At 40.4% G+C, this 122,029-nt stretch overlaps 4 protein-coding genes across 6 annotated transcripts; 1 reads left to right on the top strand and 3 right to left on the bottom strand.

Annotated features, from left to right (window-relative positions):
- Positions 1–5,908: 5,908 nt before the first annotated feature.
- edc4 (enhancer of mRNA decapping 4) lies at positions 5,909–30,204 on the bottom strand. Of its 2 annotated transcripts, none has more exons than XM_062421167.1 (30): positions 30,041–30,204; positions 27,973–28,129; positions 27,748–27,859; positions 27,211–27,310; positions 24,835–25,021; positions 24,432–24,579; positions 23,911–24,015; positions 22,850–22,962; positions 22,586–22,669; positions 22,393–22,488; positions 21,844–21,943; positions 21,383–21,563; positions 21,141–21,207; positions 20,861–20,952; positions 20,533–20,717; positions 19,779–19,858; positions 19,271–19,406; positions 18,155–18,459; positions 17,838–18,068; positions 17,371–17,472; positions 17,034–17,177; positions 16,776–16,812; positions 16,033–16,180; positions 15,586–15,741; positions 13,839–13,954; positions 13,560–13,725; positions 12,692–12,878; positions 11,630–11,849; positions 11,169–11,332; positions 5,909–8,762 (listed from the first exon to the last, which is right to left on the bottom strand). In XM_062421167.1, exons 1-30 carry the CDS (start codon positions 30,120–30,122, stop codon positions 8,579–8,581), a joined length of 4,185 nt encoding a protein of 1,394 aa, XP_062277151.1. In that variant the 5' UTR covers positions 30,123–30,204; the 3' UTR covers positions 5,909–8,578. The 2 variants fall into 2 exon arrangements, with proteins under 2 accessions (XP_062277151.1, XP_062277152.1); XM_062421168.1 differs by having other exon boundaries at positions 20,533–20,705.
- A 1,950-nt stretch (positions 30,205–32,154) lies between these two features.
- On the bottom strand, positions 32,155–38,716 carry nutf2 (nuclear transport factor 2). Its single transcript, XM_062420688.1, has 5 exons — positions 38,657–38,716; positions 36,783–36,904; positions 35,917–35,988; positions 35,183–35,281; positions 32,155–33,142 (listed from the first exon to the last, which is right to left on the bottom strand). The coding sequence occupies exons 2-5, from the start codon at positions 36,879–36,881 to the stop codon at positions 33,029–33,031; spliced, it is 384 nt and encodes a 127-aa protein (XP_062276672.1). The 5' UTR covers positions 36,882–36,904; positions 38,657–38,716; the 3' UTR covers positions 32,155–33,028.
- Positions 38,717–45,037: 6,321 nt separating this feature from the next.
- On the bottom strand, positions 45,038–50,482 carry tsnaxip1 (translin-associated factor X interacting protein 1). The gene is made up of 11 exons (XM_062421580.1): positions 50,427–50,482; positions 50,198–50,306; positions 49,871–50,011; positions 49,650–49,743; positions 48,836–49,032; positions 47,892–48,033; positions 46,911–47,077; positions 46,687–46,800; positions 45,720–45,829; positions 45,360–45,483; positions 45,038–45,123 (listed from the first exon to the last, which is right to left on the bottom strand). Exons 1-11 carry the CDS (start codon positions 50,480–50,482, stop codon positions 45,049–45,051), a joined length of 1,329 nt encoding a protein of 442 aa, XP_062277564.1. The 3' UTR covers positions 45,038–45,048.
- Positions 50,483–51,304: 822 nt separating this feature from the next.
- ranbp10 (RAN binding protein 10) lies at positions 51,305–86,092 on the top strand. 2 transcript variants are annotated; one of them, XM_062420875.1, is made up of 15 exons: positions 51,305–51,589; positions 61,881–61,992; positions 68,834–68,886; positions 74,308–74,475; positions 74,614–74,636; positions 75,425–75,609; positions 76,766–76,878; positions 77,144–77,252; positions 77,381–77,529; positions 77,657–77,882; positions 79,521–79,660; positions 79,886–80,037; positions 81,418–81,529; positions 82,166–82,307; positions 82,604–86,092. In XM_062420875.1, the coding sequence occupies exons 1-14, from the start codon at positions 51,388–51,390 to the stop codon at positions 82,294–82,296; spliced, it is 1,875 nt and encodes a 624-aa protein (XP_062276859.1). In that variant the 5' UTR covers positions 51,305–51,387; the 3' UTR covers positions 82,297–82,307; positions 82,604–86,092. The 2 variants fall into 2 exon arrangements, with proteins under 2 accessions (XP_062276859.1, XP_062276860.1); XM_062420876.1 differs by lacking the exon at positions 82,604–86,092 and having other exon boundaries at positions 79,889–80,037; positions 82,166–82,579.
- The last annotated feature ends 35,937 nt before the right edge of the window (positions 86,093–122,029 follow it).

Here is a 122,029-nt window from a genome sequence, read left to right as displayed (position 1 = left end):
ATTACGTTATTGGTCGTTATTACGTTATTGGTCGTTATTACGTTATTGGTCGTTATTATGTTATTGGTCGTTATTACGTTATTGGTCGTTATTATGTTATTGGTCGTTATTACGTTATTGGTCGTTATTACATTATCGGTCATTATAACGTCATTGGTCGTTATTACATTATCGGTCATTATAACGTTATTGGTCGTTATTACATTATCGGTCATTATTACGTTATTGGTCGTTATTACGTTATTGGTCGTTATTATGTTATTGGTCGTTATTACATTATCGGTCATTATAACGTTATTGGTCCTTATTACATTATCGGTCATTATAACGTTATTGGTCGTTATTACGTTATTGGTCGTTATTATGTTATTGGTCATTATCACGTTATTGGTCGTTATTACGTTATTGGTCGTTATTATGTTATTGGTCATTATTACGTTATCTTTTTGTTTTTTTGTCGGGCTCTATAGAAATATGATACAAGGTTTGGCCCATGTCTTGATGTTGATAAATATGGTCACTGTTGGAAACCTAGTATATCCATAACAAAACATGGAGTTACAAGGCTTCCCTCCGACAGTGGCGTTATCCAATAGGAATAAAATAAAAGTTGTTTGGGGGACATGAACTTCAGTGCCCAGGGGCCCCTAAGGTTATTAATGCAGCCTTGGTAACCAGGATTTAGTTTGTCGACTTAACTTTTTTGAAGATTGAAACACACTAACATCAACCAGTTTTCATTATAGACAAAAAATTGCAATTCCGTGGCATTATGGGAAATGTAGGATCTAGCGTTTTGGAGCTTGACCCACACTAGGGACTAAAAGTCAGGATATCTCGACCTCTGTTTTATAGCTGTTGATTCATTTATTTTATTACCTGCCTCTTGTGGCTTCCCCACCTTTATGAGAGAGTGATATTAAATTGCTGGAGTACCCCTTTAATTTGACCCTTTTTTACCCTCTGAACCCCATCCTGACTGCTGAGGACTCAGCTTAACCTCTCCATCTCATAGTGTACTACTGCCTGCTATCCACAAATCTTAAGTACCCTTTGGGTGCCACATTTCAGATAAACAGTTTTGACTCTCATACTGCTGAAGCGGTAGTTTTAGTGTTTAGAAGATATTGTTTTCTATTGGACTGCAGATGTAGATGCTGTAGTTTTTTATAAGATGGATCCAGTGACATCTTGTAAAACTAGACTTACATGGCATCTCCTCCAACACTGGAAAACATAGTGTGAATAGCAAATGTGCAGAACATGAGAGAAAAGAGACAGGGATCATCCGGCTTGTCTCCTTCTGCTAACACGTCTACATTTATTCAGTATTTTTCTGTTTTAGAGAGATTCACCCTGAAAGCAAAACTTTTTCAGACTGCATAAATGTTGTGTTGTTTCAGTTAAGATTAATTTTAATGTTCTGTGGCATCTGAATGAAACTAAAACTTCAAAGTAGGACAGGCAGCATTTTAGAAAATGAAATTTTAAAATCCATTAAGAGACTGTAGGCTTCTCCAACAGACCAATAGTAGAGCAGCAACAATTAGTCGATCGACAACATTTTTATCAGCAACTATTTTAATAATCAATTGATCATTTCAGTCATTTGTTTAAAGCCACAATGTCAAAAATCCACTCCCAGATTCTCAAATGTATGACTTTGAGACTTCTGCTTGACTGGTAGTGAAGTGAATCTTTTTGGGCTTTGACTGTTGATCGGATAAAATAAGACATTTGATTGAAAATGTCACTGTTGAGTCTGGGAAACTGGGATGGGAGTTTTTTTCCACAGTTTTCTGATGTTTTAGAGACTAAACAATGAATCAGGCAATTAGCTAGATGTTTAGTCAGTAGGCTAGTAACACAAAAGTCATTTTGGGCGATGTGTTTGTTAATTTTCTTGCTTTGAGTGAGATGAAAAGTTTGAAACCAATTTCACGTCTGTACACTAAACATCAACATACTGCCAGGAGCCAGCTAGCTTGGCTTAGCATAAAGACTGGAGGTGGGGGCTAGACAGCTAGCTTGGCTATCGTTAGCAGAATCAGTCTACCACCAGTTCTTCTTTTATTTCATTTGTACGTAAAGCAAAGTGTAAAATGGACAATTATTAGTTTTACGAGGATGTAAAAAGTGCAAAAGTAGTAGTTACACAAAAACGGCTCAAAACTTGTGACATGGCTACGTTTGTTCTGGCCTATTCTTTTCTATAGGCCTGCGTCCACATCACGTGACTTAAGTTTCTGTCTGTGAAAACAAACAAAATGATGTAGAGGCAGATATGTGTGCATCATAGTAAAATGTGAGAACAACAAGACAGACGAAAGGGCAATAGTTGTACCAGTTGGGGATGTCGCAACAAGCCTTTGTAAGGAGTTTTTGGGATATTGATATCCCTAAAAGGAGATCAGGAAGCCAACACTTACGAGAAAGTTGTTAAGTTTCCAGGAAATCGAATCTTGGCTGAAGACGCCAGATCAGGTTGACCTGACACACACACACAATAACAAATGTTATTACATGCCAAAACTGTAGTATAAAGAGTCTGGAGGGGGGCTGAGAAGGGAGCTGTTTTCGCTAGTCTTCGTTGGTGTTTGCTGTGTTAGCTGCATCTTCAATAAAGTCCCAGTTGGCTGTTCGACGACTTCTGTTCTCAGTCTCTTACTTTAAAGGTTACCGAAGTTACGTAATCAAGTAATTATCTTACGATGGCTGCCATTCCTTTTAGTCTCAGTGAAAAATGCATTTTTAGATAGTTTAGTTTAGATTTAAAATGCGTTTTGATGACATTTCTAGCGGGAAATGTGCGTTTCTCATCAATGTCTGGACAAGACCGCAAAATAAGTGTATTTTCCAAAAATGCCAAACTACTCCTTTAAAGGTACTAAAAGATATAATACACTTAAAGTACCGGCCCTAATCTACACGCAGCTTGGGCTATTTTCACACTACATATTTGAGCTTTTCACAGTAGAGAAAGTACAGGTATTGAATGAGGTAACACAGCAGTGATTGAGCCTATGGCCCACTGTTCACAAAGCCCAAACATCACAAGCAGCGCTGGTAGTGATGTTTCCAGGTATACAGGACGCTGAAACTGAAACAGCTAAATGGAATTCAGTCATCATCAATTGTATTACTTACACTGCTTCTCCTGCGGTGACAAGTCAAAATGTCAAACCTTTTTGTCTTGTGTTTCCTCATTTCTACAGCTACATCACTGTGACCCCTCCTGAGCTCCCGTGCTCAAAACGCATTGCAGTCTGGAGTAGCTGCCAGTTCAAATTCTCTTTTATGTTCTTTGTGCCTTTAATTGGCTGCATTTGAGAATATATTAAGCAGATTAAATCTCCTCACTGTTATGAATCAACTACGGGGGGGGGGGGGAAGAGAAAAAGTTGACAGAAAGTTGTATAACTGCTGTGATCATAGGCAGCTATAAATGTAGTTAGTTTAAAATTCAGGGAGTTAATTTTAGGGTAAAGGTAATTATAGGATGTTATTAATCTTAACCTATTAAATCTTTAATGTCTTTGGAAGTTTAAGCAGTGAGGGATGATTTTAAAATAAATCATCACACAAAAGTATTAAAAGAATTTGAAAAAAATGTGAGACACACACAAACACAATTTGGTTGGAACAGAGAAAGAGTTCAATATTTTTAAAGAATCAATCAATGTTAATATCATGCAGAGTCTCCTTTGTGCTATAGAGTTAAATGATGGAGTGGAGGGACAGACTGAGTGAATGGGAGCGGTGACAGCAGTGTTTCCAGGTCAGGTGCCGAGCTGAGCGGAGTCTCAGGAGACTCAGAGGAGGGGGACAGATGCGATTCATTCATCATTTATCTTCCAGCGGTATAGGACTTTCTGTTGGTTTGTTGTTGTGGGTTTTTTTTTCTTCACCCCCCCCCAACTTCCACAGGACCCCCCACCCCCACCCCCTCATCTTCATCACTCAGACATGATTATCAATGATGATGAGGATGCTGATGATTTTGAAGGTGTGCTGTACTTTAAAGTGGATAAGATGCTGTTTCAGAGGATGAAACCAATGTAAATTAGTAATTTGTTTTCATTTGACTAAATCAAGTTTCATAAAATAGAATTAATAAGCCAGGTGGCAGGTGGAAATTTAAAAAAAAAATGAAGATGGTTACCTCTACTGCACTTACTGTAATATACATTACCTGATTGATCAAAGATAGCCTATTTAACACTGCAAATACATGATACAGTATTCCACTCCAGCTATTAATCAGCAGCAGCAGGCAGACCACACTCAATGAGAACCACGACGGCACTTTACGCAACCATCCTGTCTCCACCTCAGGGATCAATCTCACATGCACGCTCAGCCTGCTGCATCCACACAACCTCTCCAGGCTATATTTATTTTTCTTTAAAAAAAAAAAAAATCATCTCTTTCTTGAGCTTACCCTCCTGCAGCAGCGGCACATGTTCCGCTGGATGCAGGATGGAGATGGATGTGGGGAAAAAGCTACGGGACCCCTTCCTTTCAACTTACTGCTGCGCATAGATGCAAGACTCGAGTGTAAAAGATGAGTCGCCACCTCTACATTCATACATTCATTAAGATCTGTCGTTCTAAAGCGCTATCAAAGTCCAGTCTGTGCCATCCGGTTACGCACAGTCACTCGCAGCCAAACTACTCCAAATTCTTTCCCTCCCCTCCTGCACTGCACGGGAAGTTGCGCATTGCACAAAAAACCCCCACAACTTTCCAACTTCCATTCATATTATTTTCAAGTACTTACTCAGAATAAGAGCAACAGGCATGAAGAGGAGGCACGCAGAGTTCATCAGGGATGCCATGCTGACCCGACAATCTGTCCTCCGACCTCGCAAGTTGCAGGTTTGCGCCGGAATTCCCAAGTTTTTCTTTCTTTTTCTTGTGTTTTTTGTTAAAGAAAAGAGGCAGCCCACCGCCCTGCTTCTCGGCGCTGGTTAAAGTGTTTCCTTCCCTGTCTTTGGTGCAGCTCTGTACTCCTGTGTGAGAGCATCCACTGTGCGTCTATCCGCTCCGCTGGAAGGGGAGGAGGAGGAGGAAGAGGAGGAGGAGGAAGGTCCACACTGTCTGGATAAACTGGAGGATGCAGGGATAGTTCTGGAGGATCTGACAGACCCTTAATTGAAAATACTAATAAAACTATATTAAAAATACTGCATTATAAAGTTGAAGTTCTGCATTAAAATATCACTGAACATTAGAGAAGTGTTATCAGATAAATATACTAGTATTGGTAGTTATTACATGTATTGTTACATATTATCATTAATACTGATGCATTGATGTTGTAGCTGCTACTTCATATAATACATGGTTGAGTCACAATCCCTGGGTTGCTGTCCTTTCAAAGGGTCACAAGATGAATCTGAGGGGTCATATGATTAGAATTGGTGAAGAATGAGGAAAAAGACAATTCTGCTACACAATCTGTATCATTTATAATAATAATGTTTTTGTGTGAAATATTGGGAGTTTTACCTCTCTGAACATCCAGCTGGCATTTAAGTTAATCATATAGGAGTTTGGAGGAACTGTTAATTTTTTTGGTAAAGAATCAGGAGACAAAAAAGTTGGGGAACAATGGTTTAATATTTAATAATCTAAATGTGTAAAGTAAGTTGTCAAATGAATGTAGTGTGGAGGAGTGTAGAGAAGTATTAAGTTAACTTTAGTGCATTGTGGGCTATTGTAGCACCCATCAGCAAGGCTGTGAATCCCAGTCTTCAGGGAATGATGCTGTTCCGACTTACTGAACCCGGGAGGGGGCGAGAAGAAGAGTCAGTGTGTTGCAACCAGCCACTAAATCTATAGTAAAGAGAAACTTATTCAACAACCCCCTCCCGCCCCTTAATACAAAGAAGGACACAAAAAATTTGAGTCTTTTTTTATTCCAAAAATGTTTAAGGGTAAAATAAACTGTAAAAGATACAACATAACCATCCAAGCAGGGGAATGAACACAATGGAAAGAGGAAAAAAAACAACAAACAAACAAACAAACACATGAGCGTGAGTTGTGTTTCTCACACGTTGCTCCCATTCAGGGTGAAGCAGGAGTCAACATGTCCTCCTCTGAGGACAAAGCAAAGGTGGAACTGCTAGTAGTCAAAATAGTACTTTTCTCTCTTTCACACCCTGAAATGAACATTCAAATATCCGTCCGCATCAACTGCCTCCAGAGTCTAATGTTTGCAGACTTAAACAAACAGTCTTTAATTTAACCGTAAACTGCCTTTTTTCGTGGCATAAATGCTTGTGAAGGTTAATAATAGAACTTGCAGAAGCTACAGGGGGGGTGGGGGGAGTAATGCTTGATTAGAAGTCGTCTAAAGGCCCGAATGAGATCAAATATCCGAGTGAAACAGATAAAATACAATAAGGCACTTGCTAGACAAATCCAACTTAACTGATTCTAAACGTGGTGGTCGAGAACTTTATCGTTTTACAGTCAGCGAATCGGAGGCCACCCTGCCTTTAAACAATGATCATACACTTTCAAAAAAAATAATTAACATGAATACACGGGTGCATTTACAACCTAAAAAGGCAGGCTTTTTTTGTCCAGACACTGCGAGACCAAGAATGATTTCTGAATTCAAAACCTAAATGAGAAAAGCAGGGTGAAACAGCTGCAGTCTGACTAAGTGCTGCCTCCTAGAGCCCAAGTGAAGGAACTGCACATCTAAGTTTACAAACATTATTTGGAATATCCTGATAAAATAACAGTAACAATTATGTTTAGGAAGCGTTTCTTTTTTTAATTATTATTTAATATGTTTTAGAACTAGTTTTACAACTTTTTAAAGCAAGTATACAAGTCTTACAAATTCTAAATGTTTATATATAAAAAAAGGGGGGTTGGGGGGGCGCGACAGAGAAGAAAAACATGGGAGAAAGAGAGCGCGGTCTGATCAATTACAGGACAGAGCTGTACACATGGACGGCTGCCAACCTCGATGTTGGGCTCCAAACATTTCAGATTTTCAAAAAAGGGGGGAATTCTGTTCAGCCTGGAGGACCTTCGCAAGTATTTATTATGTTTCAACAATGTGTTTTTCTTTCTTTTTTCTTTTTTTTAAAGTTATTTTTCATTCTTTTATTACTTGTATCCTTCAGGAAGCCTCATTACAATTATTTGTGAAAACAAGGCCAGATGGAGAGTGGGAAAAAAACGTATAATGAGATATGCCTTTACTCCCGAATCCTTCAGAAACAGGAACAAAGTAACTTTAGGTAAAAACTGTTTCAATGTGTTGATCTGGTGAAGAATACAGACAACAACAACAAAAAAAAAGCCTGGTGAGATTGTCATCTCAAACTTATTAAGAAATAACTGAGAGGAAATGTAAAAAAAACAACAACAAGAAAACAAGAAAAAAAAGGAAAAAAGCTTTGGATGTTACATAGTTTTGGTTGCTGGGATTAGCTTGGTTGTTTATTAAAAAAAAAAAAAAACCTGGACCGAGGACGGCGTAATCCTGCAGCAACTGAATTTAGAGTTGGATCTAGAAAAGAAAAAAAGGAAAAAAAAAAAGAAAAGTGTCCCAGCCTTCTGTTTGCTCTTAAGGCCGAGATGCGATGCGACATGATGAGGTGAAACTTGTCTTCTTCTAGCGTGCTTTTTTGTTGCCCCCTGCATCACAGCTTGTTCAGTACCCCTTCCTCCCCCCCCCCGAACTCTGAACTTCGGGAACACAGTAGAACAAAAAAAAAAAGAGAAGACATTTAAGTCTTAATGACCGCTCAGCTGAACATTCTTTGAGTCTTTTAGATGAAGCTACGTCGGAAGAGTGTCGGGAGTTGTGTGTAAGTTTTGGAGGGGGGGGGGGGCAAGGCGCTCCGTCTGTCGTTTCTGAGACAGTCTTGATTGGAATAAAAAGGAACAGAGAAGAAAGGACGCCTATTGTGAAGAAGGGGTGGTGGAGCAGCAGAAAACGAAGGTCTGGAAGAAACTACAGTGAACTTAAACAAAAATCAAGAACCATCTTTCTGTCCAGACCATTATTGTCTTGTACTGGGAGAAAAAAAAAAAAGAAAGTAACAAAAACAAACAAAAAGTTTCTATTTCCTTACTTGACACTTCACTGGTGCATATAGAGCTGGGGGAATGGGAGGAGATAGAAGTGGAGGTGAAAAAAAAAAGGGGGGAGAGATTTAGAGTTGTGGTGAGGGACTGGAGGGACTAGTGGGGAACCTTCCTCTTGAGGTCTAAAACTAATCTCCAGCCTGTAAAATACCACCAAATCCCCCCAAAATTCCTGGAGCTCATTTTGTTTTCCATGCTTTTAGCTCCAGCTCCCAAGTGCTGCAGTGACATCATCATCATCATCATAATCATCATCATCATCATCTGTCGTCTCAAACTAGCGAGAACCTGCTCAACGTGGGGTGAGGCTGTCCTGGGTACTGACCCAGGATGCTCTTTCTTTCCTTTAAAAGACGTCGGTGGAAACTGAACATAAATGGACTCAGTGATGTGTAGTGTGAGGGAGCCATCTCTTCTGCACCAGGGTTTGTTTTTTGTTTTGCTTTTCTTAAATGGAGGATTAGTGGTTGACGAGTCCCTGCAGCATCATCATCAGGCGCCGCGCCCTCTTGGTGAGTGGGCTGTGGGGGTCCTGCTGCAGGAAGGCAAACAGCTTCGGTCTGACCTGGGCCAGCATGGAGGCCATGTGGTCTCTTGTGAGGGGGTCGCCGTGGTCCAGATTCATCACGGCATCCTCCAGGTAACTGTACATGGGACAGAGAGAGAGAGAGACATTAACTACTACATCAACACAAAGTAGACACATACATAGACATTATAGGAATATGACTGTAAACTGTAGTCTGGCAGATACTATTTAGATATGAGGACTGCAGTGTTCAGCCTTGAGCTCAAGAGAAAGACGTTGAAAGATGTTGCCCAAGAAACTGAAAATGATGTGAATTGAAAGAAGGTCCACATTCACAATGTGTTAAAAACGAGGTTTAAATCTTCATTCACTGAGATATGAAAGCAGTACAAGGATGCCTTCCTCACACATTTGTATTTTGACCCTTGGAGCGACTGCATGGGACAGAGAGAAAAGCCTGTTTGAATGTCAAGTTCTGTCCTTGATCGCCCCCACTGGCTGCTGGCCCGCTGTGTGAATGTTCACCTTTGTGTTTTCGCTCCAATACTGCTTCCCAAATTGAGCTGTGCCATCCTCACCTGTGTCCATCGAGTCATCCTCCATTTCACTCCTTCGTGAATAGTTATAGTGGGACATCTGGTGGCTCGACTATCCACCAGTGTTCTGTTCCTGCTCTGCTTTGCCACACCTCACTGTTTAAATGACCATTCATCTCCATACCCTGAGTCTAGCTGACCCCAGTCTCACATTAGAGCTGCTCTCACGCTGCCAGCTGGCCTCCAGCCACGGTTGACTAACACTAGCATCACAGGTCTATCAAATTCCCATAACACTGCCAATGCACTCTTTAAAGATATTTAATGTCACTGCACAGAGCTCTACAGATACTCGACAGCTTTCTACAGTGTGTTTACACAAGACAATCTGCCTGTAACTAGTGTGTGCCCGACACTTACAGACACTTGAAAAATCACACTAAGTTGCTGTTCATGTTCTCCCACTTCACTGTATTCTTGAATCTGTTTGAACATGTTTTTCTAAAATGGCTAATGATGCTGCACAGTGCTTTTGTGGATGTGACACTCTGGACCCAACACCCCTCACACTGCTTTTGTTTCTTTCTGGATATCTTTCACACATTCTTCTAAAAAAATCTGCAAAGAAAATGAAAAAAAATCAAACCTTATATCTAGTGTAAAACTGCCAAAAGGTGCTTTGATAGAGTTACCTTCTGTTTGAGTAAAGATTTCAGACCATGAGCTGTGCGTGTGTTGTGATTTTATTTCTCTCAACCCAATACCAAGCAGCTTGTGGTCACTCATTAGAGCGTGGGCCTTTCCTGCAAGGCTTCAATAAAATTAGCAGTTAAATAAAGTAAACCTAAGAAGATGTTTAGATGTTTTATTTTTAAATGCTTCAGACTGAACCACGCCCCGCTGCTCACATGTGTGTCTCCAGATGGCACAGAGAGGCACCGGAGGGCCGTATTAAGCAGCTCTAAAGTAAAGGTGGAACCGGACCGGTGATCTGGGCTCTGAGCGGTGCTGTACAGAGACTGAGGCTCTGATGGAGGTAGAGGTTTACCGGAGAAGGGAAGCAGGGATTTGTAAGAGACGGGGACATAAAGAGTGTGAGGCAGTGGCTCTCTGAGGATAGACATTAACACATATCGAACAAAAAAAAAAAGATTATGAGCAGAACAGAACCTGTGAAAGACTAGAAAACACAGGTGCGAGAGGGATCGGCACGATAAAAAGATGCAACGGTGTCGAAAGAACAAAACGAACATCCCAAAATTGCGATGCTATTCACGGTATCATCTGCACTCCCCTGACAGCTATGTAACGGGGCTGCAGACAGAGCAGGGTGATGGGGTCAGCAGTTTAGCACCGTTTAGCGCTCAGGAGACAGGGAATAATGGATGCACCATGGAGATGAGATGAGGGGCTAGAGTTTAGGCAAAGGCCCGCTTTATTACTGATCAAGGTTAGTGCGAGGCATGGCTTGTGTGGAAGAGAAATTAGTTCACCGTATTTATCATATAGTGAGTTTTGTTCTAAAATGGCCTAAAATTAATAAAATGTATATATTTTCTGATATCATTATAGTCCTATATGACAGTAAACACAATTTCTTTGGGCTTATATTTTATGTATTTCACAATTAACTGATTAGTAGAAAAGTAATTGGCTGATTACTCAATGACGGAGATAATAGGCCTAATTCTGTGTGTTTATATTCAGACACATGATGCTTTAAACCTGTTGCTAGAGGAAAAACACACACAGTGGTGCATTTGTATGGTGTGTGTGTGTGTTTTAAAGTGTGTTATTGGAGCCACACAATTATGTCTGGTTTGAAACTGAGCAACTGTTTAAAGTCGGATGGCACTTCACTTTGGACTTCGGTGTGTTCTTTCACTGTTTACACACTGAATTTTCGGGTACACTTACTACTTCCTCCTAAGGAGACACGTGGGGTTGTTTTAGATGCATGCGGGTCAAAACGTTATTGTACGCACCTGATTTTGAGCTCGGAGCGAGTGGAGAGGTTGGAGGAGAGCTGCTGGATGAGTGACAGCAGCACGGGCTGGCTCAGAGGACAGGGGTGCTGGCCGAACACCTGCTGAGAGTCGATGGTCTCGCACACGTACAGGACCAAGTTCAGATCCGTTGCTGACAGAGCCTGGGGACAGAGGAAGAGACAGACGGGCTTTTAATATCTCAACTAATCTATAAGTAAAACACTCTTGAACAGCTGTAGTGAGGCTGTGAAAGACACAAACAGTCCCACCAAGTATATAAAGCTATATAAAAGCTCCTCCTCCTTGTTGACACTGAAATGTAACATACAGTATAAATTTGTTCTGACCACAAAAACTACAAGACGTTTCCATGCAAACAATCTGTTAAAACAATCTGTTGGAAGTCAGTCAGGCATTTAATCTAAGTGTAAAGGCTGCAGGATGTGTGTGTGTGTTACCTGCTGGAAAGCCTGGTTGAGCTGTCCCTGCTGGAGGAGCTGCAGGATGTTGGCTTGCTGCGTCTGGTAGTCGAGGTGCGCCGTGGGGACGGGCGTGCCGGCCGCTGACCTCATCGCCTGCATGATGCTGGAGGTGACCACCGCCTGCTGCTCCTTCATCGCCAGGCTCACCTCTCCTTTGACAATGCGCTGCACGTGGCTAAGAATAGACTCCTGCAAGCTGGGGGAGGAAAAGGACAAAAAACGGAGGGTTATTCTCCATATAACAGAAACTGGATTTTCAACCATGATGCTGCAATGAAAGTCAGCTGGGTCAGTCACAGTTCCGTCCATCCATCTTTTCCTGAATGTATCTTTTCTCTCTGTGGACACAACATTTGATTTGATATAGCTGTCATGCCAGCGATCATCTTCAATCTAAAAGTTAGGCCACAGTCTGTCATTTTCTTCTCAAAGTTTTTATAAAGAGGAAGCTGGTCGACCACTTTCTCTCCGCTCCGCCCCCGACAAATCTATAAGCTCCAGAGGCCATGAAATTAATTGCGGAGGGAACAAGAGACTTGATCGAATTTATGTTCTTACATTAGCCCCAGGATTAAGCTTTGCTTGTTTCTACTCTGCAGTCCATTACGCACCTGCTCAATAAAGCGCTGAATACAGGCCGAGACTGTCAGCAAAGACATCTGCTAATATACTTGCTGATAGTCAGAATGACTGCTTGGAATGTCAATCAGTGCTGTCAGATCCATCACTGCAGCTAATATCAGTCAACAGTGACAGCTCATGTAGGTGGATTATCAATGTTTTTCTACAATATATTTAGAAATGTAACAAACCCCATAAGTACAGAAATTTGGTTTCAGTATTAACACATTTCTAGTGGCTGTTGTCAGGGAAGTATCTGTAGTTAAATGACAGATGAGGACAGAATAAAGGAAACAGGACTAACTCGCAGATGGAGAGATTCAATCATTTTAAAAATGTGAACAAATATCAAGGTTAAAGTAAACTTCTCAAAAGAGGCTGACTGTGTGATTGATGAGAGACAGCCAGGATACGTACTTTCCCACCATCATCTGGATTTGATGCTGGACCTCGGCCCGGACGTTGGTGGTGATGTTGTTGGCCAGCTGATCGGTGGAGCTCTGGAAGCCGTCCATCATCTGCTGGAGCTGGCCGATCATGGGGTCCCGCGTCTCCTGCTCCCTCTGCCTTCTGTTCTTGACATGGGTCTCGAGCTGCTGGATGTCTGCGAATGTGAAAGTTGACAGGAAATGGTTTCATAAATACACTCAAAGCTCCGTTAAGTAGTAAGTACGATATTAAGATGCCTTGTTAAGATGTGAGTATAGTATAGTCTATGGCTGCATTCGGCAGCTCTGTTAACATTTTAGAGCAACCACAAAGCCCAAGTGAGCAGTGAGCTATGAATTTGATCATGGATTAAAATGAAATTTGAACAAGCTCAGAAGAGCGAGCACACACACACACACACACACACGGACAGAAGTATTATAGTCTCCCTGTTTACTGAAGGCAAACTATCTCCTCCACTCTGCACTCTGACAGCCTTGGAAAAAAAAAAAAGTTTAAAAAGTTTAAAAGAGGTGAGCACAAGCACAACCTCAGAACCGACTGCTTATCAACACATGAGTACCGGGGCTCCGAAAAAGGCGTCATTATGAAAAGTGCCCCTGAAATTTTTCAAAGAGATGCTTATTTAATTAGATTTTAGATTATTAGGGCCTACTTTTCAGGGCTTGATACAGACAATGACCATTATGAAGAAAGCAGCATCATTAAGAGTCTCAAAAAGGACACCAGCCATTCACGAGACACCGTCCCTAAACCTTCAAATGTCTGCACATCTGCTCGTATGTTAAAACCACAGTTTCCTATGTTTCTTTTTCTTTGTCCTGGATGGCCTTACATTCTTGTGTCCCTTGTTTAAAGCTGTCGTTGATTTGCTGAAACATGGACTGGCAGCCTCTCTCGAAAACAGGCAGCACGATGCTCTGGAAGGCGTCTTTATAGGCTGCCTGGATGGGCCCCTGCATCGCTTCGGCTGCCGCGCGACCAATTGCGTCTGTCGTGTTCTGGGGAAAAAAAACAAAACGGAAAGCGGCTACTGTGAGAACGAGACAATGTTATGAAGAAGATTTGTGTGAAAAGGTGCGGAAAAGATACTGGGCTTAAGCCGGCCGCCTACCTTGGATTTAACCACCTTGCTGACGTTGTCCTTCAGGGTGACCTCCACAGCGGTCAGTTTGGCAGCGATTGTGTTGTTCAGCTGACCCGTCACTGGCTCCAAACTCTTAGAGATTGCTAGGGAGGGAAAAAGATTTAACAAGGTAAATTATCAAGAACTCCTCAATAATAATGATAATAATTATAATTATTATTATAATATGTGTAATCAAGGCTAGAGGAGAAAACAAGAACATACAAAAAAACAAAACAAAAAAACCCAGGAACGACAAAAACATCTCATCTTCAAATTAGAAGGGCAGGAGAGGTAAGAAAACATCTCTCTAAAGACGGCTTAATTTTAGTGTCATAGCCCAACCCACCTATGCTGCCTTAATTATGTTTAATTCATCTCCTGCCCAGGATGATCTAAAATAACACTGTAATTTACTCATGTACAGCCTAGTCTGCACTTTTTCCATTTATTTTTTTTCTGTGCTGCAAGAACAACATTTTACAGAGAGGATGTAAGAGGAGAGGATTAACATAACCTAGTTATATACCTCAAGTTCCTGCTAAACAGGAAATGTTTACAGCTAGTTTAGATTCGGGATGCACAGAGCAGTATACACCACAACTGACCTTATTAAAATAGGACTTAGTGACAGGCATGATATGACTAATCCACATTGTGTAGTCATTTTAGAACTGAAGTAACATAAAAATGATCCCTATGAGTTCTGTGCAGCGGAATTGGCAGATACTCTCAGTTGAGGTAGGGTGAGAAAAAGTTGGTAGCTGATCACACATTTTGGCTTTCAGCAAGGAAACAGTGGTGTTAAATGAACATCAAGACTGTTAACCTTTAGTAACATGTGCATCACTGATGGCCTCTGCTATTTATTACAGATGGAAATTAGCTTTTAGCTGTAATGCAGGGGATAAGTCAAATCAAATGTAAGGTAAGCATTAGTTATTGTGTTCATAAAGCTTCCTATGATAGAAAAACATACAGTAAGCACATTCAGGCTGTAAACTGACTGAAGAGAGCTGTCTGTGCTGCAGCCAGCTGTTGTTTTTAGGCCAGGCATGTCCAAACTATTACATAAAGGACCATGTGCCTGCAGGTTTTTTATTCCAACCAATCAGGAGCACACCAGGCTGAACCCATTCAATCAGCTGATCAGATTTGGACATGTGCTTTTGACTAAAAACCGTTGAACTTAAGAGAAAGAAATGTGTCTCCGAAATTTTAAAAATTAAATAGATTTCTGCTCTTCAGTCTCATAAACTAAGCACAGAATTGTGTGTGAGAGGGGAAAACCTGGGGCGGGAGAAACAGACACCCGTGTGTGTAAACAGACTTTTCTCGTCTGTGACTGACAAACAATGAAATACCACCATCGTCTGGTAAGGAGTGTGGTTGACATGTCTGCACAATAAACTTTGAGCTGTTGCATCTGACTCTGTTATTTGTTCATTTTGTTCTCATTGGATTTTCCTGTTTTTGCCGTCATATATTATATAAAAGTGAGTCCACTAATAATTTAGGTATATAGTATTTACAATTTCATATTATTGCATTTCATCAGCTTGGTGCATTTAAGAGAGGTAGGCTGCCTTCATATCAGTAGTGTTGCTCTTGCCTGGCATCTAAATGTTTGTTACACATTTCTGCTTATCATATACAATACTGGCTAGGTGTCAATCCTCACGTCCTCACGTTTCAGTGTCTGTCATACACTGTGAGTGTGTCTGTGGTTTCTTACTTGGTGGAACTGTTTTCTTCATTTCATCTCGTAGCACTTTGTCCATTCTGTTAGTGAGGGCGGAGCAGAGGTTGTGGCTGAGCTGCTGGCCGAGTTGTTCCTGAAGCTGCTGCTGATGATTTTGACTCTCGGCCAGAACTCGCTCCAGTCTGCGCTCTGATGTCGTCCAAGGTTAAGGCTCACAAGGCTACGCTGTCGGAGGCTCGTTACAAGACCAGAACGGTATACTGTAATGACAACTCTGGAGGCCAGTCTGCTCACAGAACTCGGCGGTGTATTTCTTACTTACTTAAACCTGGTGATCCACCACACTGATGGACTTTCTGCTCAACTCAAATACATTAATATTTTTTAATAATGGCATCACAGTTGTTAACTAAACCTACTTTTTCTCTGAAGGTTTGATGGCGGAAATGGAAAATAAACTACTCAAGGACTGAAGGATACGTTCTTGTTCCTGGTGGTTGGTCAGGACGTGGTCGACCTGGGCCATAATGGAGCTCTGCATGGCCTCAATCTGTCCACGCAGGTCAGTTAACTCCCTCTGCTGGCTGCGCAGGAGCATCAACAACTCTTCCTGCACCTCTGCATTCATCTATTTGGGGGGGGGACAAATTGGACAAAAGAAAGAAATGTTAAAACATATGAAAAGTCTCTTGTGGTAGAATCTGACACAAAAAAGCAGTGAGAGACTGCTAGTCTCAACTAGTTGATTATTAAATAAACTTTGTAATAAACAAACTGAAAAGACAATCTACAGCCAGCAGCAATAGTTTCTGGTAATACTCAGATGTTAAGCTTACAGATGGTGATATTAATATTATTGATTATTGATATTGTTCTTTGTTTTTGTTCCTTTTCTTTATGTTACACTTGTTCTGTCTGATTATCAGCTTGTCAATTAACTGTGAAGCACTTTGAACTATATTAACCTGTATGAAAGCTGCTATATAAATAAAGTTTGATTGAAAAGATGGACTGAGAGTAAAGAAACGACAATGTGTCCTTTTCTACTCTTGTAAAACTTTTCAAATAAATTGTTCCCACATATTAAAAAATGTACTCCTGCATTAAAAATATTTAGAAGTTTAATAATAATGGGTAATAAGTTAAACATAGCAATGATAAGTACAGACAAGGAGTTTTTAGTTATTCTGGCTCAGTATGGATTTTTTTTGTGATGACCTCACCTGACCAGAGTCCATTTGCCTCGATTGGGATGATTCACTGAGGGGAAGATAGAAAGAATGTATAAACACTTTGACCTACATTTATTTCAATGTGACTGATCACTTCTCTGTCAGTTAACAATCCACAAATATGCTCAAACCCAGACAAGCCATCTCACAACGCATGAAGTCAGCATCCTTCATCAAAACAATGTTTACTGCCAAATAGTTTTTACTTCACTTCAAACTCAGATTCCATTCATGTTACCATCAACGTACCCATCATCTTTCTTGGTCTTTCTCTTCAGTTTTGGTGAGGCTCGTGGTGACGTCTTCCAATCCTTCACTGGTAGTCTGTGAGAAGAGCGAGAGCCACAGTTCCCAGAGGACGACGCCAAGCTGGACACCTCATCGTCAGGATCACTGGGTCAAACACACACACACACACACACACATATAATAAGACAGCTGCACACTGTGTGCCACGTGCTCTGTATTCATCTCAGAAAAGGTCAACAGAATCAAAACGTCACTCTTCCCTGATTTGTGATATGCCTCTAGACTGACAAACTGGTCTGTTCATTTGCATAAACTAGGAAATGTGTGTGTGCGTTACCTCTGCTCGTTACCGGCGTCCTGACTGTCATTCTGTGTGAGGTGGTAGGATCGTCGAGGGTAAGGGGAACTCAGCAGTCTGTCCTTCGACTCTTCTCTTGAGCTACGATGCAACCGACATACGTCATATAAATCATAGCAGCAATGACACACACACACACACCTGTCAAAAACGGCTTCAAAAGATGACATGCACTGACTTGGACAGCAGACAGCCTGCTCATACTGTCAATACATGTCATCTCCTGCTTTATACTTGAAATCCTCATGCAATGTCTGTTTATGTCAATGTGTGTCTATGTCTGAGTGCTCTATATAATAATGTTAAAGTGTGAATGGTGAACAAGTTACTGAAGCTGCACAAATTGTATATTCATTTTGGAAGGAAAATAATATCAAATAATACAAATTTTGTGAATTCTTTTAGTAGATGTTTGTTTTTTAATGAATTTGTGTGAATTTTCTTACCAGTCTGCAAGACCGTTATCCCTCAGACTATTCCTGGTTTCCCTGGTGATGTCAGGCGCTGCCGGCCATGGTGTATGGCTGACGCTACCGTCTGAGGAGCCTCCTCCCGCCGCTGGGTTCTCGTGCGATAAGGCCGTCTCTAGCAGAGATGGGGTGTGGCTGAGTCTGGGCTCTGACTCCACTGACCCGCCGACCGGTCCTTCTGCACCTCCGAGCTCGAGGGGCAGCAGGCTGTGAGAGAAAATACAATTATTTGGTTGATATGATTGAATGTACGTATGCGTTTCTGCATTTTGTGGCTTTTATCATCAATGTACCTGTTGTTGTTGGCTGTGCGCGGCGAGGTGAGCAGGTGCAGGGCGGAGGCGGCGGATGCCATGCTGTCTGTCTGGAGAGCGGAAAGAGGAGTTAAAGGCTCCAAGCTGCACACTAGACTGCGCTGAGGCTGCAGGGTCTGGGATGCGATCTCCGGCATGTCCTGGGACATGGCTGTGGAGGCTGAGGAGATGACGTCTGGGGAGCGGGCCCGAGTCGGGGAGGCCAGCGGCGGCAGGAGGGGAGAATCCAGGATCTGACTCTCCCTGCTGTCGAGGGCGAGGGGGCCGCTAGGAGACCCCAGCACCTGGAGATGGAAAGAAAGAGCGTTGACAAAATATAAGTATGTTATTAAAAGGGAAACTTTGCCTGCACTGTGTCATTACAATGTGAGCAGTATATGCAAATGAGCAATGTTAAACTTCCCTCCATGTTGGATCAATACTTTAAAATATCAGTATATTTGGAGGAAAGTGAGGATGGTCAGAGAGAATGAAGATAGACTGAAAACTTTGTAGTGCTTTAGTAAACCTTCACTCTCTGACAGAATATTATATTTAACTATAAAACACAACAGCAACTATTTTGATACCTGGAAGTTAACTTTAGCGGCTGAGTTAATCCGGGATACCGCTCCTCATCATCAAAAATACTTATATATGAAATCTTTGGCGCCAAAAAGCACAAATGGAGACGGCAGACTCAGAGATGTTTTGACTGTCCATCTGCAGCTGTGGCTTGTGTACAGCTCTCAGTAAATTTGCACTGATCGACGTAGTTGACTCTGGTGCTCAGTTTGTGTTATGATGCGGTGCGATACATCCACACTCAATCAGGTTAAATGTTTCTTAATGAAAATATGCCTTCTTAAAGAGGCTTATAATGCTGCTCAGTCTTTGCTGAACAGCCACTCTGCTGGCAGTCTGATTGGACAGAACGGACGCAATACATTCTGCTTATTGTAGGATTCCCCCTTAAGGAACCAACAGCATTTTGCTCAGTTTTCTCTAGTCATGACGCACCAATTTCAAAAATAATTGCACATTTCTGCTACATAGGTGACCTAGTTTGAGGAAATCTCAGGAGGCTGGGAGCAGTAGAAGTGTGTCAGGTCCTACCTGCAGGTTCTCCAGTCCAGGCAGCAGCACAGCAGAAGCGGGTCTCGGGCTACTGGTGGAGGTGGAGAGTGCCAGACTACTGCTGCTGTTGTTGTTCTCTGCTCTGTTGGGACTATGGCTGACGTCGTCCGTAGCTCTGCACACAGTGAGACGCACATACTTACACATGTGATCACAACATAAAACAATGCAAACTTTTCAGGATAAGCCATGGCAGAAATGATGAGGAAAAAAATCTGTGTGCAGATCACACAGTGATATGTAGCTATTGTAAATGATCATGGTGAGTAAACTCGTAACATTTTAAATGGCTGAGCTGGTATATTGTTGCAAACATATGCTTCAATGCTCAATTGGAATGTGCACAGATGTTAACATTTTATTCCACATTCATATTCCAGCTAAGAGAAGCTGGCAAACGCTCTGCTGTGCTAGAAGATACTGGCCACTACTTACCGCTTTATTATCTTCTTATCCAAAAATCAATGATAAAGGAGAAAAGGCTCACCTGTTAGTTGAGTCCGAGTTGCTACTGATGGCTGTTACTATAGTCAGACTGCTGGCACTGCTGCCGGGGGACGCCGGTACCTAAAGGGTGACACAATTAATGAGTTGGGGGGTTCACTAATTTAAGAGTGGGAAAGAAAAAAAGAAGAAAAACAGATAGTGGAGGCACTGGCAATGTAATCCCAACATCCCCAGTATCATACATATACACAACATCTCTCTACAATAATTAAAAAAAAAAAAAACAAAGAGGGGGGGGGGGGGTTCCTCAAAATACTGTGCTGCATTTATATGCTGCATCATATTCCTTGGCACAGTTTCTGATGTTAACTTACTGATAAGCATATTCCAGCAAAAAGCATGAGCTCCAAGTCCTGACTAAATTAAAGCACAGAGCTGAATGCCTCTGGACAGTCAATTTAATGATAAAACTCTCCAAAACATTTTGTCAGATAAAATAATGACAAACTGTTACCCTAAGATCTATTGTCACTGTGGCTGTACGTGTAATAGGAATAACAGACTGTATTAACAGGGTTATGGGTTTGTGTGTACTGAATACATGTAACAGCACTCCACTTTCATGGAGCGAAATTTTGCTAGGCAACAAAAAAAAAAAAAGTTTTAATCTGAGTGCTCGTTTGCTAAAGCTGAAGTGTTTTGCAGTGAAACTCAGACATCAACCAGACAGCCCGTTTAATTTAGTGCAGAGAAACAGATGAAAAAATGAAAACTAAGCTCATGACTGTTCATACTGAAGTGCTTGGTGTCATGAAGGCGTCAGGAGTCATCAGCTTGGGCATCGCCCCGCTGGCGGCGGTCAAGTTTGACAGGAAGTCGGTTGGAGCGGGAAGCGAATGGATCTTCCTCAAGTCTGTCTGGGAGCCGCTTCCTGATTCCTTGTCGGAGCTCTGGTCTGTCAGGTGGTCTGAAAACGAAGCTGGACATATAAAATGTGAAGAGCTGTGCGGCAATGTTTGATATTCAGAAGATGCACAAACACAGAGTGTATACTGAGCATGTAGAGCAAAGAGATCAACAGGAGCAGAGAGAACTATTACATCTTAACAAATGGTGACTTACCAAAACCATCCTGAGAATCAGAGTGGGGCAGGAAGAGTGCCGAGCTGGAACCCGCATAGGGCTGGAACCAGATCTGGACATCCTGCAGACTCCTGAAGACACACAGACACACACATGTAGATAAATACAGAGTAGTCCATGTTTTGTCAAATTTTTAGTGAATCAATGCGTTCATCACCATGACAACCATCAAGATAGTCTTCAAATCAACAGCTAGTCTTTGGTAATGAAGCCAGTGTGAAGTTGGACATCAGACATTAAACAGTGGAAGGGAACTCACTTGGTGTGAACACAGTAGAGTTTAATCTGGATCCCAGACTTGGACTCTGTGGGTCCTTGAGTGCCCTCTGAGAAAAAATACCAAAAATATCAGACACACACACACACACATACCCACAATATATTTAACATGATAAAAATATAAGTGGTAACAGTGATGATCAAAAGACTGAAATATTGATATAAGTCATTTGCTTTTTGGGCTGTAAGAGTGTGTGTATGTGTGTGTTTGCACATGCACACCTGTTGTCATGCTCTCACTCTCCTCCTCTGCAGGGAGCACCTCAGTGTGTCGCAAACGGCTGTGAGTGACGTCGCGGACCCCAAAGCTGAGCACAGGGTGGGTCAGCAGGAACTCGGACACAGCTGTGAAACTGGCCTTGCCTCTGTCCAGGTCCTGCCGCAGCTCCATCACATAGAGGACCTGAAGAGGAGCGACAGCAAACAAGTATGAAGCTAGGCACAGGACTGAGTGATGATGGGGGTACTGAGGAAAATGGTTTGGTCCAGATAAGGAGTTAACAGTTACAAAATACTGGGGTGGTATCCCAGCTTAGGTCTAAAAAGAGAGCCCAAGATTAAATTTAGTGCTGAGTGAACAGACTAAAGGAAGATAAGCACTACTATAATAATTGTTATTATTGTTGTTATAACAGTTATATAGAACATTCTTTAAACCACACAGCTGATGACAGTGTGCTCACCTTCCTCTGTACATCAGTGAGGATGAGATACTCAGCGGCAAGGTCCAGACTAGCCTTCAGACTTGGCTGAACTGTTGAGTTGAACGGATCTGGAGAGAACCTGCAAGAGAACAACACTCCATCATTAGTCTCCATCATCTTTAAAGCTGCTTTAACTTTAACTGAGAACATGTATTTCAGACAGCAAAAAATAATACTAATAATAATCCTCCCCAAATGTTTTGATTCCTAAACTACATTTGGCATCTGGACTGGTCTTGTACATGTTTTTCATTACAACAAAAGGACAGAATTTTTAAGTGGGTTTTTATTCAATTATGAATAAAAGACTGAACTAGACTCAATGGATCTATTGAAATAACATTAAGTCATTACTCAAATTCAACACATTATTTAAATGTAGCCTTTTAGGGACCAAAGCTTTGACCTTCAATTTAGCTCTCTCAGTTATTCCTGAATCACCTACTTGATGGAAGCAGGCGGATCTGCCAAGGTTGTGTGTTTTTACACATCGATTTAAATTTCAAATGATGAAGTAAAAGCAATAACCTGATGGTCTGTAAACAGGTCCAGGAAACAGTGCACCACATCTTCAACTCCTGGTTCTGATCCGCTCCGGTTATCAGAAACCTCCAGAAAGGAACCCTACGAAGAGAGATGTGGAGGAGGACACTGTAAATGAGCTCAAACTCAAACAGCAGCACATTAATATACGTATTTCCGGCTTTTTGTGTGCACTCACTCGGGGTCCTGCCTCTTGTGGTTGTCGCAGAAGAAAAGGCAGGAGAGGGGACGTCCTCCGTGAGGTCGCAATTCGTGAAGACATCTGGACAGAAAAGATGGAAAGAGTGTAAGAGAGAGGGAGGACGAAATCATGAGTATCATATTTTATTTCTTTCAGGATATTCAGCCACTCCTTGGATGGAATTAACGTTATGTGAAGAGATGTACAAACATATGAGACAGCGAGTCAACATTCAAAAAGAGAAACCTCTTCCGTGCTTACCTTGGCTTGTCCTGCCCCCCTTCTATGTATATCTGCCAGAACTTGATGTATCCATCATGGCTGGCTGTGGCTAACACGGTTCCATCTGGAGACAGGGCACCTTCACTGACTCGCTGGAGGGACAGAAAACAACTTTCAGCCGGGAATCTAATTAAATCCCTTCTATTACGACAAACCTCTAAAACCATGTAGTAGTGTGACAGACAGGCAAACCAACTGTGTATTTTATGAATAAAGCATTTAAGTTTCAGCATCTAATCTACATATACAAAGGTTTTATTTCAGACAGGGGTGCAATTTATATCAGAGCTCTGGCGACCTTCAGAGGTCACTGACCTCGGCATTGCATTTTTCCAATTTTCCCCCCGTTATTCCATCTGCATTACAATCATGTAGATCTTTGCCAAAACTGCATTTTTGTCCTCATAAAGATGATTATTTGCTGCCAGCTACCTCTGCCATGACTTCCAACTAAATGCATCCATTTGGCTCGTGACTCTATCAAGTACATGCGTTTATTTCCAGGTACATAGGCCCCCAACCCTGAACTGCCAAGCTCTCCTGATTGATGCTGGGTGAAGGAAGCTTTTCTAACGCTTACTAGAATAGTCTTATGAAGGACACGCATCACCATACTGAACTGATGTCATCGTCGGGTGGGTTAAGAGATGTTGACATTACAACAGCATGGCTCAGTCAAATTTAACACATTAAATCTACATTGTGTGAATTCAACTTTCTGTTTTGCTTTTGCGTATGTCTGTTTTACTTTATAAAAACAGAGTTTACAGCAGTTCTCTGCAACCAATGTGTAATAAAAGCATAAAAATCAAATGTAACTGAAGTATACCTCCTTTACGCCTGGGAAAAAGTGAATTAAAACTGAAAACTGACAGTGTGAAATTTGTTCGTCCTCTGCCTTTGTTTGCCCCCCCGCCCACAAATCAAATCTGAAATGCATCTGAAAATTATCTATCAGGAAATCATCATTAAACTGAATACTTGACTCCTCACAATTTAAACATTGTGCATTTACATCAGTGTTTCATCCTGACACCTACCTGCGTATATCCCTTGACAGTGATGAGACCTTCTTTCAGACCTGTGGCATCGATAGGCCAACTGCTATGGTTGGCTCTCAAGACTTCAAGGTCCCACACCTCAGCCTGAAGAAGAAGAAAAAAAAGAGGATAAAATTAGAAATGAGGAAAAAACATTACCACTTTCTTCTATCCCAATATGATTCTGGTGCCTAAACACAGGGAGAACTGATCTGATACTAGTGTCTTGTTTCTCTGTAAAGTTAAAATCAGTGTATGGCACACATAAACTGTGTCAACCATGAACAGTAATAACTATGATCCTCTGACTCCTCGCCTGGCATCATTTTTAATTTGCCCAGTACCTCCATTTATAACCAATACTCATCAGCTTCAGCTAAACTAAGATGTCGAACATGGTAAACATCATACCTGTAAACATCATACCTGCTAGCATCATTTCTCGTGGGTCAGCTTGCCTGACTCTAGACTCTAGATGAGTTTCAGTAGAAAGTGTTTACGTAAGAAGAATTTGCTGATACCCTGTCTTCGTGTAGGAGGGCCAACGTCTGGCTGGTGTCGTCTTGGTTCTCCTCATTCTCGTCTTGGATGAAAGGGCACCAGACGAGACGACGGTGCGAGTTCAGCGGCGTGTCCTCTGGTCGTCGGATGTGAACCACGATCTGATCTCTGTGAGGAGGATGGGTTAAGGAATACGAGAGAAAAAGGAGCGGCTCTTGGATCATTTATTTCTGTGATTACTATGCCAAAAGTAGGTTGTGATATCAAAGGAGCTTGTGTAAAAAAACAAGATAGCGTGGGCTGAAAATCAGACGAAACAAACAGTGCAAAGACCGGCAGTAACTTGATCTGTGCCAGACACACGTGGAGATCTGCACATCTTCCCACGCGATACTTTTCAGTGTCTCCTACGTGTCAGGATACAGTATCTTGCTGCCAGTGCAGGTGAGCTGCCAGACCATCAAGTTGCCGGCTTCGTCGACGCAGCCCAACAGGGAGGAGTCTAGGTGGGCGAAAGCCAGGTCTGTGACGGCTCCGGTGAAGCCCTTCAGCAGGGAGCGCTCGGCGAAGCCCACACTCAGGACACGAATCATAGCGTGGTTGTTGGCTCCTGAGGGAAGAAGGTTTATTTTAAAGAAAAACACAAATCAAGGAGTCTGAGTTTTAAAGCGATCAATACTGATCTATTCAACGGAGCGAACACAGACACAATCCCAGTATCTGACAATGATATAATACATAGAGGAAATTGAATGTTGCACCGAGGTATTAGAATGATGCTCTACTGAAGAAATAGTCCAAAATGAAAAAGGCTGACTTCAGTGAATTAATGAAGTCATGAAAACACTGATTCAAGTAAAGAATGTTGCAGCTGATTTTGAAATTTCCATTAAACTCATTCTTACTAAGGCGCAGCCAAAAATTTAACTCATATCTCACACATTTCAAAACTATCTGGCATCACAAGTAAATGAGTTATGACTAATTTTATTCAGTTATCTGAAATAATGTATTCACTGCAATAACTTCCAAGTTTAAATCTGAACCCTCCTGTTGAGATTAGGGATGGGCATTTGAATACATTTTCTTGACCGATAATCGGGAAAATTAACGATCAATTATCGATTAATCATTATTTTTTATCTTAAAAATGCCATGATACGGGACTCTTGTAAAAGCAGCCGAGACTGAAGCTCCGAGCCAAACCTCTTCACATATCAATCAATACAGCGCTCTTAAACACAATTGAGCCTATTTTAGAAACACTTCCAAAAAAACTATCAAATCTAATAACAACTTAATAAAAAAGAGAATATTACTCCGGACTGACAGTTTTTGCCAAAATATAACGTTAAAGGACTCCAAAATGCACCCAGCCGAGCCGAGAGAGAAAAAGGGAGAGTGAGTGACAGAGATAGTGTTACTTCACAATTATGCTTATTTAACTAGAGCCCCATAAAACAACAAGAGTGACTCACCTAAAGGCTACAGTGGTGACTGTCCACTGCTAACAAAGTAAGATACTCCAGCCTACCGATTCTTGTTGATTAGCATGTTAGCATTTTAGCATGCTCAGGGATCAGTGAGCGCAGCCTGGTGACAGTCAGTCCAGCAGCTGCAACGCTCTGACAGGACCGAAGTAGCCAGGATGCAGAGGCATTGTCGCGCTATCCTGGGTAGCCTGGCCAAGGTGCAGGGTTTACAATGAACTCTTCATTTTTAGTTTGAAAAGGTCCCACGCCAAACTTCGCCTTGACCTCTTCATGTTGACGTATGATATCTACGGCAGCTAGTAGGTAGCTGAGCCCTTTTCTCTGTCAAATATCGCCCCCCGTTGGTAAGATGTCTCATTGCTGCCACATAGTGAAATTCATTGCATTGCTTCAAGACTCACACTACGCAACACAACTTCTATTTGAAAACAGCGTTTGATCGATAAAAATTTCATGTGATCGACAACATTTCTAACGATCAATTATCGATCATCGATTAATCATGCCCATCCCTAGTTGAGATCAACAGGTATGATTATGTGCTTCCATTGAAAAATGTGAAATAGTTTCAAAACAGTATGATGACTTAACTTTGACATGTAACAGTTTTTGATAATCCTTCAACATATTTTCTTCTGATCTTGAATTTAATTAAAATTATTCATAATTTCTGCTTTTTTAACTCAAAAGTGAGCTATAACTTCATTTAAATGAGGCCTATTAACCATCATTTTCAAAAATAAGTGTAAAACTTGTGGTAATAAGTTAGAATGAAGTTGGCTGAAAAGGTCTAACACAGAATTTTATACCTAATGCTACCTTATACAAACAGTCAAATCAGACCGGGACAATTTTGACCCTGAAGACAAAAGTTGCACAGTCCACGGAAAGACAACAGGGAGGTTAAGTTAAGCCTGCTTTAGAGGTAAAATTCACAAAGCCCAAAAGTATTACAAAAACCATATACATTGTACAGCATAGCGTTTCCCATACATAGTCTCTACTTATGTGGCCTGTCCAGGTAGATACAATCTCTCTGAATTGCGTGCTGCAGTCACTGAGTAACTAGAGGCTTCTCTGTGTACGGATGCTAAGCTGGTGTATACCCATAGTCTGCATGCGATGCAAACTGTAACTACAGAAAACAACACCCTTCCCCTCTAAAATGTATGAATCTCCACTGCTGCAAGTAAACACTGCAGTATATACACCCAGTTTGTAGTAGTTGCTATTTTATATTTGTGTCTTTCCTGGCTTAAATAACTAATAACTAATAATAATAATAATAAATGACTTCAGGACTCACCTCTGATAGCATAGGCCAAGAAGGAGTTTGACACAGCTATCAGTCTCCCATAATAATACTTGTGCTCCCAGTCGTACTTGGCAACAGGTTGAATCTTCACCTAAATGAAGAACAAATTCATCATTCAAAATTAATCAGTGCTCAATAAACAAACCCTAACCCTTTTCTTCAAGAGCAAAATCAAGCCAGTGAAAATGATGCTAAGTGTAGTTCTTTGATGAAACAAAAACAATATTACTATTTATACAGCTGCCGGTTTTTCATTTGGAAAACAGCAAAAACAACACAAGAGGAGAATATTCCAGCTGTGAAAATGAGCGCAGAGATGTATATTTTTAGTAAGGCGCAGCAGCTTGTCACTTGAAAGAAGGCGAGCTCATGACAGTCTGCTGAGTCATGACAGATGCGGGTTTTGATCATAAAAATAACAGTAACAGACCCTCGACAGGTACACGCTAAAATTGACTGTCACCACATTTCTGATTCATACACTGGCAGAAGAGGGGGGCTGCGTTGCTGATGATTTGGGATTCTTACCTTGTTGCTGCCTCGAGCTTTGCTGTTGATGCCCGAGTCTTGGCTCGCCACGATCTCCACATTGTTGGAAGTGATGGGGATGCAGGTCGACCCGTCATCGCCGGAGAGGCAGCTAAAATTGGAGGCGCACAAGTTTGATAAACACTTGAAATTCAAGGTGGCGACAAAAGTCCAGTCCATCTACAAAAGCATGCAAGTAACTAATTCCAAAACACACACACTTACATGACCTGGGTCTCCTGAGTGATGCTTAGGTCCGTGGAGATCGGCCGGGTGGATTCTGACATGGTTGACAGATCTCCTAAAATGCCAGCCGTTCCTAATAACCCATTTAGCTCTCCATTAAAAGAAGGCTTTCTCTGACCGTTGCTCGATTGTGCATCTGAGGAAAGACATTGAATGCGGGGCGGGTCACGTTGGGAGACACTGTGCGAATACATAAAACTGTGCAAAAAAGGTCAAAGCCGGCATGGAAATGCAATCCCTCGAAAGAGGTGATGTTATTTTGTCTAATTTTGACAGCATTTACAGTCTGATACAAATCATGCAACTTAAACATGTCAGTGTAAAAGAAATGGAGTTTAAGCTTAACTTAAACTGACTTAAAATTTTGAGTGTTTTTATCAATCAGAAAGTCAGGATTTTCAGTTTAAAATCCCACTCAGTTATCTTTTATATTTCAGAGAAAGGTGGATAAATAAAATCTCGACTCCTTTGTGACTAAAATGATAGAGGTGGTTCTGTACTACACAAAAGACATTCCACGAGAAAGATTATTATAAATATTTGCATTACTAAATTGCTTAACTATAATTTAATATGCTTGAATACTCTGGAAGGTCACAAACTGCTACTGAAAGTGCTCCTAAGAAGCTTTTCCAGTGAGGAGAATGGTGTCAGTGGGCTTTTCATTCAATTCCAGTCTGACTGCACTGTAACACTTCTTTAGCAGCCTACGTTTTCATAAGTAAGAGCAGGAAAACCGCAGGTGGAACTAATGACATTATGTTTCCTGGTTCCGAGTCCCTGCTTATGCGCAGGCTGGCCCAGTGCCACGGCAGGGGAGGGGGGAGGGGGTTGATGAGACACAACAGAGCTGTGATTGATGTTATTAATTACACCTGTTCTTTATCTCTAACAGTTAAAATGTCTGCTGTGTGGGGAAAAAAGATCTATAAGCATCATGAAATCTTATATTCAGCCCCATCTTTTTAGTGCGTTATGAGGAAGCAAAACATTCCTGCTCAACCACCTTATAACTCACTTCTTATTCATCATTGTGAGCTTGTTACTAATATTTGGAAATCTGTCTTGATTAGCATTTGTGTTTTTAAAAAAAGACAGCAATGTAAGTAGAACTGAAGGTGTAATATTATATATTATATTTCAGGGTTTAAAAAAAAAAGTGTATTCATTGCAATGGATGTTAAATGTGTCTCTCAAGCCTGGTTGCACTAAGATGACTAGTCTGACATTTAAATGGATGTTAACAACACAGTTAAGGTCAGCTCCAGTACAGAGGCAGGTATTACGGTGTACTTTTTCCTATAAAAGAAACGTAAACGGAAGAGAGTAAATAAATAGCATTAGTAGAGGATACAGGATATTCTGTTCACAACACTTTAAGTCTATAGTTTCCCCCCCAACTATTTTACTACTACTATTATTAGTGTCTTAGTTAAAATACTTGACCAATTTTGACAGGTGCGAATTTCTAAATCGACCGGCGACGGCTTTCGAAAATAAACCTGAAACTAGCTTAAAAGTCTCCAAATTAGCAAAGACCACAGACACCGACTTTCTACGCAGTTAGGCAGGGTCGAGCAAATCCCTGATATCAGTGAAAATATATTTGACTCAACTATTTACAGTCACAAATGAGAGGGTACTGCATGGATGATTTCGAATAAACAGAAACACAGTCTTATTTTGTCGTCACTTAGCAGTAAAGGACACAGCTTTTTTTCTTACACCAGAAAATAGACTGGGACCAAGGCTAGCTCGTAACGCAGCTAACGCCGGGGACGATAAAACGATAGACCTTCCCGACGCAGTTAGCGTTGTTACACTGTGACGAACTTAATATGGAGCTAAATGTGGATATTATTTAACGTCCGGGCTGCACCTCCAAGCGGTAAGGTGTATTTCGGTGGCGTTTTAAAGTGAAACTGCTATTGAGCTAACTTTTTTCCAGTGAAGGTAGCATTGTGTAGCAGCGCGCTAACTCCCAGCTAGCCTTAGCTTCTGCGGCCTAAACTTAGCGCAGCCGCTGCTCGTTCCCGGTCAAACTTACCGGAGCCGGGACGGTCGAGCTTGAGGATGTCCCGAAGGTGCTGGGTCGCACCCTCCATATCGATATTAGAATTGGACGCCATGGGTGAGGGAAAGGGGGGAGAGACTGGGTTGATATAGGGGGACTGATTTTATTTCTTGTTTGATGCGATGCTGTCAACGCTCTCTTCGTTCACCCAGAGCAACCGTCTAAACTTCCGTTATGTCCGCCTCGTAGGTTCCGGCTGAAAAAACAGCGTCAACTCATTGGTTCCATGCGTCGACGTCTTCTAATGAGAATCTAAAAAAAAAAACCTCTACAAGTCTGTAATATTTAGTTAAAGTCGATTTCTCAATTTAACCTTTTTTTTTGTTTTTACCCTTTGCTTCTTTTGTGGCACCCACAAAAATCCAACTTGACACAGCCTCCTCCCTAATTTGTGACCGTAACAGTAACTTTCAACTACAAACTGATGAATAACAACAAATTAAACTTTTGTTTCACTTCTGACATTATTTAAATGGGAAATGTCCAACGCTAAATAAATAATGCTAAGAATGGCAAATGCATTATGGTAGTAATAATAATAGGACACCGATAAATACAGAAATGTAATGAACCAGCTGTTTGGAAAATAATTTAACGCACATTTAACTCAAATGGTATGATATTTTATGTAATTTGTCATACTTAATGCTTATAATAAATACATGTACTAATGTCCAAATAAAAGAAATTGGTTTATACTAAAGTAGTTTCGATTTGCTGTATTCCTCCTCCCTGAGGCCCCCTGCTGGCACATCATTGCACCCTTATATCCATATACCACAGTGCCATTACTCCATCCTACACCTAAAATCTTTGATATAACGTTTCTAGATGTCTGGCAATACGTGAAGACTATTTTAGTTGAGTTCTGTGTTCCATACAAGTCCCTCTTGTAATGGGTATTCTTCTTATACCAACATGAACTTAAGGAGGATGGCTTTTGAACATATAAATTACACCTTTTTTGATATGTACAAAATTGACTTTTTTTGACAAGATGGTGTGAAAATGTCATGTGCTGAAAAACATTAGGCTTCATGCTCAAGTGACAATGAAAATACTCAGCAAATTCAATGAGAATCCAGTCATTTTTATTTCAAAAATATTCTTTTACTTGCCTTTCTTTTATAGTTCATCAATTTGATTATTAAACACTGACAACCTGTAAATTATTCAGGCAGCACAATCCAGACTCTATATATAGGTTCTGACTCATGAGCCTGTCAGGTGACCGGCTGCTTCTCACGGACCCGCAGCAGTCTGGTTTCTTCCACTCAGTGACTCAGTGAAAGTGCACAACATATGTAACTGAAACAATTGACTCAATCAGCAAAGCACCGCTACACCCAGGAAATGAGGAAATGATTGGTTCAGTGAGAATAATGAATACCTCTTCTATTAGTGTTTGGATCCTGTTGATGCTTCTGAATTATTTGTCCCTTCTGTGCAGTCTGTAGCCGTATCCTTGTGGTAAACTAGTATAAAATTCATAGAGGAAAACCCATAATACAAAAACACTGTGGTGGGGCCACAGCCATAGAAGATAATCGCTGGTAAATCACTGGAATACTTTGCCACTGCTGATGCAAGATGCACCAGATTGACTTTTCTCTCCAGACATGTATCTTGCACATTTCTTCCAAACTTGAAATCTGTACACCACACTGTACAGACCTCTCCGGGCTCATTTTTATATACGGTAACATGAGGCCAGGGATTATAATGGTGCTTAAACTGAGTCTGCAGCCTGCTGTAACATGCAGAAAGTAATGAATAGTAGAAATACTAAATTTAAAATAACACTGACAAAGAAACTGCATTCAAAATGTGGATCAGTCACATCTGATCGTTACCCAACTTTATAAGGTCAGTGTCAGCTGGGTACCAGCCTGGTGGACCTGTGGCCAACATGCATTTATTTTACAACTATGCATGTTCAGTTTTTAAGTTGATCTTCTTAGGTGAAGTCACCCAAACGGACACATTTTCAAAAAGCAATATGCATTCAAAGACTCACTGTGAAGACACTTGTTAGACTTGGAAACAGTTAGCCACAGAGAATGATATGGAGAGACAAGGCCACACCATTAAGAAAAAAGTCCAGGTTTTATTGTGTATCGCGGCTGTAGTCCATGTTAACTGCCGGATGTGTGTGTGTGAGAGAGAGAGAGAGACAGAAAAGAGAAAGAGAGAGAGAGAGAAAGAGAGAATATGCAGGAGCAGATCCAATCACACAGCAAAGTCAAACTTTCATGTCCTTTGTGAGTCTTTGGTTTGCAAGAGCAAAACCTGGCATGAGAACGAATCATGACAAAGTTAAGAATTTTTTAAACTAAGATAAAACACACTAAGGCGAGCTAAAGTCAACACACAGGTGGAGTCTAAAAAAAGAGAGAAATAAACAAATTACAACACAGGAAGTTGGAACTGAAAGAAGCCAACTCTGAACCTGAACATGGATCTACAAACCAGTCAACAACAGTGCTAACAGAACTGAGATGACTGCGGTGGAGTCGACAGAGAAGAATGGGTCAGAACTAAGTTAAAAGGTTTTTGGAGAGCAGAGAATGCGTTTTAATGGCGTTGGTCAGCTGTTTTGTCTTTCTGGTGGCTTGAGTGTAGATATTGTAATGGTGGGGGGAAGGGAGGCTCCCAGCTTCATGCAGGTCAGCGGAGTGGCAGACAGGGGCGTCTGATTGGTCGGCCGGCTCTCAGCAAAAAAAACATGTCGCGTTTCTACTGGCTGGGGTGGTCTGAAAAACCCACCTGGATGAGGTTCAGTGATTGACATCTAGAATCCGGTGTTTGCTTCTTTGTCAAAAACGGGCGCAAGTGAGACGGCGGGAGGGAGGGATGAGCGTTTCTCTTTCTCTTCTCTCCGTCCTCAACTCCTCCCTCCACGCTCCATCGCACACTGCCCTTGGCTGTGGCCGCCCCTGCCCACCAGAGTGGAGAGGGGGATTAGCCAAAGTTGTGAATGGCCAGCCGGAACATGTCATTGGTGCACACCCATGCATCGTTAATGTTCTTCAGGATGAAACTCTGATGGAAACCCATGATGGGGTCGTCATCTGCCTACACACACACACACACACACACACACACACACACACACACACACACACACACACACACACACACACACACACACACACACACACACACACACACACACACACACACACACACACACACACACACACACACACACACACACACACACACACACACACACACACACACACACACACACACACACACACACACACACACACACACACACACACACACACACACACACACACACACACACACACACACACACACACACAAAGGGAGAAGTTCAGGTCAAAATCAGCATTACTTTTATTTATTTGACACATTGAAGTCCAAAGTACTGTTCGCCATTGAAAATTGTGCAGCTCCTTCTGTGAGTGAATTTGTGTAAATGAAGAGTTTATCCTACAAACTAGCCCACAGCCCAATCAAAGCTGTGGCTAAAGTTTGGGTTTACACTCAGTGTTACTTACCAGTGTGGCCCCTTTAGATCTAAAAAAAACACATATTGAGTGCATTTCCTTATTCAAAACATTTGCAAAGGCCTTTTTTTAATGTTTGTTTGTTTTCCGGCTCAAGGTTGTAATTTCCAAAGAGTTCCTGAACACACCAAGTCTTGACAGGTGCGTAGGATCAAAAACTTGCCTTTGGGGGGGGGGGTCACTTCAACTAATTTTATTGTTTTAACTGGTCTGCCTTTTCTCCACATTTTTTGGGACATTGTTTGCTATTTTTTGGGTGGAATGTGCGTCACATCACCTGCATACATGCATAGTGTGTGCACGGGACAATCAAACACTCATGAAAACATTTCTCCACTGCATCACAAGTGGTCAAAACCTAGCTACTCTCCATCTGTTTCCACACATTTTTCTGCACACTATTCGCACTTAATTTGGTACAACAGGACCCGCCGCCCCTCCTGAAAGAAACTCAATATATATTAATTATCTAATTTATGTGCACACATTACTGTAAGCGCAATGAGAGAGAGAGAGAGAGAGAGAGAGAGAGAGAGAGAGAGAGAGAGAGAGAGAGAGAGAGAGAGAGAGAGAGAGAGAGAGAGAGAGAGAGAGAGAGAGAGAGAGAGAGAGAGAGAGAGAGAGGCTGATGAGCACAGCACAGTGTGAAGTTAACAGTATAGTTGTGAACATAGCAGTGCAGTGTGTGTTCACTTTAGACTGTTTGTCAGTGAATAAATGCAACAGCTCCTCAAGACCCGAGCTGAGTTCCTGTTTCTTGCTTGCCACCTGCTGATTACAGTGAAAGGGATTAGCAGCGATGGGTTAGCCCAACCTGGCCGAGCTCACTTAAGGTGGACTGATGTTTAAGGTGGACCAGCTATTTTCATTTTAGTGACAAACTCAGCTGCTCCTAAACAGAGAATGGAGATATTCACAGCGGGAGTTTTTCTCCTTTATTGCGGCCTGTGTTTACACCCCATTTTTTTCATGCCCAAATAAAGGTGTAGTGTGTAGTGTTTAGTGACATCTATAGATAAGGTTGCAGATTGCAGCCAAATGAATACTCCTCCCCTTCCAAGTGTTTAGAAGAACATACAGTGGCTGCGAAACTTGCAAAAGTCCCTCTCTAGAGCCAGTGTTTGGTTTGTCCATTCTGGGCTACTGTAGAAACATGGCGGCCTCGGTGGAAGAGGACCCGCTCCCTATGTAGATATAAAGACTTCATTGTAACAAAAACATAACAGTTCTTATTTTCGGGTGATTATAGACTAATTAAACGTACTTACAAATGTTATATTCCATTTCTGCCAAGTCTGTTCTGCTAGATGCCACTAAATTCTACACACTGCACCTTTAAATACAAAAACACTGAACAGTTTAGGTCAGTGTGCCACATTGTTTGGTCACAAATACTACATGTATGCAAACATTTGTTAGATCCCAATCAAGTGATTTTATTATATGGTAACAGCAATTATTGTAAATATAATAATTATTGTAAATATAATAACAACCTTGTTTATGTATCATTATACATGTGATGATCCGGCTGTGAAACATTTGACTTTGACATGCTTTGAACAGTGCTACTTACTTTTAGCTGTCCTACAACCATACTCAAGATGCAGCAATCTGGGGTCGGCTGGTGGTCCTGCGCTGTTATACTATGCGCTATTTTTGTGAAGGGGAGACTCTGGTAGACACACATAAGAGAGACAGAGAGAGAGAGAAAATGCACAAGAGGGAGATTAATATAGATATTGACACAGAAAGAAATGCCAATCTTTAGCTAAGAACTCCTCTAATTTATTTGAGAAAATGCACAATTGAGCTTAGGTGAATTCCCCAGATAGATTTTTCTTAAAGGGAAGTTGAATTTTTGGCCATGTGTACTTATAGCTGGCTTTAAATATTTGAACACTCAGACAGTCTAATCTCCGCCGTGACAGCTATGTAGTGGGATAAAAGGAAAAATCATTACTTGTAGTGATGCATTCTCATATTCAAAATAATTTGAATTTAAAGTCCCTCTAAAATTGATGCTGAACAGCTTAACTCAAATTCTGTACTGTCGCTGCTCTGTGACCAAGACAACCACATGCACACACAAAACAGGACGCAGTGTGCTGGTACATGTACCACAAATACATACGTATTTAGACCCCATGGTTCCAAAAAAAAACAGGTTCCTTAAAGTAACCTGGTTTCTTGTGTGAATGACACTGTCAATGTGTTTTTGATTTGGACCACCCATGCTAATAAGAAACATCCACCACCTGTTACATGTCAAATGTGTCTATAGAGAAATAAGTTACCAGATAAACTCACAGAGAGTTTCTCGACAATTGCTCTTTTTCCCTGGAACTGCTGTCCTTCCCACGTAAGGCATGATGCATCGATCTGTGTGAGGCCGAACAGAGAAAGTAGTGGATAAGAATGAGTTGAAGAATATGCTATTGCAGATGAAAGATATGTCAAAAAGGCTCACACACAAGTGACACTAACATTGCTGCCCTTCAGCTCTATCTAAATACTTTTGAGATTGACATGAGAGAACAAATGCATGTGTGTAGTGCCAACAAAGTGCCATCAGTTGAGCCTGCTTTGAGAGGCGTGTCCAAGGCGTTTTTTTTAAGCAGCTGGACTCACTGTATCGTCTCAACTTAAATATGAACGTTTATCCGTCCAATAGAAACCAATGTGTTTCTGTTTGATAACAGACATTTACTGTTGGCTACAGACCTTTTTGCTGATATAACAAGTTGCCTACATGGTTAGTCTCATCTAATGTAAGTCTGATCAGCGGTGTTTAATGTTTCAGTTTAGTTTGACCAGCTTGTTAAATACTGACAGACTGAGTGGAAGTATGTATGAGCAGGAATTCTGAGTGGCATTATTGTGTTTTATTTTAATCCACAAGTCAAGAAGTTTACTTGTGTTTATTATTATTATCATTATTAGTAGTAGTAGTATAAGTAGTTTTAATTAAATACCTAAAGTACTTGGTTTGTTCTGTGAAAACAATGTAAATTGTTTAAACACACTTTCATAGAGGAAAAATAGATTTTACTGTTGATCTTATTTTTGCACTCATTAAAAAAAAAGTTAAAAAGGTGTGAATTCAAAAAGTGCCGCCCAAGTAAGAGGAAAATCATCTCTTCAGTGAACAAAAAGCACGGTTCTGTCACACTCACATATATGGATCCGAGCTGTGATCTGTCTGAGTCAAACATCTGGTAGTAGTGCTGCACAAAGCTGGATCCTATCTGCTCCCACAGAGGCTGGTCCACCATCCTGAATCACCCTGCAACACACACTGCGAGGATGGAGAGATGGAAATGGAGAGGGTCAGAGAGAGATAGAGGAGAAGAAAGACAGAAATACAAAGTAACATAAAAAGGTGAACAACTTCTTATTCATTTAAATGAGGCCAAATCAGCAAGCTCTCAACCCAACTGAACACCTTTGGGAGATTTTGGACAGGCGTGTTAGACAGTGCTCTCCAGATTGTAGTGTTCATTATAGGATCACATTCAAAATTCTCCTAATTGTCAACAAATCCCTCCATGGTCTTGTCCCCATATACTTCAGAACTTCTCACCCCTTACAACACGAATAAACCCTTCAGATTCTCCCACTGCAAGCCTGTTGGCAGTGCCCTGCTCTTTGAAAAAGAAAAGGCAGGTGGCCTTTTCTGTAGTGGCCCCTCAGCTCTGGAACAGAGCATTCGACAGACTGAGCCTGTTGATACTTTTAAAATGCATTTGAAGATTCGCTTTTATTATCTGGCTTTTAATTGTGTTTAATTGGTTTTATTTGTTATCTAATTTCTTTGGGTTTTAAATTTGTGCTTAAATGGTTTTATTTTAATTTTGATCCGTGTCATGCTTGTATATGCATACATGTTGTGAAGCACTCTGTTGCAAAGTCTGTTTGCTTTTTAAAGTACTACATAAATAAAACAAACTTGAAACTTGAACTATATACTATGAGGTGTTTTAAAAGTTCTGTCCACCCCATTTATATATGTGAGAGTATGTTAACTATTACACACGACCTTCTAAACAGTTTCAACACAAGCTGAACATTTTTAACTTTAATGGCGACTGAGTGTACATATGCCCATCACGTGTAAATATTGAGATGTATGCAATATCATAATATAGTACTGTACAGACCAAAAATAAATACTATTCGTAACAGAAATAATCCGCATTAATTTACATAGTTAAAAATTCACATAGAAGTTCATTCCGATCAACAATGAATAAACACAGCCAGACTTTCAGTGCACCGAAAGTTAAAGTAAACCACCTCACAGAGGAAAAAAGACAGCCGCTTTCCACCCAACTGACCCTGGCGTGTTTTGCTGAACACGCCGCACCTACATTGATCCCTGTGCTTGGGTGACACTGACAGCACAAGTCATGTGCTCCACATAACGATACACTGTTGTTGCTGGAACACTCTGAGCTCTGAAAATTAGCACTGAACTCATAACAACACTTCATAAACACCGGTGGGACACACATACTTCTAAGCCTGTGCAATCATTGCTACGAGAAGAGGAGAAATCGAAACAAGGCTACTTCATATCTTTATTAGGGGGGAATGCCCATTTATGGCTAGTTAACGCTAGCTAACTAGCCGCTACTAGCTTGTGAGCTGTCTTGTTTGCTAACGTTGACTCAGCCTGTGTTGGCAGAGACAGCTCATATACCTAGCATGTCTCCCCACCGGCAAATGTTAGACGTCAGATAAATTATATTTCCAGAGGCTAGCTAACTGGCTGGCTTGCTGGCGTTGGCCTTTCCACCAGTTGCTAAAAATACCCCTTCTCCTTCAAGTGTTGATGCCTCCTCCAGGCCCGCAACACAGCTCTGGAGCCCCGGAGCAGCGACCCTACATAGGCGTGACCAACGTTAGCGTAGCCCGTAACAGGGCAGGAGCAGCCGATTCAACAACTTATACGACCTCACACTTGTTCATGTGTCAGACTAAACTAACGCTTTTTGTTTTCACACATGTTTCCATTCACTGTTCATAAAAATAAGTGTTAAAAACTTACCTCTAACCAACGCCGAGGCCGGCTGCACGATCGGACAGTGCAGTGTCTGCTCAGTACGACGGCACGCACCCAAAGCCGTTACCGGCCAGATGGATTGTGGGGACTGTAGTTTGTTTATTTATGAACTTTTTTCCACCTGTATTTTGTTTTAAGGGCTTGAATGATAACACAATGTTAAAAACTAACAAAATGAGTTGTAGCTTTGGTTTTACATCTGTGTTTTGTCTTATGTAAGAGTAACAGAAGACAGCAGTTCATTTAATTGAGTTTCATTATCTTATCTTTCTTGTATCAGTGTTAAACAGAAACAGTTTGACCTGTATAAATGTTGTGTTTCTATATGTATATGTCTATTTTTTCCCAAAGCCACAAGAAACCACCCATTTGAGAATAGGACATAGGATACAGTGTAGGGGAAACACCCTACTGAATTATGTATACATTGTAATAATATTGCAACAGGTATGATGAAGAAAGAAGTGAATTAATGTTAGTACTAAGTGGTCGAAAACACAATATTACATTGGGGAATCTGCTAGGAAAGACATAATGGAACGTATGCAAACTTCTATTTAATTACATAGTACTAAAGAGAATAATAAAGACGATTTAGGATTTTTATTTTATTTATGCCAATCTACTGTTCCCCAATTCAGCACTGACAAATAGAGTACTGAGCAGTCCGTAAGTAGGCTTGTGATAGTGACACATTTGTTACTGTGTTGGCTCTGCAGTTAGTACAATGCCTTTGAAAGAACATGAATATTTTATGTTAAAGCGATAACTTTCAAGTTTGAAGGTGTTTATCCAGATCGGTTGGACAAGAGCCCTTAAACGCTCCGAAGTCTTCTAATTTGGAGTGCAGTTAAGTGTAGTTTCATTATTTACATCGTCAAAGACAGCCTGATCAATATTTATGTGATTTTTGTTGACCAAAATAAAAAGCTGGTAAGTAGAGTGCAACTTGAGCAGACTGTTACAATTCAGTTTACAGTAAGTGATAGTGTTTCTGTTATATTTCAGGTAATGGATGATTTGATGGATCTCAATTTCTGTGTGGTTCTCAGGAAACATCGCTAAGAGAGAGACTGTCATTAGGACCCATGAATCAGGAACAAGATGCAGAAGAAGGTTACTAGTCGAAGAAATAGTCCAAGATTTCATTAGGTAAGCGGATCATTCTCCACTCATTCATGATCAATAACTCAATCAATAACTCAATCAACTCAATATCTCTAACAGAAAATGCAGTAAATTCAAGTGATTGAATAACTCAATCAGAGTTGTCCTGTCAACACTAAGAACATTTCACTTTGATGAGTGTGTATCATTGTCTGTGTTTGCGGTGTGTCTACATGAGTAAAATGTTATCTTCATCAGTGACAAACAAATGTGCCTACTATCAAGATCCTGAATGCCACGTGTTGAAAATGCATCCCAGCTAGTAATCCATTCCAAAGAACTTGATGGACCACTGGCTGCTGGCCCATATGTGACACCTACACAGCTGCAGCCTGCAGTCAGGCTTACGATGCTGCCTTCTCACCCACCAAAAATCCAGAGATCTGCATTCAGCGGGGACGAGATCCTCTAAGTGAGCAGCAGTGGTGACTGTGAGGACAAGGATTTACACTGTAATCTGAAGCAGATAAAGATGTTTTATTAAAGGGAACTGCAGACACAATGAGCAATGCACTGTGAGTAAACAGCTGTATCTTCTGTGTGCTTACATTTCAATGTGAGAGCACAAGGTTAATATATTCATTCAGTCTATTACTGAAGAACAGTTTCGCTCTGTGACATGTGACAGAGGAGGAAAAAGAAGTCGTGTATGTGCACTTGCTGACCGGCTCTCTGCTGGGTTTAAACAGACTGCTGTCCCTGCCGCCCCAGAAGGACAGGACAGCCCCGCAGGAAAGTCCAGCACATCCTGTCAGATCTGAGAAGCTCTGTAGAAGTACAGTAAACAAGCATTGAAGGAGTGCTCCACCAATTTTGTGCATTAAGTTCAATTTACTCATCACGGAGAGTACACGTCAGCCTGTAAAAACAGTTGAATAATCTCCTCTGTGGCTCCGGAGGAAGAGCTCCAAAGTAAACCTGATGATGTCATCTGGGTTATCTCATCTTGTGCTGATTTGTAACAGAAAAACCAGCATTTCAAACTGGAAGCCAGGAGTTTGAAAGATGTCAGCTTTTTACCAGGAAGTGTGGGATCTAATAGTTCTTATAGTTTGAACCATACAGGGACTTTTAATTTCATTTACTTATGCTATGATGTTTTCTGATAAGTTGGAATATAATAAATGAACATCAGGTTGTGTTATTCCAAGTAATTGATGATGTAAATACAAAATGTCAGACATAATATACAGTATATGCACTAATCTAATCTGAAGAAGGCAATTCCCTGTTCATTTGTATGTGTTGCGCCACAGGTGCATTTTTGGATGCAGTGTGTGGGTTCACCTCAGAACCGGTCCACAACTCTGCCCTGCTGTCCTCCTCAACATTGACAGCAAAGATCCCATAGCGCTCGAGTGGGAGGCTGTTTTTTTCATGTTGTGTCACTTATTTGGACATTCATACAGTAACAGGGGTTAAAATTACAGTTGCTTCATTACGCTTCAGCACAGTGTTCCCTTTTTCTTGGCTGAGTCACAGCTAAGTTGTATCTGTTGTTTCATTTTTCCTCTTCTTACTCCAGGACTGCAGGACACAATCCACAAAGGGCTTGGCTAAAGTACTCCGCCCAAACCCTAAAAAACTGATAGAATAGGTCATAATCCAACCTCGGACATTTACATCAACCTTTTTTTGTACATCACGTGCAAATTATTTGTGTTAATGTGTGTGTGCTTGTGATGAATGTGACCGGGTGTGTCCAAAGAGTCCCGGTAGACAGTCTGAAACCTATATCTGTTTCTGTGACTCAGTGTGTCCAGCGAGCAACGAATCCATCAGAAAGTGCAGCTGTGGAGAGTTTGAGCATCTGCTTTTTGCACAATACAGAAGAAGGGGAGCATCCAGAAACATTTGAGCAATGCTTGTTTCACAGCCAGACCAGAAATGTACTTTTCAAGTTGCGGATTCTTTTTCTAGCTCCTACCACTACTGGACATGGCTCCATCATTTCAGAATTGTCCTCCTTTTCTTAATGGTCACCGAAATGCTCGTGTCCTGGCAAAGAAGGCAGGTTTACATAAGTATAAACATATGAAATTTCAGAGGCTATTTGAACATTTTTGTCTTTCATTGACTTGTAAAAGCATCTCTAGAACAGTTGAACTTGACCGACAGCAGCCATTGGGTATTTTCTGAGATGTTTGAGATGTTTGTCTCGCTTTTTGGACTTGTTAGATGTCAAAATCAAAGTCAAAGTCGGCTTTATTATTAATTTCTTCACATGTTAAGGCATACAAAGGAATCGAGAAGACGTTTCTCACTATTCCACAATGGAACAGATAAAGTGCACAGGCACAACAGATAAGACGTATGTTTCCTAACACTAAAGATTAACATTGAAGTGCACAACAGATAAGACATTTATTAATAATAAGCCGAGGATCAAGGGACTCACTGAGCTGCTGTAGTGAAGCTAGACCATCTGAACTTGGCATCGTCATCGGGTTTCAGCTGAAGGTATATCGGGAGCAAAGTAACTGTCAGCTGTTCAAAAAAAGCTATAAGAAGGAAACAAGTCAGGGTTCAAGTCCCATTTCAGAGCACATTTTAGAAGCCAAAAATCTAGCTACACATAATATCTATAATATTTTTAAGGGAAATATTTTTTGCACTGATGATTACATTCAAGTCATGTGATATTCTTGAAGATAAATGCAAACCAAACTTTAAAGTGAAGCTACGTAACTTTCAAGGGAAAAAGCAACATTCATCTTCTTAAAGATGAGAAGTTGAATTAATGAACAAGAAAAATCACACCCTGTCTTCGTTCATCATAATCAGGAGTTTTGATATTCGGTCTGGTATCCTCCTGCGACCTTGTGTCCTCATATGGGGACATTACATTTTGGTTTTGCTGGACCTTATATTTCATTCTGCTTAACTTTGACCTGTTGTCCTTGTTTGTGCACACCTTTTTGTGCCACCTAGTGGTAGCAAAAACACAATACATTAACCAGTGTAAAAACGAGATGGCAGGCACCTTGGCCAAGTCAATCAATAGCCGATCCCTAGATAAAAGTGGACCAGACACAAAACATTATTCAATTTTATGGTTAAAACTTGTTTATTCTTAAAAAATGTTTGTAATTTTATATGCTATACAAATTTAACTAACTTTAGCAATAGCAACAAGCTATATCAAACCACATCTCAGGTCTCAGGAAGCTATGACCTGTAGCTCTAATGTTAGCGTAGGTAATTATTGCTGTGTAACCTCACATTGCTGAGTCGGTATGCCGATTTAATGAGTCTTCACTTGTGCAACTGTTACTTTATGTTTAGTGTTCATCATTATTTCACAACTTCACTGTTTGTTCCACAATTCTACAGGAACAGGTTTGTAATAAAACCTGATCGACATGAGCAGTCTGCTTTTAATTACTCAGTCAAAGACGGTTTATGTGAGCAGTTCTGCGGCATTACATCCTTCTACAAGATCTACTGATTAATATGTCAGTCTAGACCATCAGGTGACCCTTTATATAAATGAAACCTAATATTTAGGTTGGATCTAATATTAATACTGATTTTTTCTTTGACTTTGCAGGGTTTTGTCAATATGTTCAGTGTGGACTACCTGATTCAACAAACATCCTTCATTGTTTTGTCAGTATCTGTAAGCTACATTTCATACTTTTAACTTTTTATCAGTCTTTCTCCATCTTTCTTTCTGTTTCTTTCCTGCTTTCTTGGTTTCATTGTGCTTTTTTTGGGCAGAAACCCCTACAAACAATGCACCAAAGCATCAAAATGAATCAATAATGTCGTACAAGCTTGCTGTAATTAATCAAGTAAAAGAAACTGTCGGCATGCATTTAAGCCGGTAGACCAGCCACTCTGTCAGAGACCCTTACTCAGTATTAATGATGACAGCAGTGATACAAAGTGAAATATTTGGGGCAGGGAATAATAAAGCCCCCTGTCTTATTAAAATCTTTACTCATACAATTTTAGTTAGTTTTCAAATGATAACAGTATCTGACTTCATGATAATAAAAGGTTTTGTCAGATTGTCCATTGTGGGTGACCTTTTGTCATCTAACAAATTTCTAGCCGTTTTTAATAAAAGTTGTGTAGCTCAAAATCTCTTCACTGTCAGCATTTGAAGTCTTAATTCATAGACACTTGTGATCAGTTTGCACATGATACACAAAAATATTGCACGTGAAAATATCTATATATGTGTGTCCATTTACTTGCCATGGAATTACTTTTATTCAGACTTTGATCATGTAGAAAAAGTTGCAAAAGTTGTTACAAGGTTCTGAGTTTGCAGATTGATGGGACAACTTAAACACAAAAAGGAGGGGGGGGGGGGGGCTTTTCAAACATGACGTCAACTTCTACAGTAATATTGGCATTTACAGATTACTGTGCATGTGTGAAAGGACCTTATCTGGGCTGGCCACTTTATCATTAACAGCACATTCATTAATCTCTTTCTCCAGACCATGTACTTCAAAGACTAGCTGGGTTTATGTATAAAATGCATGGCTACACTTCAACTTAATGTTTCAGTGTGAGTTAAACTTATTGTTGATTCATTCCTGCGTTTGCTCTGATGAACCAACGGTTACTTGATTTGTTGGAGAGTCAGGCTCCCAGTGACAAAAAGCTATGCACCCCAGCTGGACCCTTGTTAGCCCACAACCAAGTGACAAACAGAGGATCGACTCTAAGTTGATATCCAACTCTGTTTTTTCTTGGGATGAGGCTCTAGGAGGTTTTCTTCAAATTACACATGCACTGGGGGTTGCAACGGGCCAGGAGATGTCTTCAGCAGGGTGTCTTGAGTGTCATATGTGGTGTGACTTGCACAAACATGCACCACACACATACAGAGAGGCACTGAGTGTTAGGTTGTATTTTAGAGTTGAAAAGCTATTGCAAAAGGTTGCAATACACTAATAAAAAGAGAGCCATCCAAATAAGTTGCATTTGGTACTAAATGTGTCCATATTTAATCCTCTAGTAGTATATACATAGTTAGGAAGGTATTTTATTTGATAAGGTTTTAATTTCTGAGCTACCAATTTTTACCTCTTAATCTAATATTATTGCTCATACATCATCAGGAATTAATAATCTATTACAGAGACTCAAGGCTTAATGTCACATAAAACATTTTTTTCTAGTATGTCTTTAAACTGACAAGTTGGCCTGCTTCAGAAATGAATACTACCATCTCGTATCAGTTGGCAAGGGGTTTAAAAGTTTGATACAGCAGATTCTTCTGATTCATCCAAACCAGGAGGTAAGGCTGCCACATCGGACTCTGCAAGCTGTCAAAGCGTGAAATCAAGAGAACAAAATGTTAGAAACTGAGCAGAAGAAAGTCATGCTGTATAGAAATAAAGGTTTTTTTTTTTTTTACATTGCTTCTCTGGGATATCCACATTGGTCTAAGATGGTAACATTTCATGTAAATATGTGGTAGAATAGCTGCAAATGGAAGCCAGGGGTCAAATTTTCAAAACAGGTTCTGAAAAAGACAGCTAAAACCCCTGCTGGTACGTACTAGGCTGCGGAGTCTCTGGGAGGAGATGGTGTCATTGCTGCTGTCTGATTCGCTTTGAGCCGAGGCCACAAGTTCATCTATTGCTTGATCTGACTTCAGGGGGAATGCTGTCCTCAGGGCTGCCCTGTACATACACGTACACGTACACGTACACACACACACACACACACAAAAGGCTCTCTTTTGACACAGAAAAACAGAGACAGCCATAGAGAACAAAAACTCTTTTTCTGTTTGAAGGGTTTTTTTGTTCTTTTTTGAATTGCTGTTTTAAGGATTGAGGGTCTAGTATGTTGTCCAACATGTAAAGCCCTTTGCGGCAAATCTGTGAACAATAGTGTGTGCATTCATTTATATCACCTAAACTCCTGGACAGTGAGTGTGTCGCTCTCGGAGACATCAGACTTGAGCGGCTCTTTTAGTTGGTCAGACTGAACCTGGCTTTGCTCCTGGGACACACTCGCACCCACCTAAAAAAAATCAACAAACAACAAGATTAGTATCACATAGGCCCTGTTTACACCTGGCATGAACATGCATCTCGGGTGATCCGATCAGAAGCAGACAGCTGAGACACATTTCTGTTCACGCCTGTCTCTTTTATGTGTCTCAAGCTGTGTGTGTCCAGATTTCATTACTGCCTACGTTACTTCTACTAGAAAGGTAAAAGGACCATGTGCAGTTATCACGTCAGACAAACACCAGATTTGTTTTTAGTGCGGGCTGAAGAGCTAATAACAAATGTTTCGAGAACTAACATGTATGGCTATGCCAACTGTTGATTACTCCAACCACGTACATCTGTGCTCCTCTCCATTTTTTTTCCACTTCTGGCACGCTTTTACTGAAACAACCGCCACACCCTGCACTGATGGCCTATTTTCCTGTAACGTCCTGGCTGGGGTGTCCAAGATATATTAGCGTCTTCAAACACACCCCAGACCACCTCGACAAGTGGTTTAAGTGATTTTTTTGTTTATTATTTTTTTGTTGATCTAAAAATGTTGCTGTCATTTCTATTTTGTTATATTTCACTGCCTATATATTTTATTTATGTTCGAATAAATAAATAAATAAACTAAACTAAAGTGGTTTAAGTGATTGGATAACAATACGTCTGGTGGATGTTTACGCTTATATTTGATGCTTGAGTAACGCATGTTGATGCCAGGTGTAAACAGGGCCTTAGTGAAAGAAATCTGCGCACATACATAAATCTATATGATACATTTGTGGGTAAAATGTTGAGGAGACTTGTTTGGGGGTTGCACGTATCACAGTTACCCTAAAATGAGGAGAAAAATGTGGCCAGTAATCTATACTGTACCTGCACAGTGTCGGGGTCATGAGTCTCAGTCTGCATGCTGCTTCTTTTGAAGAGCTCCAGCAGGATGTCATACTCACTCTTCAACTGATCAAAGTCACCCTGCAGGGTCTCCAACTGGATACAAAACCATGGTGGAGACCGTTAGGATTTAAAAAAATGAAATCTATGTATGTGCACATGCAAGTGAGCACTATTTGCACAGTATATGAGTCTACATGAGGTACCTGCTGCTGGGTCAGTTTGTGAGTTTGTTCCAGGCTGTCCCAACTGCGTCGAGGTACCACATCCCAGTACTCTGCCTTCATCCTGCTGAGCTCCTCCTGGGCTTTGGTCAGGTCTTCCCGACATACCTTTAGAGCGAGCTGCAGCTCCACAGGGTCCTTATTCTCTTCTTTCACAATGTAAACAAATACCATAATATTTTTATGTTTGGATATTACATGTTAGATATTTGGCTGATTTGGTATATAAATAATTCATTTCTTAAAGATGGAGCAATTATTTTACCCCCAGTGTATATAGCCCCAGTGACCGCTGTACTTGTCATAAAGATTCACAGAAGGGCTTGAATGAAAGCTTAGCTGTGCCCCCTTTAAAATGATAACAAACACACTTTTATTTAATGTTGACAAATATCCTGAACATGAGCCTAAATCAAGATATGCACCAGTGTCTAAAATGCATTTTTTTAATAGGGGAGGTTAATTTCAACAGCTGATAACTGTAATACAGCTGTGACTCAGGAAGGGTTATCATACCAAAATATTATCTACATACATGGATCCTTTCCAAAATTATTATTAACCGTTGCCACCTTGAGTGGTACCGACATCTGGTCTGGCCCATTGACTATATAGTACTTAAAACAGTTTGACAGGTGATGCATTTCAAGCAGTGTGGGATTAAATTTAAGTTATGCTTCTTCTTCTAAACCTTCCACAGAATAGAGGCAGGTGATCATCCATGAAGGCCACATTCTCAGCCTATCAGTTGTGCAATCTTTATGGGTGCTTTTACTATGATTCATACAAAAATAGCCCCTTGAAACAAGCCCAAAGTTTTTGTGTTAGTGCATGCATATGGGTGAAGATTAGCCAGAGACAGGCCCTTCATTTTTACCACTTACACAATCAGGACAACCAAAGTGGAAAGATTACAGGTCAGTGGGCAGGAAAATGATGACATGATTTTCTGCCTGTACTCACCTGTCCTTTCATCTACAGGATGCTCCTCCTTCACAGAACATCTTGTTAGGTCATTGAGCTGCCAGATCAGCAACTTGCGGGCATCACGCTCCTCCCTGTATTGCATATACTGGTTGGACAGTTCAGATTTCAGATGGTCCACCTGGAGAGGAATAGAAAAAAGTGGGGCAGCTGACACAAGACAATGATAATCTACCATCTACCTTACAATCTGAGCAAAATCTGTGATTCTCAAACAAAGCAATCTTTGGATAAAGAGATCTCAACCTGAGACCTTAGCTTTTTCATACATATGAAGGCCTGTCACAATAACTACTTTTGTTGGACGATATATTGTCTCAGAAAAAAATCTTGATAAATGATATTATTGTCATTTGAAGATCATTTTATACCACTGAAATAATAATGATATAATGGCATAGTAAAGCAAGAGGGGTGAGGGATGGGATTGGAGAGTGGGAGCTACGCTTCTGTAAAAACACAGACTGCCATTATGGGTCAGGAGGTCAGGACAGAGTTATTTACCCTTAATTCCATATAAGCTGCGCCGCTCGCTTCTGCAGTCTCCATTCAGGACGTACACAGTGAGGAATGGAGGACACTACTGGCTTAGCCAATGTGACATGAATAGCCTCTTAGCTGCTAATGTAAAGTGAGGCAATATTGAGGTAAAAAAAAGATCAAGGTCATGTCCATGTATCATACAATAAGTCGATATATAGAAATGATGATGTTGATAATTAGTTATATTATTATATAGTTGATATTAGTTTTGTTTAGTAAGTCGATAACGTAATTATTGTGACAGGCCTATACACATGTATAAAATAAACAGTGCAGAAGCAGGGATTCATGTAGATTAATTGCACCTACTTGTACATACTTAAAAGTTACATGAATAATAAATAAATAGTGGTCAGAATGCCAAAGTTCACGTCATGTACCACTGCCTGCGTGGTCTTTTCTTTCTCCCTCATGGCCTCAATTTCCTCCTGCAGCTGCTCTTTCTCCCTTTTCAAGGCTCCAATCTCAGCTTGCTCCTCAACCCAGCGAGCTTGAATCTTCCTGTCACATTCCTCTGTCACCAGCCTCAGATTGGATCGCAGCGGTTCCAGTTCTCGGATATGATCCTGCTGATATGCTGGACAGACAAGCAACCCAGAGAAATGATTCCCCCATATGGCTGAAATCATTGTAGGTGATCATATTGATATCTGATTTATGATATAGGTCATTTTATAAGCTTCTCCAACTCAAAGATCTGCTTGGTTTTTCTCATTTCATATCATTGTAAACTGAATTCCTGTTTTTATTATGTTTTTGTTCCCTCTGTTTGTTTGAAAGCCAAAATATTTCCAAAAGTATCAAAAATTAAAACTTTAAGGGGCTTATTTTTTATATAGTTGCTACGCTTTAATGGAACGTCAGTGTATTTAATGTATATTTTCCATTCAGATGCATTTCCGGATTTCAGGCCATGGCACACGCACAATATATACCCAATAAACGTGCTCTTTTCTTGAAGAAAGGCAATCCATTTCTTCAAAGCATAGCAGTTTTCTATTTCTGGTCGGCCTGAAAGACAGGATTTTCCTTTATTATGACTGATTCTTTGTTGAACTTGTTTTTTTCTCCCCTCTCCTTGTCAAAGGCTGCTTTGTTCCTTTTATAGCAGTTTACGAACCCATTCAGAAGTGTAGTGTAATTCTTCTTAGGAAATGCAAATGATCAAGGCAGCTCACTTGTACAGCTACTGACCTAAAGTGTTTTCATATTCTTTTCTGATGGCAGACAGAAGGGGTTGGTAGGTTTTGAACTCTTTGATGAAACAAGCAAAGACATCCCGGTAGACCTGTGGTCAGAGCAGATGAAGATGTGTGAGTATACTCTCTCAGACAAAAAAATAAAATGTGTGTGGCAGGGATTATGTGGATTGAACCAGAACTTTTTTGTCTTGTTTAATGTCAAAAAATAAACACCTGTAGCCTCAGTTGCTGATATTTAGGTTCATCGGGGTTGATAGTATGCAGCTCCTTGTTCACATAGCTCTCCAGCTGCATCAGGAGTCGAGGCTTTCTCCCTGGGCCTGCATAAATGTAACTGCTTCCTGTGCAGCACAACTATAGGGTAAAACAAACACACACACACACACACACACACACACACACACACACACACACACACACACACAGACAGACAGACAAATTATCTTGGTGTCAAATATTCAAGCTGTTATTCATCACAATTGCTTATTATGAGTGCACTTCTGCCAAATTTGATAAACCTTTACCTGGCTTGCTTCTTACCTTTCTCACTGGAGATAGTTGGGCAGGAACAGCATCAGCAAGTTCTCCTTCTAGCCCTCCCTCTGACGTCTGGACAGCGTTATTTTGTAGACTATGGTCATATATATGTCTAAAATAAAAAAACAAACATAGCTCGAACATTTTAGTTTAGTTAGTTTAGTAACGTTAGTCTAAATAGTCATAATAATACAATGATTTCGTTGTTAGTCAACCCATTTTAATATCTTGCCTTTGTTTTTGTGACGGCGTTAAAGGTGGACATTTGATATCTTTGTGCGGTGACATCGCTAGCCAATATACAACCACTAAAAAACAACTTTAAAAGCTCTTGTTCGTTTTAAAAGTCTGAGTTTAAGCCTGTTAATCTCAAAAGACACATCAGCATTGTAGCATGGTTTCCATGGCAACAAGGACGGAACACGCAGCAAAACCCACATAGCTGACCGCGGCGCGCCTGATCTATTTTTCAATGTGAAACTTTCTTTATGAATAAATATAAAGAGAACATAACTTTCTAACTACGGGGAAAATCATGTGTGTATACGCAATTAAGTGTGGCTACCTGTACGAATGATAAATATACTTTTAAAAAAAGACAAAAGAAAAAAGGTAACTACATATCACGTAAAAACTGGAACTTCCAATAATTACAAAGCAAATATAAGTTGATAACACAGATAATAAGAAGAACACAATAAATTATACATTCACTGCATTAAAGGCTCTGTACGTGTCTCAAACAATACGCATATTTTGGGGATATTAAATATATATTTAGCTATTACTGCGGTCCATTAATTTTCATCGAGCTAGCAAAAAAATCACGTTCCGCTTTCTTTGATACGTGTAAGACGTACCAAAAGCAAATATATATATGTATAATTGGGGAAAAAATGAACAGCTGATGAACTACATTTCCTAGATACCTTTCTCAGCAGAACGGTAGTGGAGAGCAGTGTAGTCCTTTCTAGAGACATTAGCGTAACAGCGAGCGAGCAGTTGGACTACACTTCCCACACTGCACCGCTCCAGCCTACAGTACATTCTGCTGCTTATCCGGGGATGTCACACCACTGCTATTTTCTCCCCTCTAGTCCCTCTCACTCTCTCAGCCTACAGCTCCAGCGGACTGACAACGGTGGGGGGATTTGGTTAGAAGAAAAGAAACGGACAATACAGAAGCCACAAAAATGGCAGAGCTTGGAGCGGGAAGCCTGCCGTTAGGAGGGGATCCTGCTTTTAACTACCAGGAACATGAGTTGAACGAGCGGCTGAAACGGCTGTACCCGGCTGTAAACGAGGAGGAGACCCCTTTACCCCGATCCTGGAGCCCCAAGGATAAATACAGCTACATCGGGCTGTCACAGAACAACCTGCGGGTGCATTACAAAGGTAAGAAGAAGTCGTCACAAACAACAGCAGCAGGAGAGGGGTCTCACCTCATATCTGTCACTGTGTTGTTGGGGGGGGGGGGGGGGGGGGTCTCACACATACACACACATACACACATACACACACATACACAAACACACACTCACAGTATGCGATTATGTTGACTGTGTGTGTGTGTGTGTGTGTGTGTGTGTGTGTGTGCAGTCCTGGTAAATCTAGTCTGAGCTGCCTCTCCTGTCCTGTAACCTTGCTTTGTTTCATGCCCAAATGGGTGTCAGTGAACTCGCTAACCTCCTGTCAGTTGCTCTCATTACCGTCACACTAAAAAAAAATCACCTTTAACGAACACGACCCTCCTTATTTGTTTATTTACCGTTTATGACGTTATTTGTTTGCAGTAAACTGACACTGCATGTGACGTGCTCCACAGTTTGTACTGGAAGGGGGGCATTGGCAGCAATAACGACGCATAGACTGGGGGAGGGGGGGGGGGTCTGCCAATAAGCGAACTAATGGTATTTAATAAACAGAAGCTAGCTAACGGCTAGCTATCTCTAGCAAATACAGTAGTTAGCCTAGTGGCTAACTGGCTAACGTTAGCGAGCCTAGCTTTTCCTTGTGACTAATATTGTACTGAAAACAACAGGATAAGCTGCCTACAAGATGGATACCAGCCAAACTTGTTGTTAACCTTCAACAATGTAGCACTGTAACGGGTGTAACGCTCCCAATTGTTTGGGTTTTTTTTTTTATTACAGCAAGCACCAAAATAGAATAAAAATGGCTTTGTTTTGTTTTCTCGCGTGATTTCTGTGACACAGTTTTAACTCGTCTTAACTATCACACAATGTGTAAAATCATTGCGTTTTTCCCAGCCTGGAAGCAACCGGTCCAACTCCTAACTCAGATGTGTTATGTGCCCTGAGCACAACAACAGTCTCATGTCCAGCCTCCAACAGGCAGCCAGCTCGTTCTCAACAGCTGCTGTGAAGGAGGAGGCCTCTGCGCATTACATTAGGCCAAATGTTGCGATCTTGTTATAAATCTGTAGTATCGGCACACTCTGGCATTTTCACAATAACAGCAACTTTGCTCATCAGATGCTGGAGTCAACTATCTATCCGGATGGCTAAAATAAGTCTGTACGAGCAGCCAGGCCTGTTGGTTGGATTATTTTATATATCCAGCTCCTAAATCAAAACAAGTGACGTCTCTGTTAAGTCCTTGTTCTCAGTTTTAGCCTGCTGTGTTGTTTTTCATCAGTCAGGGCAGCTCACCAGTAGCAGGCAAGCTAGCCCTGCTCTTATAATACATCCATGCTTCTGTGGAAAGTAAAAATCTTAAGAGATGCACTGAAAGGCCATTCTTGGCCCTGCTGGCTGTTTACACCAGTGAAACATGTAGAGGATGAGAGGATGCAGGCAGGAGGCTGGGTAACCCATTTTGAAAGGCTTATTTGGCACATACCTAGTAGGTGATCCTGCTGTTTGTGAATAGCAGCTCAGGCCTAATATTTGTTTAAATGTGGACTCACAGGCAGACAGCCTGATATAACCCACAGATTCTTTGATGCATAATTGACCAGCTCCATGTTTATGGGAACCGTGTTAACACTCAATATATCCTACATTTTATTTAATAAGTCATATAAATGCAAATTATGTGTCCTTTTTTTAATGCCGTTTTTGCTCCATAGAGTACTTATAATGACTTTATTTTCTTTACATTCCATTTAATCACAGCTATTGATATTCTAGCATGTCTATAATTAGCTATGTGCTTGTCATAGCTGTGACATTAGCACCAAATGATGAAATGGGCCCATGTATGCCTTCATATAAGACATGTCTTTTTATGTTAGGGTTATATAGGGCGTCAAGTCTTCATGTCTATGAAAAGTGCCTAGATCAAGTGACACTGCACAATTGTTCAGGGATGACACATAAATAGGCCAATTCTGGAGTGTGTAGGATAATTTCTCTCCTCCTGGTTGTTCTAGCTCTCTCTCTGTTCCCTCACCCTTGTGGTTTGGATGCTATTTTGACCAGTGTGCCAATTTTCTCTGTTCAAGGCCACCGTGTCTACCCGGTCCTTTTGTGCACAGACACAGATTAATCTAAACAGTCTTAACAGATAGCTACATAAATAAACACTGCAGCACGGATAAACAAACGTATTGACCCCGAGCTACAGGTATTACACTGATTGAAAGATGTCATTGTGTACATAAATCACATTACTCTGGTCCATGAATGATTTCTCTGCTTTATTCTAATGGAGACATAATTACATCTTTCTTTTGACAGGCTTTATAGATTGACAGACATACAGTTGCTTGACAGATAGGGCAAACACATATACACACAGACAATTCTGTAATGTATTGTAGTATACCTTCTAGTGTGTGTGCTCTTGTGAAGTATGAAATGATATATTGCTGATAAAAATGGATCCAATGAATCTCTTGATTGTTCTCTAAGGATGACTGACACGATGATTAAGGACTAGGAAAAATAAATAACTCATTTAAAAAACATGAATACAAATAGGTTTTCTGTGGGCGTGTGTTAGAGAAACATACTGTAAACCTGCTGTTAAATAAATCAGGTATTTTTAATATTAACCATACATTTATCCTCTGTCAACTAATTCAGCTAGTAAAAATGTATCTGTAAAGCATTTTTCAAACAATAGCTACTAAGTGCTTCACATAGCATTTAAGCCCAAAACATATCAGATATCTATCTGATCAATCTATAAATAACTAAAACATGATCAAATAGTGAAGGTGAATAACTAATGAAGAGTTGAAGCAGCAACCCGCTTTCCCACTTTGTTCTACTTTATTAAGTGGTTTCCATTTTTGTTTTTCTCTTCAAAATGCATTTCAACAACCTCTTGGGAGGGACATGCATTTTCTCAAGTGTAGTCGACTGGTTCTTTTCAATATTAAAGAGCATCGACTCATTGAGCTCTGAGCTCCTCACCCTACCACTAAACACTGTGAAGGAGACTCGTTGTGGCCACTTCTTGACCATCTCCTCGACCTATTTACCTATAGTCGCTATCTAAAGCTCAAGGCCAGATGAGTGTTAAATGATTAGGGTTAATCAAGAGCTGTGCTTTCAGGGTGTGCTCAAGTCTATTGTTCCCCTGAGCTCTATGGAGCCTCTTAAGTGCCAGATATACTCCAAAATGGACATGGATGCATTTTTTAATATACCTCTTTTATATTAAGGTCTACATGTTTTTCAGTGCATGCAGTTTGTGCACACGGTCTGTATACAGATGGTCTACTAAGACCCTTGTGGCAGATGACGAAAAATTGTCACGCAGACAATAGAAAGCATAATGTGCGTTGTGGCTTCCTTTAGCTCATTGTTCTGTTTTTTGGCCCACAAACTGTGCTCTGGTTAACTTTTTTCCTGGTTATGACAGGCAACATTTTTCAGTGAAAAAGCTCTGATTAACCAGCTGTATGGTACCTGCACACCACCAAATGGCAGACAGACACATTTAACAACCAGTCAGTGAATATAGTATTTAGCAGCGTGAGAGCTAGATATATCCCTTGGTTGGTAGAGACCAAAACGAAGCTAAAAGGAGAGTGAACATTAGACTCTGTGTCTGCTGGATGTATAAATAAGAAATGACTTGTAGCATGTTTGCAGTGACACCTTTTACATGAAGATGATATATCAGTGTTGTATTTCGAGTTCGTTCTTTTGCCCCAATATCACCAAAATTAACAGTTCATGCAGCTTTCAGCTTCTACACTTGTGACAGCAGTTCATTCCACTGAAGATAAATCACCCTTTTCTGACATGAACCATGAAGGTACTGACCCTCATCCTAACCGCTCCACACCCACCCAACCTCCCCAAGTGATGCAAGTCACAGCCTGACAAAGCTAACAGAACTACATAATTTGCAAAAATCTGACATGCAATCCGGAGGTGACCTAAGCAGACTGGACATCCTCCAGTGCTTGGCTGTGCCTAAAAATCCTGTCCTTGAAAATCACAAACAGAATAGATGACAAAGCACAACCTCGGTGGAGTCCATCTATTGAGAAAGTGATTGTCAAAGTGCCAAGGATGAAGACAAAGCTTTTGGTCCAGTTATACAAGGACCTAATTGTTCATGGTAACAGCTCCAGCAGCCCATAATCTCACCGCAGCCCCTTCATGACACCTTGGACTGTTAAGTCCATTAAACACACTGCTACTTTGATACAGAGAGTCAAAAACCTCACTTAACCCCTCTTGAAAGAGACCGGAATACAGCTGGGACAACTATATTTAGCTAATGTTAGCCGATACCTACTGTTGTCAAGTAGTGCATTGTGATTGACACAAGCTCCTGATTTGTCATCTGCACCTCGTGTCCTTGATTCTAAATTATTAATCTATTTATGTGACAGGGGTGAAACATGTTCAAAAACAAATCTATTGAATTCCTTTTGAGTCAGAAATAGACATTTTTTAGCTCTATGGATAACAATGCTGTCTCATAGGTTGGTCGGTTAATTGGTCGGTTGATATTCGAAGGGTTGCCACAAACCTTTCTCCAGAGTTTCATAGTCTCCAGAGGATCAATCACCATGACTTTGACCTCTAAGGCCACCAGCAGGTTCCCATTTTTGGCTTTTGGTGAAATATCCTATCAATAATTGGGTGGATTGCCATAAATATACTATACACCATCATATCCGCCTCAAGATTAATTGTAAGATGGTGAACATGGTAAATATACCTGCTAAATCATGGTATGTTAGCACATACTCACGGAGCTGTGAGTATACCTGCAGGTATGTAATACCTGCTAAACCATGGCATCTTAGCATTGTAATTGTGAGCATTTTAGCATACTGACATTAGCATACTGACATTAGCAAGTACGTTCACAGAGCCGTTAGCATTGCAGTGGAATTAACCCTGTAAGACTAGCAGAGTTTTTAGATAGAAGTGAAGACTTGAGATAGTTAATAATCCATAATAAGAATTTTAAAGCTGTAAGCCATCTGGGGTAACGAATGCAACCAAATTAATGTGGGTGTGAGGGAGATGTCAATCAATTACTATCTTTACACGTCAACACAGTTATAAGGAGAGGTGAAAACACCTGTGTATGGGGCCTATAACAGATATTTCCAGTTTATAACAGCTTGGGCCTAATATGTCTAGTTTTACTATCACTACTCATTTACTTACCAAATGATTGACTTTCTTCATCGGCCGTTAGTTACTCTGTGACTTCTCTATTTTGGATCGAATAAATGGTGTACAATTTGTTTGTGTTCATAGTGACTGCCCACTATGTAGCCTTAGCCTTTACCTCTATCAAATGAGGCCATTACATCTGTTAGGGGCTACGATGTTATGGTGTTGCAGTGTAACATAACCTATAGTTATATAGATAGTCATAGTGAAGTGAGTCTTTGTCAGGACTATAGAGAGTTTTATTTTCTTGATATTAAGTATTTATTTGTCGTTTAAACTCAGCACTTTGCATTTTTGTGCAATAGACATATAATCAGCCCTACAGTCTGTTTTTTCATCCTGTCACAATCCAGGGTGGCAATCAGAACTACTGTTTGTTATCTTTTGTGCACTTTGGTTAGAGTTCGACAGGTTGTAAGATGCAAGGACGAAGGTCTGCATGTGAGGAAAAAGGTCAGGTGAAAAAAAGAAAATCAATAAAAACATTGATTTGAACAGTGACGCCTTGGTTACTCACTAATCTCCTCCGCCTGCTTTCGAGGTGTTTGTACTTGTTCCTTTGTGGTGTTCTTTTGAAGCACTCTGTAACCATTGTGCCATTGTTCATGTAGCCTTCATAATTGTGTCCTCTATTTCATCCAACTCTCTCTCTCTTCTTCATCAGTGTATTCTTCTACTGCTGTGACTAAACTGATAGATTTTGCACTCTCCTCTATTTTATGGTTAAGCATAAAACCTGGGGTGGGATAGCTGATTTTGTAGTCAGCAACTGAGGCCTCACAGTGCCCATATGAAGAAGACATTAACCTTTGATCCTTGACCTCTGGTGGAGAGGTTTGATGTCAAGTAACAGCTGAAATGTGTGACACCACAATGCCAATGCGGCAGCAGTTTTGTCTCAATATTTCACTTCAGTGATATATTTATTTAACTATTTACACTGGACACTGCACTTCCTTTGTTCCTCAGCAATACACCTACCAAGTGTGGAGTCGATCAGCTGTACATTTGTCAAGAAAATGGATTCCCGGAGCATACTGACTGATTTCTTAATGTTTGTAAGTTGCATAGATTCAGAAAATGTTGTAAACTCAATTATGAACAGTTCAGCCGATCATAGTGTCATTAACATGTAGGACTTATCTTAATGTTACGAATCCTTGTTGGTAGTTTATTTTGAAAGTCTGTCGTTGCCTCGCATCATTTTATTTTGTTAAATTGTGGAAGTAGGCTCAGTCCTCGTGTATTTGTGGAAGCAGTCGGAGTTGTAATGGAAGCAGGTATACAGAGTTCAGATATACTAATGAGTTTTTTTAGGAAGTTAAACCTCTGCAGTGACATACCTCTGCTGACCGACCTGGATAACTTACGGTTAGCCCTCTGCTAACGCGAATGTGGATAAAATACTCTAATTGTGCGACTCCTCCAAACTTTTTGAATAATATCAGACCAAATGGGTCCAATTCTGATACTTAAACAAGTAATTTTACGGATTCTACAAGTCTATTTATAATAACTCTCACTGCCAGAAGTGGCAGACTGAAGTCCAGCTTTAATGTCTGAATATGAACTAAGAGCATTTATAACATGTAAAACATTATGAAGTTGCTGTTTCCATATAGATACAGAAACAACACCTTATTGGCTGCTGAATGTTGTAGCTATGCGTCTTTTCCGCTGCCATGTTGGTGAGGTCAAGATCTGCTAAATGTTTATATCTTTAACATTTCTCATCCAAACAACTTCACACTCAACACTACACTTCTCTGGGTTCCCAACAGTACACCCGCAAAGTGTGCAGTACATCAGATGAATGGTTGTCCATAAAACACACACACGCACACACACACACACACACACACACACACACACACACACACACACACACACACACACACACACACACACACACACACACACAGAGACTCCTTCCTTTACAGTTACACTTTATGTGGTGATGTTAAATGTAGTAGTCATCTCTTCCTACCCATCTATGCAGTTGTAAAGAGACCTGTTGGCCTGCTGAGGACTCGTTTTCACAGAGAGGAGCTAAAAATAGGCGGCATGACTGTTGCTGCAACCATCGGACCAGACAGTCACACACAACACACACGTGCACAGGCATGCTGCTGGTGACATGAATAAGCATGTAACAGCACACCACAGCAGCACAGTCGATTTGTGAAGTGGCAGAACAGGCTGAATTGAATTTTATCCTATAAGTCACACTTACCTGTCTAGTTACTCTACACATTTCTTTGGTTGTTCTGAAGACTACCGTAGAATATTCACAGTATTACATTAACCATATTAGGAACTAATAGAGTGACATTTATACCTAATGATGATGAGTTCACGAACCAGGAAATGTTACATCAGATTTTAAAAAATGGAGATATGAATGTGGGTCAGTGATAAATAAGGGTTAGCAAGATGAAAAATTCCAAAAAATCTTTAAAAATTGTGTTAAAAGCAGCATCAGGTTGGTTAAAATGTACGTTATTGCCAAAAGTAAGACTTAATGCTCCTGAAAATGTCAAATGGTGTAACCACAAAAGAATTATAAATATTAAATATTTTATTTACCTACAGTGTTTTTAAGTGTACTTACACAAATAATTACTTCATTTTAAAACATCAAATGATTTTTTTTTTTTTTTGAGTATTTCTACATATGAATTTTAAAGCATTTTGTCAATATTGAGCAGGACATATCCTAAAAACAACCTTTTTTTTTCTAAAAAAGTTTTGACAATTTATGTAAAATTTGTTACAAAACATAGTGTTGCATTGCAAAAGTGGATTATATTTATTCCAAATGTTTGTTCACATTTTATTTCTGTACATAATCAGATTTTTATGAAAAAATACTGCTTACACCAATTGACACTGGGTTGCATCACTTCATTGACTCAGTTCAGTTTGAGTCATTTTGTACCATTAAGTCATCACTGTGTGACAGGGCCAGCTAGTGATCATTACTCTATGTCTTGTCTTGTATCTGTTTCCATTCCATTCATTAAATAAATCTTGAGTTGAAATACTGGGGTGAAAAAAACATTTTTACACTTGGCTGCAGTGGGCAAAGTTGGTGTGTTGATGGGGGGGGGGAAATTTGTCAAAGCGGAATGGAAACTTGGCATATAAATCGTCACATACATGAAGCATGTGACTTAAATGTTTACTGATACTTCAAAAACATCAAATCATCAGAGTAAAAGTTCCTCTAATTAACGCCCAATACACAAATGTCAATAGTTTTATTGACTTTTCTGCATCGTTTTCCATAAAAACTTCCCATATTAGTAATGAATGTGGAACGCCAATTTTCCGCAAATTTGGTTACAGTCTGCGTGACGTTTGGATGGCTACTCTCTCACACACACACACACACACACACACACACACACACACACACACACACACACACACACACACACACACACACACACACACACACACACACACACACACACACAGCAACAGCCTCATCCTATCTGCTGACAACCAGCTGCTTCGTATAAGGTTACAGCCTATCTACATTTCATACATACACACACACACACACACACATACACACACACAAACTCACACACACACACAGAGGACTAACAATGACTTGTATATTACAAGTAATGTATCAAGGTAGGTGAACTCAGTCAATGAATGGTGTGATTACATGAAAAAGATAATGATGTACATGCATACTGTGGAGGCTAGATAGTAGTTATACAACACACTACTGAACATGGTAGTCTCTCTCTCTCTCTCTCTCTCATGACCCAAGGGATTGCATAAGCAGCCATCTGAATACAGAATGACAGACTAGTAATGATTGTTGTGCTTAAATCTAATTGGTTCACACGCAGTACATGAGCCCTCTGACCTAATTGTTTACATTTTTACCACATACTGAATATACAGGTTTTATATCATATTATTATTATTATTATTATTTTATATTATCAGTTATCTTAAACCAACATTTTTCTCCACATATCTGATTGGTCAAAATCAATTCCATATATAAATAAACTCAAAACCTACCTGTACAGCCTGGCTTTCCACTAAGAATTGTTTATAGTGTTTTTGGTCTATTTTTATTGTATTTGTTTTGATGTTTAAAATGTTGTTCTACATCATTTTATGTTATTTTATTGTTATCATTCTATAAGTTTTATCACATCAATTTTATTCATGTTTCTTTTGTCTTTTTAATCTCTTTTTTAATCTAGTTTTAGTTTAGCTTTTATTAAACTTTCTATTTTGTTTTTCTATTTGTTTTTATTTTTTTCATTTATTTAAATTTTCTAAATATTTTAAGCATCCATATTTTCTGTCGCGTGCATTGGTCTCCATTTTTTGTTATTTTCTTTTATTCTCTTTGTTTTTATTCCTTTTCTTTATGTTGCCTTGTTCTGCCACATTAATGTAACATTGTCACAGGACTTGACGAGTGCCTTTCCTGTTACCTACTGTGTGCTTTGGCTTGTACAGAGAGCAGTCAGCCTCTGGTCAGCTGGCAGGCTGTGTTTTGAAAGCCCTACCTCTACTGCTGGATCAGATTAAACCTAGACATTTTTTGATGCCGTAATCAGATCAGAGAATCTGCGGAAAGCCAAAGTGGACACCAGATTTGCCTGACGTAATTTCTTCTTAGGTTGTATTCGGGTCACAAGGCAAATTCATTAAAATGCCCATTTAGTAAAATAAAGAAGAATGTAGCGTCTTCCATCTTACAAATGACACTGCTACAACTTACAAACCCAGTTGGTGCTGTTATAATCACCAGTGCACACATTTTACATTTTTACATGTTGCATTCATGTGCAGAAAATCAGCAATCAAATCCAGGCCAGTGAATACTCTGAATCTCCATATTGCTGGTTAAATAATGATGGAAGTGGCACTCGACTTTCAGCCCGACTCTTTCCAGCCACCACAAGCCTTCACAATGCATTTCCCAGCTGTTCGAAACAGACTTAATGACTCGCTGTACTGCAGAAGACCTCATTCCTTTTGTGAAATCATTTACTCATGTCCGCCTCGTGTCTCCCCTCTCTTTTTAGGCCACGGCAAGAACCACAAGGACGCAGCATCAGTACGAGCCACACACCCAATTCCCGCCGCCTGTGGGATCTACTACTTTGAAGTCAAGATTGTCAGCAAAGGGCGAGATGGGTAAGCAGACACTTATACTGCCAGTTTTAGTCCGTGTGTCTCACGGTCCTGTGATGGCTTTTTCTAGCACGGGGTCAGTAGGTCAGTGTTTCACTCCTTACAAACACCGCACTGCACCCGAGCAAAATAACAGCATTATTACCTCAGTCTTTCCTGTTGGCTTATTTTTGTTTATTTGGTAGTGGTTTTAGCTGTAGTGTACACTCCAGATATTACACACATTTTTCTTCAAAATGTAGGATAAGAAAGATCTATGCTCCTCATGGATGCCTGGACATGGGAACAAAACACATTTTCTGCATTTTTACACCACCTAACCTCCTGGATTAAGTCAAGAAAGCCACCTGCACCCGTCTATATTAGTCAGATTGAGGGTTCTATGAAAACCAAGAATGTGTCAAGAACAGTATATAATTGGGTGGATAAAGACAGGAAATGATTATTAGCTTAATGGCCTTTTCATATTTGAAGTTGTAGTTTTAAAAACATTATGTAGCCTAAAATGGTAGGTAAAAGTCAAACAAGGACAAACAATTTATATAAATGAAATAGCCTTCCAACTATTCACAATATGATTTGGATGATTAAACCTGGTTAAACAATATTAAAGCTGAGGGTTGCTATTCACAATACTCACAAGGCCATCTTTAAAGTCTAGCAATTGCAACAAAGTACAAATTACTTTGGATGAAAGAAATGGCCTTCCAACTCACTGAAAAGCCTATTATTGGCAATCACAATAAAGAGATACAGAGCGTCCTTGTAACCATAGTAACTCACTCTCACCCCGGTGTCACACATGGCGTGAGAGGAGAGAGGGAAAGACACTGTGGTTGAGGTTGCTCTGAGCAGCGTGCGTGGGAATACATCACCATATAGATTTGTGTGTATTTTTCTCTTTGCCCCCTGAGGGTCTGAATAACTCACTGCTGCTCTGTCTTGTTCATCCGTGCACTGTCACTGTCCTTTTTCAGTGTCACAATGTTATCAGTTATGAATTTGTTTTCCACTGCGTGACAAAATGAACGTGTGGCATGTGAGGCTGTGAAAAGTGTCGACTTGGCAGCTCTGATTATAAGTTAAATGTGCAGAGCCTCTGTTCTGGTGTCACACAACAGTGACTACAAGCTTATTGTTATTGTTAGATATGAAGAGAAATATCTAACAAAATCTCAACCTTTTTGTGGATTTTTCCAACATAAATCTAGTGCTTCCCAGGAGTCATTTACTCATTAACATGTATGTGTTTATATGGTCATTTTAGCATTCATGCATCTTTAGCTACAAACAATAAGTCAATATTAACTTGCAATAATTTGACACAAATTTAATTACTCTCAGTATTAAAACTAAACATTCAGCCTCAGTTGTACTTTGAGATTAATACCATTTAAATTTTGCCTTACATGCTAAACATTAGCATGCTAACATTTAGGGTGTCAGTTTAGCATGGTTGTGTAAAACAAAAATAAGGCACTGACATCAAGAGATATTTGATACATTGCAGATTAAAATACAAATAATGAACTACCATACATGCTAATATGCTAATGTAAAACTAACATTTCAAATGTTAGCATTTATCACGCTCATGGTATGCATGTTATGGCACATTAAGTCGGCGTGTAAACATGATGAGAATGTTAACATGCTACCGGTGGATCTAAAAGTGGGGCCCTTGAGGGGGCTCCAGGCGGTTCCCAGCAAAAAGGGGAATGATTTATATGACAGAATGTATGACTATTTTGGTCATGGGTTTCATACACTTTCTGTTATAAAACATCTAAAAGCAAGAATCTTATAATAACATGGGGAACCCTGGGACAGAATTTGACCAAATTGGTGGTCTATGGTCTGCATTATGTCAGTTTAGGGGTCCTTGGAGTTGGAGACCCACTGTGCTAGAAAACTAATAATTTAAATGTAACATACTGAATTTTGAGTATGTTACCATGGTAAATACATGCGTGAGATCTGATTTCTACGCACTTAAAGTATATGATTGTTGATAGGTCTATAATACATTATTATTATAGAAGTTAATCTAGAGATCCTGGTTTATTATGGGATTGAAATTGTCTCCACCAATACAAATAAATTAAACATGTCTTCAGGCTGTTAAGGCCCACCTATAGTTTTATTGTTGTATTTTCCTCCATAATGTGTCAAACATGACAAATGTGAGTGGCCTGTCTTTGCTAACCTTCTCGTGGTTGTTTCGGTGGGGTCAGACATCCCAGGGCGCTATGATAGCTTGCAAATCTGTGAACTTGCTTCAGCAGCATTTCCCTCACCTTGAGTCTGCATGAAAACAGCAATCTTTAAATCACCGGTCCAAGATCATTGCCAAATACGACAGCGCCTTCCCAATACGTCACACCCGACCTTCATTAGCGTGGTCTCCCTCGTCTTGTTGTCCTGGTTCAGTACCGTGACAGAGTTGCATCAGCAGCGGTAGACATTTAAACTGTTGTATATGTGCAGCTTCAATGAAGACAGGGATGTAACAACCCCAAAAAAACGGCAGCTTTAGCAACAAGCCCCGGCTCGTCAGGTGCGAGGGGCAAAACCTGACTGTCGAGGTTCAACGGAGCTGAAAAATCAAATTTGTCTGAGTGTGACGTTTAACCCAGCTATTTCCAGAAACAGGAATATGACAAGTAAACCGTAAAAATAGACCAAGTGTTCATAAATGGCAAAAGAACTGTCTGTATGTGTATCCTTAGAAAAAAAATGTGTTATTCTTTTGAGGGAAAACAAGAGCTATTTATAAGGATAAGGGGTCCTTTTTATTAATCTTGAACATACAGACTTGGAGAGCATGCTGGGTCAGCAGAATGAAGTTGGAGATTATTGATGGAAGCTTAACATGTCTCTCTTTAAGTTGAATGTATGGTGGGATGAAATTGGACATTGGTGGTTTCTTGCTGTAGGAGAAATATTTGTATTTCTTCTTTAATGATTAATGTATTTTTGATTTATTTTTATCTGCCTTCCATATATTTGTATATTGATATAGTTATGGGCCATATATGTTTCTAATAATAAAAGTGTATGCAGTAAATGTATATAAAAGAACATCTAACAGAGATGAATGGTAAAATAGCCTTTTTAACTAACTGAGTGTTTCTTAAAGTAAAATGTACTATCAAACCTACTCTAGTTTAACAGTACACCTTTCATCATGTTGTTGCTTATACTGATATGTTATCCAGAGGAATGTGGATTAACACTCAGAACTACGACTAGATTGGATTAATCAACCAATCCAGGCATTGTTTGATCCCAAATGGCTGTCTGAAGGGATGACATCATGCTGGTCTGGGTATTTCTAAGTTCATTTTCCCATCAATAGTACTTCACTTCAAATGTTGCCCTACAGTAAGCCATATGATAGTAGCGGTAGGCTAATGGCGACATCAAAACTTTCACGTAATCTTTCACAAATCTACTGTGCAATATGTTTAATTTCCCGCTTCTCTTTTCTCTCCTTTTTTAACAATTGTATACATTTATTTTTACTCTAATTGGAACTAGCGCTCAAAGAAGCCAAGTCACTGCCTTCAATATTGCCACCTGTGTTGCTGTGCATGTGATAATAAAAGCTATTGAATGTTAAATTAAAACAGGTGGTGGTATAACAGAAATGGTCTGTTGATAACATTTTCTTCTTTCAACTTTCAATCAGCCACAAATGAAACAGGCCAGTGTTGATCATGTGTGGATATCCAATAAAGTAGCGATCTCTACACTACTAGTAATATGTTCTGCAACACCGAACATGAACTCTTTTTTAGCTAAATGAGTATTACAAGAAGCTGTAACTCTGTTAGCTCTCATTTACCAATGGTAGAAAATGACATCTGCCGTCAGATACCATCCAAAACAGTGTTATAAATCAATTTCATTTTAAATGAATTAAAGGAAGGAAACCAAACATAAAGGCCTCAGTTTCCCCCATATGAAAAAATAATGAAAAACATGGCCCATGGTTGAACCTACCGTAACTGCCCTCAGCTAAGTATTTTCTGGGATTGATGGGGTTGTCGATCAGAACCAGTGACTGCATTTTGCCAGGTGCTTAAACATCCGGTTTTCAAAACTCACTTTTTAACCTTTACCCAACACTGGAACTGAAACTCTCCCCCATCCTCCCCATTTCAAATCCGAGGTTACATAATACACTGTTAACACTCCCCAGTTTCAGTTGAGCAGCTCAATGCAAAGCTGTGGTGTAAAAAGGTATCTGCAGTGCTGGTAACTAACTACCTTAGATACAAACAGGAAATCCTTCTAATTCAACTGAGACTGCCCGACATTTTGAACCACAGAGAGACACCACGACTTTATTGTAGGACAGAACAACATAGGGAATTCATATTTAAGGTTTGACTTTGCCACAGAATCAAAATGAAATGAAATTCCCTTCATTCTTCAGAAACAGAAAGACACCACATATCAGCAAACACTGCATGAGTAATGCCATGATATTCCACTGCAATAACATACATACTACTGAAACTGGGCTTTAGAAGAAAATATGAAATTGACCTCTGAACAAGAAAACTAGAACCAGACTTGCATACTGGTTCCAATATTATTGGCTGATACTGGCCTATCACAGATATATCGGTATCGGCATTTATGTTGTCCGATATTCACCAATATTTTTATATAGGCAGCATTTTATGTATAGTACTGTGCAAAAGTCTTAGGCCACCATTAGATAGTTGTTTTAGTAATGCTATAAAGATGATATATAATTATTTATCAGTCTCTTTAATAGAATACATCCAGAAAATACAGGAAATGTGAATGCAGTATTAAAAAACAGGAAAAACAGCTTGTATAAGCTAAAGTAGCAAGTATTTAGTGTGACCTCCTCTTACACTTGAGTAATAGCAGGAACCTTGTTCTCTTAAACCTAAATGGAATGGAACCCTAATTATTGTCATTGCTAACACCTGTATTTGTCCTGCTATTTCATGTCAAAATGAGGTTTGAGCATTACATACGCATGTTGTTAACTCATTGGAAGCTTGCTAATATGTATAAGACCAACTTTCAGTCACATCATTCCATTCAAAATGCCAAAGATCACATAATTTGTCATTATTTAGCATCAGCAAGGCCACTCTCAAAGGAAAATCAGCAAGCAAACTGGATACTCAAGACGTGGTATTCAAGCTGTTATAAAGAAATTTGAAGAATAGGGAGAGGTCAAGGTCATGGTTTTATTTTTCAGCACGATAACGATCCCAAGGACACTGCTAATGCACTGAAATCATATTAGGAGAGAAAAACAGCTGATAAAACACTGAAAGTCATGGACTGGCCTCCACAGAGTCCAGACCTGAATATTATAGAGACAATATGGTCTCACCTGGACAGAGAAAGAAATATAACTCTGGGAAGTACTGTAAAAAGCCTGGTATGATACACCAAAATACCCCTTCAGAAAACTTCAGGACAGTCTCCCCAAAAGAGTTCAAGATGTGCTTAATGCCAGAGGAGGTACTGATTTTTTTTACTCCCTTATGTTGGTATCGGCCCCAAAAATCCAGTATTGTTCAGGCCCTAAAAAACACAAAAGTCTCAATACAGCCTCAGTCTGTAAAATCTTGAAGAAAAATCTTGTTTCAGCCCACCAAAATGTAATGAGGACTGTGTTTAATATATCACCCATGCAAACTGCCATTTCAGGTATTCTTACTTGACTAATAGAGACCCTGCCAAGGACACAGATCAACATGTACAGTAAATAACATGTGAGGAAACGCAGTAGATACGTTTTCTAAGGAAAATGATTTTCATGTAGGTGTGTGAGAAGCAAAATTGTAATTTCTGGTGTAACAACACGGTGCACATCAGCCATTGCATCACATACACAGAGGAGGTTTTAAGATTGCCTTTTTCTGCATAGATTATACATGTAGAGCTGACCAATGTCTCTGTATGGTTTATTATGTTTGACTCTAATGGTAACCTGCAATGATACATGAGGAGTTGTGTTGTTTTTATTGTTGTTTTCACGCCCTCAATAGAAAGTCTCTGGGTTTTTCCATAGCCCAAGTGATGGTTTTATCCATTTTGTTCAAGCTGGTTAACTCCTATTGGAAAAACACAGCTAGACAACATAATGAAATATGTGTCAAAGGCGCTGAGATTATATTGTTTTTTTTCTGTTACTGTGCATCATGATTGTTAGTCCCACTCCCAGTGCAACTTACTGGACAACTCGATCAAAACATCTTCCAGTCCATAGCCTCAGGTGATGTGACATCAGCGTCTTTCCCTCCTCTTACATTCCCGATGTCATTGAGGAAAAAAAGAAGGAAACTGGTGAATAAGGCCACTCATTGGGCTCAGACCCAAAATTTGAGTGAGTTGAGTAATGACATCAGCATGACATTGCCAAAGCGGGCTGAGACTTTTTCAAACAAGCGTTCAACTGACAACATTGAGCAAATAGATTTTTCACTTTGCTCTCAGAAGCTTGCTTACACAAAAAGGAAGAAGGTCAACAACTTAGCCTCATTCGACAAACTTCCGATGTCAACGCTGACCTCTAACTTTTTAACTCTCGCTCTCACTTTTCATGCTATGACTCTGCATTGGAAGCAGTTCGCTCCGCAGTAGTCCACATATTTGAAGTATTAAAGGAGATTAGCGATAGTATACCTTTCCCTACAGCCATCAAAATATCATCAGAATATTTGAGAAAACGCCTAAAGAACTAAAAGGTTTCGGGAGTCAGAAGAACTGAAGTGAATACAGATGTGTTTAAATGTGTATGTATGATAAGTAAAGATGTTCTGATGTTTCTTCTCTTGTCATGCAGGTACATGGGTATCGGCTTGTCTGCGCAAGGAGTCAACATGAACAGACTTCCTGGTGAGTAACACGTATCTACGTATAGATAGAAGGATACACATTTTGATCGGATATCTCAACACTGAAATTAACTTAAGGATGTTCCAGTGGGTGGGTGGATGTCAAAATGTATTGATACACGGGCTGTAGAATAACAGAACTGAGTCTGTGGTTGAAGCAATCAGTGAGATGGGGTGAAATGAAAGGATTCCCCAAGGTTACTCAATGTGTGTGTGTGTGTGTGTGTGTGTGTGTGTGTGTGTGTGTGTGTGTGTGTGTGTGTGTGTGTGTGTGTGTGTGTGTGTGTGTGTGTGTGTGTGTGTGTGTGTGTGTGTGTGTGTGTGTGTGTGTGTGTGTGTGTGTGTGTGTGTGTGTGTGTGTGTTTTGTGAGTGCCGCGTCACGCCAGCGTCCAGCAATAACATTGGCTTGCTAGGTCGGTGCCAGAATTTCAACCTCTTAACAGTCGGATTGGCAAGTTGAGAAGAAAAAAACAAATCCTGCTGCGCTCCGTCTTTTGTTCAAGTTTGATTACACATAGAACGGCCCGTGCAGTACAATTAAGCATCTCTGGAAGGGCTGGCCAAAACCATGACCCTGAACTTTTCTAATTACTTATTGGCCCCGCAGTTGTAACCCTACAAACCCATTGGCTCAGATTACAATCAAACATTCACAATGCTGTATATGCGGTGGGTTAATTTTAGCCTTTACATCATCGAATTGTTTTGTTAGTCACTGGAAAAGGCTTGTTGAAACGTCAGGTTGTAGATATAATTGAGGTGGATTTGTGGGAAAGATGGTGGAGGCAAGATAGAAAAGTAGATGAAAGGAATAAAATAAAAGTGACAAGATTTTGTGGATAAATGAAAGTTTGTGACTAGCTGGAGGAGTGCCAACATTTATGAGATTTGGGGATGAAGGCAGGAGATGAGGATGTGCGGCGTTGCTATAGTAATTGGAAGTAGATTGCAGATCCAGTCTGAACAGTCTGTCAGCTGCAGAGAGAACATGTTGAGACATGTCCCCGAGCAGTCATATGCATCAGTGACAGATGACGTTCATTGGGCCTGTGGTCTGACGTAGGACCAACATTACGTCTCAGTTTGTGAAGCCAAATTGCTGAAAGTGTATTTTCTGTAGGAAATATTTTTAGCTTGAACATTTTGTAAGGCATTTTGTTTTACACATACAGTTTCACAAAGTATGTTAAAAATACATTAGTTTAAACTTGCACTTAGATATTTTTATTATTTATTTGAATTATAATTACAGAAGGTTCAGTACTGTATACCTGCACCTGACCATATATAAGCAAAACTCAATGGATTATTGGCAACTAAATGAAGGTGAAAGTAAGCCCAACACAAAGCAATTTCTATTTAAAAACCACAATTTAGTTTTTCATTTCCATAGAGCTGGGTGACTTGTGAGAGATAATTTAAAAAAAGAATGGTCAAAATTGATAAAGTAGAGGCCCTGATATCCAGATATTTTTGTCCCGCATATGCGTCCAGCTCTAAAACCGCTGGATCCTACATTTCCCATAATGCAACTCTTTTGTTAGACTTTTCCTGCCTAGCAAAAGAGACACTCAGTTTGTTAGGCAGGCTTTCTGTTGTAAATGTATAGTCTCCAAGCCCAGCTAATCATGATGACATCACTGTGACATCATCTGGGTTATTTTCTTAGACAGACAGCGCCTTCAGATTGGCCATAGACAATATACAATGGTCTTCACAGGCTTAGAACTACTCCTCGTTATAAGTAAACTCACTTTAATGCTACAAAACAACAAAAAAGTAGAGTTTCCCTTTAAAGTTTTTTGTACATACTTGGGCTTTTTTCATGGCAGCACCAAATTATTACCAAGATAAAGATGAAATAATATCATGGAGAATTACCAGACAGCTTTTATCACTTGTTTCTTTTCTTAATGTCAAATGCCAAACGTATCATTTTATGCGGACTGCCCTTTTCCTGTTCCTTTGTTTTACATGTGTGAATAAAGCTGGATTGACGCAAAGGTGCTACTATATAAGAGGGCAAGACAGTCTATGAGTTATCCAAGCCTTTGTCTGTACTGACACACAAGCATTTATTGTTTGCTCTGTGCTGACTCTGAATCTGTTAGTTATTTGCCAACAAAATAGTAACACAAACTGTTACATGATTGTGTTATTTATTGCTGTGAGTTGGATATGAGTTTGGAAAAAGGGTTCGAAGCACAGAGAAGAAATCCCACCCTCCATGTCCCTATATAATGTCAGCATAGTACACACGCACACACACACACACACACACACACACACACAATGACATCCATGAACGGCTCAGCGATCTCATAGCAATGACATAGGCGGAAGCATCGTGGCCATAAAGCGTCCCGAGGGCCTGACTAAAGCCCCTTGCCTCTCCCAACCAATCAGACCACTCCTCCGCTCAGACCAATCACATTGTTGTGCTTCCAGCTCTGCCTGGGGCAGTTTGACCTGCTTATTGACCAGTCAAGATCAGTCCAGCGACCGAGGTTTGTGGAATGCTGTGGACCCTAGGGCGGCCAGTTCAGCACAGTCTAGATACACACACACACACACACACACATAGACACACACACTCATTCATTCATTCTCCTCTCTTCTTGATTCACATGTGTCAAATGTCACACAAAGGGTGGAACAGCGTGGAACGGTGATGCATGTATGGACGCGTTTTCCACACCTGCTCACACACAAGTTATGAAAATATTTCGGGTTGCTAGGACGCCACTACACATCAGTAGTGGATATAGATCCTTACAGTACTACCCTGACAGATAACTGTTGATTACCTTAACTCTGACTGTGTGTGTGTGTGTGTGTGTGTGTGTGTGTGTGTGTGTGTGTGTGTGTGTGTGTGTGTGTGTGTGTGTGTGTGTGTGTGTGTGTGTGTGTGTGTGTGTGTGTGTGTGTGTGTGTGTGTGTGTGTGTGTCCTGGACTGATTGAGTTTATTTGTTTGCGTCCGTCCCCTTTCCTCCTCTGTGCATCTGTTTCTTTGTGTGCGCACTTTGTATATGTGTGTGTGTGTGTTTCCTGGTGACCTCACGCACCTGTTTGTCTTTATATATCTACAGTATATGTATGTGTGTGTGTGTGTGTCCCTTAATAGTACAATGTTCTCCACTGCTGACCTCTGTGTCTGATCCTGCTGTGGAGGCCTGCCCATTTCATTAGCATGTTGGAGCAGTGAGCCTGGCTTTAGAGGCAATATCCCTGTCAGCAGATTAATCTAATACCTCACCCCACACACACACACACACACACACACACACACACACACACACACACACACACAGAAGTATATACACATATGCAGAAAAGAAAAAAAGGAGAGACAGAACAATTTGCAGCACCCAAGTTAGAGGAAACAGCCCCGGCTCACGCCGCGCAAACACAAACACAGATGCACACGTTTGGCTTAGGTTAATACTCTGTTACATACTCACAGATACACATATACAAGTACGCATCTAATATCTCAGCTCACCCACGACCTACTTTCACTAACCCCCGCTTTGCTTTTTGGCAAAGGCGGACAAGCTGTGATTGAGGAGAGACACCGACAGAGCATCAGCAGCAGCAGCGAGCTGGCGAGCCTGACGCCGTCCACCGGGTTGAGCCCCCCCCCCCCCCCCCCCCCTCCCCCAGTCAGCCCTCTCGGCTCAGGAAGAGGAATTCCTGCAAAACTAGATTAGGGTAAAAACTTAGGGCACGGCGAGCTTGTCATCCAAATAACTGCGAGCGAATCTCTGATGACAGTTGTTTTTCTCTCCGTGTGGAAGAATGCTGCCGTAGAGAGACTGTCGCCCCGTATGTCAGCTCCGTTTCAACTGAAAATCACAGTGAAAGAATGTCTCTGTTGATCCAATCTGTTCAACAAGACAGGAGAGCCAATTTAGATTCACTGGACTGAGATCTATCTTGTCTTTTCTGTTAGTAAGAGTTACAATCAAAGTCAAGCAGAATTTATTAGCTGTCATTTTAGTAAAATATCATCCCTGAGGTGGTTTTAGGCATCAGATCAATATCAGTGTCAATATATATTTCTCATCAATAGGCTGTACATATGTAATCCTATAGGAAAGGCTCTACAGCAGAAGACGGGTGTATAAATACATAAAGGTTATTTGAGGTTAGACTGTCGGTTTGTGGCTGAGGTTTAAGGCTTTATTTAGTTTATGCAGTGTTTTGGTGGTTTTGATGGTTCTCATGCTCATAAAATATATTTATAATGATTTACTTTACAGATCTGCAAGTAATGTGGTTAATTATAGAGGTCAAATAAGAATAGCTGCTCTAAACCCAGTTAATATCAATTCATTAATAGCTTACGATTCTCTGTATTGAGTTCTGTTCTTACGTATCTTTAAAAGAATCTCTCGGTCACCGCTTCCCAAGAGGGGTCCCCAAGATAAATCTGATCAATCTGAACTGTGGCAAGATGATAAAAAAGGGACATTCCACCAAATTTGACACATAATATTCAGTGAACATGTCATGAAGAAATACCGCGGAGCTTCTGAAGTGTGCAAAAATAACACTGGTGATATGATGAGGGTTATCTCAGTTTTAGGCTTGAGGCTCAAAAAGTTTTAGCGCAACAAAACTCAGGAGGGGTTTGACAGAAGTTAGCAGAAAAGAACGTAATGAAAGACACTATCCAGCTGCATTATAGGGACTGAAAGATCCAGCTTTAGTGGAGATTGATAGTAAATGTCAGAATATTGCATCTTATTTCCTTTGATTTTGATTCCCTTTCCTCAGACTTCATGCAGTTGCAATACAAAATAGCAGTTACACACTCATCAGCACCAGAAAGAACAGGAACTTGGGGGAATTAAATGAGTAAATCATGACAATCCTCCTCCTCCTCCCCTCCCTCGTGTTCTGTACTCCTGATTCAGCCTTCTGTGCCGCTGTTCCTGTTGGCGGTGACTCACCAGTTTCTTTACATAGACCAGATTCCCCTGCTGGTTATCCAGTGCACTGCACCACACACCAAATAGTTAGAAAGTGTGTGTGTGCGTGCATGCATGTGTGGATTTGTGCATGTGTGTATGCGTGTGTGTCTGTGTGTGAATTTTCATGATACGCCCTCCAGGCAGCAGCGGTAGTCAGATGGGAAAATCTGAGCAGCACAAGTGAATGAGTAACTGCCCCCCCCCCCCTCCTCCTCCTCCTCCTCCTCCAGCAGCAGCTACTCAAGTGACCTGGAGCAAGTCACTTCACCTCAACTGCTCCAGTGAACTCAGAGGCCGTTTATACAGAGCTGCTCCCGCTCGATACGTGCGGCATACATTTCAATAAAAGCAGAAAATCCTCACTGTCAGACTTCCAAAAACATTTTTTCATAAGAGGGCAAGTATAAAATAAAAAAGCTAATCCTAATCCTCGTCCTATTTCAGGATGGGACAAGCACTCGTACGGTTACCACGGAGATGACGGACACTCCTTCTGTTCCTCCGGGACCGGCCAACCGTACGGCCCGACGTTCACCACGGGGGACGTGATTGGCTGCTGTGTCAACCTCATCAACAACACTTGCTTTTACACCAAAAATGGCATCAGTTTAGGTCAGTGAAGATGATGCTTATTCTATATGTGAACAGTTATTTGAATTATTAATTGTGTGATGTAATAATGGATAATTTAACTGATAGCTTGTTATACATGTATATTAACTTTAACTGCTTGTCTTTTTTACTTCTTAGGTGTAGCCTTCACAGACCTCCCTGTAAGTATCGTCATGTGACAGCATGATATCCACAATATACCAAACAATACACATCTTCTCCTCTGCTCTTATCATAATTTCATTTTACAGCAGCTTGGTAGGCATTAAAAAAAAACAACTCCTCGAACAGAATCTTTCTAAACCAACGATCACATTTTTCTACGCATCAAGTTCATATTGTCATAGCAAATCCACATGATGCTTATCACGCCGCTACTGTAACCAACTGTAACGGATATCCAGCATGCAGGTCCATATCTAATTGCAGCTTATGTTGGCAATTGGATCAAAAAATGAAGCTTTTTATTTTGTCCGGTGGCTGCAGTCACCGGAACATTAAAAGCCACTTTAACGGTTCTAAGCGGCCAAATCGGTTTTCAAGAATAGAACCGAAACTCCAAATCACAGTTGGCTGCTGGCCGCCGTGGCTTCCAGAGCAGATGGAGTTACCAACCACTGTCAAACTTAAAGAGCACTTAAATGGATCTATTGGGGTTTTTTTTGTTAAATTCATACACTGCTCGTGGCTTTATGTACAGCATAATAATTTAATACTGAACTCTATAAAGACAGTCAAGTAAAAAGCTTGTTCACAGCTTGTTATGTTAACCAACCTGTTTATCCAGTGTTCATTTTCTACTACAGGAACAACCTGAAACACAGCTTATTACTGTCTCATAATTATAGCTTTGTATTGTAATGAATGATCTAATATAGACCTTAAAGACTTTTATGAATCAATTAAAAGAAATGTATAACTTGACTGGTTTTCTTTCTTTCATTACCAGCCCAACCTGTACCCCACTGTGGGGCTTCAGACTCCTGGTGAGATCGTAGACGCAAACTTCGGCCAGCAGCCGTTCGTCTTTGACATCGAGGACTACATGAGCGAATGGCGAGCCAAGATCCACGGCATGATCGCTCGCTTCCCTATAGGAGAGAGGCTCGGGGAGTGGCAAGCCGTCCTGCAAAAGTAAGAGTCATTATTACCCCCCCTCCCTCCCCTCCTGACCCCACACCTCTCCACACACACACACACACACACACACACACACACACACACACACACACACACACACACACACACACACACACACACCTGTCACCATCAGGCCACCCTGTTGTTGTGAAAATGACAGCATCTAGCAGCTCAACAGAAAAAAACAAACATGAAATGATAAGCAGTAAAAGCTGGCAGTGGTACATTTTACACACCATTTACAAAACATGACACTGTTTTGAATGAGCATACAGAGACTGCAGGCTCCCATTGGGAAATGAAGGTGATGTGACACCTCTTAAGCAGATGAAAACACGATCACTCTCATTTAATAGTTTTAAATATTCCTGGCTATATCAGCTGCATTGTGACTGATAATGAGTATTTTTTGGGGCTTTTTATGCAAATGGACAGTAGAGAGAGAGATGGGTGGAAAAGTGAAATTCATGCATTCAAGCTCCCCGACCAAACTGGGAACGCTGTGATCATATTCTATAGTGTCATAGTATATACTGGTTTTCCAGCAGTGTCTACGGTCTTCCTGGTGTGATCAAATGTTGCTGCAGAGCAAAACCAATGATTGAATTCAAGATTTCCACAGCCGCTTATACGTCTTTGCTGTTTGTGCATTAATTCCATTGTGTAGGTGCAGTTACCTGCACAGTCTGTGAAAATATTGGAGTTTTTTATCATTCTGGGCAGACGGTAGACATCTGTGAGATCAGAAAAGTACCTTTTTAAAGGTGCAGCTCTTATGTGACTCAAAGAGTTACATACAAAGTGCTGAGCTCACAAATTAAGTGACTTAATCATTCGATTTAGATACTTTTTTGCAAAATTATAAACTCCTCTTTTAATGTTTGCCAAATGCAAAGTGATGCTACTAATTAGTGTAGAGCACCACAATAACTGATTTGTATGAATGTGATGTCTATGTTCTCATTACCTAAAGGGATAAAATTTGCATTTCACATACACTACATAAAGTTGTACAGTATATTTCAATGTCCATACCAGAGCTCAGATGACCAATGATAAAATAACATTAAGAAAATATGGCGTATTCATTTAAATCTTCAAAAAAGTAGATGTTGAACCTTTAACTTATCTTTGGTGTTTTGTCTCCTAGTATGGTGTCCAGCTATCTGGTGCACCACGGGTACTGTGCCACCGCAACAGCCTTCGCCAGAGCCACAGAGACCATGATACAAGAGGACCAGACATCTATAAAGAACAGACAGAGTGAGTGACTGAAACAACCACACACAGACACACAGTATGATGTCATCTTAACAGCACTAAAAATGCTGTCTTTACTTCTCCAGCAAAGGTTTAGTTGCCTGTTTTTGCTATAGAATAATGGCAGTAATGGGAATCCAGAATAACATACTTATTCATTGTATATTGTTTGTCACTAATGATATGTAACCTTTATGAATGATGCATTGGTCTCTATCTTATGATCAATATCCTGTATAAATAGCATCCTGCTTTCTTTGTCTTACAGGAATACAGAAGCTGGTGCTGGCAGGACGGGTGGGTGAAGCCATAGAAGCCACTCAGCAACTTTATCCCGGCCTGTTAGAACACAACCCCAACCTACTATTCATGTTGAAGTAAGTCAGCATATTTTTAAAGATATACATATATATGGTCAAACAAATCTAGTCTAGAAGTCAAGTCAGAAGAGTATGATTCAGCTTTCCAGCGTGTAACCCTAACACCGGTATGCCTTGGCCTCCAGGTGTCGTCAGTTCGTGGAGATGGTGAACGGTACAGACAGTGAGGTTCGCTGCTTGACCATCCGCTCCCCGAAATCCCAGGACAGTTACCCTGGCTCCCCCAGCCTCAGCCCTCGCCACGGAGCCGGCAACACACACCTGCACACTGGAGGTACACACGCTGAGAAGCAGCATGATACACAAATATAATGACAAACACCTTAAAAGCACTCACTGAAAAATAATCATTTCTTTTTTCTTTTTTTTTCACTCCATTCCATCCAACCCTCCACTCCCAGGAGCAGACAGCCCCACCTGCAGTAACGGGGTGACTCCCCCCAACAAGTCAAAGAGCCATGGCAGCGCTGGCGGCGGCGGCGGCGGCAGCGTCAAATACCCCAGCGCCTCCTCCTCCGCCTCCTCCTCCACTTCCTCCTCCCCTTCCTCCGTTAACTACTCCGAGTCCAACTCCTCTGATTCCACCAAGAGCCAGCCACACAGCGCCAACAGCACCCAGGAAACCAGGTAGGCAGCAGCACCGTCACTTTTAGACCTAATGAGCCTCTGTCATGTGTGTAATTAACAGTAACAGGTGTGATGCTGAGGGTTGGCCCTAGTATCAGATGCAGCATGTAATCAGGATATGTGCTCATAAATAAAAAGAAATGTCACAGGTAATGACCGGTGTTACCACCTCATCATTAAGGACCTATTTTTTATCGCTCAAGCGCAATGCCCAGTGCAGCGTGATAGGTCTCGGGCACAAAGACTCTGCAGGCGTCTTTTTGAGCGCACCTGCTATTTTGGTTCATGTATGTGCAGCAGCGCAAAGTGGGAAAGGGCTGGATGAAGGTGGATACAGATGGGAAGGTTTGGTGATGAGTAAATACACTCTCAGCCAGTCACATCACCGGTCCCCTAGCTCTGAAACAGCTGAGCCAATCACAGCGAAGCACGACATCAACAACAGCTCCGCAAATGAAGAATTAGAGCAGATCGTCAACAAGGCCATAAATATGCTGGCGATGATAAACAAAATAGTTCGGTGAAGCCGTCAATCTGATTTCAGCCTTAATTCCATCTCTAGTAGTTAACGGTCGCCTTGTGAAATGTGACACAGCTGCGTTGATGCTGTAATGCATTTACAAATAGAACATGACACGCTTCTTTTTCTGAATAAAAAAAAGTTGTAAAGAAGTCATAAGCGACCAGTCTGATATATGTAGAGGTGTGTGAGGTTGTTCTGTAGCTGCCTGGTGTCATTTGCACTTAATTTACTAAAGTGGACGGCCTCTGGTTCTCAACTCAGAGGCTTCAGATTGATCAACATATCTGTCCTGTGATGTTATGATTTAAAGAATATTTTTTATGCTGTATAAAGAAGCTACGGGAAACAGATACTGCAAGAATCACCATCATTTATAGATAAATACACTCCACTCGCCTCTCCTCACACGCGTGCACCGTTCGCTCTGTGCTGGACACCAAAATACCACACAGACATGCAAAGGGAATTTCAAAGTCAGGAAAATAAACTGTGGTACAGGATGGTTTAATCTTCCATGAATCACCACCACAGTCATTTTCTCGTTGTGGATCTTCTTTGATTAGATAAGAAGGATGTGAGCGACCTTTGCCATGCAAATGTATCAAAATACTGAGTTTTAATGGAACGCCCTACATCATATTCTGTGAACTACTAAAACTACTAAAACAGAGAGGAACGTTAAGGTCATTACCCAAAAATCTTATCTTTGCTGACCCTCCTTGCTGCAGTGACGTAGACGTGTACTCCAGGGTTGTGTCAGTACACTGTGACATTTGGTCACAGGTGCAACAGAGCACACTTCTGCTCGCTGTTAAAGTAACTGCACTCTAGAACGTATACGGTGGAAGAGCTACTGTTGGGCTTGTGATCACTGAGCTAGTGCAGCCCTTGCTCTGCACTGCTTTAAATCACTGCTGCACAGAGTGTGAAAGCAGCATGTGGTCACCACCAGCTGGCAACCTCAGCAAGAGTATCTGGAGCTAGCATTTAAAGAGCCACATCCCACATGCAACTATTTTAAGTTTTGAATTAGTAGTTTCCATTTGGATGACTAAACACTTGTGTGCTCTAATGGACCTCTGTGTGTTTGTGTGTGTGTATGTGTGTGTGTGTAGTGACAGTGAGATGGACATAGAAACAGAGCACTATACCAACGGGGTTGTTGAGAGCTCCTCAGCACGCATCATGAATGGCACATACAAACATGAAGAGATCCTCCAGCCAGACGACAACAGCATTGGCAACGGTGTCACAGGTAAACACACGCACGCACAAACACACACACACACACACACACACACACACACACACACACACTTCTCCTTTTATTCATCTTTACATGCTTTGTCGTATTCTATCCTCTGTATGCCTCTTGCTTTCTTGCATTTCCCTCCTTTTTCTCACGTACAACTTTCCAATATGACGTTTCAATGTGTGTGTACCTGTGTGTGTGTGTGTGTGCATGTGTGCATCTCAACAGCAGACGAAGGTTACAACAACAGTAGACAGCTTTGTGGAGGCAACCAGGCAGCCACGGAGAGGATGATCCAGTTTGGACGGGAGCTGCAGGCGCTCAACGAACAACTGTGCCGCGAGTACGGCAAGAATGCCACGCACAAGAAGATGTTACAGGTACACACACACACACACACACGCATGACTACACACACACACACTGGCTTGAGTTCAACAAAACATCTGTGCTACAACAGATTAAAGCGGTGCCAAAACTGGGCTGAAGAGATTTCTTGTGTTGGCACCAGTTAAAATCCTGATGGCAGCGGTGTGTACACGCTGCAGGAACTGGAGCGACTTCTGATTTCAGGATGTGCTGTAATAAAGCAGATAGTGTCCAAACTGTCTACTACTATTTAGTTTTGGCCAGTTCTCCGGTGCACTGGACAATGCTCAACCTGCAGTGAAATGATGAAGGATCTGCCAAAGAGCTTCACTGTAGCTATAAACTGTTTTCTAATATAAGAATTTTGTAGTAAGGCAAGGCAGCTTTATGAAACGTAGCGCTGACACAGAGTGACATTTCCAACCCATCTGGAGTTGTGTTTTTGGTCACTTGACTAGTAGTGGGTTGTTTTTTTTTCCTATGGTAGCCATGCTGATCCATGCTGACACAGCATGAGTATTTTTGTAGAAAATGCATTAAGAGTCTGCTGTTTACAGCTCTTTCTATTTTTAGTATTCCTCTCTGCTCTATTTAAAACTGATCCACTGACCATATATCTCCACATCTGACCTATTTTACAAAATAGCACCGCTATTAATTAAGCTCTGCTACTTCTAAAACACATTTAATTCCCTTTAACTTTATCTTAGTGAAAGCCTTCCGGTAGTTTGTCAAGCAGGAAGCTTTTAATTCAATGCAGCAACAGCGACAGGAAGTGTTTTAATCAGCAGAAACTTAGCACGGCTCTGATGGCGATCGGGAAACTGTAACGTGTAATAAGATATCTGAAAGTACAAACAGGAACAAAACATCAAACCAAACAATTTCAGCTGGACGAGAGCTGAACAGTGTCTTGAAACATGATGCTTGTTTGGGATCTTTAGTTCGCTTATCTTTCAGTTCTGATTTGGTCTCCACCAACTCCCGAATAGAAATGTGGGTCTCAATTTGCTAAAAAGTTGCTTAAGCAGCACAGAGCTGCAATGATGTCTGAGTAGATACAACACTAGCTAGATGGCAGGTGGCTCTATTCCTACAACTGACCTGCAGACACAGCATGGTCTTACAGGCTCAATCATTCATATTTAGTATCACCTTAAAACTAATACTAATGCCGCCGTTTGTATCAGTAATGGAGTCTAATCAGCTATCAGTCAATGCTTCACTGTCTCCAGGAATGTAACATAAGCTATGAGATCAAGCTCATTTTCTGGCCAGATGGTACATCATCATTCTAAACCAGGAAGCTGCTGAATGTACACACTGCAGTGATGTTCCAGCTGTGTTGTATTCATACGAGCCTCTTTCTGTCTGTCTGTATATGTGTGTAGGATGCATTCAGCCTGCTAGCGTACTCAGACCCGTGGAACTGCCCCGTGGGCCAGCAGTTAGACCCCACGCAGAGAGAATCGCTCTGCTCCGCACTCAACAGCGCCATATTGGGTAAGTAAGCACTGGACATTGTTCCGGTCTTTGATTTCAAGTAGATCACTTGTGACTTTTAAAGTTCTAACCAATTTACCAACACAACAACAATGTAAACTACCTTCGTTACCTATTTCACCCTAGTTATACATGCAATATGGCACTGTACAGTTCAAATGTACAACTTTTAAAAGACGTATTAGCCTTAAAGTAAATTTGAATTGAAAACCTGTGACACATAGGAAGACATGTAACAATGAAATCTTATCAGAGATGTTTATATTTTGTGTATCAGACATAACGTAGTCCATGCAATAATGGAACTGAATGGATTATCTAATATATATCTCTGTTGTTGGGAAAGCCATCTAAAGCCATTTCACCTCAAAGTTCATTTAGTAGCTGTTTTGAAGCTTTCGATCACATTGCATGATCTTCATCAGCAGTTGGAATTTGCTCTGTTGTCATGGAGCTGTTAATGTTAAAAGTTTCATACTTCATTCTTGACCTTGGAAACAGCAATTCACAAACCAGTATCCCCTTTAACGTTCATTTAGTAGCTGTTCTGGGGCTTTCGATCACATTGCATGACCTTATGACTTCTAGATTTAATCCATCTCTGACTCTTTATTGTGGGTTTTTTTTCTGCTTCAGAGTCCCAAAATCTGCCCAAGCAGCCTCCTCTGATGTTAGCGCTGGGCCAGGCCACAGAGTGTGTTCAGCTCATGGCTCGAGTCCGATCTGGTTCCTGCTCCTTTGCCAGAGTAGACAACTTTTTGCACTAGCACAGGTCCAGGTGAGTATATTAATGTCGCCTGAGACATTAATACTACAACCACGCACAATACTTAAAAACACAGCAATTATACTGATGCCTTAATTATCACTTAAATAGAGCATACACACATATAATGAAACCCATTTGTGCATTGTGTACATACATTGTTTACATTAATAGAACAATTACTCACAAGCTAAGTGAAAATAGCCAATCAGTGTATCTGTTCTGTACATTCATATAAAAACAATTAGTTTGAACCATGCTACTGTAATTCATACACCTGGCTTAGACAATTACCTGTCTCTCCACAGGTTTTATGTTAAGTAGCACTGAGAGAAGGCATGTCCAGCAGGTAGTTGTCAAGGCGACGGAGGAAAGAGCATGCGTGTGATTGGTGTGTTTGGCTGTCCGTCAGACCGAGCCAGCGGCACAAACAGAGGAGAGCGGAGGAGAGCAGAGAAGAAAGCTTCCTTTTAATTTAGTATTATCAAATAAAGAAATGTGTGACACTATTTAAAGATAATTAATTATTATTCTGTTTATCTAGCCTTTTTTTTTAGTTCTTTTTTTTTTTTTGTCAGTTTGTTGTGCTCATCCAGGACAAAAAAAACTTTTGTAATTCCCCCTTTTATTTTCTCTTTTTGTTTTTCATGGGTTGGATTTTGATTCCTTAAGTTCAGTATTTTATTTTATTTTTCACATGTTGTTGTCATTGTTCACCATATCACAGACCGCATTACCCACAGCTGGTTACCACGGTGACCCCCCCCCCCCCCACACACACACACACACAACTGTAGGTCACTTTAAAAACACTTGAAGTTTATTATTATATCATTTAATAAGTTACAGACAGACTTATAACTGCACCTATTAATGACTGTCTGCTAAGAGACATTAAAACATTAATGTGCTCATGCTGTCAGTTCAGGGTTGCTGCTTCACTATTATTTCAGGATACTACTCTTTGATTGTCTATCAGCTGCTGTCAGACTTCAAGCTCTAGCGAGGACAGTGCCATCGAATCCCTGTCAAAGTCACTCTGGTGTGGAGGTGGGGCATATGTGCTGATGGGGGCTTGGTGTGGTGTTTCCTTTTGAAATAAAGAGATAATAACACTTCTCATAGTGGAGAGCAGATTTGTCACTGTGGTCAAGGCTGATGCAGTAAATACCAAAATATATTCCACAAAGATGAGAATTTAAAAAAGTAGTGGCTGTATTGCCAAAACCTTCCTAAATGATGATTATGTTTCAAACAGAAAACACTGCTATTGCCTAAATTGATGACGAGGGATTCAATTGGAGTATTTCAAGTGTTAGAGCTTTATTTCTTACAGTGCAGGACCGAACCTAACACTGTTATCATGGTCACCTTAATGCCAGCAGAGAAAATCAGTATTAAAGGCTGACTAACGTGTGTGTGTGTGTGTGTGTGTGTGTGTGTGTGTGTGTGTGTGTGTGTGTGTGTGTGTGTGTGTGTGTGTGTGTGTGTGTGTGTGTGTGTGTGTGTGTGTGTGTGTGTGTGTGTGTGTGTGTGTGTGTGTGTGTGTGTGTGTGTGTGTGTGTGTGTGTGTGTGTGTGTAAAAGTCAAGTTACCCCTGGGGATTTCATTACGGCAGTCTTTTCTTCTTTTTTTTTACATCATGTGTTGTCAGAATGTCAAATACACAGGTAAAAAACAATTTGCCAAACAGGAACATTTTTAATTTGAGGATGCCCTTTATGATAATTAAGTAACACTGTTTTTTTCTTTTCTTTTCCATTTTGGGCAACTGATTTCAAAACACCCGAGGGTTATGAAAACTAGTTCTGTGTGTTGATTTATGTTCTCTCCTCTCACATAAACCCCTCCATCCATAACACCCACAAGTTTGTTCATAGAGACCAAAACAATAAGATAGAAAAAAAATGAATCTCTTTATCTCTTTGCTGCAGTTCAGGTGTTCAGATCACTTGTAATAAAACTACCAAGCACCACTTCCAGCCCCCAACAGCATTAAAATGAACCACTGCTCGCTGTCAGCTGCTTTGTATGGAGTCCCAAACATGCCGTGCTACATTAAAAACTAAAACATGATGATACACGTAATCAGAGTAAAATATATAATTGAAGCAAAAGCTTGTGAAATAAGGTAATAAATTATTATTGAAACTAAAATGTTTTTGAATGAAAATGTTATTTTTTTATCATTATTATAGAGTTTTGCAGTTTGTCATTATTTTATTATAAAAAAAAAACAAAATAAGGCAAAATTTCCATTTGTTTTTTTTAAAGCCCGTTTTTTATTTCGTGATGTCACTTTTCGTGCCAGTAGAGCCATCAGCTCTCTCACCTTTGAGTCAGTCACATGCCTCTAGCCTATGCACAGAACTGAACTTTTTTAAATTTGTCTTCATAGATAAGGAAAATGAAATGTGTCTACACATGCTACCAAACCAGCTAATGAGAGATGTTGGCTTGTAACTAGCTAACTGAGTGATAGTGACAATGTGTCTCACTGAAAGTCACACGACTCTCTGAAGAGCTGTAAAACAAGAGTCCTTCTCTTTGGTTGCTCAATAGAAGCTAGCTAGATGGCAGTTGTTTCTGGAAGGTAGGGGGCATGTGATTGGTTCAAGTTGAGGAGGTGGGAGTTGGTGACAACTCTGCTGTGGTGCCGTCATGAAATAAAATCCAATAAAACTGTTGATATAAAAATAAGATGATGAAATAACATTTCATAATGATGGTTCTTTTCTATATTTTACACAAATCTATTCATAAGAGTATTTGTTTTATAATTAATTTATTCTTTTTTTTTTAAATTCTGCACTATTTGGGCCTCCATACCTTTGCTCCTCTTCCAGAAGTTCAGATTTTGACGTTTTAATTCCAACAACTTGATATCTGTATATTTGACAACTTCATCTTTCATCTTATTTTGGGAACTCCTCTTTGTGTATATAAAAAGATGGTTGTTCAAGGCAAAATGACTGTAACCCCATTACCATGTGTATCATTCATCGGATTTTGATAACAAACAGGATTTTGGTTCATCCCTTAGCTTGATATAAACCATCATTTTGTCTTCTCTTCTAACAAATGTTGTCTGACTAGTGGCAAGCTGTCACTCTAGCTGCTTTGCTGTGACCTGGCAGATGGCTCATGGATCCACCCTGAAGTGTATATTTCCATTCATAAGAGAATTTCAGTCTATGGTAGAGAAACCATTGAATAACATAATACTGGAGATGTGTGTATGCAGTGTGGGGTTTACTACAGGGTATGTGGTCACACTTTTTACCAAGCTGTTTTTTTTTAAATAAACACACACTTCTGCTATAATAGGAACTATTCTAATAACTACAAACACACATGCAGTACACACATGACATCTGCTTCTGCAGCTGTAAAGGACTTCTGTTACACAAACACTTGTAAGTGAAAGAATAACCTCTGTTGCATACCTGTAGGGAACCAGTCTCCCAGCTGTCTTTTGTGTTGGAGCCTGGGCTGCGTCCCAGCTCTTTTACCACGCACCCTTCCTCTAATCCCTGCGTAGACATAGCCACTGATCTGATCAGTGATTGTTTAAGGAAGCGAGGGATGTGAACAGTTTTGGAAAAAATTCCCCCCCCCCCTCCCCCGAGGCTTTTGAAGCCACAAAGACTTCTTCTGGAGAGGCCGGAGAGAAATGGATATAGGCATTGCAGACAAGCTGTGCACAATTGACTTCTATCATGAATTTAATTTCATATTTTGACTTTTGAGTTTTAGCCAATGAAGAAAAGAGAAAAAAAGAAGAAAAAAAAGAAAAATGAATAAAAAAAAAAATTGTGAAATGAGTTACCCTCTACTTAGCATGACTTTTAAAACCTTTAAAACAATATAAAAAAGGAAAAAATGATAATTGAAAAAAAAAAAACTATGTACTGGAAACATGTTTAAAAAAAAGATATTGTATTCTGTTTAATTTTGACAGAATTATTTTTATTAAAATACATCCATAAGCATATGATTGATCTCCTGGTTTTTCTTTTTTTTCTTTCTTTGCTGTGTTTTCTATTCATTTAATAAGTTTTCCTCCCCACAGCCAAGATATAACACAAGGTGGATTGGACATAGCAACAACAGCTCAAGCTGATAACGGCTGTTTTTTTCATCGCAGTTTTCCACAAAATCACACTGATAAAGCAAGTTTGTGCAAATTGTGTGCACATATAAGTACTGTAATAATCAATCTGAGCACACAGAGTCACCTGGAAGTCTCATCAGGCCTCCAGGTTAATGAATTCAAACATTTCCACCATCTCAACACGACACCCAATGACTGACTCAAATAGACGCTACGGTGTCGATGGCCGTGTACTTATAGAACTGGTAATTGGGATGTTTCCTGTGAGATGTCGTCTTCCCAAAAATTGCGAAAGTGTGGAAACATTTCTTTCACTGACTGGGCGCTTCCTCTTTGCACGTTTCCTGTTTATTCATCACTTATGTAGAAGGGGATCATTATCCAGTGAACTGTGGCTGTGTCAATACTAACCAAGTTCTTCCTGGTTTTTCTTAAAACACACAAAGGCCTCTCAGTCCTGAAGCATGGATTTAAAAAATGAATTAACTGCAGCAGGTTGTAGGCTTGGTGATAATCTTAATTATAAGTGTCAAGTGTGCCTTCTGTGTGATGGCAAACTTTGATTAAGGGCCGGTGTTATTTTACCCACCACAAGCATTCCTATTACCTGTCAGACACTCTAAACTGCATGGATGCTCCTCAACTCCACAACTGTGCGTGAACAGCAGGGAGCGTTTAGCAGTTCATGATTAGCACAGTGTCTCATTTGGACTCTTGCTTCATATTGTAGACATGATGCAGAGACTTTAATATGGATTCCTGTCAGCGAAAGAGAAAAATGGCGTGGCGTGACTCAGTCTGATTATCTAACTAATTGTTAAATGTGCTGAAGTATTTCCACAATAAATCATTTTACAGGAAGAAGGAAAAAATAAATAGAACTTACAAAATAAAGTGGCACTCAATCAGATCATAGGGAGATTTGAGACTTTTACTTTGCATGTTAATACCTTTAAACTGTGAGCACAAGATATCACTATATATGGAACGGAAAATTAAGTTTGTGTTAAATGTGATCATGCATTGAGTTACAGCAGACATGTTTTATGCTTCCAGCAAAAAGCTCAGAATACAAAGCAGCACATTTTAAGCATTTCAAAAAAGAGGAGTAATTTTTATTGCCTGTGTTGCATTCTGCCCTCTGCTGTACTGTAGTTGGACAGCAGAGGGCAGAATGAGGTTGGTAAATACATCTATACCATCACAGCACTGAGAGACATCCTTAGATTATTTTTTTTTCACTCATTCAGTCATTTCATAGTTTAATTTAAAAAAAAAATGGAAGAACATCTGCTCAGTACTTTACTAGATACTAGAGCAGGTCCTTTTTTAGATAATCTTCCCCAATCACTATATGTTTTAAATTGACATATTTTCCATACATTCCACTGATAAAACCCTACAAATGATCAAACTGTGATCAAAATGAAACATTGCACACTCTAACAACGGTGTGTCCTCTTTCCTTTGATAATCACATAAAGAATGAGCTCCAGCTGATCAGTCAAAACTCACACACACACTAATACAATCTCTGTTCATGGGAAAATTCATGGTAAAGAAAAAACAATACAATAGATAATACATGAATTATGTTTATAAAATATTGTGAAAATTGTTAAAGAGTGCTAATGCAGACAAAGTGTGAGGAGGTAAGTATGGTGCATATGTGTGTGAAAGAATCTGTACATTCAAGAGTCAATTTAAGGGAAAGATTTCTTGTATGAATCTGTTGGCAAAAGGTTCGATAGCAATCATTTGTTAAACAAGAAAAGAGAGTCATGTAACACATTTCCTCTGAGAAGCATACATAGTCTTTATTTGTCTTCAATATTGCAGATATTGAAGACAAATAAAGAATGGTTCTGTGGAAAATCTTTGTGAGAAGTTAGATGAAATCAAGTCATAAGAAGTCATCACTTGCAAACAACAGAATGTCAGTGTGTAAATTGTGTCTTTTCAACTCAACCGTCAGGACTCGGAAAATGATGTAGGGGAGAGCGGGGTAGGTGGTGACACTTTTTACTGTCCTTTGAATATCTCATTAACCGTATCCTGAAGAGATTCCCTTTCAGTGTGTATCGGAAGCCTAAAGTGTCATGTAGGAATTAGAATGGTCTTACTCTCCTTTTATTACTAACCTTATTATTACCATTACTTTTTAATGGTAGTGATTGTTTAATTATAAACTCATTGTGGAAAAGCCTAGAAGAGAAACTGAACGTCCTCTCATATCAATGTCAGGTGGTTTATTCCAGAAATGACTTTGGAAATAACATCTCACCCAAATTCTGAAAATTTTGCTTTTCCAACACTTTTAAACAGCGCCCTCTAGGGACCGACATCTAATGAATGTGACAGCCACACCTGTTCTCCCCTACCTGTATTCTTGTTTAATTGAACTGTTTATTGGAGTAGAGCACTGAGGGGTTTTACAGCTCCAGGTGAAGGATGTATCTTCAGAAATGTTATAAAATGGGTAACATATTTATTATTATGGATGCAGAAGTGAGGCCAGTTTAATAGGAACAACAAAGGACCGAGAATGGATCCCTGTGGTACACCGCAAAGCTTCTGAACTCATGCCAGTGTAGTCCTAGTGACAGTGTTGTCTGTCAAGTATGTGATCACTGTGGTGGGATGGTGTATAAATAGCACGCAACTTTAAGGACATTTCACATGTCATATGTATGTAGTATTAGCTTTTCATGTGTCATTTAACACCATATTTTAAGATGTTAATGCTGTTAGTTAGATTTAGGCACAAAAGTCCCTAAATTTGGATTAGATTAGGATTATTATATAGGAAGATTATGGTTTGAGTTCAAATGCTTTGGTGTAGACTGGTGCCAGAATAGAGGGGACAATGAGACTTTTTGTCCCACCACCTCCAGGTGTTATGATGATAAAGTGATAACATCTATATATCATAACTGGTGCGAGTGTGTGACATACCGTGTGTGTGTGTGTGTGTGTGTGAATATTGAATGTTACACAGCAGCGGGAGATGCAGCAGGTGCTATTAATGAGGTGGCCAAGCTACTGCATCTCAGGTCCATGTAGGTGAATGATGGTCTCTGAATCCTCCATCCAAAGTAGTGTTCAACGTATTTGATAACAGGATAAACAAATATTTTCTGTTTTTCATGTGAATTTAAAAAAAAAGAAAAAAAAAGAAATCCCAATGCCCTTCAAGGAAACAGAAAGAAAATGAAACCAAAAGCAGAAAAAACAACGTGTTTGTCCGCTTTCGTGGATATTATCTGCTCCTGCTGCATCTTTGATATGTGTGTGAACACCATTGATTATTTAAATCTCTAGACACGCTGTCAGGATCAGTCAGGATCTCAGGGTAATTAATGTTCTGTGTTCTTCTACGCATCCAAAAGGTCAGCTGTTACATACACACAGTCCAGGTTCATGCGGTGAAGCAGCCGTCCTCCAGATAAACCCTGAACCTTCTCCAAAATGTGATTTAAGAAGCTAAAAGTTGAATTCAGCTTCTTCTCTAACCTAACAACACAGAGTCATCTCTCCAAGGGACTTATTAGGACAGCTGTTTTAATCCAAACTGTATAAACCTTTACTGTGTGTGTGTGTGTGTGTGTGTGTGTGTGTGTGTGTGTGTGTGTGTGTGTGTGTGTGTGTGTGTGTGTGTGTGTGTGTGTGTGTGTGTGTGTGTGTGTGTGTGTGTGTGTGTGTGTACATCAGCTGACCTTTTGAATGTGTAGAGGAACACAGTACATTAATTGCTATTACATCCTGTTGGTGTGTTTAGAGATTTAAATAATCAATGAAGTTATGCTGCTGAGCTTCATGCAGGATCGCTGCAGGTATTTAATAAACTCAGCAATATTATTGGGGGGTGGAGATGGGAAGGGGGGTTAAGAGTCAGCACCCCTGCATGAATCCCCAACTTAAATCATGTTCATGTGTCTGTCTTACTATGTATATTTATATCATAGATGCAGTAGGAGTAGGTACTGTATATAACAGTAAAAGTGGGGGGGGGAAGTTTTTTTCAGGTTTTAATTTATCTTCCAATAGCCGATTTGAACAACAGGAAAAACGTGGATTTCTATTTTTTTTTTTTAAATCCACACACACAAAAATAAAAAAAACAAAATAATGTATCGTGATTGTAATGCACTGCAATGGCAAAAAAACAACAACAAAAACCTGAAAAACCATAGCCCTTTTATTTGAAAACAAAAATGCTAAAAAAATAAAAATAAAATGTTTTTGTTGTTGTCAGAATAAAAAAAAATGGCCCAAATTTTGTTTTCTTTTTTTTTCAAATTCATTTTTTCATTTTTCATATTTGAATTGAAGAATGATGGAAAGCAGACAGGTGACGTGGACATGAAATATCTTTTCTCTAAAAAAAAAAAAAAAAAAGTGTGTTACATTGTTTAGTTGTATAGCATGAATTAATAGCAGAAGTCCAGTCTATTAAAAAACATCCTGAACTTCACTGGGTGCTGCAGTCTCGTCCTCACACCGACAGCTGCTCTGATGACTCCTCTCTGTCCTCTGCACGAGCCAACCAACGTCCCTCCTGCTGATTGGCTGGAGTAGTTTTGTGTGGTTTCCTCTAAGCCACTGTGTGTTTATATGTCCATTTGCAGAGCCAGTGATGTGTATGAACACCTGATATTTTTTCAGCACTTAGAACAGACAGCTAGCAGACCGTGAGGAGATATTTGCTGAATTTGACCCCCCAAAAAAAGTTGGATTAGAATCTCTGATTTAACATTTAAAATAGCTACCTGCATTCAGCTGAACTATAAAAAAAAGAGCCTGAATGGGAAATGATTGCATGTGTGTATGTGTAATTTCCCCAACCTATGTTTACAAATGGTTGTTGCCATATCAACGGTGAAATCGTGTAATCCCACTTTAGTACAAAGCTGGGACCAGGATGCAGATGGCAAAGCAAAAAATGTATGAATGTGAACTGGTGTAGAGACTAATTATGAGTCAGAATATGAACAGTATGTAAGGGTTAAATCTGTTTAAATTTGATGTCTAGAATATATCCTTCGAGTTAAAGTTTTATTACTGTGTGAAAAATATCATTATTAAGGAATTTCCACTTAAGTAAAAATATTACTTGTGTGTACTGCAAGTGTTTGGTTTTTTTTTCTAAATGTGTGTTGTTTTCTTGTTGTTATCACCTGACTCCTCATGTAAGCGTTGACCTGAGGTTGTGTCTGCTAATTGTGTTGGGGTTTCTTTTTTTTGCATCCATACATCGCTCTGTTGTCACTGGCACGTTAATGCTTGAATGCCGCTGCTAGATTGAGTTTTTTAATGGATGTGGACTGGGTAAACTGTGCAACTGAATTGCCCTTCTGGGATAACTAAGTCATCTGAATGTGAACAAGTCTGAAACAGAGCTGACAGTGTAGATCTTTGACGACTTAATGAACACGAGCCCAGCTTCTCTCGGTGATGCTCGTAGTAAGATCGTTAAATGTTTGGCTACACTTCATTAAGAAACCGAGCTTCATTTTTCAATGACACACATGCAAAAAGGAAATTCATTTATTGTACATTTTATTACAAGGTAACTCAATAAACTGGATAAAATAGATAGGTCTTGAGTTGGTGTTTAATTCAATTTTATTTATATAGCGTCAAATCACTACAAAAGTCATCTCAAGGCATTTTTTCACATAGAGCAGGTCAAGAACACACTCTTTAATTAAAATTGAGGTTAAAGAGGAGTGGATGCATGTCCTTACCTGTGTAGAGTCATGTGATCTTGTGAGAAAACATTATAGAAACTTGAAACCAAACACTGTTCAGCCCCTCAGAACTTTATTTCAGATATCTGGTGGAGATCTCAGTGTTTTCAAAAGATCGCAAAACATCAGAACGTGGATGAATTTTGGGGGTAAATTAATTTAAACTGATGTGCCCGAAATCTTGATTATTTCAAATTGATTAAATGGTTAAAAAAAAATCATGGAGGATTAGGTTTGTGGAATTCATACAGCTTTGATGAAGAGCTGGAACAAGCTGATACAGACCACAGGTGATACTGTTAGTGTGGAATGAGAGAAAGAGGAAATAAAAGGTGAAATCTGGGTGTTGTAGAGTTTTTAAAAAAGGGACACACACTCAATAATTTATCATTTAACTCCCAGGCCGATGACGCACAGATACATGCCGGTTGTCCGGAGGTTAGCGGTTCAAACACATGCTTGAAATCTCAGTCGGCGTGCCTTTTAGACTCTGTTTCTCGTGCACACGGAGAGATGAACCTGTAATTACACACACAGGGTGAAAGTGGTGGGCTGCGTTGCGGTCGCTTAGTTTCCCACATCGTATATTTTTACGCCCTTGAGGCCCGCAGACATCCTCGCGGCTCCGTGAGACCTCTGGCCTTCAGAATTGGGGATGGAACATTAAGCGTGGTTGCTATGGTACACGTAAGTCACCATGGCAACCTGCTACAGCGTTCTCAGGAGGTGGAGGGGGGGAGGGGGAGTGGGGTGTAAATAACACCCACTCTTATTGCCCAATCGCTGTAATGCATATTCATAGTCACATGCAAGTCATTAGGGACATGTTTTATTAGTCTACCCACCCATCTACCCATCTATCTATCCATCCAGCCATCTTTCCATCCCTCTATCCTTTTTGGCTTGACTAAATAGTAATTACTCCGAGGCCAGTTGAAGGATGCAGCCCCCGCCTGCTCTCAGCTAGATTGTAATGGGTTCATAAGCGCTGCTGATTGAATTGATTGCCACAGTTGGAGTCTGGCTGAGATGTACAATGGGGTGGAATATGCAGAGCGCGGAACATTAATCAGCTCACACCAACGGCCTACAGGCTCTCATTTTATTTCAGGTACATTTGAAAACATACAATACAAGTCATATGTAAGAAATGATAGCAAAGAAAAGAGACAGAACTTCTTCTCTTTTTAGTGTGTACATATATTCTCTTTACACAGTAGCATACAGTAAATAAAGACATATACGTTCAGAACCAGGGAGGTTTTACAGTACTTACCTTTGTAACTGCAGGGGCACAATCTGTGGGTCAAATCACTTTTATTTTTATGGACCAATATTACAAATTTGCCTCATAATCTGCACTGTACAGCAAACATCATCCTCTATCTATAGAGCTTCAATTCAGATAATGGGGAGAAAAAAAGACAATATGGAAAATCAGAGGTTAAGTACAGGACATATGCAACACCATAAATACCAAAGTATTTTAGGTGTCAGGGGGGGTCAGGATGAAAACAAAGGCACATCTACAGCATTGAACTGACCTCAATTACACAGATTGTTTCATTTTGTTTCTCATACAGGCTCTGACAGAATACATGAATGTACATATTTAAACAGGTAGATTTGAGTCAGAGTACAAAGGCACAGGTATTTTTGTTCAGGTTGTTCATGGGTCAGTGACAAATAAGGGTTGGTAAGATGAGCAATTCAAAAATATCTTTAAAAAATGTCTTAAAAGCAGCATCAGGTTTGTTAAAATGTACATTTTGTATTTTTTTGGGTTTTATTTCGAAATGACATTTGCACCTTTTTTTTTTTTAACCAAAAGTAAGACTGAATGATCCTGAAAATGTCAAATGGCGTAACCACAAAAGAATGATAAATACTAATATTGTATCCACCTACAGTGTTTAATATTTAAAACAATTGTATTCCATTACCTTTATTTAATATAAACAGTTATAATGTAAGATCATGCCAAACTAGTTGATATGGGGTTTTACTGAGAATTTACTGTTTTTAAGTTTTTATGGTTACACCACTTAGACATTTTTGCCATAATCCTCTAATATATTCTCTCAAAATGGATTCAAAGCAGAAATGTTATGCCGGCTCCACCAAAAAAGAATGTGTGCAAGTTATTCATACGTTTATTTTCAACCCTTTTAAATTTTGACTAAACCACATGGACACAAAAGAAACCTCATCGACCCTCATACACTTAGTTTCGGGGGGGGGGGGGGGGGGGGGGGGGTTGTTGATTGTTATCGTAAGCTGGAAGTCAAAAAAGCAGATGAATACAGGCGGGAAACAGCAGAGAGTGAAAGAGTGAAGGAGTTGAGGGCGGCGTGACTCACTGAGGTAGACTGGGACTTGTTGTCAAGAACGTGAATTTACAACAACAAAATCACTAGTCTTCCACAGCGTGTCACACTGTAGCAGGAAGCTGAATGGATTGTCATTTTATTTTGAAAAATGCAGGGGGGGGGGGAAATGAACGTGAAGACTAAGTTCTTACTTCTCACTGGACCCTCGTTATGTAGGATTTTCCTCATTAAAAAAAAGGTTGTATCTACTCTTTAGCGTGAGTTGACACAGCCTGGGAAAAAGGTGGATCATTAAAAAAAAAAAATAGTGTCAAATGAAATACTCAAACTGTAATAATAATAATAATACTAATGTCCTCTTTAAATATCAAAGATCATACATCTACAGAGAGGAAGTTATTAACACCAACACATTGTGCAGTGTAACAATGTCACGGCACACTCAACACTGTATAATGACTTACCTAAATGTGTTTGCACTTTATTTCATTGCATTACATGAATCACAATCACTTTATTCATTCTGCACACTTTATGGAAATCTAAAGAGAAACTATAAAGGGCATTTAGATTTGCATGTGTTGATGCAAACAGGAGTGTCAGGAAATAATGCATAGAGATGAAGCAGTAGTGAAGAATTTATTAGAGAGATACACACACGCTCTCTCACACACACACACACACACACAAACACAGACACAAAGCTGAGCAATTGTGACAGAGCTGTGCTGCTTTTAATAACAGAAGACTAAAAGGACACAAGTTTAATCTCCTGGTATTGGTTCTCTAAAGCTCTGCCAATGAAGAAGGATCTCTGCTGGATAAGGAACAGGGGAGGAAAGGACAGGTAAAAAGGTGGGAAAGGAAAAAAAGAATAAAAAAAGGGAGAGGAAAGGGTAAGAAATGAAGGGAAAGGAAAGAGAAAGGGATAAAATAGGGAAGAGGGTAAAGGAAAAGAGGATATGTAAGGTTATTAAAAGAAAGGAAAGGAAATGAAAGGAAAGTAAAGGGACAGAAGAGGAGATAATTGGAAAGGAATTGAAATAGAAGTAAGGCATGGAAAAAGGAAAAATGGGGGAGAAGGATGAGAGAGAGAGAGAGAGAGAGAGAAGAGGAAGAGAGGAAGGAAAGGGAAAGTGGTAGATATGTAAGGGACTAAAAAGGAATGAAAAATAAATAAAGCTGAGGAAAGGAAAGGGAAGCAAAGGAAAGGAAAGGAAAGGGGGAAATGGGAAACAAAGGGATAGAAGAGGAGAGGAATTGAAATAGAAGAAAGGCAGGGGCGAAAATGGGGGGGAGTGAGAGAGAGAAAAGAGCAAGAAAGAAAGGAAAAGGAAAGGAAAGGAAAAAAGTGAAGGAGACAAAAGGAAGGAGAGAAGGGAAAAACAGGAAATTAAAGAAATAAAAAGGACAGAAAATGCATAATGGGGAAAGGAAGGAGGCAGGGAGGAGTGTGAAAAAAGGAAAGAAAGGGAAAAGAAAAGAAGAAATGACAAAAGAAGAGCTGGAAGGAAAGAAAAAGGAAAAGGAGATAGAAGAGAGGTAAATAAATGAAAGAAAAGAGAGGAGAGGAAAGCAAAAATGAGTGTGAGTAAAGTACTGATTACTGTTTCCATGTTGACCAGTTGTCTGTTATTAAGGCCAAACACCACAGCACTATGCAGGTTGTGTTGTGAATGACAAATATCCTGTAAATGAATGATAATGGCTTATTTAGCTGTAGCCCGCCTACAGCGTCTCTGCTCCATCCTATTTCCTGTTAATATCACTGGCTTCAGCCTCTCTGACCTCTCTGCCGTTCTTCTATTTCTATCAATCTTTAATGGCGTGTAAACGGCTGGGCTCCACACGCTGACCGACCGACATGGCTTTCCCACCTCATTATTGTCCCGGAGGAAAAAACAAAACAAACAAAAAAATCACTTATTTCTCTGAAATCTATTGGGCATGTGCACTTTTGATGATACATGCAAGCAGCAACCCCCGGGGGGGGGGTTGAAAAATAAGGCCAAGGCGGAAGTGTCAAAAACTGCAGTTCCTTGAATTGCCACCTGAGGCTGGCTCAGAAAGCGAGTCAATCCTCATAGACCCCCATGTTAAAATGCCCAACTTTTGCCAACATGTTTACACCCTGGTACGTTTTTTGTGTCTCGCTAATGGAGATTAATAAAATTTCTCTAATCTCTAATATTAAGGCTTATAGTTTTTGCGTAATTAAGGACCTGGCTGCTTCGAGTAACGTGGGTGCTGTCACAGGCATTTCGATACCATGGTGACAACATTAGGTAACGTAATCATGGCATGATCCTCGATTCACAGGGTATTGGTGTAACTGTCGCTCTTTCGGTGTGTTTTCAGCACATGAAAGTAAACGTGAAAGTTAACGTCAGCTGTTCTTTTATTTGGCAATGAGTATAAAAATGCCTGTTTTTCCCCAGGTAAAATTAGTATTAGCATTATCACAGTTAACAATAGACCATAGTAAATGATCGATAAAGTTAGAGTTGATTAGCGCCATGCTCTTAACCAAATATGGTCACTTCTGGCTCCAAAAATACAATATGGCGACGGTCAAAATGCTAACTTGAGGCTTCAAAACCAAAGGGTGGTGCCATGGTGGCTACGTCCATTCTTTTTTTACAATCTATGGGTATATGTAGTGTTTCCCCATCATTTGTTTTGTCTCATCAGAGCGAATCTTCAAGCTTCAGTAAATTCCATCTTTCCTGAGCTGATGATCCCAGCAGAGCAATAAAGTTATAAGATTTGTGTGTTTTTGCGCTTTCTCTCTGTTTTTGCTCTCTCTCCTTTTTTTTTTTACCTTGTTTGTCAGGTCAATTATGTGTAACCTACACACAGAGACACACACAGACACACACAAAGACACACATACTGCTGCCCTGCTTGCTGATCTCAACAAAGGTCTGTGACACTGTGACATTTGGAAGTAGATGAAATGACCAGCAGGGTCGGGGAGTGCTGCGCTCCATGTTTTACTGCTCGGGGATAAGAGCTCTTAAGATCTGAAAAGAACACACACGAACACACACACACACACACACACACACACACACACACACACACAACCAAACACACATACACGCACACACTCGCTCTCGCTCTCTTCAGGACCTCAATACCTGCTTCAGTCCTTTTCTATCCATATCCCTGCTTTCTGGGTACTCTGCTCTGTGGAGCCTTTCAGGTCTTTGTTGGGGTTGAAGCACTACAGGACCCAATCAAATCTCAATCTAAAGCCCATTAAGAAGATGGACCAGGGGCTGTAGAGCAGTTGAATGTATAATTTAAAATACATATATTACTCATGCTGGAGGAAAAACTTCATTTCTCAGGGAAGCGCCTTTTTTTTTTTTTTTTTACCCCCCAAGTAACAAACACTTATTTAACTCACGACATGAATGACTGATGTCTGAAACCACAGAACAGGAGAAATGGATTTCACTGCTTCGTGTATTATAATATATATAAAGAGGATTGTGCGTGTGTGTGTGTGTGTGTGTGTGTGTGTGTACGTACTTGAGTGCGACATAGAAAAAAGGAGAAAAAAAAACACCCGAGCTGGTGTTTCACAGAGTTGAAAGCATGCCATTACTGTTAAATGACAGTTTCCACAAGAGCAACACTGTTTTCTCAACACCAAAAAAAGTGGTAAATCCTCAAGTTCATTCTTTAATTGATTTTCACATTCTGGGTGTTAACTAGCTGAGCAAAGCTGTGGCGTTTCTGCTTTGCACTTCCACAGATCATTTGTCAGCCAAAGTGCATGAGTGGCTCTTCTCAGCAATTTTTGTGTTTCTCTAGGTGGCGCTCTTTTCTATCTTTGTATTTCTTTTATTTATCTTTTATTTACCTAAATGTGAAATACATCATATCCTGTGTGTTCGAGCCAAGTGTTAAAAGAGGACACTAATATTCTATATTTGTCTAACTTTCAAATGTACACTTATTTGAAATCAATGTCACACACATCCTGCTACAGTAGATACTCACTACAGCACCATATTAATCCGCCGCTGAAAATAGTCCCCGATAAATACACTTTATCCTGTTGTTAAAGTAACGTTTGTGCAAATCTACAATGATCAGTTGTTTAAGAACATTTCTGAGCTTTTTTAGAAACTGAAACTTTTTATAGCGGTGACCAGTTTTTAAAGATCATCCATATGAACCGATGGGGAGGGGGCTTCATGCCACAGACCAGGCAGAGAAGTCAGAAAGTATTGTGAGATAGACTAAAAACTGCTAGTTTTGGTGTTTAATGGGTTTTCAGGTGTTTCAGATGTGGGCTCCCTTTTAATTGCTTGTTGCAGTTGTGAATTTGATCCCTGAAAAGGGTCCTTGACTAAAAACATTTAATTGTTTGAAGTGTGTGGCAATTCAATTTTTCACATCACATGATTACTTCCATGTGTGAATTAGATAACACTCAGAAAAATAAACGTAAAAGCGTTTATTGAGTGGCTATTTCTTCATATCAAAATGATAAAACAGCCGCACGTAATTGTAATTTACTTTAATGAAAATGTCACATGTTACTATTTTAAAATAAATACCTAATATAGTTGTAAATTTGAACAGGAACAATCATTGATAAAGTCTTCCTGGTCTGTATAAAGAGATTAATAAGGGACCGACTGAAAATTACTGGGGAGGGGAGAAGGGGATAAAGCTTATATTTCACTTTTTGAAAAAAATCTATAGCATTATAAATATATTCTTAAAGAAAAACTGTAACACACTCTTCCTGGTATCTCAAAATATTATTAGACAGTATTCATTTGATACAGCCAGTCTCACCACGTCCCCCAATTTAAACCTCATTGTCTTTAGGGAAACATAATAAAGCTAGCAATGCGAACGTTAGAAGTAAAAATGGAAATTCATGGGAAAAAAAATGTTGACTATTCCATCCACTACTAATAATACACCAGTGCTCTGAGGGGGCTGATAGAGGTACGCTATAATATGTTTACCTCATCTGAGTTTCCAAATTTCAAAATCAAATGTATGTTGCACATTATTACTCATGTATAAGGCCAGCACTATGTCTGGCTAGCCATCATGTTGTTGTAACCAACACAATGACTGAGTCGCCTAACCCTGATGTAGCTATTCATGTAGCTTTTAATTATATCAAAGGTGGACTAATATGAAATATAAATCCATCTATCCATTTTCTGATCCCACCTTCCCTCCAAATCATTTCCCTACGGTCCCTAACTTGACTGGTCTTTTAGTTGCTGCAGCTTCAGATCTGAATCTTCATCATCTCGTGGTGAACTTGCACAGCCTCCACGTTGCACCTCGTCTTCTTCTGAGTTTCTCTCTTTACAATGCCCTCATCAGAGGCTGCTGTCAGAGCCAACAATGCTCAGAATGACAGCTGCCTTCGTTGGCTCGCAGCGCCACCAAGTTTATGTTACAGGAGCCATTGATTCTCTATGGGCCGCTGGCTGCCTGGGTTAGCACGCACAATGCCGGGGCGACAATGTGCACGCATTGTCCAGGTCACAGTGCTGAGCAGGAGAGTGACAGTGTACAGTGAGCTATGAGTTCATTAGACCAGTGCTGCTCTCCTTTCTATCTCTTTGTCTTTCTCTCTCTTTCTCTGTCTGTTCTCCAAGTATTCATCTCTCTCTCTCTCTCTCTCTCTCTCCTTCTCCCTCTCTCTCTCTGCCTGGCGAGGTGTGCCCTTCTCACTACTCATTAACGTCCAGTATGAGCCACTGAGTTACAGGTATTAGCCGAGGAACATTGAAGATCGCTACACAATGGCATGCTGCCTGCTTAAACCTGTGAATACCCCCCCCCCCACACACACACACACACACACACACTCACAGAGAATCACACATTTGAAATTAGCTCCACGTCCAGTCTGCTTCTAATTTTCACATTAAAAAAAAAAGAAGCATATTAAGAAATAATGGGTTCCCCATAGTTCACATAACTTACTGGCTCTAGTTATCTCTTCCTCTCTCTCTCTCTCTCTCTCTCTCTCTCTCTCTCTCTGTCTTTCTGGAGGACTTAGGTCACCGCATGTACTCAGACTTGTGCAGATGAAAAGCTTCGGAGGGTGAGAGTTTGGGACTATTATTCTCCCAGCCCTGGTCCAACAATTACGGGCAGCCTGCTGAATAGTTCTATGTCATTAGAGCAGGCTAAATTATGCTCTTCACTTTGGGATGAAGGTCCTTTCACTCAGAGCCAGAGAGAGAAATAACTGAGAGAAGACAGTAGTGTTCACAATGAAGCTGACAGAGTGTTCAAGGACAGCAGGCTTTCATTTTTCTCATCTGGTAATGTTCTATATTAGACTAATGTTCAATTAGGTTGTCAAGGCCAGTTAGTGAAATGTAATTCTTATACAGAAGAAGACGAGGAGGAGGAGGGAGGGGGAGGAGGGGGGAGGCCTTTTATCATATTCCGTCATATCCAATGCGAATAATTTCCCCTTTACATGTATGGTAAGCTAATCAAATCATTAACCATTCATTCACGATGATGAATTCAAATAGGTTAAGATTTCATGTTAATGAAATGCAACAAGAGAGCCGCTCTAGTGCCCAAGGAGTTTATTCTAATTCCTGCCGCCACTTCATATGGACGAGGCTCTTGACGCGGTCATGATGCGCGGCCTTCCTGTCCAGGGGGGTTCAAAAAAAAAAAAAGTCACGCGGAGAGGGCAGGTGACACAGCACGGGATGGACAAAATAACAGGTACACCTCGAAATAGTAATAATCCAACTCGGAGCTGATTCGGAGAGTTGTGAGCTTCACGGAGGCAGGATTTATAGCAGGGATGTTCTGTTGGATCACATTATATTCTACAGGTGTTGCTGTTATTGCGCGTACATCCTGTGCATTATATATTCAAGCTGATTTATCCACACTCACTCTCCTGTCTCTACCAGCTGTCTCGTGATGTGCGAACATGTCATCGATCACATTCCTGCTTTTGAGTTCATGTTTTTTGGTTGTGTTTTATGAAATAATGAACATTTGTCTTCATTGGTGATTGGCTATGGTGATGACTGATCATGTGGTTTAACTAACACTGATTAAAATATGCTTTACAATGCTTTTTCAATTCTTCTAACCGAGCTACCGAGACAGTAAATTCAACTGTATTCAAGGATTTCATTGTCTGAACTAAACGATTTAAGATAATAAGTAAAATATAAAACAGCACACTCTCGCACACGCTCCGGATTGATTCTGGCGTTAATAAAGAACATCACGTCTGACCGGCAGAGCCCTGATGCTGGTTTTTTAATTGGTGAAGCTGACCACTGGCTCTCCTTGGACTCGTAAAACTAAATGTCACGAGGGGCAAACGTGGCATGAGCAGCTGCAGGAGCGCGGAGGGAACATTAGCTGCGCCGCGGTAGTAAAAACAACACAATCTATATACCGAGCAGACAAAATGAAAAGAGGAGGGTTTCTATTCAATGAAAAAAGCTTCCTCGGGGTGTGAATATAAGGTTTCTCTAACTTCTCGGCTTCTGTTTCGCAGGTTTTAATGAAAGAAATCATTATGGAGAATAGATTTTACTCAGATAATCAGTGGAGACGGTGATTTTACAACCAGTAGCTGAGAATCCTAAAGCCAATACCCTCCCCTTTCCTCCTCCTTTTTCTTTTCACTGTAAGCTTCACCCCCCCCCCCTTCTCCTTCTCTCACCTCTCACCTCATCCACAGTTCCTGTCCTCCTACCTCCTGCTCCACCTGCTCGGGATCGATTCTGCGTTAGTGAATTCGAAACGGCGGGGGAGCCCAGCGGACGGATAATGGCCACTGAGCGGAAGTGAGCAGGAGCCGGACGTGGCTACTTCCTGCACAGCGTGGCGGTCATTTCATCACTTAGGGTCATTTTGTCTTACACCCCCCCCCCTTCACCACCATACAATCCCTACCTCACGGCCTGCCCCCCTCTCCCCCCACACACCACCACCACCTTCCTTTTGTTCCTCTCTCTCACTCTCAATTTTCTCTCTCTTTTCAGGATCTCTCTCTAAATACCACGCGGGGCTGCAGACAGAAAGATGACAGACCGTCAAGGGTCGCTGTAGGCTGATCATTAGCAGTGCCCTGTGGTTGACTTCAATTAGCCTGCAGAGACACTGCGCTGTGATGAGAACATGGAGTCAGGTGGGCTTCACAGCTCTCAGATTTACAGTTAAATTTAAGTCCCAGCACGTTGGAGAGACACAGGAGTGGATGTAAATTAGACAGGTAGAGTCATATTTTAAAGTTCCATAATGCAGATAATGGATTGGACTGTAAAATGCGTTTTCAAATATCATTGATGATGCTTTACAGAATGATACCCAACACACTCTTTCTACATATTTTTTGACTCTGTTGGAAGGTTAGGGGGAAATGTCACTGAGCATGGTGACAGTGGAGGAGGAGGAAGAGGGAAAGAATCCAGAGCTGGGTAAATGGCGTGACGGGAGAAACGGAGACGAGAAATCGAGGGCGAGACGGAGAAAAAAACCCACAAAAGCAAAGAGAGCCAACGGGAGCAGGGAGAGCCAATCTGCTGTAACGCTGAACAGACAACTCTGGGATTATCAACAACGGTGACAGCAGATGATGATTATTGGTAATGTATGAATGTGTGTGTGTGTGTGTGTAGAGGGGGGGGGGCAATTATGTAGAACCCCCCCCCCCCCTTCTCTCACTACCTCCCCCCTCCCCTCTCTCTCTCCCTCTCCTCTCTGTCTCTCTCTCTCTCTACCCCCTATGGCGGCCCTGATGGGACACAGCCTTTCATTTGCTCATTGTGGTAATTGGTGTACATGTGGGAGGTACATGTGTTCTGCTCCCCCTCTGAGTCTGTCAGAGAATTAGAAAATGGGATTCTCTGAAGAGCAGTGTGCGTCTGCCTCCCTCATCCAAGATGACACATTTTCATTATTCGCTCGGTGACAGAACAGATTTCTCTGTCCTCTGGCCACCAGCATACATTATGATTTGCAATTGGGAAGATAATTCATATTGTGATTAATTTTATTAATTTTTTTGCCAAAATACATTAAAACAAATGAATGGTAAATTAATAGGTTCTGCAATTATTCTGTTTTTTTTCTTCTTCTTCTTCTTTTTTTGTTGCTACAGGTCATTCTCAGCTCGGATGCAGAATAATAAGCGATACAATCTCTTTACAACTAAACGCAGCGTTCAAATTGGTTTACAAATTAATTAGCCCTATAGAATTAACTAAAAAAGAAATGCACTTCTTTTTCTCCCTGAAGGATCATTAATTCATGTCACCTTTTCCCTGTTATATTAAATCCCCTTTTTAAACCAAGTGGCACGGTGGCAATATTCATAATCATCAGGTATAAGCTGGATTTGAAGGGTACATATAGGATTTTTATCTTTTTAATTGATTTGTTTATTGGTAATGATTCTGCCAAACAGCAACACTGTATGTACTGTAGCCATAGTTATATATTTTTTTAGGCAAATTATGAATCATTTCCACTGATCTTCTATAGAAAATATAACATATTTAGAACCTTCACATATGTATCACATGAATTTAAGGTAGTTTAACCACAACCACAATCAGGTGACTAGGTTATCAGGTGTTTAGCTTCTTACTGGTTATGATTAGATTTAGCCACTGGCTTATTAATGTGATATAAACAAACTCAATTACTGAGATGGTTGAGCAACAAAACGGATTTTTCAATTACAGGGAAAAATGTATTAAATTAGGTTTGGCTAAGAAATGCCAGATACCTAGAGTAGCTGTACTGCAGCCACTGCAGGTTGGTCTGGGGCCATTTGATTTTTCATGGTATTCATATTCTACTCACAAAAACATGTAGTTACAGCACCCACTTACAGTTTCACAATGTTTCACAACAGTAAGTTGGACTGAGAATGCAGTTTTGGAAACGTGTATTTTGTTGGCTCTCTTTGGAGACATAAAGGGAGGGAGAAAAGTAGCAGCATTCTTTTTTTTCTATGGTGCCACCTTAAGTGAAAATAAGATCTGCGTTTTGGGAAGCAGTAATAGTAACATTGGTGTCCTACCATCGTGTAAACTCGAGGTGATGCTCAGAATTCATGTGAAAAGCCTTTTAAATTTAAATGTCTATACATTTCGTGATCTCTGAAGAAAACATGAATATGAGACACGGCACAGAGCACAACTGTCTAAAATAATCTGAGTTCAAAATGTGTCTGTGAAAAATATTGGACGTATAAATATATATTTAACCCTTTGGCATCCTATTCTAGAGAGAATGAAAGACTTTGTGATCTGCAATCATTGGTTGGAGAATCGCTGAGGGGGAGAACAGAGAAAACAGCCAGACCACTGACCTCTCATCGAGGGAGCATCCTGTACACAGCGGCCTCAGACGAGGGCTCGCCGCAGGGGGAGACGCAGACATAGACGTGGGGGGTGGGTGGTGAGGCGCAGTGGTGGTGGTGGTGGTGATGGTGGTGGCGGGGGGGCTGTTGCTGGAAGAGCAGCGGGGAAGGTGAGGAGGAGAGAGGCGAGGCGAGGCGAGCTCTCGAGAGCCGAGGTTATTGGGTTAGGGGGAAGGAGCGCGAGTTGAAAGAACAGAGGAGGCGCAGCGAGGAGGGGGAGGAGGAAGTGGGTGGTGGTGGTGGTGTTGGGGGGGAGTGCTTTGTTTAGGGAGGAGAGGTGAGGGAAGTGGTGTAAGAGGTGGCGAGGAGGAGTGATAGCGAGAGAAAAGGAAAAGGTGCGATGTTGGGATTAAAGCTGAAACGAGCAACATATGGAAAAGGTGAAAGGGAGCCGGAGAGAGGGTGGAGGTGGAGGAGGAGGAGGAGGAGGAGGAGGAGGAGGAAGGAGGACGGCAGCAGGCAGTGGGGAAAGAGGAGTGACACAAATCTTAGATTTAAAAAAATAAAGGTAAATAAAGCAAACTGCTCTTTGCACCTGGCTTCAAACTACAACCTAATGTAACATATGTGATCCCAGATAAACTGCAGGTGTAAACACACCCGAGGCAGTTCACATGTAGTAATTGTGTACACAGAAATAAACTGGCAGGCAAGGTGGAGGGCGGCTCAGACTTGCTCTTGTCAATATTGATTTATGAGGATAGTTGTAGCCCGAACAGCTGACTGAACAAGACTTCCTGTCAATATTAATTATCTCTTAAATATTATCGAGGGAAGTCGTGTTCAAAGCAACCGGAGGGGAAACAGATCCCGAGGCGCACGTATGTAGAGAAGATGGATTCTAATATGACATGTAGCCCCGCTCTGAATCACAGGAGGCCCTATGTTAATCCAGGCAAGAGAGAAGGTTTAAGAGGTAAGGGCAATTTTTGGAGAGGGAGCTTATGTTTGTCCTTTCAGGTTTATTAGATAGGAGGAGTGGTGGGGGGTTTGGGTGGTGGGGGTTGGGAGCAGAAGCCACAAATCGGATTGGATGCGGAGACACGGTGGGCATGTGCTTTAAATCGACAGGAGGATGCCTTATGAGGAGGTTAAAGTGGGCGCTGGAGGATGGAGATACGGGCGGAGAGGGGAGGATGAATAGAGGAGAACAGGTGCTGGTGGGAGGGGGTGGGGGGATGTGGAGAACAGCAGGGTGTGAGGTGAAAGGGTGAGGGTGGCAGCGGTTCACACAGGGGGGTCAAAGAACCTTTGCTGGGTTCAGGTTTTGATTCAACCCTTTCTTCCCTGGCTCTCCGGACCAGGCCTCGAGCACTTTTCTCTGGCCTTCAAATTGTCCCCGTCCTTTCATTTTTTTTCATTTTGTTTCCTTCCCTTTTCTTCATATTATCTGGATTTTTTTACTTCCTGATACAAGACTAGTATTCAGGCAAATAGACTGAATCAACAGGGTCTGAAATAGTGTGGAGGATCATTTACTCTTTAAACTTAAATCTTGATCTTTAACATCAATGTTAAAATGTATCTTAAAGACCCAAGAATACCCATTTTCTTACTATGTGTGACAGGTTTCTTACATGAACACAGTCTTCTGCCAAACTGAACACTTTTGGCCACTGGAAGTCAAATCAGAATTAGTATTAAATGTATAAGCTGGGAAAGTCTATAAAAGATGGATTGAGCTGCATTATGGTTAATGTAGGATCCAGTGTTTTTGAAGCTGAACTCATACTAAGGACCAAACATCTGGATGTCAAATTTTTTCATTTTTGTCTTAGGTTCCCCAACTTCAATACTAAATTGCTGAAGTGCTCCTTTAATGTTAAAGTGAACTACTTAAAATCTGAAACCATGTATTCAGGGGCTTTAAACTTTAACCCTGACCTTATTCCAGAGCTCTAAACCCAGCACCAGGTAGAAGTGTAGCAGCTTGAAGTGATGACCCACTTACAAAAAAACATCCTCTCTCAGAAGAACTAAACCTCACACTGTTTCTCACAAAGACAAGTACAACAACACACACGTACAGTACACAGACACACATACACACACACACACACAAACACCAGTCCAGACTAGGACATCAAGACAATGTTTTTGCGCTCCTGCTGGTTTTCACCAGCGGCGACAAGCACCTGTGTGGCGTGTGCAACAAAGGTTCCTAGCAACAGTCGTCGAGGAGCGACATCGTCAGGATGCACACCTGTTTGATCTGTCGGGACCCTCTATTATAAGTGGCCCCGGTAACCATGGCGACCAGGATATGGGATGGATGCATGTGGTGCTATTGAATGGCCTTGGATTATAAACACGCATGCACATACAGAGACACACACACAGACACACATGCATCCACAAACTTAAAGAACACACATCATGCTTGAAGAAGTACGCCGCACACATGCACACGCACTTACAGGCATGCACGCACACACATTACACACACATGGACACGCTCAACAAACAGGCACACGTGCAATGGGAGAAACCAAATTCAAAGAAGGACTAAATTGCAAACCTATTAAAGCCGTACATAAGGAGGCAGAGCTGTGGATCGACTCGGAGGAAGCCGGGTTTCACACCTGCGATACGGACTCGTAACAGACTTCGCACACGGAGAAACGTGCGGAAAAGGTCTCACATTCAGAATAAAATGAAATAGCAAAAACGTGCACGTAGGCTGACTCCAAACATTCCAAATCAGAGAAACAACACAACGCAATGTGTGGAGAAAAACAAGGCAGCAGATGGCAGACATGCTGACAGTTACTCACAGCGTGCAGGTGGACGGGGAAGCGTTTTGCCTCTCGCTTACAGAACTCTGTGTCGACCTTGGAGTGAACAATGTGAATCTTAACTGCAGTAGTAATTCACACGAAAATAGACATACAAATCTGCGCACAGAGACACATAATCATCAGTGCAGTTACATTTTCTATAGACTGAAAGGCCTGAGAAAAGTGAGTATTTCAATGCAATCAAACATGAACAACGCTGCTATGTGAGCTTTTCCTCTACGTTCCTGTCTGATACACTGGATTGTGAATAGTTACCAATTAAGATGTTTGAAACTGTAAGTGCTGCTCTGCTTTGTCGTCGTGTGTATGTACTGTCAGGCCTGAGGCATTGAAATGTAAATGAAGCAACAATCTATGTTGTATTCAGATACATTTACATATAGAGATGAAATACATCTGTAAAAGCTCTCTCTGTGCACATTAAACCATGCTATTCTGTACATACGTCACAATAAATATGCATACAAACCAATTAATAGAATCACTGTGATGGAATTGTATTTACAATACAATATAATAAGCATGTAAGTTTCTTAGCTTGTCCCTGACTAAGAAAGTTAATCAACAGATCTTGAATTATTCTTCCTCACATTATCTTACTGAAAATACATGCTGGAATTTACTCCACCAAAGAGTGTTTTTTTCTTTCTTTTTTTTTTTAGCAATGTTAACATGCATTTTGTGTTCAGACAGTACACATATGATTGATTTATTTATTTTTTGTGACCAGTTTTTTATTTCATTTAATTTAAGTGGAAGCGACAATACACGGTAATTAGACAGCATACTTACAGTGGGCATAAACAATACAGTCAGTGATGCATGAATGTAGATGTGACTTGGATACATACATCGCTAATCATCTCCTCATTGTGTCTGTCATTTTCCACCTGACTTGTAACCCTCTGATCACATGATTCCTACTAACCACAACCATCCCGTATAGCTTTTTTTGTTTGTTTTTTTGACAATTCTGGCTAATTCTGGTCCAAATTCTGTCATCAATTCTGATTGGTTTTAATTAGTTCATGTTGTACGGTCTTTTCTCCTTCATGGATCAACAGCAAGTCCTCCCTTAAACAGTTAAGATGGCTGTCTCCTTTAAACTGTTATGTATGTGGAACAGGGAAGTGGAAGAGGCCAACTGGGTGTGCCAGAGGGGAGTCCTAGTTAAATCTAACAATTTTTGGACTTTATATTTTGTTGTTTATGTTCGATAGTTTAATTAACTGTAAATACTGCGCTTATTTATATGTTGGTATATTTTGCTGAATCCAAATTAAATTGTATTTAAAGGACCAGCGTGTAAGATTTAGTGCCATCTAGTGTTGACGTTGCAGATTGCAACCAATTGACTACTTCTCCCCTTTCAAGCATTTGGAAGAACCTTAAGGTGGCTTCCAAACTCACAAGAGGCCCTCTCTAGAGCCTGTTTTTAGTTTGTCTGTTCTGGGCTACCATAGAAATAGCAGTGTGACATGGCGGGCTCTGCAGAAGAGGACCGGCTCCCTGTGTAGATATAAAGCTCTCATTCTAAGGTAATGAAAACACCACAATTCTTAATTCCATGGGATTATACACCAAATAAAACCTACTTATGAATATTAAATTCCATTTCTACCAAGTCTGTTCTGTTAGATGCCAACAAATTCTACACACTGCATCTTTAAATGACTATTTTTCCTTTGCACATTTGGCATCCTTAAGCTTTACCGTGGGGGCCCCTGACACTCAGAACTCAGAAGTGTAAACACATGAATAAACATGTAATCTACACTACAATGCACAGAAGCAGTCGTGCATATGACGCCGTTCATGTCTCTGACCTTCCAGTTTCCGAGCACGATCGTTTATTTGCATTAATCTGTGTTTAACGTTATGCCGACAGTTCTTTGTGAGCGCTATTGAAACAAATCCTTTTCTTATAATTGTGCAGAGGGGCGAGCCTGACAGCTCAGATGTTATAGTCTGTCAGAGAACAGACAGCCACGTCCTTTATTCTACGAGCCAATCATGACTCACAACCTGCATGTCATGAGGACCGAGCAGCTCAAGCAAAGCTCCGTTTTTCTTCTCTGCTCCGTCTTAAACAACTCGCCTTTCATAAGACACATTTTCTCCGCACGGGAGGAAAAAAAAAAAACCCCAATGCTCATGACTTCGACCGTCAGCTAATCAGTCAGTCAACATCAATGTTCTTTCCGGCCTGTGCTTCTTTAACCAGACAAGAATAACAAGGAAGGTGCCACAGCTCGCTATCAAATGTCAGACCAGATGAGGAGATTTTCATTCAGTGGGGGTTTGAGAACTACACGGCTGCCTGCCTGGCTCATCTGCACAGTCTCACTTACCAGTTGAAATGACTGTCAATAAGCCACTGTTTGATCTGATCACACACTGGCTCCAAATAAATGACAGGTAATCAGTTTACCGCTCGTTAGTCCATTTTGATAATGCTTCTCGTTTGTGCAAAGTGAGCCTGGTGTTCACTGCTGTTTTTTCTCCGACTAGTCGTAATTAGGATGTTTCACCATCTGTCAGTTCAGGATTTATTTAATTCATTCACTTTTCAGTTGAGTTCGGTGATTATTTTTCGAGGCCGACGTTGCCAAGAAAAGACTTGACTACTGAAAAAAGCATCACTTGAAAAAATAAACAGCCCGTTTTCTCCGGTTATTTTATGTATCTACGATATTTCCAATTTATTTCACAAGATAAATTTTACATCGCGGACCACAGTTATTATCCATGAACCTGACACAATGCTGCTGCATGAGAGGATCGTGATTCTATTTGTAATCTGCTAGCATGAAATGATAAGTTTTACATTTCACGCTTTCATTTTCACGCAAACACGCTTTTAGGAAGTAAAAACTAAAATGAATTGCATCACAGGAACGGGTAGACAGTGTGTTGTTAGCAATGTTGTCTAAGAGTAAAACATCTCTGATGGAAATAACATCAGAAGGCAGTTTTTAATCTGCGTCTAAGTAGCTTGATGTTAGCGCCAATGGACTTTTTTTGTATTGTTTGGTCACTTGTTCAATGAGCTAAGTGGCAGGACAAGACTCGAGCACTTCAAACTGCCTTGTTGAAATGTGCTATACTAATACATTTGACTTGCTTTGAGTCTGTTTTCTTTAAAGCACTGAGGCATTAACAGGAAAGCTAATGTTGCTGCTAGCGTGACTGTCAGTCTGTGACAGAACAGTAATGTTATTAGTTCATATAAATACAGTCAAAAATTCAATTATTCAACTGAAATGTTTCAGATATAGAGCTAACAGCACTTTGGAAGCGTTATGATTAAAAAAAGATTTTTTTTTTTTCCCCCTTGGGTACATTGCTCTTAGTTTTTTCTCTAACAAAAACACAGGATATGATTAAAGGAGCGTATACTGTGTGTGCGCTCGATAGTTCACACACAAAAAAAACCACACACACACACACACACACACAGATAGATATTCAAATCTAAAAGCCTACAGCAAACATAGCGACTACATCTTGAAAAGAATATCCGAGGTGCAACATCATATTTCATCAACATCTGCAATTTGGTATTTGACTTACTTGTTAAAACTGACCTCTAACAGCACAGACTCAAAGAAAACATGACCTCACTTTCCCTGCGTCAGTAAATCACCGGAAGGCAGCTCCACAAACCCTGACAAGCCTGTTGCTCCAGGACTCTTGCTCATACATCCCTCACCCCCCACTTCATTTTTTTTCTTTTTTTTCTCTCTCTCTCTCTCTCTTTCTCTCTCTCTCTCATCCTCAAGTGACCCACTCCTCTCGCCTCTCCTCCTCTCCTCTTCTTCATCCTCCAGCAAATGAAAAGGCCACATCAAACAATGGATTTAGCCGGGAAACAACGGAAGAAGATGGAGAAATGAAGCAGGGACAAAAGAGGGGGAAGGGGGCGGTGGTGTGAGTGGAGGTACAGTATAGAGGTGGAAGAGTAGGGGGGAGGAGGGGGAAAGTGAGAGGACCAGGTCTAGAAATACGGGATGATGAAGGGTAGCTGTGGTGGCAGTAAAGAATATGACCTAATGCTTCAGACCTTTAACGTGATATAATGTGACATTTTAGGCAGATTCCCATATTTCCCCACATTCCCATTCATTTTTTCTTCATATATATCCTTCTGAATTTAACTGATTGAGATCATTTATTTGGTTATGTATTTTCAATTTGCACGTTCAACTTTATATCTTTTATTTTCCTCCATTATCTTTTTCTAACTGTGTTTTAATGCTGATATTTATCATCTCCTGAATATTTCAGAGTAGTTTCTTTTCCTATTGAGACTAAAAGAAGCTCATAAATAGGGAATTTTAACATCCTGTTCCTATGTATTCTCAATTTTTTTTTTTTTTTTTTTGCTGCTGTTACCAATTTCCCAACAGGCCTCGTGGAGCAGAGCTGCAGTAGTAACACAGAGAAAGCTCAGATGTTGTTTTTTTCCCAGGCAGTATTTGAAGAAAAGGCCACGCCAGAGAAACAGGGACACCTTGTTTTCACGGCTTTACAAAGAGGGCTTTTTTTTTTTTTTTTTTTTTTTTTGAAGTTGAAGGAATGAAAGAGATCTGACACTGTAATAACTTTGCCGGGAGAAGCGGAGAATCAATCCCGATCCTGCCTCAGCTGGAACTGATGCAATGTCGGCCACTGAGCTTGAAGGGGAAGTGAGGAGGCAACAGGAGGATAGGAAGAGGAGGAGGAGGAGGAGGAGGGAGGACAGGTAGTGAGGGGAGGAGAGGAGGAGCAGGAAGGCACAGGGCAGAGAGAGAGCGAGGGAGTGATGGCAGCGAGTCTCCCACCAGCGCTGTCACAACCACACGCTCGGCTGCTGTTGCCGCTGATTGTGATTGCTGTTCAAACAAAGCCGACAGCTGCCACAAACATCTCCTGCTTAATATGACACACGTGTACGCTCACCTACGGACACTCGCACGCACACGCACACACACACACCGATATTGCTCGCATGTTACTCTTTGCTGTCCTGCTTTATAGCACCCTGTTATCTTTCCTTCTCGTTCTTGCTGTCTGATAAGACCGGGGCCACTGTGATTGCCCTCTGCTCTGTAAAGTATGACAGCTCAATCACTCATCAAATCAAGATGTTCCCTCGTCACCATGGACTACACATGTCCTCTATCACACACTTTTTTTCTGCTTTTTCTTTTTTTTTAATTCTTATATTTCACGTTTGAAGCATTGTCCATATTTCCCTCTAGAGTATAGAACAACATTCTGCTCTGATTGGGGAAATTCCACCTGCTTTAATCCTCTCTTCCTCCAAAGAAGGAAGATTTCTACCTGAACAGCATGGCTTCACTGTCGCTCCCTGAGCTGCAACAATTAATCGATCAATCTATTTTGATCATTTTTGTTGGTTCCAGCTGCTCAAATAAAAGGATTTGCTGCTTTTCATGCTGCTTTTTTATCTGTTAGTTTTCCTGGTGAATATATAGCATTATGGTGTGTTAGCCTATCTGAATTATTTTTTAATGACTAAATCAAAAACCAAACTAAACCATATCATTGTAAACTGAATGTCTTTAGACAGTTTTTTTCAGATGAAACCTTTTTTTTTTTTTTAAAGGAAATTGTGATGCTCACTTTTCACAGCTTTTCTGATGCTTTATAGACCCAGCCATCAATCGATTAATCAACAAACAAAAAAAGAAGATCATCATTCGCTGGAGCCCTAATCGTAGCATTCATATAACACTGTAACACCTTCACTTTACAGGCCCCCTTTCCACTCAGTATGCATCTGTACACACACATGACCAAACCAGTAATGACCGGCGGTTTATCTAAAATGCACAGATCGCTGTACCAAGGGAGTCTATTTTGTGTTCTTTTTAAATATATATTTTTTATTTTGAAATCAAACACTGTTGTCTGCAAAAGAGGCCCAAAAAAAAAAAAAGCCTGCAGTTTCTAGACAATCTGCTGAAGCTGATAATGACTCGGGGCAAAGAGAGATTAGTTATGCATTCAAAGCATGTTCACTTAATAGTATATAATTCACACAGCTTGTCTTTTTTATACTCCACAGATAGCAATAATCGTAACATCAACACAAATGCACTGAAGGCTCTCTGTCTCTTCCTCTGTCCCTCTCCCTCTCCCCCACTCTTTCTCTCTCTCCTGTGCTTTCCTGCTGTTTTTCTCTCTTTTCTGTCTGCCACACACACACACACACACACACACACACACACATACTCTCCTCCACAGCAGTTGTACATTATGGAGTGGTAACCAAGCAGCATCTAATTGCAATAATTGGAAGAATGTACCGAGCGGCCTGTTTGAACACCTGTTAGCACTGAATTTCTCTCATGGCTACAGATTGTATGTGCTGTGTCACACCATTTGGTGTGTGTGTGTGTGTGTGTGTGTGTGTCTGTACATGTGGGTGTATGTATGTATCCGTGTGCAAGCCTCAGAATGCGTTAACCTCCCCCTCACCACCACCACCCTCCCCCTCCAACACGTCCACGCTCATGTAGATGGGGGGGGGGGTATGTAAATAAGGGATTCTGGCGGCGCTCCAGTTTCCATTTTGACACCTCAGACCCTGCCAGAAGGAGGCTGCCTGTCAATGACACATCCCAAGGCAATTCACCCAGAATAATTTGGGAATTTGACAAAAATGAATAATATGCATGAAACATCTTGGCCTTCACACTTCTTATGCTGTCATCACTAGTCCACTCTCTCTCTCTCTCTCTCTCTCTCTCCCCCTCTCTCTCTCTCTCTCTCTCTCTCTCTCTCTCTCTCTCTCACTTTCTTTTTTTGTGTGCCACTTTCAGCTCATTTTGACAGCTGTAACATACTGAAATAACAAATCCAGGATTAAGTTTGTTATGAGAAGCTCTGACAAAGTAGAGAAACATTCTGTCTGCAGTCAAATATTGCCTACAAAATCAACTGGGTGAGGTGAAAGCAGACCTGTTGCACAGTTTTTTTTTTCTTTTTCGTTTTTTTCCCCAAGTGTATTTGAAATTCAGCGGGTGTCATTTCCTCCCTCTCTTCACCCTCCTCCCCCTCCTCCCCCTCCCCCTCTCATGTCCTTGCTGGGGGGCATCTGGCCAGATGTGTGGAGCTGTCCAACACTCTGGTGCTGAAATCTCTATTCACTCTCCTCCTGCCACACACAGACAGACAGACACACACGCACGCACACACACGCACACACACAAGCAGCCGCCTCTCTCTCTTTCCTTCCTTTTCACGCTCATAAAAGCTATAATTTCAACCACAGCTTTCAGCAAGCCAGAAAAAAAAAATTAATTTCAAGGACAAAGAAATAGAAATAAAGTGAAAATCTTGTATGAAGCCCCTGCAGGAGCTCCTCAACTGCACTTCATTTTTACCGCTGCAGCTGTCCCTTCACTCTTTAAACACCCCCATCCCCCTCAGCCCCGTTCCCTAAAAAAGACAAATGAAGCTCTTTCTCGTTTTCTCTTTCTCTTCTTTTCTCTCCTGTGTCCGACCTACAACAGACAAGCCACGCTATTGATTGAATCGGAGGGCTTCAACATTGAGCTGTTGTCATTTGACCCCAGGAAGCCTAAACAGGCTGTGAGGCGGGCTGCTGATAATCCATGGCAGGTAAGGACCCGGGGACCACGCTGCTCTGTCTGCAGGAGGCCCCCCCTCCCAAGATAAAGAGCTTTCTCCTTTTTTTCCCCCTCCAATCTAATTACGCAGCCATTATTGCTAATTGGGGCACCGTCGTCTTGAGATCAATACATGCACTTTAAACAGTGGCTGCCAGGCGAACACGAGGCTGAGTCTCACTTTTTATTGTAAGAGGGATGCTTAGAGAGTGGGAGCTACTCTAAAGTATGGATTCTAACACTTGACATGTCTGTTATATAAAGATCGATGGGTGCACATACCTGTTGATTTCTGGCAGGTCAGCCGGCGGTCCTCCTCCTCATCATCATCATCATCATCACCACCACCATCATCATCATCGCATCTAAACCACGAGGAGGAAAACAGAGGGAAAGATGTTTCATTCATATAATCGCTGATACAAATTGTTCAGATTGTTTCTGAGCTCCCTGCTTTGGCTTTTTGTTTTTTTAATTATATTTTAACTGTTCAAACGCGAGAAGAGCGCACTCCTTTCCCCTACAATCCACCCCTCCATTCTTTCTGTTTCTTCCCCTAAAATGAGAGCTTTCCTCCGGCTAGGATGCTTAGGAGTCTCCGGGCTCACCTGGCTGCTGTCAAGTCCGTGCTCCGCTGCTTGCTGCTGCTGCTGCTGGATGGAGAAGGATGGAGAAGGATGGAGAGCTGCGGAGCGTCTGGAGGGGGAACAAGCCTTCGGTGCGCTGCTGCCTGCTCCTTTAAAAAGCCTCCACTGGTCCAATAGGAGGTCTGTCAGCTTGATGGGACCTGACGTCACCTCCCCCGACCCCCACTGGATTTTAACTATAGGACAATTATATCAGGATTATTTCCACGAAGTAGAAGAAAAAGAAGAGGGGAAAAAAAGGTATTGAAACATCCGAGTCTCGGCACAAAACACGATTTTTAACATAAGTGCTTCTACAGTTCCCCGCTCATCTGTGAATGTGTGTCCAATTTTTAGATCTGAATTTTCCTTTTTTCTTGTCATGTGTTTTTTTTCATATCATATCTAAATCATGTCCGCTGATGAGGTGAATCCAGGTAAAAGCACACGGTCCTTTTCTTCTATTATCAGAAAAGAAGACAAAAAGAAGCAGGTGAGTTTCAAATTTGAGAGATGTGGATTGCGCAACAGGCTGCAGCTCAATACCAGAATATAACCTTCACATTTTTGTATTTATCTATTATATGAAATATTCTTTTGGCTCAAAATGAACAAGCTGTACAATGTGGGCACTTTTTCCAATTATATTTGTCTGTATTGTCAATCCTGGTTAAGTTCAGTGTAGAAAATCACAAAAAATTGGGAAATAAAGCCTTTATGTATCATATTTAAGAAGAAAAACATTTGTATTTATTTATTCTTTTTTTTTGGAGATGAGGTTGTCAATAAAGCATTATAGTTCAAAATGAAAAAGTAGTATGAAAGATGTCTATTTTGGAACCATGCGAAAGGTCTCCTAATCAACTAAACCCACAGAGGAGCCTTCAATCTTTCAACTGCAGAACAAACATCACATTAACACTGTTTGTGTGTGTGTGTGTGTGTGTGTGTGTGTGTGTGTGTGTGTGTGTGTGTGTGTGTGTGTGTGTGTGTGTGTGTGTGTGTGTGTGTAAGAAAAAAATTAATGACAGTGGTAACATGTTAAAAATGTGTGCATGGACCAACACAGCAGCAATAGATCCACCAGGGACACGAGCACCCACACTCTCCCAAACAAACACACTTTCATAAAAAAAAAAAAAAGAGGTTAGCAAGGACACAAATCATTCTTCCTGCTTTACTGGGTACCATTAACACCCAAGGCTGCATCATAGTGTGAGTGTCACAAGCCTGAAGAGCCAATTATGAATTTATGAATAAGATAGCCATGTGTATCTAAATTCATATTTTCCAGACCTTTCATCATTATTGATTATATAGTTAATGTGTTTTTTTTGTAAATGAGGTGTACATTGTACATCTTTTATTATTGTTCGGAGCCCTTTATTTTCTATGTACAAAGGTAGTGCAGCTGCAGTACTAGCTAAACGCAATATATTTGACATAGTACAATATGATTTCATATAAATAGGGAAAAAAACATTAAATTCCATGTAAATTCATGCACCTACTTTGCATTAATCAGCTTGGGATCCATAACTTAGTAAATACACACTTTGATGTATGGTTTACGGACTATACCTGTAAATATAATGAGGTGCATATGTCTTATGTACAATTCAGTGACCCTCCTCACTCTCGACCGTCACCTTGTTGCTCTCCAGCTGTACGCAGCAGCACTACAACAGTATCTAGAAGCCAATAAAGAAATTGAAAAATGATGTTGCATTGCATATGAACTCTGCTCGCTTAGCAGATGACAGCTACACATAATCTGTCACTGTGTGTCTCCCCGGCGGAGTGATGGCAGAAAGGCTAGAAAAGAGGTGTATTTTCAGACACAAATGAGCAATTTGTAAGGCCATTGTGTGCTGCGTGCATCATTGTGTTACCCCAGACTCAGAAACCATTGTGGGAAATGCTATTGTGTGGTGGAGTGCTTGTTTTTTTGTTGTTGTTTCTGTGGTTTTTTGTGTTGTTGTTTTTTTTTCCCCCGTGCAGCTTTTGAAATGGGTCTGCACACGTACAGACGCAGGCACACTTTTTGTGTAAGGGTTTTATTTTTCTGTCTTTTTGGGAACTTGAATGTAACCTGTGTTTAAGTGTGTTTCCTTCCATTCTACATCTAGGCTAGGTCTGAGCTCTTTCATGTGAGATTGTAGTAGTTTTCCAATGGCAGCGAGGACAGTGGATAGTAAAGGTGACAAAGCCAACTGTACCACTCTGACAGTTTACTGTGAATGCAGCGCACTGGCACTCTGAGCACTTACCACTACTCCACAGGTAGTATTGTTGTTCTGATGTATCGTGAGGTATATGATGTGAGTTCAAATCCCGACATACACCAAAGTGTTTCTTTATTTCTGAAAGTGAACTTTTTCCACACAGACTGACATCTCACAGAGGGCAGCCACCTATTCTTCAATGTAACTCTGCAGAAAACAATAACAGCCATGTACATATATCACAATCACATTGAAAAATATTATCAGCGTGTACACTGTGTACAATACATCATATTTCAAAATGATTTCAGGGAGTAGTGTAACATTTGTGGAAATACGCTTACTTGCTCTCTTTTTTCATTAGATGAGAAAATCAATACCACTCTTGTGTCTATATAGTGAATACGAAGCTACAAACACAAAGCTAGTTAGCTTAGCTTAGCTTGTGTTGTTTTTACACTTTTGGTTTTAACAGGTTAAACACACAAGATATAACATGTCAATAACTGAGCTTTAGAGATGTTGGTAGGCAGTTTTTGTTATTTCTGGACTTTGCCCAGCTAGCTGTGCCCCTGTTTCCTGTTTTCTATGCTAAGCTAAGATAACCGACTGCTGGTTGTAGCTTCATATTTATCAATCATACAAGAGTTGAATCATTGTTCTCATCTAACTCTCAGCAAGAAAGCGTGTATTTATGAAAAACGTCTAGCCGTTCCTTTAATTAAGTGGGAAAAAATGTACCAGAGAGCACAAATGTCAATGATGTGAGATGGGTTTTTTTCTTTTGTTAAATTCATTTTTCATTAGATCAAATGAATAACTTTATATTTTCTACGCAAAATACAAAATTACATCCAGCAAACTGTACAAACACACTCACATATGTTTTTATTGAAACTCAGCACAGTACAGCCACCTTTATGGCCTGATGTATTATAAGAAAGCGGAGGCACGAATGCTTAACGTAAGAGTAAACACTTGAAAGATGAAATTGAATAGAAAGTCCTCATAAAACAACACACACACACACACATACGTGAGCATTACATGTACGAGATATCTACAACAACCTCAAGCTAAGGAATCTAAAAAACGATGTGCCGTTTGTTAGATGAAATAATAGATTAATGGTCTCCCATGGGGAAATTTGGATAATGTTTCAGTTTTAGTATGGGGTTTTTTTTTCCCCAGATTGTTTTGCATGACCTACTGCTATGCTCAATTTTGACAAACAAAGCAGAGCTCAGGGAATTTGAAATATAATCACAACTGTCTTTCAGTGGTTTCACAGGTACAGAAACACTGCAGAGCTCTCAACAATACCAGCTCTTTCTACTATACTCGGCCTGGTCACCGGAAAAGTCTTCCACCTTTACTTCTTTTAACATGACTGTACTCACCTAATAAATAGCTGGCAGATGTGATCAAGTTTCATATTCATTAAAGGTGATAGCTTTGGGCCTGCAGCTGTGTGTGGAACAAGTCCCCGTGCTGCAGGATACAGCGCTGCTCATAGTTTCATAGTCACAATGTGGAACCGTGTGTGAAAGAAGCCAATAAACAGCTGCATTTTTTGGCTCAATGACAACACACAATTAGGTTTGTTCATTGGCTTTTGAAAGGTCTCATGAGCCCAGTGGGACAACCCGTAGAGCAGCATGAAATCCTGTAACTGATGAGAAAATGCCAAATGCACCAAAATTATGTGTCATGATAAAAAGCAACATTGGATTTTTTAAAAAGAGCAAAATTCCACATTAATGGTCTATATTTAAAATCTCGAAAGCAAATGCAGGAGCACTTTGGAACTGAGTCCTTTGGTTCAACATCTAACATAAATGTTGCTGAATGCACAACTACAACACATCAAATAAACATGTCTCAATTTACAAAACTGGACATGTTTAAAATAGGGCCAAACATGTAAAAACCCTTCTGAAATGATGTGCACAGTTAAATCATTTTTGACAAAAAGCTATATATTCATAGAGTTGAATATAACCGAGATTGCACTTACAGTACAGTTTGACTGAAGCAGGCCCAAACATCATTACACAGAGACCTTCCAAATCCATAATTTTGTCTCTACAGTTTATACAGAAGGTCCTGTAAGCATGGCAACCACTCCAAATATCACACACACACACATACACACACAGGAAACCATCAGGTACATGTTGTACACCTACGCACTCAGACACACAAACAGACATGTGCACACGTATAAAACTCTACACTGTAAAATCCTTCAGGGAGCGTAAACTAAAAACCTAAATTCTATAAAAATGTATTTGCAATAGAAAATGAGCACATGCAAGCCTCAGATTATGATTCAAAGCAGTGCAATTACAATAAAATTCATTCAAAACAGTGTTTGGTGCTAAAAAATGATAATCATTATCACAGTTATGCTGAAGACACTCTAATTTACGTAGATTTACTCATTATGAAAATGCATTGTGGAAATAAATATCTTGCAATTAAACAAAGACAAAACAGAAGTAATTTTCTTTGGGAGCAAAAATGAGAAGCTCAGAGTTGCTGCTCACTTATAGCACTAAAAACAAAAGAGCAACAACCTTGGTTTTTTAATCGACTCTGATTGATTCATGATTTTATCTCCAAAAGAAACTGATAATTGCAATGAACTTCTGACAGGACTTCCTTAAAGATCAACAGGCACCTGCAACTTCAAAATTCAGCTGCAAAACCAAAAGAACACCCTATATATCCCTAGTTCTTAAATCTCTACACTGGCTGCCACTGAGCCACAGAATTGATATAAAGTCTTATTACTTATTTATAAATCTCTACATGGTCACCTGATTATATGACTGATATGCTTGAGGAATATAACCCTGAGAAAGCTCTTAGATCATTGGGAAGTGGACTGCTAGCGATGCCTAAAGTCTGAACAAGGAGAACCAGCTTTTAGTCTTTATGCATCACAGCTAGATCCAGCTGCCAGATAGCTGCCCAAAACCTTATTGTTCTCGAGAGCTTTTAGGTAAATGTCTTTAAAACTCCAGGTCTTATTATTGTTGTATTATTATTGTTCATCTATTTATTTAGTTATTTCTATTTGTCTATTTTACTTACTCATTTTCAATCATGTATAGATTTTATCTTTTCGTTTTAACATTGAATTGTGTTGTTTTAATGTTGAATTGTGTTGTTTTAACGTTGAATTGTGTTGTTTTAACGTTGAATTGTGTTTTAACGTTGAATTGTGTTGTTTTAACGTTGAATTGTGTTGTTTTAACGTTGAATTGTGTTCTTTTAACGTTGAATTGTGTTTTAATGTTGAATTGTGTTTTAACGTTGAATTGTGTTGTTTTAACGTTGAATTGTGTTGTTTTAACGTTGAATTGTGTTGTTTTAACGTTGAATTGTGTTTTAACGTTGAATTGTGTTGTTTTAACGTTGAATTGTGTTCTTTTAACGTTGAATTGTGTTTTAATGTTGAATTGTGTTTTAACGTTGAATTGTGTTGTTTTAACGTTGAATTGTGTTGTTTTAACGTTGAATTGTGTTGTTTTAACGTTGAATTGTGTTTTAACGTTGAATTGTGTTGTTTTAACGTTGAATTGTGTTCTTTTAACGTTGAATTGTGTTTTAACGTTGAATTGTGTTGTTTTAACGTTGAATTGTGTTCTTTTAACGTTGAATTGTGTTTTAATGTTGAATTGTGTTTTAACGTTGAATTGTGTTTTAATGTTGAATTGTGTTGTTTTAACGTTGAATTGTGTTTTAATGTTGAATTGTGTTGTTTTAACGTTGAATTGTGTTCTTTTAACGTTGAATTGTGTTTTAATGTTGAATTGTGTTTTAACGTTG

Source organism: Scomber scombrus, chromosome 6, assembly GCF_963691925.1.
Source record: "Scomber scombrus chromosome 6, fScoSco1.1, whole genome shotgun sequence".
NCBI classification, from domain to species: domain Eukaryota; kingdom Metazoa; phylum Chordata; class Actinopteri; order Scombriformes; family Scombridae; genus Scomber; species Scomber scombrus.
This window is presented reverse-complemented; position numbering and strand designations above follow the sequence as displayed.

Bases quoted from the DNA above. Each gene is read 5' to 3' on its own strand.
- edc4 (XM_062421167.1), bottom strand. From the start codon at position 30,122: ATGGCGTCCAATTCTAATATCGATATGGAGGGTGCGACCCAGCACCTT. The intron at 24,016-24,431 runs GTATCAGCAAAT...CTTCTTCTTCAG, and splicing joins CCCTCCTACACGAAGACAGG to GCTGAGGTGTGGGACCTTGA. The intron at 21,208-21,382 runs GTGTGCATGTGC...ATTTTTTCTCAG, and splicing joins GAGTGAGAGCATGACAACAG to AGGGCACTCAAGGACCCACA.
- nutf2 (XM_062420688.1), bottom strand. From the start codon at position 36,881: ATGGTGGACCAGCCTCTGTGGGAGCAGATAGGATCCAGCTTTGTGCAG. The intron at 35,989-36,782 runs GTGAGTGTGACA...GGCCTCACACAG, and splicing joins CACAGCTCGGATCCATATAT to ATCGATGCATCATGCCTTAC. The intron at 33,143-35,182 runs GTAAGTAGCACT...GTGTGTGTGTAG, and splicing joins TGGTTGTAGGACAGCTAAAA to GCAGATGACGACCCCATCAT.
- tsnaxip1 (XM_062421580.1), bottom strand. From the start codon at position 50,482: ATGTCACCGCACAAAGATATCAAATGTCCACCTTTAACGCCGTCACAA. The intron at 49,744-49,870 runs GTGTTTATTTTT...CTCTGACCACAG, and splicing joins ATCAGCAACTGAGGCTACAG to GTCTACCGGGATGTCTTTGC. The intron at 45,484-45,719 runs GTGATATAAATG...GTGTATGTACAG, and splicing joins CTCACTGTCCAGGAGTTTAG to GGCAGCCCTGAGGACAGCAT.
- ranbp10 (XM_062420875.1), top strand. From the start codon at position 51,388: ATGGCAGAGCTTGGAGCGGGAAGCCTGCCGTTAGGAGGGGATCCTGCT. The intron at 75,610-76,765 runs GTAAGAGTCATT...TTTGTCTCCTAG, and splicing joins TGGCAAGCCGTCCTGCAAAA to TATGGTGTCCAGCTATCTGG. The intron at 79,661-79,885 runs GTAAACACACGC...GCATCTCAACAG, and splicing joins CATTGGCAACGGTGTCACAG to CAGACGAAGGTTACAACAAC.